We start from the raw sequence: 137897 nt of genomic DNA on the forward strand, positions 1-137897 counted from the left end.
GAACATGCCAGGCATAAAACCCCAGATCCCCCCTCCCACACTGACACCAAGCAGTTTTTTTTTTCTGATTACTGCATTGGTGTCAGTTTGTGACAGTTAGTGTGGTAGGGCAGTTAGGTTTAGCCCCCTTTAGGTCTAGGGTACCCCCCTAACCCCCCTAATAAAGTTTAAACCCCTTGATCACTCCCCGTCACCAGTGTCACTAAGCGATAATTTTTCTGATCGCTGTATTAGTGTCACTGGTGATGCTAGTTAGGGAGGTATATATATATAGGTTCGCCGTCAGCGTTTTATAGCGTCAGGGACCCCCATATACTACCTAATAAAGGTTTTAACCCCTTGATTGCCCCCTAGTTAACCCTTTCACCAGTGATCACCGTATAACTGTTACGGGTGACGCTGGTTAGTTCGTTTATTTTTTATAGTGTCAGGGCAACCGCTGTTTACTATCGAATAAAGGTTTAGCCCCCTGATCGCCCGGCGGTGATATGCGTTGCCCCAGGCAGCGTCAGGTTAGCGCCAGTACCGCTAACACCCACGCACGCAGCATACGCCTCCCTTAGTGGTATAGTATCTGAACGGATCATTATCTGATCCGATCAGATCTATACTAGCGTCCCCAGCAGTTTAGGGTTCCCAAAAACGCATTGTTAGCGGGATCAGCCCAGATACCTGCTAGCACCTGCGTTTTGCCCCTCCGCCCGGCCCAGCCCAGCCCACCCAAGTGCAGTATCGATCGATCACTGTCACTTACAAAACACTAAAAGCATAACTGCAGCATTTGCAGAGTCAGGCCTGATCCCTGCGATCGCTAACAGTTTTTTTGGTAGCGTTTTGGTGAACTGGCAAGCACCAGCGGCCTAGTACACCCCGGTCGTAGTCAAACCAGCACTGCAGTAACACTTGGTGACGTGGCGAGTCCCATAAGTGCAGTTCAAGCTCAAGTAGTGTCCCACTGCCACCAAGAAGAAGACAAACACAGGCCATCATGCCCATAATGCCCTTCCTGCTGCATTCGCCAATCCTAATTGAGAACCCACCACTTCTGCAGCACCCGTACTTCCTCCATTCACATCCCCAACCAAATGCAGTCGGCTGCATGAGAGGCATTTTCTTTATGTCCTCCCGAGTACCCCCACCCAACGAACCCCCCCAAAAAAGATGTCGTGTCTGCAGCAAGCGCTGATATAGGCGTGACACCTGCTATTATTGTCCCTCCTGTCCTGACAATCCTGGTCTTTGCATTGGTGAATATTTTGAACGCTACCATACACTAGTTGAGTATTAGCGTAGCGTACAGCATTGCACAGACTAGACGCACTTTCACAGGGTCTCCCAAGATGCCATCGCATTTTGAGAGACCCGAACTTGGAACCGGTTACAGTTATAAAAGTTACAGTTACAAAAAAGTGTAAAAAAAAATATATACATATATAAAATAAAAAAAAAAAATAGTTGTCGTTTTATTGTTCTCTCTCTCTCTCTATTCTCTCTCTATTGTTCTGCTCTTTTTTACTGTATTCTATTCTGCAATGTTTTATTGTTATTATGTTTTATCATGTTTGCTTTTCAGGTATGCAATTTTTTATACTTTACCGTTTACTGTGTTTTATTGTTAACCATTCTTTTGTCTTCAGGTACGCAATTCGCGACTTTGAGTGGTTATACCAGAATGATGCCTGCAGGTTTAGGTATCATCTTGATATCATTCTTTTCAGCCAGCGGTCGGCTTTCATGTAAAAGCAATCCTAGCGGCTAATTAGCCTCTAGACTGCTTTTACAAGCAGTGGGAGGGAATTCCCCCCCCCCACCGTCTTCCGTGTTTTTCTCTGGCTCTCCTGTCTCAACAGGGAACCTGAGAACGCAGCCGGTGATTCAGCCAGCTGACCATAGAGCTGATCAGAGACCAGAGTGGCTCCAAACATCTCTATGGCCTAAGAAACCGGAAGCTACGAGCATTTCATGACTTAGATTTCGCCGGATGTAAACAGCGCCATTGGGAAATTGGGAAAGCATTTTATCACAGCGATCTTGGTGTGGTCAGATGCTTTGAGGGCAGAGGAGAGATCTAGGGTCTAATAGACCCCAATTTTTTCAAAAAAGAGTACCTGTCACTACCTATTGCTATCATAGGGGATATTTACATTCCCTGAGATAACAATAAAAATGAAAAAAAAAAAATATAAAAAAAATGAAAGGAACAGTTTAAAAATAAGATAAAAAAGCAAAAAAAAAAAAAAGAAAAAGCGCTAAGGCAAACGCAAGCGTCGGTCTGGCGTCAAATGTAAACAGCAATTGCACCATGCATGTGAGGTATCACTGCGAAGGTCAGATCGAGGGCAGTAATTTTAGCCGTAGACCTCCTCTGTAAATCTAAAGTGGTAACCTGTAAAGGCTTTTAAAAATGTATTTATTTTGTTGCCACTGCACGTTTGTGCGCAATTTTAAAGCATGTCATGTTTGGTATCCATGTACTGGGCCTAAGATCATCTTTTTTATTTCATCAAACATTTGGGCAATATAGTGTGTTTTAGTGCATTTAAATTTAAAAAAAAAGTGTGTTTTTTCCCAAAAAAAATGCGTTTGAAAAATCGCTGCGCAAATACTGTGTGAAAAAAAAAATGAAACACCCACCATTTTAATCTGTAGGGCATTTGCTTTAAAAAAATATATAATGTTTGGGGGTTCAAAGTAATTTTCTTGCAAAAAAAAATAATGTTTTCATGTAAACAAAAATTGTCAGAAAGGGCTTTGTCTTCAAGTGGTTAGAAGAGTGGGTGATGTGTGACATAAGCTTCTAAATGTTGTGAATAAAATGCCAGGACAGTTCAAACCCCCCCCCCCAAATTACCCCATTTTGGAAAGTAGACGCCCCAAGCTATTTGCTGAGAGGCATGTCGAGTCCATGGAATATTTTATATTGTGACACAAGTTGCGGGAAAGAGACAATTTTTAAAAAAATTTTTGCACAAAGTTGTCACTAAATGATATATTGCTCAAACATGCCATGGGAATATGTGAAATTACACCCCAAAATACATTCTGTTGCTTCTCCTGAGTACGGGGATACCACATGTGTGAGACTTTTTGGGAGCCTATCCGCGTACGGGACCCCGAAAACCAAGCACTGCCTTCAGGCTTTCTAAGGGCGTAAATTTTTGATTTCACTCTTCACTGCCTATCACAGTTTTGGAGGCAATGGAATGCCCAGGTGGCACAAAACCCCCCCAAATGACCCCATTTTGGAAAGTAGACACCCCAAGCTATTTCCTGAGAGGTATAGAGAGTATTTTGCAGACCTCACTTTTTGTCACAACGTTTTGAAAATTGAAAAAAAAAAAAAATGTTTTTTCTTGTCTTTCATTTTCAAAAACAAATGAGAGCTGCAAAATACTCACCATACCTCTCAGCAAATAGCTTGGGGTGTCTACTTTCCAAAATGAGGTCATTTGGGGGGGGGGGGTTGTGCCACCTGGGCATTCCATGGCCTCCGAAACTGTGATAGGCAGTGAACAGTGAAATCAAAAATTTACACCCTTAGAAATCCTGAAGGCGGTGATTGGTTTTCGGGGCCCCGTACGCGGCTAGGCTCCCAAAAAGTCCCACACATGTGGTATCCCCGTACTCAGGAGAAGCAGCTAAATGTATTTTGGGGTGCAACTCCACATATGCCCATGGCCTGTGTGAGCAATATATCATTTAGTGACAACTTTTTGTAATTTTTTTTTTTTTGTCATTATTTAATCACTTGGGACAAAACAAAATTAATATTCAATGGGCTCAACATGCCTCTCAGCAATTTCCTTGGGGTGTCTACTTTCCAAAATGGGGTAATTGGGGGGGGGGGGGGGGGTTGCACTGCCCTGCCATTTTAGCACCTCAAGAAATGACATAGGCAGTCATAAACTAAAAGCTGTGTAAATTCCAGAAAATGTACCCTAGCTTGTAGACGCTATAACTTTTGCGCAAACCAATAAATATACGCTTATTGACATTTTTTTTACCAAAGGCATGTGGCCGAATACATTTTGGCCTAAATGTATGACTAAAATTGAGTTTATTGGATTTTTTTTTTATAACAAAATGTAGAAAATATAATTTTTTTCAAAATTTTCGGTCTTTTTCCATTTATAGCGCAAAAAATAAAAAAGGCAGAGGTCATCAAATACCATCAAAAGAAAGCTCTATTTGTGGGAAGAAAAGGACGCAAATTTCGTTTGGGTACAGCATTGCATGACCGTGCAATTAGCAGTTAAACAACGCAGTGCCAAATTGTAAAAAGTGCTCTGGTCAGGAAGGGGGTAAATCCTTCCGGGGCTGAAGTTGTTAATAGTGAGATATGGGGTCAATAAGACCCCATATCTCACCACTAGGCTGGGAAGCCTGAAATAAAAAAATAAAATGATCACTGCTTCCCAGCCGAAGCGGCGCCGTTTTTTTGAATGGAGAGGCCGGGCGTGACGTCATAACATCGTGCCCGGCCTCTGATGATCTATCATCTCCGATGATCTAACGAATATCTATTAGCCTGAATGATTTTTGACCAGAAAATTTGATAAGGGGGGGCAGCCGTCCATATGTACCACCTATTATCTCTATTTTGATGTGGAATATCTCTGAAATGATGTGAGATCTAACGTTATAACCACTTGATCTTACAAACTGCTTCCAAAATAGCTAACTTTTTGGTAAATTTTTTGATAGGGGGGGCTGATGACGGGTTAGCCCCCCCAGCAAATAACTGTTAATATTGCTTCTTCTGCGTGAGATCTAACGCAAACAACGGTTGATCTAACCTAAGCTAACAAAGATCTAACAAACTTCATAAGATTTTTAAAAAAATTTTGATATGGGGGGCTAACCCGGCAGAGGTGTGTAAATGTGTAAAGACATGTTATATACACTATGCTAAAACCGCATTGAAAAGAAATAAAATGTTTCCAAACTTCCTGTTTATTTTCTATTTTATTTAATGGAAAAATGCTGGTAGAATGCCCACACCTTTTTGCAGGTACAATTGGAATATCTCTATTGGACTGGAAATCGAGGGCACTACTGCCATACTTGTCATACTGGATGTAACTAACACTGCAGAATGGAAGTCCGCTGACTTCAGTGGGGCATGCTGATGAATACAGCAAAGACACCAATCTGGAGGAAAGTTGTAGGAAGAAAGCACATCTCTAAGGCTCCATTCACACCTGAGCGTTTTGTAGCTTGAAGCCTGAAGCTACAAAACGCTGGAGGGGAAAAAATCAATTATTCTCTATGGAGATGGTTCACATCTCCTCTCCAAAACGCCTGAAGCCCTACGCCTGAAGCTCAAACAAGTTCTGGACCCTTTTTTGTCGTGCGAGTCGGGCAGATTTGGGCGTTTTTCTGCTTTTTACATTGATGACCTTTTGTCCTGCACAAAATCGCGGTAAAAATGCCGCAAAAAAGCCGCAAAATCACGGTAAAATTGCGCGATTTTCTGCCTGAAAACTCCAAGCTCAGGTGTGAATGGGGCCAAAAGGTCTGTGTCGGCAGGCTTTGGCCTTGTGTCGATGAGCTTCACTTCTGGGATCATTCAGAAATCACTGACAGGTGCATTTGACCTATAGTTGACATCCTTCTGATTTTCTTCAAGTGGGTTTTGGCATTCTTGTTTAAGATTTTTCTGACTTTATTAGCTGCATAAGCATGTTCTGTTCTTCTTTAGGTGAACAAAGTCAAATATTAACACATTTGTATAAATGCACAGAGGCTTCAGACGAAGAGGTCAGTAGGATGGTCTTCAGTCCTACAGGATTCATACATGTGTAATTCCCCTTTTAGCATTCCTATGAGTTCAATGGGGCAGAAACAACACTTATTTGGTATAAATACAGTAATTTCCACTCTTTTCTAGTGTTAAAAAGATCTATAAATATAAGCTTAAAAAGAAATAAAAAAATATCCCCAATTTGGAGAATTCAGGAAAGTTCATACAGTACATTCTTGTTCCTATGAAAACAGCGTGTACATATTATGAGAAAGACACTTTCCATACACAGGAATTGCTTCGTAAATGGCAGAAATCAACAAATCTTTGCCAGGTACAAAATGCTTTACCACAGTAAACAAGGACTCTTTAGAGTTTCACAGTTCAGCAATACTTGGTGTTTAAAAAGGAAACAGTTACTCTCCATAATAATGTATGGAGGTCAGTGATTCATGTTCCTTTTTATAAACATTTCGTGCATGAAATCCCAAAATTTTTCTTGACTTGTTTCATTCCTTAAAATCATGGCAGTAAGAGCTTCTCCCTGGTCAAAACCCTGCCAGTAATCTTGTAGCCACATCTGCTTCCAGCTGAATGACACAGAAAGAGACAAATGGCATTACAATTGCAATAACAAAACACAATGTACAAATTAGATCAGACTTAAAGTATAACTAAAGGCAAAACTTTATTTCATTTTTTTTATTTAGATAGCGTGGAGAAGTATTAGAACACCTGTCAGGTTTTTATTGCAGTCTGTGCCCCCATTAAGGAGATTTATATGCTTTGTCCTGTTTACCGTCATCATCGAAAGTAAAAGTAAAAAAACCCTATTTGGGTTGACACCAGAACAGTAATAGAGAGGAAATCTTCCAAAGGGGACAGTAGTTCTGGTGACACCTCAGGATTCCCTCACTCTGGAGGGATTTGCTCTCACTTCTTGTTTTAGCTATGGGAAAGAAAGTGGAAGGAAACATCCTCTATGGAACACAGATGGCAAAAAAAATAAAAAATGACTGGGGTATAACCCTCCCTTATGGCCCGTACACACGATCCGAAAATCGGACGGACAATACCGCTTTCGCCGTGATCGTAGGATAATCGGATCATTAGTACAGAGCTTTCGAGAGCCGATCACGACAAACATCAGATATTATTCGATCAGTCAAGCACGAAAATGTATCTCGTATGATACCAGATCGTACGATTTTCATTTAGTCAGTACAGTTGTCGTCCGAAAATACAATACAAATACACTACAACACATTACATCACTCCTGATTTATTTTTTTTGTCGTACGAGAATTTTTGTGACTTTAGTAACCTATTCAATTTCTACTTGTGACTAGTAAGTGAAAAAGTTGTCCATTCTGTGGTCAGATTTTCGGATCGTGTGTACGGGCTCATTACTCTATCTGAGATATAAAAAGTTGCATTTAGTTACACTTTAAACTAAAGGTTAAAGTACAGTTTATCTAAACTCTAATTGGATGATACCTAATTTGCTAAAGCAGTGTGTTTTATAAGCAATTACCCCTGTATTTCTTTTTGCATGCTTACTGCTTATTTTCTGCAGCCTCTTTCTACTAAAACAAATACATCGCTTCAAGTCAGTCGACCTATTGTATACTCTAGCCCCTGAAATCCAAATAAAAAGAGCCGGTCTGGCTCGCAACCGCAGAATACTTGCAAAGAAGAAGGGTGGGTGTCCTAACCCTAACATATGAAGAAGCCAAAAGTTTATTAAAAATAATCCACCAATACAAACACATCACAGTCTCTAGAAGGGCCGGCCCTACCATGAGTCCTGCTGGGTCTGTTGGACCCAGGTGGAAATTTGAGAGGGGCAGCAAATCAGGTGGAGGACTGGGCCGGGAGTTTGAGCTTGCAGGGAGCTTCAGGGTTTGGGGCGGCTTCTCTGCTGCTGCCAAAGCTGAAGGCTTCTTATCTTTGCCCACCCACCACCTGTAGCAGAGAGCCAACAGGGTTTTGGAGCGCTTCCTTTGGCTCTACAATAGGTGAATGATAGGTGGTGGGTGGGAACAGAAGTGCTCCGATGGCTGCTTCCGCTCCATCCTCCTGATCATCCCTGGTGTCAGTGTGTGGGCAGCAGGTGACAGTCGACTTGGTGCAGGTGCCCTAGAAGGAGGGGATTTGCACAAGGCTCCAGCCAGCATGCCTGAGCGAGCTTGTGGCACACACATCCCTTCTCCCGCCCCTTTCTCTCTGCCTGTGTGCTGCATCTGTGAAAGGGATTTGGGGGCAGGAAGAATAAACAAGCAACCGACAGCCACATTAAAGTACCTGACTGTGAGCCCCCCCCGGACCATCCAAGTGAGTGAGCTGAGCACTGTCACTGACCAAACCATGACCCTTCTCTCTGCCCCCCCTCTCTCTCCCTGCCCCCTCTCTGATGACAAGCAACGGTGGCAAGTGGCACGCTGGACCTGCTGACAAGCGACAGTGGCAAGTGGCACGCAGCATCTGGCAGGCGGTGGTGGCAACTGACACTGCATCTGGTGGCAGGCAGCGGTGGCAAGTGACAAGCTGCATCTGGTGGCAGGCGGCAGTGGCAAGTGACAAGCTGCATCTGGTGGTAGAGGCAAGTGACACTGCATCTAGTGGCTGGCAGTGGTGGCAAGTGACAATCTGGTGGCAGGGGACAGTGGCAAATGACAAGCTGCATCTGGTTCAGGCGGCGATGGCAAGCTGCATCTTGTGGCAGGCAACAGTGGCAAGTGACACACTGCATCTGGTGGCAGGCGATGGTGGCAAGTGACATGCTGCATCTGGTGGCAGGCGATGGTGGCAAGTGACACGGTGCATCTTGTGGCAAGCGACAGTGGCAACTGGCAAGTGAAATGCATCGGTCAGGCGGTGGTGGCAAGTGACACTGAATCTGGTGGCAGGCAACGGTGGCACGCTACATCTGGTGGCAAGTGATAAGCTCAGGGTTCCCACTGATTCTGCATTATGGTGAGTTGAACTATTTCATTATATATTACAATGTACTAATAGAAATAATGTGATTTTATCATCCTGACACCATAATAAGCATAGTGTCAGGATTATTTAGCACCAGCCATTTGCCCGACAAATCACCCCTGCTGCTGAATTACCATAAACCCTGAGACTACATCCCCCATGTGAAGCATCTGGCAGGCGGTAGTGCCAAGTGACACTGCATCTGGTGGCAAGTGATAAGCTCAGGGTTCCCACTGATTCTGCATTATGGTGAGTTGAACTGTTTCATTTTATATTACAAAGTAGTAATAGAAATGGGCACCTTGCTGTGACAGGTTCTCCTTTCATCTCCTGGAATGTCATGAAAAGGACAGCAGGAGGGAAGTGTTAGGTGTCACTTGTCACACTGTCCCTGGTAAATTGTCCCCAGCAACATATCGCTAAAGAGGGCAGAGATGACCCCACCTGTTTCCATGGCATCAACCTGGAAATGCTGTCAGGTCACATTTGCCAGCTAGGCGAGGCTGTTGGCACCCTCTATAGCAATCCTGACGCTGGTAAGTGGTCCCCAGCAAAAAAATGCTAAAGAGGGCAAAGAAACCCCCGCCTGTTTTCCATGCTGTGTCCACACACGTGGTACTGCCAGAGGCGTAGCTATAACCTTCAAGTTCAACCACATTTACTGGCCCCTTCCCCGCTCTCCATCCTGACAGTATCTCTCATAGAAGCTGGAAGGAGAGGGGAGACTCCTGATGTGAAGTAGGGGTGCTGTTGCATGTAAATCTGACTTACTGATAAATTTAATTTTAGTTTTAATTATCATGATATAAAATAATGGATGTGGGGGCTTTTGGTGGGCATGATTTTTTGGGGGGAGGGGGGCAGCATTTCATTTTTGGACCCAGGCAGCACAATGTCTTGGGCCAGCCCTGGTCTATAGTCATATAACTAAGCGCTTGTAGAGTGAAATGCGTCAACATTTGTTGGATTATTTTTAATAAGCCTTTGGATTTTCCATACATCGGAGTGCGGTCACCCACCCTTCCTTCTAAAAGCCTCTTTCCACTACTTCCTGTCTATATGTATGAGCTGCAATGATAGCTGCACGATATTCCTCAGGGTGAGTTTCCTGATAGTGACAATAGTGACCCATGCCTGCATGCAGATGCAATGCATATGCAGGAGGAGATATCCTACACTTGGTGGCTCTTGAGCTTTATTAATTAAATATCTGATTGGCTTTAGCAAAAATACGATACGATTAGTGAAAATTAAAAATTTTAAGAGAAGTATGGGTTTGTTTGTTTTTTCAGATTCATACTTACCCAAGTGGATGCAGCATCTGTCCACCCCAGCTGTAAGACTGAGAACTGCGTGATCAAACAACGTTGATCGCTCAGTTCTCAGAACTCACTGAGCAGAGAGTTGTGGACTGTCAGTCACCGGCTCTCTGCTCTGTCCCCCCACGCTCACTGGAACCCTGGGCTGTGGAGGGAGCAGGAGTGGCCGGTTCAGCCTCTCAGCGGCTCGCTGAGAGGCTGAGCCGGGTGCCGGTCCAGGCATGTGGGCGGATCCCGACCATATGGTTATGAACTTGCCCAAGCCTTGACCGACTCTGTGACATCAGCCGACTGTTTGCTGAAAACGAGTCACAGGAGTGCAGAACGTACTGCACTCCTGTGATCCACAGGAGAAATACAGGTGAAGTACTTTGGCTGTACTTCTCCTTTTATGTACATGCATAAATTACTATTCATATATGTATGTCTGTCAAAGTCAATATAAAATAACAGTACCTATCATCTTCTGGAAGCTCCTTAGCACTTCCCAGACCAGGCACGGGCATAGGACATCCCATATGATTGTACTCAGCAATGTGTTTAGCAGGAGCTGGACCTTTTCCCTTTCTATGTCTCTTCTCTGCTTTTACTCTTGCATTTTCCTGGTCACATACAAAGCATTCAAAGCCATTGAGGTAGTTAGGAGCTGTCATGTCATTCACTCCCCATTCTCTCTTTTCTATACTTTCTATCAGGAACTTGTTGGTTGTTCTGTCAGGTTTTTTATATTCCAAGTATCTCAGGTACTCTTCATCATTTCTGTCCAAAGAGAGGATAAAGTCTGCCAGTTCTTTAGGTGAAGCAAAGTCATTGATCAATATGATAGAGTGGTTGTTGGGCATCCAGTCCTTCACGGAAGGTGAGCCGCGATAAATGGGAACAGCCCCTAAATGCATTGGGCGCCAAAGCTTCTCAGTCATATAATCAGAGCATATGGCATTTTCCATTGCTAAGTGAAACTTATACCTGGAGGTGAATGCCATAAATTCTGGATCTTCAGTAGTGGCTGTTGAAGTGTCCTCAAGTCTTTTATTTGGGAGTGGGTGGTTCTTCAAACACTGGCCATATGAATCAACCTGGGACACAATGAAATGACAGATGAATCATAGTTTGCACATTGCTAACAGATATGCACTAGAGATTACTCATAGCCTACTACTGCAATATGGTTTTATTGTTTTGCTCCTCAAATGAGTCAGAGGTTGTATCCATTGTTTCTTCTACATAAACTATATCAGCCTTTTTCAACCAGGGTGCCTTGAGGTTTCTTCAGGGGTGCAAAATGTGGATAAAGGCTGCCTTTTTTAGTTACACTAAATCACAGGTTTTAATTGTGCATCATTACAACCTTCTAGCTGCCGGCGTCCTAACAACCAATTTTTAAAGGGTGCCTTGACTGAAAAAAGGTTGAGAAACACTGCACTATATGGCCGACATTTTGGCACTACCATACTAACAAACCTATTATATATGGTCAAACGTGTCTGGACACCCCTCTGACAGCTCCCTCTATTGTCTAAACTATATATCTCTACAATTCATATGAGAGGACAAGCCAATAAAGATGTGAATGTTACACTACACTAGAATTTATCTGCACTAAAAGTAATGTACAGGCTGCTACTGCTCACATCTCCTGAAAATGTCCATTACCTGGATGTCTCTGGCTGCAATACTGTCATTGAGCTGGAACAAGCATGCAGCCATTGAAGTCCTAGCTACTGATCTGCAGACTTGTTGCTGGTCAGTGAATCACAAGGTGACCTGAATGTCACCCAGGAAGCTATAATTTTAATAAGAAATCAGTAAACTACAAGCTACATTTTGAAGGGTTTACCTTTAACCTCTTGGCGCTGGACGCACGCAAATATGTGGCCTCTCAGAGGCCGGGCCTTGGAGCCGAGCGGCCACATATTTATGTGCATTAGCACCGACTGTTGCTGTGCGGAGAGTGCGCTCCCAGCACAGTGACCAGCAGTTTACAGAAAGTTCCCGATTGCAATCAGAACTTTTCCGATCATGTGACTGCCGTGACAGCCAATCACAGTGGTCATAGGCCCCGTCCCCCAGCATAGAAAACCCCTTAACTACTTACTACCCAGGCCACTTCTGACACTTCACTCCTACATGTATAAATCATATTTTTTTTTGGTAGAAAATTACTCAGAACCCCCAAACATTATATATGTTTTTTTTTAGCAGAGACCCTAGGGATTAAAATGGTGGTCGTAACAGTAATTTTTCAAAACACGTTTTTTTTGGAAAAAAAAAACAGTTTCATGCATTAAACAAAACAAAAAAACGTAAAGTTAGCCCAATATCTTGGCATAATGTGAAAGATGTTATGCCGAGTAAACAGATACCTAATATGTCACGCTTTGAAACTGCGCACTCTCGTGGAATGGTGCCAAACTTCGGTACTTAAAAATCGCCATAGGTGACGCTTTACAATTTTTTTACAGGTTACCTGTTAGAGTAACAGAGAAGGTCTAGCACTAGAATTATTGCTCTCGCTCTAACATTCGCGGTGATAGTTCACATGTGTGGTTTGAACATTGTTTACATATGTGGGAGCGACCTACATTATTTATTTATTTATTTCAGGTACTTATATAGCGCCGTCAATTTACGCAGTGCTTTACATATACATTGTACATTCACATCAGTCCCTACCCTCAAGGAGCTTACACTCTAAGGTCCCTAACTCACATTCATACATTTAGACGGGATCCAATTAACCTACCAGCATGTCTTTGGAGTGTGGGAGGAAACCGGAGTACCCGGAGGAAACCCACGCAGGCACAGGGAGAACATGCAAACTCCAGGCAGGTAGTGTCTTGGTTGGGATGACATACATATGCGTTCACTTCTGTGCAAACACACAGGGATGGGGGCTCTTTAAATTTATTTATTGTTTATTTTACTTTTATTTTTCTATATTGACACTTTCTTTTTACTTTTTTTTTTTTTTGATCACTTTTATTCCTATTACAAGGAATGTAAACATCCCTTGTAATAGGAATAGTGCGTGACAGGTCCTATTTACAGTGAGATCTGGGGTCAATAAGTCTCCAGATCTCGCCTCTAGGATGGGAAGCCTGAAAAAAATAAAAATAAACGATCCTGGCTTCCCAGCAGAGGCAGCGGCATTTTTTCAAATGCAGAGACCAGGCGTGACGTCATAACATCGTAACCGGGCCTCTGAAAGATCATAGACACGTCCGGGGCCCATCTGGCCCACCGGATTCTCTGTGGTAAGCTTCCGGCATGGACCGATTCCTTCTCCGTCTCGCTGATCGTACGGGCGAGCCAGGAGAAGCACGGAGGGGGGGGTAAACGCCCCCTCCCGCTGCTTGTAAGAACTCTCAAGCAGCTAAACAGCCGCTATGGTTGTTCTTACAGTGCAGGGAATCGTTAGCTCTAAAAGAAAATATCCGAATGATGCCTGTAGCTGCAGGCATCATTCAGATATACCCACTCAAAGTCGACGACGTCATACGTCGTCGTTGGGCGGGAAGTGGTTAAAGTATAGAACTATAGACAACATTTCTTTTTCAGTTTGGATAGAGTAAGGGAAGGTTTAACCCTTGTCAGTGTTTTCTGCCATATGTGTCCCATTGGGGGGATTGTCCTTCACTTCCTGTCCCATAGCCAAAACAGGAAGTGAGAGAAAAAAATCCCTGCAAATTAAGTGAATCCATTTGGGGCCGCCCAGGTCACCAGAACTAGTTTCCCCATTGGAAGATTTCCCCTCTTTTACTGTTCTGGGACAACCCAAAATGTGGGATTTTCTTTTACTGTCACTTTTGATGATAACAGTAAACAAGACAAACAGAGAGGGTGAATCCCCCTAACGGGGGCAGAGGTAGCAGTTAAAACATAACAGTGATTCTAATCCATCCCCACTCTGTCCAAAATTTTTAAAAAAGTTTGGTCTTCAGTTAGAATTTGTCACACTTTTAGTGACTTTAGTGTCTCTAAACTCTGGTTAATGCTGTCTTCCATTTTTAAAAATGATCTTTACTTAACGCTGTTACCATGGGCTTTCCATCCTCCTTAGATGGCAGGATGTCCAACTGTTGGAATCACAGCCCCAACACCTCATGAACGAGCACTCGGCTATGAGAATGCAGCTTGCCCAACCACGCATGCACAGCCTGCTCTCTCTCTTGCAGCAGATGAACTTAGTGCTCTGTGAGTGAGAAAGTGGACTGTGCATGTGTGGTTAGGCAAGCTGCATTCTTGCAGCTGAGCGCTTGTTTGTGAGGTTGACGAGGCAGCATATCCAACAGCTGGTCCATCCTGCCATCTAAGCAGGACGGAGAGTAGAAGCCCATGGTAGAAGCAGCTTAAAAGGGATTTTCACCCTCCACTCCCCGTTTTTTTTTTCTAAACCCCTACCTACCTGGTGGTGAGTTCTGCTAAGTTTAGATACTCACAGACCTAACAGATCCAACACAGTTCAGCTGAGAGCCTCTTCTCTACTGGCAGCGCTTGGCCCCGCACCACCATGTTTCCCTGTGACATCATCGATAGGCTGCTATCCTATTGCTAAAGAGGAAGGGAGGCTTGTGATCTGGAGTGAGAAGATCCACTTTAAAAACATATGAATAATTTTAAAAATGGAGGGCTGCATATTAATGTACACTGAAAGCTTTTTTAAAAAAAATGTAATTGAAGGTGAACTGTTTAGGTCCTTTGTCTTTCGTGCCCTCTGATTCCCTGATCCGCAACAAGTCTGCAGATCAGTAGTTCTGACTTCAAGGACTGCATGCTTGTTCTGTCCCGTTGACTTAGATATCATTAAATGTGAGCTATTTAAAATAGAACCCGAGGCAGATTTTTTTTGTTTTGCCATGCAGTGGGGCTACATGGGTTAACTGCTTGTTTTGTTCAGGGGCGCCAGGAAAAGCTATACTTACCCCATCTTTCGATCCCTGGAAAACAGCACTCCCCCACGTCCAGCGTTGGACTGTTCCTGCCGTCCTCACATCCAGAGCCGGTCTATTGGCATGATGATGTCAGGAACAGTCCATACACAAGATCACTAGCATTCTGCGGGGGGCAGGAGTGTCAGTCTTGTGCTCCGAGGATCGGCGAATTAGGTAAGTATATCTCCGCTCTCCTCATCCCTATACAATAACAAGCAATTAACCCATGCAGTGCAGGCACAGACCCACTGTATGGGGAAAAAAGTTTTACCCGGAGTTCTTCTTTAAAGGTTTCTATAAGGGAATTATAAGGAAAGTAATAATTAGAATATGTTGTGGAAGTAAACGGCTTTATGTAAAAATGAGATAAATGTTCACTTACCTGTATGTAATTCATTAATTCCTTGACATAGCGGTCCCTGTCTGATGGAACATCACAGTGGGACTGCATGTAGAGTATGGGGGCATAGCCCTTGTCACGCCATTTCTTCTTCTCTTCTAGAGACACGGCTGGGTGCTGTAAGTAACTGATAGTGGGCAGCCACTGTAAGGTGAGGGGGTAATCAGACTCTCGCCGGAAAGTCGCTGTATAGTTGAAGAGCCTGATCCCTGGTAGATGTGACAGAACATAGTTGTTCATGGGGGATTCTTCATGAAATAGGGCCCATGTCTGATGGGACAACCTAGGAAGGGGGGCTTCATAAGCCCTGAAGTCCGTTCCATAGAAGATGACAGATTTAGTCCTTTTGTATAGCTTCACAGCTTTGTTCTTTGTCACCATACAAGAGCTTTGGGGACAATCGATCCGCTCAGTGTCCCCCGGAAAGTGTGGGAACAAGTTTTCGCTCCACCACAGGAGAATCGGCAGCTCTTTGTTACCCCTCGTGTCGGTGTTACCGGGACCCCTGTAAGAGTCTACCATCACAGTGCCCAGGTCTTGTGTGGAGAAGACACCGGACGGCTGGAAGGCGGACTCTTCCCAATGTCCAGACATTGACACCAGATGCTGTTCTGACACTAGATCAGGGTCACCATGTACAGCAGAGCCATGGATGAGCTCCTGGCCGAGGTCATCCACTCCTGGATCTGGGAACATGTTCTCCCCTTCCACGTGTTCAGCACCAAGGTGATCCCACTGACTGGAGCCAGCCCATACACAATGAAGGAAGCACAAAATACACAAAGCAGTAAAGTAAAGGGAAGATCGGGGGGATACATCCTGGATAGTCATAGTAATCTTATTACAGTACCGTGGCATGCAGAGTGGACACAGGTATCCCTGTTCAGAGTTGTCTGTCCTTCTCGTAGACTGTGTGCTGAGATAAACCAGGCTAGTCCTCCCAGAAGTCTTCACATTCCTATTATTCATAATGTACAGTTTGCAGGATGATTACATCAGCAGTATGAATGGACATAGCACAATACAAAGCCTCTATTGCAGCCTGTTACCTCGGCATGTTCCTCTAACAGCTGGGACCTTTCTTCCTGTGTATGTGGCTGAAGAGGAAGGAAGCATCAGCTTTCTGGTTTTCTCTCTTTTTTTTTTTTTTTTTTTTACAATGAACTTTACTGACAACCCAAAAAGGAGAACAGTTGGAGAAAAAAAAACTACAGATCTCCCATACATTGTAAAAGTGGATCGTCAACCATGAAAAGCAATTCCTCTCTGACTCCTCACCCCTCCCTTTTTAAGCAATTTGGAATTTTTTTTTAAAGATAAACGCTGCATTTACACCCGAGAAGAGCGATTTTCAGACATTTTTATTTGAACATTTTTGCAAGTGTTTACAAGCATTTTAGAAATGTATTACAAGCATTTTACATGTGTATTCAAGCTTTAGGTGTTTAGTTTCATAAAGACGAACCAAATTGCACGTTTTGGGCGTGTTTGCGAAAGACGTGAAAACACACGTTGCGCTTGTGTTGCCGTTCATTGTTAATGGAACCCTAAACGCATACCTCCCAACTTTTTGAGATGGGAATGAGGGACACCTACTAGCAAAAGTATATAGGCATAGGACTTGCTCCTGCCATGCCCCCTTAAAGGAGAATTAACCTAAAAAAAAGATTAGTTAAACCCACAAGGGCTTTTTTTTTTTTTTACATTGGCTTTTGAAATTTAAAAATGCAGCAATTTAGATTTTGGATGAAAGGTTATACACTGGGAAACACTTTTTGAAAGATAAAAAGTGCATTTTATATACAACTATATAGATCAGACCAAAATGAGGGACAAATGTGGAGGAAAGAGGGACATCCCTCCAAATCAGGGACAGTCCCTCCAAATCAGGGACAGTAGGGAGCTATGCCTAAACGCGGTACGCAGACACAGGACAAACATGATAAAATGCGCGGTTAAGAACTCGCAACATGCAAAAAGCTATTCCGATGTGTTTGTCACACGTAGGGCAGCCCATTGAAATGAATGGGCTGTCTTATGCATGTAGCACCAAAAATGCGCACAAACTAAGTATAAACATGATACCCTGCATCGTGCGCCATAGTGCATAGTTGCCAGGGACACCTTTTTTGTTTTTGTTGTGCATTCAGCAAAACATTATAGGTGGAGAATGTACTTTAACCGCTTTCATACCGGGCCAATTATGGTATTCCTCTCCTGTAAAAATCATAAATTTTTTTTTTGCTACAAAAATTACTCAGAACCCAGAAATACACACATATATATATATTATTTAGCAGAGACCCTACATAATAAAATGACAGGCATTTTTTATGTCACATGGTATTTGCACAGCAATTTTTCAAACGCAATTTTTTTGGAAAAAAAACTCAAAACAGTAAAGTTAGCCTAATTTTTTTTGTATAATGTAAAAAAATACCTAACATGTCACACTTTTAAAATTGTGCACACTCGTGGAATGGTGCCGACCTTCGGTACTTAAAAATCTCCATAGGCTACGCTTAAAACTTTTATTTACCAGTTACCAGTTTAGAGTTACAGAGGAGGTCTTGTGCTAGCATCATTGCTCACGCTCTAACGTTTGGGGCAATACCTCACATGTGTGGTTTGAACATCGTTTACATAAGCAGACGCGACTTATATATGCGTTCGCTTCTGTGTATGCGCACGAGGGGACTAGGGTTGCCACTTTTTTTCAAGCCAAACCCGAACACTTTAGCGGCCTACAGCAAACATTTTTTTTTTTTCTTAGTATACGCTACAGGGTTGTAACAGACCTGGGACACCTTTGGGTGCTCCAAAGAGAAAAGTAATGCGGAACGCATAGTGCCCCCTCACCCTCCTGTTAGGCCCTGTTCCAAGTCACATTCCTGTCTGAATAATGTGTCTGGGTTTCAGGCAGACTAAACACGGACACATGATCGAAAGCCTGGACAGGTGGCAACCATAGAGGGGACGAGGACGCTTTCATTTTTTTTTTCTTTACTGTTTATTTTTTCAAAAAATTTTATTTTTACACTTTCCCTTTAGATTTTTTTTTTTTGTGATCACTGTTATTCCTAGTATAAGAAACATAAAAATCCCTTGTAATAGGAATAGGGCATGACAGGTCCTCTTTACAGCGAAATCTGGGGGCTACAAGTCCCCAGATCTCGCCTCTAGGCTGGAAAGCCAAAAAAACGTCAGTGTTTACATCTGCCGAGGCCGGACGTGACGTCATAATGTCGCGCCCCGCCTTTGAAGGTCTTAGAGATTGACCATTTGGTCCGTGGTATTCGCTATGGTAAATGGCCGCCGCCGGCAAATTCATTCTCCGGCTTGCCTGTTGCACGGGTGAGTTGGTAGAAGCACCGGAGGGTGGAAGGAGGGCACATCCGATATGATTGTTCTTACTGTGCAGGGAAACGCTGGCAGAAAAAAAGATATCTGAATGAAGCTTGTCTGTCCCGGTACTGCAGACGAGCGGCGGCTGTAGGGAAAGCAACGTACCTGTACGTGGTTGCCTACTTCCGGGTTTAGGATGCAGGTACAATTACAGCGGGAGCCTGTCAGCAAGTCGCGGACAATGATTCATGGCTGGGGCATGCTAGCCGGGGCAAACCCGAACACTTTAGCGTCCTACAGCAAACATTTTTTTTTTTTCTTAGTATACGCTACAGCAGGGGTCTCAAACTGGCGGCCCTCCAGCTGTTGCAAAACTACAAGTCCCATGAGGCATTGCAAGGCTGACAGTTACAAGAATGACTCCCTCAGGCAGAAGCATGATGGGAATTGTAGTTCCACAACAGCTGGTGGGCCACTAGTTTGAGACCCCTGCGCTACAGGGTTCACAGCCATGAGCTCTGTGTTGACATTCAACACAGATCTCTGTACACAGGGAACAATCTCTGTTTTTCTCATCCCTGCAAAGCAAAGAGTTAGGCATGCTTTTAACCCCTTGATCGCCCTAGATGTTAACCCCTTCCCAGCCAGTAGTACAGTGGGGATGGAAAGTATTCAGACCCCCTTAAATTTTTCACTCTTTGTTATATTGCAGCCATTTGCTAAAATCATTTAAGTTAATTTTTTTTCCTCATTAATGTACACACAGCACCCCATATTGACAGAAAAACACAGAATTGTTGACATTTTTGCAGATTTATTAAAAAAGAAAAACTGAAATATCACATGGTCCTAAGTATTCAGACCCTTTGCTCAGTATTTAGTAGAAGCACCCTTTTGATCTAATACAGCCATGAATCTTTTTGGGAAAGATGCAACAAGTTTTTAACACCTGGATTTGGGGATCCTCTGCCATTCCTCCTTGCAGATCCTCTCCAGTTCTGTCAGGTTGGATGGTAAACGTTGGTGGACAGCCATTTTTAGGTCTCTCCAAAGATGCTCAATTGGGTTTAAGTCAGGACTCTGGCTGGGCCATTCAAGAACAGTAACAGAGTTGTTGTGAAGCCACTTCTTCGTTATTTTAGCTGTGTGCTTAGGTTCATTGCTTTGTTGGAAGGTAAACATTCGGCCCAGTCTGAGGTCCTGAGCACTCTGGAGAAGGTTTTCATCCAGGATATCCCTGTACTTGGCCCCATTCATCTTTCCCTCGATTGCAACCAGTCGTCCTGTCCCTGCAGCTGAAAAACACCCCCACAGCATGACGCTGCCACCACCATGCTTCACTGTTGGGACTGTATTGAACAGGTTATCAGCAGTGCCTGGTTTTCTCCACACATACCGCTTAGAATTAAGGCCAAAAAGTTCTATCTTGGTCTCATCAGACCAAAGAATCTTATTTCTCACCATTTTGGAGTCCTTCAGGTGTTTTTTTTTTTTAGCAAACTCCATGCAGGCTTTCCTGTGTCTTGCACTGAGGAGAGGCTTCCGTCGGGTCACTCTGCCATAAAACCCCAACTGGTGGAGGGCTGCAGTGATGGTTGACTTTCTACAACTTTCTCCCATCTCCCGACTGCATCTCTGGAGCTCAGCCACAGTGATCTTTGGGTTCTTCTTTACCTCTCTCACCAAGGCTTTTCTCCCCCGATAGCTCAGTTTGGCCGGACGGCCAGCTCTAGGAAGGGTTCTGGTCATCCCAAGCGTCTTCCATTTAAGGATTATGGAGGCCACTGTGCTCTTAGGAACCTTTTTTGTAACATCGTCCAGATCTGTGCCTTGCCACAATTCTGTCTCTAAGCTCTTCAGGCAGTTCCTTTGACCTCATGATTCTCATTTGCTCTGACATGCACTGTGAGCTGTAAGGTCTTATATAGACAGGTGTGTGACTTTCCTAATTAAGTCCAATCAGTATAATCAAACACAGCTGGACTCAAATGAAGGTGTAGAACCATCTCAAGGATGATCAGAAGAAATGGCCAGCACCTGAGTTAAATATATGAGTGTCACAGCAAAGGGTCTGAATACTTAGGACCATGTGATATTTCAGTTTTTCTTTTTTAATAAATCTACAAAAATGTCAACAATTCTGTGGTTTTCTGTCAATATGGGGTGTTGTGTGTACATTAATGAGGAAAAAAATGAACTGATTTTAGCAAATGTCTGCAATATAACAAAGAGTGAAAAATTTAAGGGGGTCTGAATACTTACTGTCCCCACTGTACATTGACAGTGTATAGTATTATCACTGATCACTGTATTAATGTCACTAGTGATGTCAGTCAGTTCCCCCAGTGTCAGTTAGTGTCAGATTGACTGCCGCAGTACCGTTTTAAGTCACTGGTCGCCACCATTAGTAAAATATATATATATATATATATATATATATTATATATAAAAAAAAAAAAAAAAAAAAGAAATAAAGATTCCAATATATACTGTATACCATAGTTTGTAGGCGCTATAACGTTCACGCAAACCAATCATTAAACACTTATAGTGATTTTTTTTTAACATGTAGTAGAGTACATTTTGGCCAAAATTTATGAAGAAATTCGATTCTGACATTTTTTTTTATTGGATATGTTTTATGGTGGGTACTGATAGGTCACGCAGTGGGCACTGGCAGGTGACACTGGTGGGCACAGAAAATGCAACCGCAGCTTTCTGTGTGAGGGACCGATGTCCCTCTGACAAAAGCCGGTGATCGCCTTTTTTTTCCCCCCTTACGCTGGAAAAAAAAAAAAAAAGATTACCGAGCTTCTGTTTACATCACGTGATCAACCGTCATTGGCTGACAGCTGATCACGTGGTAAGGGGCCGGGATCGACCCCCTACTCTGATCAGCCCAGTCTCACAGACTCGGGGATCACAGAGCACGCCGCGCGTGACCGCAAGTATGAGCAGACATCGCTTGCTCGGGAGGACGTCCATGGACGCCCTCCTGGCAATTAAGGCCCCGCGCTTTAGGCATCTTTCGGCTACAGCGAGGGCGGCAAGTAGTTAAAGGAAAACAAAACTAAACAAAAAAAAAAAAAAAAACACTGGTAGTAACAGCCACGCATTCCTGTGCGATTCCTAATGTGAACTGGCCCCAATTACATGAACAAATATTCACCACACTAAAGAATGGTAATAAAACATTACATGTGTAAAAATGAAGCACTATTTACAGGAGAGAAGTGTGGAGGGTAGGACAGTGGACAGTAGCTTTAGGAAGGAGTGTGGAGGGTATGACAGTGGGCAGTGTGTACATGAGAGGAGAGTGGAGACTGGAGAGTATGACAGTGGGCAGTATGTACAAGAGAGAAGTGTGGAGGGTATGACAGTGGACAGTATGTACAGGAGAAGAGTGTGGAGGGTATGACAGTGGGCAGTGTGTACATGAGAGGAGAGTGGAGACTGGAGAGTATGACAGTGGACAGTATGTACAAGAGAGAAGTGTGGAGGGTATGACAGTGGACAGTATGTATAGGAGAAGAGTGTGGAGGGTATGACAGTGGGCAGTGTGTACATGAGAGGAGAGTGGAGACTGGAGAGTATGACAGTGGACAGTATGTACAAGAGAGAAGTGTGGAGGGTATGACAGTGGACAGTATGTACAGGAGAAGAGTGTGGAGGGTATGACAGTGGGCAGTGTGTACATGAGAGGAGACTGGAGAGTATGACAGTGGAGTGGACAATATGTACAGGAGAAGAGTGTGGAGGGTATGACAGTGGGCAATACAGTATGTACAGGAGAGGAGTACGGAGGGTATGGCAGCAAGCAGTATGTACAGGAGAGGAATGTGGAGGGAATGAAGGTGAGCAGTATGTGCAGAAGAGGAGTATGGGGGGTATGAAAGCAAGCAGGATGTGTACAGAAGGAGTATGGAGGGTGCGATATTGCGCAGGAAGTGCAGGAGCAATGTGGAGGGTATAAGGGGAGTTAGTACGGGCAGAGGAGGAAAGAGCCGTATGTGCAATGGGTATAGAAAAGAATCAACCCCCCTTTAAAATAATCACATTGTGTTGCTTTGTAGCCTGAAGTGAAGACAGACACAGTTTTTGTTTTACCCAGTGCAACTTATAACATCAAAGTAAAAGATATAACACCAATATGTCAGAAAAAAATAAAAGTTCAAAAACAGAATCACTGAGTTGGAAAAAGGATCACCCCCTTGTGTCAGTATTGTGTTGAACCACCTTTTGCTTTAAATTGCAGCCTTTACTGTTGGGCTATGTCTCTACTAACTTTGCACATCTAGACTCTGCAATATTTGCCCACTCTTCTTTGCAGGTCTGCTCAAGTTCCGTTAAATTTAATGGTAATCTTTGTGGACTGCAGTCTTCAAGTCATTCCACAGATTTTCAATGGGGTTTAGGTCTGGACCCTGAACTAGGCCATGCAAGGACATTCACCTTTTTCTTCCTTCAACCAATGTGTGGTCATTTTCTCATTTTCTCTGTTTTGGGTCATTGTCATGTTGGAAGATAAACCTTCTTCCCATTGACAACTTTCTGGCAGTGGGTCGCAAGCAGATTTTCCTTAAGAATTTTACGTTATTTTGCCTCATTTTTCCTTCTATCCTGACAAGTGCTCCAGTCCCTGCTGCAGAGAAACACCCCGTAACAGGATATTACCACCTCCATGCTTTACTGTCGGAATGGTGTTATTTGGATGGTGAGCTGGATTGGATTTCCACCAGACATTGTTTGGTGTTGAGGCCAAATAATTAAATTTTAGTCTCATCTGACCCATAAGGCCATAAATTTTAGGTGTATGACTTTCCTAATCAAGTCCAATCAGTATAATCAAACACAGCTGGACTCAAATGAAGGCATAGAACCATCTCAAGGATGATCAGAAGAAATGGACAGCACCTGAGTTAAATACCGTATTTATCGGCGTATAACACGCACTTTTTTCCCTTAAAATAAGGGGAAAATCGTGGGTGCGTGTTATACGCCGATCCCCGCTATTTTGTGATGTGTCGGAGCGATCGCCGCCGACATTCACATAGCTTGTATTTTTAAAGATGGCGCCGGAGTTCGGAGGGACTCGGGGGCGCTCGTTCAGCTGAACGAGCGCCGCTGAGGACACAGTGACTGGGCGGAGCCGAGATACACATAGCCGAGGGTTCTCGGCTTTTCTCTGCGCCGTTCACAGTCACGCCCAGTCCCGCCATTGGACCTGTGTTATGTCAATCATAGGGACTGGGCGTGACTGTGAACGGCGTCGAGAATAGCCGAGAACCCTCGGATATGTGTATCTCGGCTCCGCCCAGTCACTATGTCCTCGGCGGCGCTCGTTCAGCTGAACGAGCGCCCCCGAGTCCCTCCGAACTCCGCGGCGCCATGTTTAAAAATACAAACTAAACGTTTGTATGTCGGCGGCGACAAGGCTGAACTGGGGCAAAGCTGCACTGGGGACAAGGCTGCACTGGACACTGGTGAAAGGCTGCAGATGAACACTGATGAGGCTGCATTGATGGGCATTTAAATGTAAGTTTTTTTTTCCTTAAACTTCCCTCCTAAAAGTTTTTTTCCTTAAAATTCCCTCCTAAACTTGGGGTGCGTGTTATACGCCGATAAATACGGTATATGAGTGTCACAGCAAAGGGTCTGAATACTAAGGACCATGTGATATTTCAGTTTTTCTTTTTTAATAAATCTGCAAAAATGTCAACAGTTGTTTTTCTGTCAATATGGTGTTCTGTGTGTACATTAATGAGGAAAAAAAATGAACTTAAATGATTTTAGCAAATGGCTGCAATATAACAAAGAGTGAAAAATTTAAGGGGGTCTGAATACTTTCCGACCCCACTGTATGTGCCTACGTACACTTCCTGATGTAGAGACCGTTCACCTGCATAGAAAATCCCTTTTTCCATCATGGGAATATACACTACAGAGATCACCAGAACATGAAAATCCACACAGAGCAGGATAGACTCTACCCCTGTCAACGCTGTAACATCCCTTGTGCCCTCCTAATGATTTCTGTCAGTGGTAGCTGAGACATTGTCCAATTGAATTTGGACCCAAGGACTTGTTATAAGTAAGGTGCAGTAAATTAATAAGCAAAAAGCTCAAAATTCCAGGCTATCGATTAAAAGAATCCATTCCTCTGGCGCCCAACAGCCCTGAACAGAGGGCTCAGAACTTCACCCCAACCCCTAAGTCTGGTATCCGTCATGACAATCGTGGGGATAAAAACAACTATGACATGTTGTAAGCAGATCTTGTCCAGTTCAAGACCACAATGGAACTCTCAGGGTATAGGACAAATTCAATGTTCAGAGTGGAACTGAGCAAAAGTAGCCAATTTAAAGGTGGCTACCATAAAATCCCAGTGCGTCCATACAGCGCTGTAGGGAAAACTGACATTGGCCATGAAAAATGCACTTATGCTCAGAGACAAAGGGCCAGCCTTCCAAAATGGCCTTTACTCTTCTTGGACTTGGGAAAAAAGGGGCTCCTATCACCTGTGAGGCACTTAATACAGGCGGCCCCAGGGTTAAAAACAAGATCGGATTATTCTTAAAATGAATTTGTAAGTCAGAACAGGTAATTTTTTTTTTTTTTTTTTTTTTTTTTTTTTAAGTATAGCTCCAGCCCCCCCAAAAAATACGTTTTTTGGATAGCATAGGGAAGGGTTAACATCACTGTAATGTTTGTTTTGCTGTCTGTGCCCCTGTTCAGAAGATTTCATCTCACTTTCTTTCCCTATGACAATTAGATTTTGAAAATTTTGGGTTGTTGTGGAAACAAGGATTGGTGATAAAGCTTCAGTGGCGACACCGCTTTCCCACAATAACTTACAGGAGTGAGTTTCCCTTCCAAGGGGTAGATTTCCTCTCACTTCCTGTTGTCTCCCTCCGTTTGTAAGTAGGATGTTTGTAACACAGGGACCGCCTGTAATTTCATTCAAAGAGATGACCACTGACAAAGGGAATTTCAATCAGTCACCTTCTTGAACATCAGACCTGCAGACCAGCCCTACAACAGCCAAAAACAGATGGGTGAGAGACCAGCTGGCCAGAATCCAAAGCCACATTAAAAAGATATTGTAGGCCCTGAACCAGTTGATCTGCCAGGTCAACACAGGCAAAGGAGACATGTTCTGAAGCCAAACCATGCATAACAATTTTACCCACTCACTCAAAGTCTGGGAAACTCTGGTAACAGTATAAATGGAACAAGCGGTACTTTCTGCCTTGCTATCCAACGAGTCCCTGAAAGAAGGAGACTCCTCAACTGAAATACTAGTAGCCTTAGTCAGTCTGGAAATAGGGGAATTGACCGCTGCTTGACAAATGCCTCCTCAAAAGGTACAGTAAAGCATTTAGACAAGGTGAATGGCTTAAAATCTTAGAGGCCTTCCTAAGCTTATGAGTCCTGAAATAGACCATGGAATCCCCTGACACAGAAGAGGACTCCTCAATATTTAAAGTCTCCCATACAGCCTTAAACCTGCGCTCTAATTTGCCATCATAGCTGCTGTCGGATGGGGAATGCTCTTCTGTAGGTCCCTGGACCCAAAGGTGAAGGGTGTTTTTTATGCAGCTTCTACAATAGGGCCCTCTTCATGCGAGGTACAAAACCCTCCATAGCTGCAGAAAAATTGTTACAAGAGGGCCTGGCCAGAGCAGAGGCTTTCAGTACTGGGGGAATTTGGCAGGCACTGCAGAGAGAATCAGAAAGGCAAGAGGCCCCAGACACCCTACAACTTGCACAGGATGGAAGGTAATCCTTGTCTGAGTCATGGCTACAGAGGTGCCGATAGGTGTGCAGACAGGGAGTGACGACCCCCCCCCCATTGGGGAACAAGTCACAACACCCTCAGGAAACGGCAGAGGTACTCGAGCAGGAAGCATCCAGACGTGTTTGCACTCAGGAAGGAGAACCACCCCTCCAGGATCCGGGAGACGACACCACCACAAAATGGCAAACTGCAATAACCCACCTGCAATCGCTCAGTAAAAATGAGGCTTAAACCCAGCAGTTAAACTTTTCCACCAGCATTTCATCCACACATGTAGCACAAGTACAGTAAAATTGACCGTATGGTTCATGATTATAAGAGGCACAGGCAAGGGGAAACCTCTACAAGCGATATGATGCACCCACCCCAAGAAAACTACTCACAGACTGGAGCAAGTCATCCTGGAACCTGTAGTCACAACATCAATACCAGCCTATTCCCCTTGAATGAGATGCAAGGTGTTAAGACATGTCCACAAAGGAATTGAAGCCCCCTCAGGCCTCTCCACCAATAGTAGGTCCCAAGTGCTAGGAAGAAACTGAAAAGGGTGTTACAGATAAGGGGTTTGGCCACCAGCAGAGGCCTCCCCTAGGGCGTTTTTTTTTCTGTTGCACCTAGCGTCCTACACCTGCAGGTGGTGAAATAACCAATTTGTCAAAACCTGAAAGTCCAGCTGTGTCCTATAATGAATGGAAGTTAGAAAGTCCCCAACATAGCAAGATACCTGCTATAGTACATCGCAGAGAAAACCCCAGTATACTCGATGACCAGGGAAAATCTGCACTCATGGCTAACTTGATACATTTTTTGGATTTCCAATACACAGCCTAAAACTATGACAATGTCACCCGCCGCCCAGGAACGAGCTGAAGCCTGGAAACTGCCGACGACCTTAAGAAGACACCTTGACTGGTCCTCTTAGACCCAGACCTCCAGCCAGCCATTACTGTCACCAAGCTGGAAAGGAGAGAAAGCTCTGGAAGTCCCCTACCTGTCGGGATTTGGTGTTGGGATGGTTGCCATAAAGAAAAAAAAACAAGGTATGGCAAAAGCACCCCTCAGCGCCTGGAGAGAATGTAACACCACCCTGGTTGCCATGCAGCCATTCCATCGTGGAGGAAACAATAACAGACCTTGGTGGAAGGATCCTGCCTTTAAAACTTGAGGTTGCAGTGCTTCCTGGAAAAATGGGTCAAACTACGCTCTTTCCAGGTGCTGTTCTGAAAGATGATTGGGGAAAAAAAAAAAAATCTTCCAATTGAACTACATAGCACCCAAATAGCCAGGGTTTCCAGAAAGATCTAAAATGACCACCTGCGTTCACTATGGGGCCAAAGGTTTGCAGACTCTTGACCATCAAACTTTTATAAACTTGTTACAATTCCCACTCCAAATCCATGGGTATTTATTTATATGAAGTTACCCCCTCCCTTGTAACTATAGCAGATTGCACTCTTCTGAAAAGGATTTCAACAAGATTTCCGTGTATGTCTGCATAAATTTGTGAAGTCAGATACCAATGTTGGATGAGAAAACTTGGCTCAGAATTAGAGTTCCAAATCATCCCAAAGGTGTTCAATAGGCGATAGAAATCAAAGCTCTGTGCCACTCAAGTTCCTCCACACTAAACTCATCAAATCATATCCATTATGGACCTGGATTTAAGCATGCAGCCATGCTGGAGCAGAACAGGGCTTCCCAAAACCGTTGCCCAAGCCTGGAAGCACACAATTGTCCAACATGTCCTTGTATATTGTAACATTAACAGTACCCTTTACTTATTTTGGAGGAGTGTCCACATACTTTTGGTGATACAGAATGTTTACTTTAGTGTTTCCAGATACAGAATGGTGACAGATCTCCACAAGCATAACCATTCGCTATACAAATGCAGGGGAATGCAGCTTTGTGATAAATGCACTTTGTTACTGCAAACACAAAATGTAATAATCCAGGACCTAAAAGCATTTATCACATGTACAGCAAGGGCAGAGGAATATAAAATAGCTAGATTTTATTTCTGTACAAACGTAAAGAGGCATTAGCAAAACACACACACACACAAAAGAAAAAGTTTAATGTATGTATATAATTTATATTGGTTCCCTCATAAAATCAACACAGCAATTATGAAGCAGTAAGATGCAAAAGTCTACAATTTTGAAGTGCTTGAGAGGCTTCAATGCTTGTTATTAGAGAAAATACTGACAGTCTCCTACAAGGAATAACTCTCCACTGGACAACAGGGAGTCTTGCTGTGAAGGGTCTCCATCTGAGGCTGCAGCTCTGCTCTCAGAGATCATTGTCCTTCACTTTAGCAGAGTGGAACATGCAGGACAGCTTCTGAGAAAAGAACCAGGGCATGGAATGCAAAGTTCTTAAGGCTGGTTGACACACCACTGTCCCTATGACCTACAACCATTCCTATGGAGAAGGCTAAAACCTGGAGCAGTTCCCGTCTGTCTTATTTTCTGATTTGAGAAAATACTAAAACAAAAAATGCGCAAAATCAGAATTATCTTGCTAAGAGAACCCCCCCCCCCCAAAAAAAAAAAAGAACAAAGGCCTAATAAAAACAAACTTGCTGTTACACTACTAGCTGCCTTTTTCAGTGCTGGAAAGTGCAATATGCAAAACATATTAACACATACTAAGCACGCAGCAGTAATATTCTGCGGTCAGATTTTAAGAAAATTGATGTTGCAATGGGCTGATATATTTAAGATACGGCAATTTCCCTTTGCTTTGTTTTATTGAAAAAGCTATGCTGGAGTCATGACCAGTGTGTCCAAGTTATCCTTAAAAGGGGTTGTAAAGGTTTTTTTTTTTTTTTTTTTTTTTTTAACATGTTACACTTACCTCCTCTGTGCAAGGGTTTTGCACAAAGTAGGCCCGATCCTCCTCTTCTGGGGTCCCTCAGCAGCGTTCCTCCCCGCATTGAGTGCCCCCTCAGAGACCTGCATTCCAACGGGGCACCCGTGCGGACGCACTCCCAAATCCTGCTGCTGCGTCCATTGACACAGAGAGCAGGACTCAGCCACGACTCCCATGTCACTGGATTTGATTGAAAGCAGCAAGAGCCAATGGCAGCTGCTGCTATCAATCTATCCAATGAGCACCCGAGACAGCGGCAGGAGATGCTGAGCTTGTTCTTTGTAGCTGGAAAGATCGGGTTCAGGTAAGTAAAAGGGGGGGCTCTGGAAGGGAGCTGCACTACAGAAGGTTTATCACCTGAATGCATTAAGGTGAAAAACCTTGAGAGTTTACAACCCCTTTAATGCCCAACTCCAGCCAAAACTACTTTTATAAACACGTAAGTATGGATGAGAACTTCTGTAGTGTTTTTATTATCAGGTACTCCCATGGGGGTTCTCTCAAGAGGTTTAATCTTTTCTGGTTCCACAGAGAAAAAAAAAGTTGCTGCTGTCTTATCTCTTAATGTTACTGTGAACAACTGTGATCAGGACGTGAAGTAAGGGTTAGGCCTTGTGCACACTGCAGCTTAAAAAAAAAAAAATAAAAAAAAAAGCTAGTTTTACAAGCCTCAGACAGATTTTTTTTTTACCGCTTCTAAAAGCATTTGAAAAACATAGGTGCCTTTTTAAACACTGCTTTTGTCCTGCCGGGATAAGGGTAATCAAAAGAGCTGGCTAAATGCCCAGTGTGCATGAGGCCTAAACATTGCAAATGAGGACACATGCAGCAATATTAAACTTGCAGTTTCTAACCCTTCCCTTCTTTGTCCAAAACATAGCAAATTCTTTTGGCTGGAGTTGGGCATTAAACCAAGCCTGTCCTCCAAGTAAGTTCAAAGTTTGTATATTGCAAGAGAGGGATGAAAGGGCTTGCCAAGTCTTCACCTTCACTTATAAATATTTAAGTCTATACTATTTTACCTATGATTCTATACTTGATGACCAGGTCAACCGCGTGCTCACCACACAATGTCCAGCCTGAACAACAGCATGATAAAAACAGGACATAGAAGGAAAAATTTAAATGAATGCACCAAATCATATCTGTAAACCAACTTCAAACAGGACAAATAATGTCAACTCTAAGAGAGCATTAAAGATGGATGATTTAATTATTTATAGAAAAATAAAGTATTGCCAGAACCCATTATGTAAAGGGGCTAGATCACTCTGCTAGGCTCGAAATCACTGACCATAATCATGCTTATCCTCAAATATAATTTTTATATCAGGGATCATAGGTGACAACTGTAAAACCGTTATATCTGAACAGTATGGTCTTATTGTTCGCTTCAATGACAAAGTTTAATAAAACAAAAAAGAACACCCAAAACATTTCCAGGTGCTTCCAAAAAGAAAAAAAAATGTGTTTGTCTAAAAAGAATGTTTTATGAAACAATGGAAATTCGATCTCTTCACATACTGTCCAAGTCAGTTCATACATGTTCTCATAAAATTTTCTTATCTTTTTTTCTGAAAGGCAGACCAATGCAAAATAGGTAATAACCAGTGTACTGTGTTTAACCTCTCTTCTGAGCAGGCATCTCTACATTCATCCCAACCAAGACAGCTTTGTGCTCCTCAGTGCAGACAATTTGGTCAAAGAGGGGCAACATTCAGTTAATCCATAAATATTATCTTCATCTTTAGAAGGGGAAGGAGAATGTGGGGCACAAGGGGGTTTTGAAAGAAGAATTACGTGAAATAAAAGACAAAAAGAGGCAAATCAGAAAGAAAACAGAACGGTCCTTCGCTTCTGGGTGTCCTGGTTGTAGTAGCATAGTTAAAAGATCAAGGTGGTTAGCAAAATATTTTAAATGTCACTGGAGGCGATAACCACCAACTCTTCTATCTCTAACTAAGAAGTTGTCGGATCTCCTTGTGCATATGACAGAGGAAGTCTACATATGAAGCCCCTCCATTCAGGTTCTTATCTTCAACCAGCAAGTGTTTGAAGAACATCTCAAGCTTGTCGTCCTGTTTCACAACCAGCAACTAAAAAAAAAAAAAAAGTACAGATTGATATAAAATAAAGGCATAAAGAGCACGTCTCATCTATTTTTAAATAGTCAATCGATATGAATAATGCCAAGTACTTTTAGTTTTCCTTTTCTTCTCAGCTTGCATAAAAACTGTTCAGTGATATCTTCAGCTTACAGTTCAGAATTTCAAAATAACAATTATACTCACCTAGGTGAATGCAGCATCGATCCGGTGTTGCATCTGTCCCCCACCGGCTCTGCAGTGAGAACTGAGCGATCAAACACTGCTGATCACCCAGTTCTCCCCATCCACTTTGAGCAGAGCTGTGACTGTCAGTAAGCGGCTCACTGGAGCGCTGGACTGTGGCAGGGGCTGGCTCAGGCTCTCGGCGGATTGCTGAGAGGCTGAGCCAGGTGCCGGTGTCTTGCCGAGAAAGTTCCCCCGGCGGATAAGGTCTCCCTTGTACTGCGCAAGCACAGCGCTTGCGCAGTACGAACGACTAGGAGCCGCCGAAAATAGCCGAAGATGAAAAACTTCAATCAGCTGTACACGGCGCCTGCGCCCTGGGTCCAGGTTGAAGCCCCACCATCCAAGTGGACCCAGAGGGGGAATAAAAAAAGTGCCGAGCGAAGCGAGGTCGTGCCCCAAGTGTGCCGAGCGAAGCGAGCTCGCGAGGGGCCCTCTTACAGGCGCCGTGTACAGCCGATTTTTCTCGTCTATTCGCCTTCGGCTATTTCCGCCGCCTCCTACTGCGCCCAGGCCTTTGGATGGATCCCGACCACATAGTGAGGATCTTTCCCGAGCCCGGCTGGCCGAGTGATGTCAGCCGACAGCTGGCTTTAGCCCACTGTTGGCTGAAAATGGGTCACAGGAGTGCAGAACAAACTGCACTCCTGTGACCCATAGGAGAAGTATGGCCAAAAAAGCTTTGCCCATATTTCTCCTTTAATGGAATACTTTTTTCTTTATAGTGAATGAGAGCGATTTATAGGCAGCTGTTGGCGACTTAATTTGTTACCAGCTATTTGCTGCATCTCTCAGAGGAGGAAAGGAAAAGCTGGCCAGTCATGTGATCGCAATCTCTGCCATGAAATTAGTTATTTTCAGCATTAATTTTTTAAATCATACACAGAGGGGGGTACTACAATAGGAGGCAGTGCTGATGGCGTATACAGGTTAGAGTGGCTTAACAACCACTTTAAGGTTTATGCTCCACAGCAGACAGTACGGCTCGGTTCACACAGGGACGACTTGTCAGGCGACCTAGTCGCCTGACAAGTCGCCTCCCGTTCTGTGCTATGGAACCGTTCTAAGGGGAGCGACGCAAGTCGCTCTGACTTAGAAAAAGGTTCCTGTACGACTTCGGGGACGACTTGGGACGACTTCCATAGACTTCTATACAGAAGTCGTTTTGCAAGTCGCCCGGGCAGTCGTGTGCAGGTCGCCTCGGTGAGGCGACCTGCAAGTTGTGCCGCCTCTGGTGTGAACCGAGGCTAAAGTGTCAGGACACCTCTACCGGGTTAGTGACTAAGGCCGGCCATAGACGGTTCGAATCCTGCTGAACCGGCCGAGATTCCAACCATGTATGGTCAGGTTGAAGGTATTTAAGATGGATCAACTTGGGTACAACCAGCCTGCCGGATTTGACATAGTATTATTGCTTGTATAGCTGCTAGCAATAATCACCAGCATCCCCTGCCTGGAGAATACAATAGCCCGGTGGGAGGGAATCCCCTGTCAACACTGTCTGTGGTTGCAGGAAATAAATTTGCTCTGTGTATGGCCTGCCTTACCAAAAAGGGAAAAAGTAATAAGGCTGACTGACACTGAAGAGTGCAGCTTTAGACCACTGTATTGTGTTTTTTTTTATATAAATCAAAATTTTAAAGAAATGGTTGATCCTGCCTGTGACCTCCCCATCCTCCTCAGCAGTGGCAACAAACTCAGACTACCCTATGCAGAGTTGCCTGTGCCCACCTCTGCAGACAAACTCAGAAAAAAAATGAATGTGTGTACAGCTTATCCTGACAGGACAGATAACAGCTTTGACTGTCAGTGGCTCCACAGCCTCGCTGTCAATGCTAATCAAAGCAGTACAGACTGTTTACACGATGCAAGCCCAACTGACACGAGTTGGATTGGTCCCGCCCACCACTTAGACCATTTAGGGCATAGAAAGCAAGGTGGTCCCTACCTATATTTGTGCACATCTTAAAAGTGGTTCTAAGGGCTGAAGGTTTTTACGGATACAAAACCTGTGTGCAGTGGCAACCCCCTCCCCATCTTTACCTGAGCCCCCTTCACTTCAGTGATGTTCACGATAGCCTTGGCTGGATGGGGACTCTCCCTCCTCATTGACGGAGACAGCAGCGGGAGTCCTTCTGGACAGAGCAGTGGCTTTGGAGCGAGCATGTAACAGTGCCCTTAGGGCAAGTGACTCTCTCTGGGGGCACTGCTCGAGGGGGAGGATCCAGGAACGCTGGTGGGGGACCCGAAAAGAAGAGGATCGGGCTGCTGAGTGCAAAACCATTTGCACAAAGCAGGCAAGTATGACATGTTCGATATTTTATAAAAAAACAGAAACAAAGCTTTAGCATGACTTTAAAAGGTAATTAATGAACAAGTCAGCAATGATAGATCTTATGTCTAACCTGACATGCTCCTTTTTTGCCTAGCTTCGTAAAGTATCTGTTATAACATTTTGTACCTCGTACAGTTTGTAATCATACAAAGCATAAAAATTAACACAACTGGGCCCCTGTGTACAGATAAATAAAAAACAGCCAACTCTGAATAGCAAACAAACAGCAAACCGTGGAATGAAAAAACATTCTTTACCTTCATATATCTTGGCCTCTGGGCTCTGAACATTGTGATAATTGCATGCATTTTATTTGAGACTGGATTATCCAACACAGGTAATGCACTCTGTAAAAGAAAAAAAAAACATTTTTAGTATATATAAAACCCAGCAGCTTTGGCTTAATATAAAATGTCCATATATGCATATCAAGAAAATATTTAGGGCCAGTTCACACCATTCCCACACATGAATCGCACAGGAACGCACTGTGCATTCCTGTGCAATTTTCATGCGGTTCTGTGCAGTGCAATTTTTAGCCGATTCATTTTGAATTGGCTAAAATTGCACCGCACCAAAATAGCGCATGCACTATTTTTTAAAACGCACTGTAATCAGATCGCATGGTACAAAAGCGCTTGTGACCTGCATTTGGGGTGTCATTAACTTTCTATTGATACCTGCTACAGATCGCAAATGGATCTCATTTTGCATGCGGTGTGATTTGCACAGACATGGTGTGAACCGGCCCTAAAAAGTATGGCTTATGTTTTTTACTATTCACAAAAATTATGCTAATATTGTTTACAATAGTAATTCGAATTCATTGTTTAAAATGCTCTATTGTCATCCACACATCTCAAAACATAGAAATGTAAAAGCATTAAACACATTTTTCATTTTAATGTCAATGTGGAATTCATTGTTTTTCTAGGAAATTAACACCTGTCACAGTCTTATCTCAACAGGGAAAGAATTTCTCTAAACTGTTGTAAAGGCGCATATAATTATAATACATAAACCTGGAAGACCTGCTGAACACACAATCCAGGTTGTGGCCATCAGAGTGAAGCGGTCGCTGCCTGGATAGATTTTAGCTGTTTTTATTATATGCTGATTTTTATTATACAGCTGCAAGAAGAAGTATGTGAACCGCTTGGAATTAACTAGTTTTCTGCCATAATTTACCATAAAATCTAAGTCACAACAATAGACAAACACAATGTGCTTAAGCTGATAATGTGATTAAGCTGTCTTTATTGAACACACCCAATACACATTCAAAGTGATGGAAAAAAATTAAGTGAACCCACAGACTAATTACCTCAATGAAAGCCAAATGGAGGCAGTAGTTTGTACACCTGGAGTCCATTTAATGAAATGTGTTTGGGGGTGTGGCTTAAAACCAATTTAATTGATAAAAAGGACATTAAGAATGCATCAGCTAAAGCGAACCCTCCCTCACAAAAAAGAGCTCTGAGGACATATGATCAAGACGATCTGCAAAAGGCTGGAAAGGGATGCAAAGGCATCCATCAGTCAGCAGTTAGACAAACTGTCTATATATGGAGACAGTTTGGTACTGTGGTTACTCTTTCAAGAAGTGGGTACCCAGCCAATATGACTGCACGGCACAACACAAAATCCTCAATGAGGGAAAAGAACCACCCACAAGTAACAGCTAAAGGCTTGAAGACATCACTGGAATCGGCAAACATCCCTGGTTATGAGTCTACCATATGTAAGTCTTTGGGCAGGCAGGGTGTCCATGCTCTCCAAAAAAACATTACTGCATACCTGAAGTTTGCCAAAGAGCACCTTCACAAACCACAATGGTACAGGGAAAATGTTTTGTGTACTGATGAATCAAAAGTTGAATTGTTCAGGAAAAATACTCTATGCATGGTGCAAAAAGAGCACAGATTATCAAGATTAGCATCAAATCATCCCAATGATGAAGTATGGTGGAGAGAACATCATTTTGGGCTTGCTTTGCTGCCTCAGGGCCTGGACCACTTGCAAATCGAGGAGATAATACATTCACAAGTTAACCAAAATATTCTACAGCACATGTGTCAAACACAAGGCCCATGGGCCAAATCTGGCCCTCCAGGCCATTTTATGTGGTCCTCGCACCTCTCCTGCAGGAGAGCTCCAGCCCTCCTCTGGTCCTGTTCCAGACACTGTACTTTCTTCTTTCCAGCAATGCCTCCAGCTTCTTCCCAGCAGCTGCACAAGATAAGGGGGGTGCAATGTAATGTAGGGGAGGGCGGGCGACTCGACTTTTGTTGGTGGGAGGGCTCTTGGACAACTGATGTAAGGGTGGGGGATGCTCTGGACATCTAGTCTTACAGACACAACTTGCCCTTTTGAGGGCAATCATAATGCTGATGCGGCCCGCGATGAAATAAGAGTTTGACACCCCTGACACCCTACAGGATAATGTCAGGGTGTCTGCTGGCTGAATTTTATCAGAAGTTGGGTGATGCAGCAGGACAATGACCCCAAGCATAGAAATAAATCCTACCACAAACTGGCTTCAGAATAGGAAAATTCTCTCTCAGAGCCGTTCACACCACACATCCTACAAATGTGTGAGCTGAAGTGGTTTTGTGGTTAAAAATGGTCAAAAATTCCTCCTGAACGTTGCGCAGGTCTGGTCCAGAGCTACCGAAAACACTTGCTTGAGGTCACTGCTGCCAAAGGAGGTTTGATCTGATATTAACTCTAATGCCGCATACACACGATCGGACTTTCCGACAACAAAAACATGGATTTTTTTCTGAAGGATGTTAGCTCAAACTTGTCTTGCATACACACGGTCACACATATGTCGGCCCAAAATTCCGAACGTGAGAACGTGGTGACGTACAACGAGACGAGAAAAAGGAAGTTCAATAGCCAGTGCGGCTCCTTCTGCTTGATTCAAAGCATGCGTGAGCTTTTTTGAGACAGACTTGTGTACACACGATCGGACTTTCCGACAACAAAGTGAAGTTGGCGGAAAATTTGAGAACCTGCTCTCAAACATTTGTGGCTGGAAATTCCGACAGGAAATGTTTGATGGAGCATACACATGGTCGGACTTTCCGACAACAAGCTCACATCGAACATTTCCCGTTGGAAAGTCCGACTGTTTGTACGCGGCATAAGGGTTTCCTTACCTTTTCCTCTAACACTGGGAATGGTTAATGGGTGTGTTGAATAAAGACACAAGAAACTGGAATTGGTAATGTTTTAATCAGCTAAGGGCATTGTGTTTGTCTATTGAAGGATCAAATCACATTTTATGAATATGAATTACTGCAGAGGTTCACATATATTTTATGTACAGTGGCAAGAAAAAGTAAGGGATGAGTGAAGCCAAGCGCGCCCTTGCGATATTTTCTTTTTTTTATCTCATATTGAATAAATACATAGTTTTTTTTGCCAACGGTGTCCCATTGGGGGAATTTCCTTTCACTTACTGTTCGGTTTTACTGTTTGTACATAATAGGAAGGGAAAGGAAATCTCTTTCAAGGGAGGAAAATCCTATCCTTCAGCGGGTCACATAATGGAAGTTTTCCCCTCTATTTCTTTTCTCATGAGAACTCAAAATTTTCCAGGACTAAAGCCTGCAACACACGATCAGATTATCGGATGAATTTTTGTCAGTATTTTGTTGCATGCTAGTCTCATATCGAAGGTGAAGGTTACTCAACATACGAAAATTCTCGTACGACAAAATTCAACTTCAGAAGTGATGTAATGTTTTAAATTGTTTTGTTTCTGAGCATGCGTAGTCAGCCTGTACGCTGATGACATGCTCCTGTATCTGAAAGATGCGGGCCCATCACTTCAGGCTGCTCTGCAGCTCATTAAACGCTTTGGGGTATTCTCCGGTCTCCAGATTAATTGGGCCAAGTCCCAAATTCTACCACTAAAATTTGGTGCGCCCACAGCTGAGCAAGCTGCATTCCCCTTGGTCAGGGCCAGCAAGATCAAATACCTGGGCGTTCAAGTCTCCCGATCTCTAACAGACTACATAGGCCTTAATATCGAACCCTTATACGAAATCCTAAAAAACCAAAACAGTCATGGTCCCGTCTCCCCCTTGGGGTTATGGGGCAAATCAACCTAGCATAAGTGATTCTTCTCCCCAAATTACTTTACATTTTCTGGCAAGCCCCACTCTACATCCCACCATGCATATTTAAATCTATGTAATCTATTCTCAACACATTTATCTAGGGCTCCTCCCATCAAACTGTCACAGCGAGCTCTGAAGTGTCCAACTGATCTGGGTGTCACCGCACTACCAGACCTATCCCTATGCTACATTGCTTCTCAACTTTCCCATTTCTTTTACCTCAATCAAGATGACAAAGAAAGATACTCCACCGTAGTATGCTCCCAGGCTCCTCACCCGGTTGTTCATCCATTTCAGATCCTACTCTGTGGTACCCGTGGAGTGCCCCACATGGGAGCCATATGCTATTCAATCACTGCAAGATTTGGCAGCTGGCCATGTATTATAGCAAGGCTCCCATACTCCATTCCCTTACGCCACTGTGGGACAATCCACACCTGTCCGAGCGGTCATGCATCCCTGACCATGGTCTGTGGATTGACAAAGGGGTCATATACCTGTCATACATTATAGCTAATGGGTCGGTTAAATAATTTCAAACACCAAAGGACTGTTTTGCTATACCCAACCATATGTTCTTTTGCTACCTCCAACTCCGGCATGCGCTTAATACTCAATTCCGTGACTCCATACCTAACCTTGAAATCATACTCCGGTAGACATCACAGTTGGACTAAAAGACTAAGTTCTCAATAATGTAATTATGTCATGCTACCTATAACCACCGCTTTTGTCTATCAGCTGAAGTCCCGCTGGGAGCCGACCTGGGTGATGTGACGGATGATGACTGGGAGGAGGTGCTAACTACCTGTAAATGTGTCTAAGCTATCCGATCGCCTCACACAACTCTATGTCCCCCATAGGTCCTATCTAACGCCTTACTGCCTCTCCAGGTAAAGGCCAGAGCATAGCCCTGCATGTCTTAGGTGTGGTGATCCCAGTGGCTCCTTCTACCACTTGCTACGGTCCTGCCCGTCTATCCAGGGGTACTGGTCACAGGTTGTCAAGTTCCTCCACGATCGTATGGGTTCCCCCCTGATCCTGTGTCCCCGTCAATGAATACTGGGGCTCCTCTCTCTCTGAGGGCGATAAATACTTAAACATATTTTTGCAAGAAACATTATTCTTAGCCAGAATGCAAATCGCCAGGACATGGAGTGCCGGCCCCCACGGATCAGAGCTATTAACACTACCCTTCCTTACAAAAAAAGTACTCTATTTACATAGGGGCTGACCAAACAAATACCATAAAATCTGGGATAGGTGGCTAGAGGACACCTCCACCTGCAATGCAGAGGAATGATCCTTAATCTACGTAGGCAACCCCCCCCCCCTACGACCTATGTACTCATCCATATGCTTCTTCCCCCACCACCCACCCCCCTCCTCCCTGCGGGCATCTACAGCCATAGCACCATATGATACATGGTTTGGTGTTCCGCCTACAACGTATGCCACAAAATTTGTATGTCTTTTGGTTCCACTTGTCTTTAGAACCCTTAATAACATGTGACCAGTATTTATATGTATGTGCGATTGTCCTGTGTGTAGTGCCCGTTGCACTTTATTATCCATGCTCAATAAAACATTTTCTTTATTAAAAAAAGAAAATCGTCAGATCCTTCGGACGAAATTTTTCTTGCGATTTTCTGATCGTGTGTACGGGTCTTAAGGCTGAATATGTCTAGCAGAGACAACAAAAACCTGACGGTGGATCCCAACCTTTCTTCTATCCAGCCAAAAAAAAAAGTTGGGTTTAGATACTTAAAGTCTGGGTCAGGCCAAAGCTTTTATTTTTTTTGGATAGACAAGAGGAGTAGTACATTTATATTGCTGTCCATGACTTTGAAGGAAGATTTCCTCCCACTTTCATAGCATGACATCAAATGAAGGTAGTGGTTTGTCACTGGGACAGACCAGTGGGAGACTAACCATTCCCTGTTTTACTTAATGTTAATTATTTTGCTGCAGTCTTAAGTTGGCAAAAGATGTGTGGGTTACAGCCAAAATCTACTGATTCTCCTATCCACAGTAAACAGCAAAGATGGAGGGCCCTCCACAGCCAGCTATGGTATTCAAGCAGCCGTGGCTGTCTGAACACCCAGTAACTGTTTGGCTGATAATTTTCCACTTTGCTCAATTTTTAAACCAACGTTTGTGAAACCATGTGGTGCTGAAAGGGCAGCGCACGACTTAAAGTTCAGCTGATTCAGCACAAAATCATGTGAAATTTGAGCCATTCATGGCTAGCTTAAGTCTTTCAAGAGGTTTTCTTATGGTATCAATAAAAATCTGTTTTTTCCCTTTCCCACTCTGTCAAATACATACAAAATAAATATGTTTTGGCTGTAGTGGGGCTTTACTATACAGTACAAAAAACAAAACCTTTATTTGGATGAGAAAGCTGTGGATTTTCAAATGTCTTAAGCTGCCCACAGCCTGTTAAATAATGACTAAACTCACCATACTAGAGTCTATCTGGCTGAATGAGGACACTCCAAATAGGTTCTGGATGAGAGCCTGCTGCACATTTGCACCAACCCATATAAAGAAGTTCACACCATTTTCAAGCAGATATATTTCACCCTTAGAAAGCCGTTCTTCTGAGGCACGGATAGCTACAGGCAGGGAATCACTAGTAGGATCCACTTTGGTCTGCACAAAAAAAAAAAAAAAAAAAAAAAAAAAGTAAAGATTAAATACTGAAACATAAAAAATGAATTTAAACAAGCCATATATGCCAAAAGGCATTTTAGTTTACACTAAACACATGTCGTCTGACCAGTTTGAAAAAAGAAAAAAAAATGCCACAAATGTTAAAAAATACAAATTCATGTTTTTTTGCAATGGTGCTATGTCAGTGAATAAGCTACTAAATAGAAGATACAGGAATAACACTTACAAATGTCAGGAGCCTAGGATAGAAGAATACATTTGAATCCGCAACATCCATGGAGGAAATAAGCTGTCGCACGTATGCCCGGTCATCAATGGTCACGTCAGGACCAGGTTGCAACACGTCACTTTTCAGTACACAGTTCAGGTAGACAGGAAGCAGCTTCATGCATTCTGGAAGGATCAGCTGGTAAAAAAAGTAAACAGATCAGAACATGCTTGGACTGGAAGTATGATTTTCAGGCCATATTATATGCATACGGCATTGCAGACAATACCTGGCCAGCAGAAGAGGGGCTTGCACAGTTCTTGCGATAGCATGCAAGGATTTGAGCGCACTGATTTATCAGGGAGTCTCTAACAGTCTTTGTTGGGTGATTTAAGACTCCACGGAAAGCTGAAAAAGTAACAAAAAGGCAAATTAAAAGGAGAAGTTCACCTTTCAGACCATATTTAGGGTGTAACATGCTCCAGCACATGTTTTCTCCACCCCATGATAGCAGGCAAGGTTTCTTCTCACCACACCGCTGTCACATTTTAAAATCAGTGCACCCGCACAGCTGCATCATTCATTCACAGCAATCTCAACAAGGAAAACTACAAGTTCAGTCTTCCACTGCAGCAGACAGCTTGTAGTTCTTAATGAGCTGCAGGGGCGCTGAGGGGGGAAAAAAAATGAAATTGGGATATTTATTATAGCAAAAAGTAAAAAAATAGTGTTTTTTTTTCAAAATTGACACTTTTTTTTGTTTATAGCGCAAAAAAAAAAAAAAAAGGTGATCAAATACCACCAAAAGAAAGCTCTATTTGTGGGTAAAAAAAAAAGGACATCAATTTTGTTTGGGTACAACGTCACACGACCGCGCAATTGTCAGTTAAAGCAACGCAGTGCCGTATCGCAAAAAATGGCCCAGGCAGGAAGGGGGTAAATTCTTCCAGGGCTGGAGTGGTTAAAAAATAGCTCGAGCAGTCTTCTCCCGCCGCTGCCTTCTCCCCGAGCCGCCACTATCTTGTTCCTTGCGGGTAACCTGGTGGCGAGGTCATAATGGGGCGGGCTCTTCGGTGGATGTCATCGGATGGCCATGCCCCATGGCTATATAACAAATGTCAGATAGCGGGGGACATCACAACGGAGGAAGACAGCCTCAGGACAAAAGCGGCTTTTTTGTTTTTAGCGAGTAACCAGCGGCAGCAAGGAAGAAGACAGCTCTGGGAGAGAACAGACGGCGGCGGGAGAGAACAGACGGCTCAGAAAGGACTTGTCAAAAACGGCTCTTTTTTTTTTTTTTTACATTTCACTGCTTTTTTGGTGAATGGGTAGTACAATGCCGGATACCCATTCACACAGGGGGGCCGGGATCTGGGGTTCCAGATTCCAATATGCCCCCGCCCGCAGACCCCGACAACCACCGGCGAGGGTTGTCGGGAGGAGTCCCTTGTCCCCATCAACATGGGGGCAAGGTGCTTTAGGGTGTTGAAGGCATGCGGCCTGGTATGGTTCAGGAAAGGGCGGCGCTCGCTCGTCCTCTCCCTACCTACTGGGCTGCATGCTCGGATAAGGTCCCTGGTATGGATTTTGGGGGGGACCCCATGTCTTTTTTTTTTTGGCGTGGGGGTTTTTTCGTGAATTTTTTAGCTGGCAATTCTTTTTTTTTTTTTTTTACATTCAGCTGTCAGTGGGGAAGCCCACAGACCGCATCAGCTAAGGATGCGGCGGCCGGCTTCCCAGCCCGCTCCTTAGCAAACGGCTATATACACTGAATAGTAAAAAAAAAAAAAAAAATAGCTCAAATCGTAAAATGCAAATTGCATTTTGGATGTAGGTCCATTGAAGTCTATTACATGCAAAACACTATTTTGCAGGAAAAAAGTCCCTGACCCTTTCCAAAAACGCAGAGACACAAAAATGCATAATGTTTGCCATAGGAACCCATGTTAAAAAATTCCCTGCATTTCTGCAAAATGCAAAAAGTATCAGAAAATGCATTAGTGTGAATGGAGCCTTAATGTGCACAGGAGTCACAGAGATAGCGAGTAAAATCTCCCCAATGGAGTTACAGACAGAAATAAAACGCCTGACAGTCTTGAACTTGTTCCCACTTGTATCCAAAGCTAAAAGAAAAATAAACATTTGGCGGGAATTGAGCTTTAAATGACCTAAAGGTTCTTGAGGTTTTGCGGTGTTTCTCAGGTAAAGCCCTTTACCTGACTTTCATGTTTGGCCACCTGTCATAGCAATTACAAGTGGGTGGTATTTAATTCTATTTATGGAGAATGCAACAGATAAAGTGGAAACACCCAGTAATATGTAAAGTCTTTAACCACTTCAGCCCCGGAAGAAATTACCCCCTTCCTGACCAGAGCACTTTTTGCGATTCGGCACTGCGTCGCTTTAACTGAAATTGATCGGTCGTTTGATCACCTCTGCGGTTTTTATTTTTTGCGCTATAAACATAAAAAAGCGTCAATTTTGAAGAAAAAGGCATTATTTTTTACTTTTTGCTATAATAAATATCCCCAAAAAATATAAAAAAGTTTTTTTCCTCAGTTTAGGCTGATACGTATTCTTCTACATATTTTTGGTAAAAAAAAAAAAAAAAAAAAAAAAAAAAAAAAAAAAAATCGCAATAAGGGTCTATTGATTGGTTTTTGCAAAAGTTATAGCGTCCACAAAATAGGGGATAGTTTTATGGCATCTTTATTGATAATTTTTTTTTTTTTTTACTAGTAATGGCGGCGATCAGTGATTTTTATAGTAACTGCGACATTATGGCGGACACATCGGACATTTTTGGGACCACTGTCATTTATACAGCAATCAGTGCTATACAAATGCACCGACTCCTGTGTAAATGACACTGGCAGTGAAGGGGTTAACCACTAGGGGGCAGTGTAGGGATTAAGTATGTCTTGGGGAGTGTTTCTCCCCAGGACGTGTGTGTGTGGGGGCGTGGCTACGTGTGACACGTCACTGATCTCTGCACACGATCACAGGGAGCAGAGATCAGTGACACTGTCACTAGGCAGAACGGGGAGATTCTTGTTTATATTAGCATCTCCCCGTTCTTCCTCTCTGTGAGGCGATCGAGGGTATACCCGCTGCGATAGAGTCCGCGGGACCCGCGACCCGACTCACAGAGCTCCCGGCCGGCACGCACGCACGCACGCAACGGCACGGCGGCAAATTTAAAGGGACGTATGGGTACGCCAATTTGCCCAGTCATGCCATTCTGCCAACATACATCGGCGTGCGCCGGTTGGGAACCGATTAAGAAAATGTATTCTGAATTCTGTAACTTAGTGCCTCTGCCACAAAGTTTTTTGTGGTCTACTATACAATGCCTAAATGTGTTTATAACACACATAGCACTCACCAAACTTGGCAAAATAGTTGATCAGCGTGTCTGTCTCACAATTTCGATACAAGTCTGCTAGCTGTGTGCAGCAGTTCAATGCCATGTTATGTACGCGAAGTCTACGCTGCCCTCCACAGCTGGTATACAAGATAGCACACTGGAAGAAAAAGGAAAGACACCGTTATGCCAAGAAAATCATCATCTAGGTCGACAAAGTAAATTAAGAAGAATACAGAATCCGTTTTTCTAAAGCAGATAGATATGAACCATAACCGTAGAATAAAGCATACACCTAAAACAGAGCAATCTAAAGGGGACACTCAGTGTCATCGGTATTCATATAGGCTTTTAATATATGCAGCAGTCTGCCATCATAGATATCACCCCTTTAACTGACTGGATCTTCATAGTTAAATGGTCTCGAATCTGGGCATGCAGGAAGGCAAGCCAGTATTTTTCTAGTTCAAGCAAGGCCTTATATCAAATCCTCAGCAAGACTTACACAAGCTGAAGAGCATAAGAGGTTGAAAATGACAGTCAAATGACAAGTGTCTGGAAACCTACCTGGTAGCCCCACAAAAATCCTACTTGCAAGTAGGAATGCAGAATGAAGGATGGATGTATTCCAGTGATCCCCTACCTACACTAGTATTGTACAGGAAAACAAGCCACTGAAAGCTAGCTGGAAGCAGACATAAAGGCAGACAACAGAGAAAGCCATTCATCATCTTCTGCAGTTGTGTAGTACCAGGTAGCCCGCTTAAGAGTTTTTTTACTCCAATATTTCATATTCTTGGTATGTGCCTGTTGCACCATGTACTTGTATGAAAACGTATCCTGGTCTCTTTGTATTGCTTCCTTTGTGTGAAATCCCTGGTGTTCCTGTTAGTCCCTCTGCTTTCCTATTAAAAACTGACCAAATTAAGCAGGAAAACACACCACGATCAGTTCTCAAGCTGTGACGGGAACTCAGCCCCCAAATGATCAGACTTGTCCTGACACACCCTGCCTGCACAGCTATTCACTGGGAAGATCAGTGCATTGTTGCTTCTCCCTCCCCACAGCTCTTATGCAGCTGGGAACAGTGGGAATGTGATCACTTATTTAAAAAAAAAAAGGAAAAGGTATTTATATATTGTTATATATATATATATATATATATATATATAGTTATATAACTATATATCTATATATATATGCACATATGTTTTGCCTTTAATTTCTATTTTAAACTGAATGGGTTGTTTTACAAGGTGATCGTTTACAATCAATCACTTTAAGGGCAGGGTGAAGAGAGCCCATATAGAGAGAAGATGACAAACAAAAGTTTGGCATGCTGCCCCTGCTTACTGTCTTGTGTACCAGCAAATCTGGCAAAATCAGTTGCAACCAGAACAGAAAGCACATAATGATCAAGGTGTAGACTGCCTCCTTGAGGGGCACAAAAATCCTAACGGATATGGTTACTCCTTGCCTCTAAAGACTGCAGCCCATATCCTAGCATCTGAAACACCCCCACCCCTATAATTTTTTGTTAGGAAACAAAATAATTCCAAGAAGCAGGGGCTTGTGACATTATGTGTACACATCACAAGAACGCTGGATTCTGAATGGCCAGGCCACTTCTGATCTGCATACTTAAAAGTGGTTGCAAAGGCTAAAGGAATTTTACCTTCATGCATTCTATGCACGAAGGGAAAAAAAAAAAAAAACCTGTGTGGTGCTCTTCCCAGCCTCCCCAATACTTACCCGAGCCTGATCAGTGATGTTCTCCCACTCTCTCCCTCCACATTGCCGTTTCTGCTGTCAATCACAGTGCAGTGAGGAAGGAGCAGGGGCAGGGCCCCGTTTTGTGCATCAACGAACACAGAGAGCTGGGTTTGGAAGTGAGCACGCAAAACTGCTCCCATAGCAAGCAACTTGCTATCGGGGCACTTGGTGAGAGGAAGGAGCCAAGAGCGCCGTCAGGGGACCCAAGAAGAGGAGGGGGCACAGAGCAGGCAAGTATAACATGTGTGTTTTTTTTCCAATTCTCCTTTAGTATTACTTTAATATTACAGGTGCTTATAACTGGTCAAAATGGCCAGAGTGCAGGGGGAAGTTTCAATGCGGTTTATCTGCAGGGCAAAAAGTGTAAGCACAGCTGCAGCAGGCTTAGCACAGATACAGTGCATGCGAAAAGTATTCACTTTCCACATTTTGTTACAGCCTTATTCCAAAATGGATTAAATTAATTATTTTCCTCAAAATTCTACAAATACTCCACAATGACAACATGAAATAAGTTTGTTTGAAATCTTTGCAAATTTATTAAAATAATTTAAATAACAACTTGGAGTCCACCTGTGGTAAATTCAGTTGATTGGACATGATTTGGAAAGGCACACACCTGTCTTTATAAGGTCCCACAGTTGACAGTGCATGTCAGAGCACAAACCAAGCCATAAAGTCCAAGGAATTGTCTGTAGACCTCTGAGACACGATTATATTGAGGCACAGGTCTGGAGAAGGGTACAGAAAAATGTCTGCAGCATTGAAGGTCCCAATGAGCACAGTGCCCTCCATCATTCATAAATGGAAGTAGTTTGGAACCACCAGGACTCTTCCTAGAGTCGGCCACCTGGCCTAACTGAGCTATCAGTGGAGAAGGGCCTTAGTCAGGGAGGTGACCAAGAACCTGATGGTCACTCAGAGCTCCAGCATTTCTCTGTGGAGAGGGGAGAACTTTCCAGAAGAATAACCATCTCTGCAGCACTCCACCAATCAGGCCTGTATGGTAGAGTGGCCAGACAAAAGTCACGCCTCAGTAAAGGCCAAAATGACAGCCCACTTGGAGTTTACCAAAAGACACCTGAAGGACTCTCAGACCAGGGGAAACAAAATTCTCTGGTCTGATGATACAAGGATTGAACTCTTTGGCCTGAATGGCAAGTGGCATGTCTGGAGGGATCCAGGCACCGCTCATCTCCTGGCCAATACCATCCCTACAGTGTAGAATGGTGGTGGCAGCATCATGCTCTGGGGGTGTTTTTCAGCGGCAGGAACTAGGAGACTATTTAGAATCGAGGGAAAGATGAATGCAGCAATGTACAGACACATCCTTGGCGAAAACCTGGACCTCAGACTTTTTGCGAAGGCTCATCGTCCAACAGGACAACGACCCCAAGCACACAGCCAAGATAACAAAGGAGTGGCTAAGGGACAACTCTGTGAATGTCCTCGCGTGGCCAAGCCAGAGCCCAGACTTGAACCCGTTTGAGAGATCCAAAAATGGCTGTGCACTGACGCTCCCCATCCAACCTGATGAAGCTTGAGAGGTTCTGTAAAGAGGACTGGGAGAAACTGCCCAAAAATAGGTGTGCCAAGCTTGTAGCATCATATTCAAACAGACTTGAGGCCAAACTGGGGCCAAATGGGCTTCAACAAAGTATTGAGCAAAGGCTGTGAATACTTATGTACACGTGATTTTTTTCGTTTTTTTACTTTTAATAATTTTGCAAAGGTTTTAAAACACACTTCACGTTGTCATTATAGGGTATTGTTTGTAGAATTTTGAGGAAAATAATGCATTTAATCCATTTTGGAATAAGGCTGTAACAAATTGTGAAAAAAGTGAAGCGCTGTGAATACTTTCAGGATGCACTGTAAACCAAAAGAGGTTTTATGTGCAAACCTGATATTTAACTAGTGAAAATCCTTAAGAGTGTCTTTTCACACCAACAAGTCAGTTTCATTACTAGAATTCACGATATGTTTTAGATACACATTTGTGTAGACAAGCAACTCCAGCTATAGAAGGCAAAATGGCTGAATTGTACCTGAAGAAGGGCTCCTGTGTCTTCATTCAGTTTGTCATCATGCTTGAACTCCACAGTTATGGTTTTATCACAGTCCAGCCCAGCCAGCTCTACATCAGTGGTGTTACTCATGTAGAAAGCACCAAAGAAGTCAGTTGCACGAATGCCTGAAAAGAAAGAAACTAACTATAGCACTTGTTTTGGTAAAAGTTTACACCTCTTTAGCAGTCACAAAACAAGATACCAACATAGTATATAAAAAGTCCTACAAATTTAGAAATTCTCTTTACCAACATTCTGCTCTAAAAAGGGAATCCTCATTCTGGTAGCACACAGAACACAATTAAATTAATGTGCTAATCAAAGTACTCACCTGTGCTAGTCCTGACCCTCATGACTGCATCAAATCCTATGTCTTTCTGTACATCCCGGCGCAGATCGTTTAGGAATCGCTCTCTGTCAGTCTCAATCTGCCAGAGAAAAGATCAAAATATTACTGCAGTTCTATTTAAATAAGGTTCTATCAATAACGGAAATCAATAGCTAGTGATTTTGTACAAGGTACATAGTGTGATAATACAGCTCTATTCTGTCTTCTAACAGCGCCATGGATACCTGCATTCCAGCAACACTACACAAGACAAATATTTTTTAGATATACAGTATAGAATGTAGAGACTGTTAAAAGCAGATAATTACATGCGTGCATATTTAAATAGCTACCTGGAAGAAAGTATACTTGTAAACTGAACCCCCAGTCTGGAAAGGAACAACACCAAGTGTGGCCACATCCACAAACTGATTTGGAAACAGGAATAGATCCACACAGCAGCCCTGGGCAACGCAATCCTTGGCCAGGTTGTTATAGAAAGTCGTCTGAGGCTGGAATAAGCTCTGCAGAAAAAGACAGAAGGCATAGTTCCATTTTCATTAGACCGTAAAAAATACAGAGGTTTACAAAGGCAGATGTTACTCCTTAAGTGATCTGTAAATATTGTACAGAAAGGTCATATACTGGTGCTTGCCTCACTGATTTCATTGATTTGAATTTTCCAGAACCAAATAAGCATATGTAGTGGAGGCTTAGGCAGGTCATATGGGATAAGCAACTGTATGGAGGAGGGGGTTAACTACTATCTGAATTGGTGATCGTGTCCCTCCTATATCCTAATTAGGTGATAGTTACAAACTAAATAATACCCTAGTGAAAGTTTATAAATATCAACATTCAGTTGTGCCAAAGTGTAGGCTTCTCTATGTGATAAGAGAAATCGTGATAAATAACGTGTACGTTACCATATAGTTACTACTATTATTGGAGAGAGTGAAACTAAAAAACTCTATTGGTCCCCTATAAATAATAGTGATGTGTCATCAAAAAGAAAATAACATATAACAACATTGTGGGTTTGCACTGTACGAGGCCATAAACTGCACCTCTACATATCAATTCAAACATATACACATAACGTCAAACAGGATCATATAGTGTTCATAGTCCATAAAGTAATACATTTCTACAAAAATCGTGTTCAAATTTCTTCAAACAAGACCGTGACTGGGGTACTCTCAAACTTTCTTGGTGACCAGGTGTCATACATTGGAAAAGATTGTGCCGAAATTCCAAGATTTCTTGCTTGCAAATATGGTAATTTTGCAAAGAGGCTGGATCTGAGCTTCAACTTATTACAGGAGTCACCATGAATACAACCTAACTATCCACACGGAGACCGGAGACTACCCTGGGTGCCTTAAACAACTACGGTGGTGAGGAGATCGTGGAGGACATACTTATACGCTTTTTGCCTCTTTGGGGTGATTGGATTTGGTGAGTGGGGACCCTTGAGGGGGAGCACAAAAGTCACCAAGAAAGTTTGAGAGTACCCCAGTCACGGTCTTGTTTGAAGAAATTTGAACACGATTTTTGTAGAAATGTATTACTTTATGGACTATGAACACTATATGATCCTGTTTGACGTTATGTGTATATGTTTGAATTGATATGTAGAGGTGCAGTTTATGGCCTCGTACAGTGCAAACCCACAATGTTATATGAGTATTTTCTTTTTGATGGCACATCACTATTATTTATAGGGGACCAATAGAGTTTTTTAGTTTCACTCTCTCCAATAATAGTAGTAACTATATGGTAACGTGCACGTTATTTATCACGATTTCTCTTATCACCTAGAGAAGCCTACACTTTGGCACAACTGAATGTTGATATTTATAAACTTTCACTAGGGTATTATTTAGTTTGTAACTATCACTTAATTAGGATATAGGAGGGACACGATCACCAATTAAGATAGTAGTTAACCCCCTCCTCCATACAGTTGCTTATCCCATATAACCCATTAGGGAGCGCCACACCGCATTGTAGATATATTTGTAACCAGTTGGAGGATCCCTAGGGAAGCTCCTTTCAGGGGGGCTGCATACCTAATTATCGTCCTAAGCGCAGCCATCACATATATATTTAGGCAGGTCATAGATTATGAGATTTTCTTTGCTGCAACCACGGATTTCCCTCCCGCAGAGCTATTGTGTTCTCCCAAAAGGAGGGGGAGCCACCCCTGCCAGGAGAACACAGTGATTATTGCTAGCGGCTGTAGCTGCTGTCAATAATCCTATGTCGAATACACAACATGCTGGTTGTACCCCAAATCGATTGATGGATCAGCTTGTGTACAATCAACCTGCCCTTAGATGGTTCGAATCTCAGACGGTCCCGGCTGAAATGGCCCAGATTCAAACCATCTACGACTGGGTTTAAAACAGGAGGACCCTAATACTTATTCTAAACAGTCCTTTCACTCAAAATAGTTTTAATGGATGATTTAATCCTCTAAATCCCATAAGGATAACAATTCATATATATTTAAAGTGAACCTGTGATCTAATTTAAAAAAAAAAAAAAAAAAAAAAAAAGGGCAAAAAAACTTCTGCTGTAGATTGCCCTGGGAGCTCAAAAACTGGAGGTAGTCCATCATGCAGCTCTTGAACAACAGTTGCCCTGCCTCTAACTACACCTGTTGGTCCATCCATCATATTCAGTATAAGATATAAAGTGTATTATTTATAGTAAAAATGGATGCGGAAAGCCTTTGGGTTTCAAAATAGGAGGGGGCATAACGAAGCTTAAAGATGATGCTTTAACGGTAACTCACGTGAGCAAAGAGCTGCCTCTAATTACACCTGAGTCTGCTGACATACTGAACATGCAGCTGGGACCAGGGCTGCAAGAATTTATATAGGACACTAGAGAAATCTAGGAAATTTCACAAGGACATTTGTCAATATACTTTCATTCAATACTAAATTCAATTAAAAAAAAATTACATGAAATGTTTCAATAAACATTACCTTTTCCTTATCTGTATTGAGGAGTTTCTTATCATCCCTGTTCTTGACCTTCCCTGGGGCCTCAGCAATAGGGAGAGTAGTGTGGAAAAGAAAGAGCTTCCCAGCACAATCAGCAGACTAAACAGAAAACACATAAATGTTACAAGTTGTTGCAGGACTGGAATTTTCTAACAAAAGGTTTCAAGCAAACTGACAAATCCTACCTTCAGTGCTTCTAAACCAGCCTGGATGACTGGGCCAAAAACAGTCTCAGTTTCTCTTGTGTCTGCAAACAGTTCTGGAATCTGGTCAAGCAAACTAACGGAGATAAAAAAAAAACAAAAACGTAATTTTGCATTGAAATTTCAGTCAACACATAAGCTCCTAAATGTACTCCACCAAAAATGAATGGCTTATGCCGAATGTGAAGGAACCCTAACCAAATGTCAATAAATCATTGTTGCTTTTCTTTGAGAGAATGGGTAAGAAATGTACAGTCCATGTTTTACAAAAACAATAACTCCACAACAAAGAAAAGAGGCAAAATGTATTGATCTTTGTTTACTGAAAGAAAGCTTTCTACAAGAAAATAGAACTGGGAAGAAAGGCAAGTTGATGCCCAAGGCAATCAGCTATCAGTTGTCATACTCCAGTGCAGGATAAAAACATTAACGTTAACCCCTCCTCATACGCCCCCCTCAGCTATGCTACTCAGGCTCCAATGTTTCACCTGCGGGCCTGAAACCAGCATTTCGGATGGGGGCTGAGAGACCAGCAAATATTCGTTCTTTGGTCTTCCCTAGCTGCAAAAACCTGAAATCAACTTGAATAACATGACTTTCGGTCTCTGTTGTCAATTTCCATGGCAACTGCTGCCAGGGAAGAAGCTAATGGAGTGCCATTTGCGCTCCATTAGCTTCAACAGAAGGCAGGTGAGCCATCAGGGGTTTAAAAGACCCATGAAGTCTCAAAAACGAGAACCTGTCAAAGTGTTTATGTTACATAGGGGACTTCTTTTTGTACCCCATGTGATATAAAGTTTTATTGAAAAAAAAAAAACAAAACAAAAAAAAACAAAAAAAAACAAAAAAAACCTAAAAATATAGTCGCACCCAAGCACTTGGAAACCCTCCTCTCCCCATATCGCACATGTCATAGTGATAGCACTAATTCTTGGGCCAACATTAATGGTTAACTCTTTTGCGGTTTTAAAAAGTGTTGCAGAAGGAAAATACAGGGTACTGAAGTTACCCAATTTTCCATACCCTATTTTGAAAAATGGCATGTTGGGTATGTATGTACTTACTCGGCGCAACCTCATCTTTTACCTTGTACAAAAAAGACTGGGTAATAGTGTTCGTTTGCCCTAAAATTAACTTTAGAGTGTTTCTTACTATAATTTTGTGCTTGATAAACTGTTATGTGAATACCGCGCAACATCAAAACTCCAAACCATTTTATTCTTCAGGGTGTCTGCTTTTAGAAAATATATTATGTTAGTGAGTTTTAACTTATCTTCAGGCCTAAAATGATCTTTTAAACATGTATCCAGAAAAACACAAAAATGGCTCCAGCAGTAAACGGGGATAAATTCAGTCTGTGGCCAGATAATGCCCATTAAAATTTTTATAAACTCTAAGCAGTAACAGAGGTAGACTTTAAAACAAGTCCTCAACTCTATCTATAGGCATTGTTAAGAAATTAATTCAGCAGGGTTGGTTGAGTTTGAAGGAATAGGTGCACAGCCCTGAACAAACTGGCTATGTGTCGGGGGCCATGCCTCGTGTACTTTTCAAACTCGTTTGTGTGGGCAAGTTTGTACAAACGATGCATATCCATTCTCTAGTACAGGCTGACTGCAAGCAAACACAACCTGGTACAAAGAATTAAAGCGGAGTTCCACCCAAAAGTGGAACTTTGGCTCATCTTATTCCTCCCCCCCTCAGGTGCCACAATTGGCACCTTTCAGGGGGGTGCAGATACCTGTATTAGACAGGTATCTGCACCCACTTCCGGGAATAGACTCCTGCGGGAGTCACGCCCACTCCCGCACCCCCCCCCCCCCCCCCGCTGTCTCCTGGGAAACACGCAGGTCCCAGGAGATTGCGGGGACCACTTAGGACGTGCAGCGCGACTTGCATACGCGCAGTAGGGAACCGGAAAGTGAAGCCACAACACTTCACTTCCTTATTTACTCAGCGAGAATGATGGCGGCAACAGCCGAGAGCCGAGTTATTGCTCGGCTTCCGACATCGCTGGACCCCTGGACAGGCAAGTGTCCCTTTATTAAAAGTCAGCAGCTGCAGTGTTTGTAGCTGCTGGCTTTTAATATTTTTTTTTTCAGGTGGACTCCCTCTTTAACAAACAGTTCTTCACTTTGTAGGGGACTCGTGTGAAGAAGCCCTTTGAGTCTTTGTTGTAATCTTAGGAGGGATAATTGAGAATGCGTTACTTCACAATAAAATCAGCTAGAGGGGTCAGGGGTGGCCTGCTTTAAAGCTCTTTCACTGCTTGTTAGGAATAATAGAAATTGACCTTCAGGATGTCCAAAAGCAGTCCAACTTTGGGGTGAGCAACACCACAAAATACGTTAACAGGACTCAAGAAAATAACAGTCAATAAGGGGCTATTTGCCCCTTTAAGAGCTGCCTGTAGGACCTTATGTCAGAAGCTGGCAGCAGGTGAGGCCAAAATGTACAACTGGTAGAACATGAAAATAAAGTTCTAGCAAGAATATGTTGGTGTTTAAAGTGGATGTAAACCCGATTCATGAAAATTTGAGCTAGGCACATATCTGCAGGGTTTTCTTATCTCTATTCAAAGCACTATGTCCAGTAGCTGTCTCCTGCTCCATTCTTCTGTTATCAGCCTGATAACTTCTGACAAGTTCTCAGTCAATGATAAAAGCAGCCTGAGGTTTGTGTTGGGGAAGATACTATAAATAGATTAGCAGGGTGCTGAACTATTCAACAAACAGAGCTGAAAGTCTCTACCTAGGAGGAGAGGGGTGTGTGCCTTTCCTCCAATCAGCTGTCTTGACTGTATGCCCAGGCTTCACTAAAGTGCTGAACAGGAAGAGAAAGATCTCCTAACACCATCTGAACTTTATAAAGAATATATAAAGCTGAAGACAGCAGATATACATGTAAAATTTATGTAGGGGGATTCGTTTCATCCCTGTGTATCATCTGAGGCTGTTCACTTCACTGGGTATGTGAGGGTGTACATCCACTTTAACATAGCAGAACTAAAAAAGGCTCCCATCCTCCTAGGCCATTAGCAAAACACTGAGGCATGCTGGGAAGGGTCATCCTGGACTGATAGTTTTTGCTAATCCTACTGTAGAGGGAAATGGAACCCAAAAAAGACTTCCTGTATTCCTCAATAAATAAGAATGTAAAGTGATTAGTTTAAATGTCCATAGTCTGGGCACAAGTGCAGTTAAAAGTCAGCTATATAAGGCTATGTCATGCAACCACTGAAAATAAAAATCAGGTTTGTATTGGGGCTGTTGGCTCTGTAAGGTGACAGACAAAAGAGGTAGGTATTTATGTAGCACCCTAGTATTGGCATCTTCAATGAGGTGATGTTTTCTAGAAATTCAAACAGGCTGAAGTCAGCAGAAATATATGATCTGAAATGTGTGCATGCCTTTTTCTTGCTGGCATAAAAAACAGGGAAATAAGTTTGCAAGAGCGTGCAAAGTAACCATAACTGAATGGAACACTAAACCTGCTGTATCAACTATAATGGGTATAATGTACTATTGGTTTTTTAAAACTGCCAGCATTTTTTCAAACTAAATGCAACTTTAATAAAAATGTAAAGTGTTTATTACCTAGTGATGACCGCCCTGGATTCATTTACATTTACAAGGAAGCCATCCAGCAAAGGGACAAACATATCAGCCACATCTGATACCACCATCATTTGTGGCTGGGCCAATGAGCTTTTCACATTATAGAAATGGAGCACTTTGTTATAGGTTACAAAGCCCACTCGTATCACTGAGTCTTCCATGTTTCCTTCCCTGAAAGAAAAAAAAAAATAAGAAATTAATCCATGTAAGATTCCCAGGTCAAATGTGCTTGTATACTGTATTAACTATTTTGGTCATCTGGTGAAATGTCTAACTAAGCACAAACTGGTGATAAAAGAGGAGACCTAATCAACAGTATAGAAAGCCACACTTATGTTTTCAGTTAGAACAGGGGAATTTAAAATTATTGTCCAACCACGTTTCCGTTCCACCATAAACACAACTGTCGATGATAAATGTGGCCACTATACAAACTTGAAATAATTATTATACAGGATTTATATAGTGCCAACAGTTTGCACAGTGCTTTACAACATGAGGGCAGACAGTACAGTTACAATACAACTCAATACAGGAGGGATCAGAATGCCCTGCTTGTTAGAGCTTACAATCTAGAAGGGAGGGATAGTGCACATTCCTATTTGCTTCAAAAGAGAATACTGCAGCCACACATCCAAAGCTTATAATTCACCAATTAGTATTTTTCTTTATGTGCTTATCTATATTTTCATGACTTCCTGTGTTCATTTTCCTGCAATTACTAGGAAATCTAAAAATATGTTGGGGTTGCAAGCTCTTGCTTTATGGTCTGCACCTTCAGAAATATATGCATTTGGTGAAATGAAGACTTGTCATTTGCTGCTCCTAAGCAACAGCAAGCACCCCGAGTGAATTTTCGTGCAACCGAGGGGCGCTGAAACCAAGAAACTGTAGTATGCAAATCATCAACTGCATCCAGGATTTTCACACTGGCTCCACTCCCTCTTATGCCTCACTATTGACCAATTGATGTGATGGGCAGACTCACTGACAAACAATGTTATGCAGGAGATGGGCCAAGTTTGAAGAAACAAAAAAGAAAAGTATTAAACTGTAGCGCAGTAAATAGTTTCTATTTGAATTCAAAACAAAAAAATTCACATTTAGAGGAGTGTAACGGGCCATCTCAATAGTAATAGGCGAGTTTGGGTTGGCAATAGAACCTCTGGCGGCGCTGATAAGATCCAGTGGGGAGGTTGTGGGACTGGCGATTGAGGGTCTGGAGGAAAAAGGTGTCTCTGTACGCTGATGACATGTTAAATTATGTCGGATCCTCAATCGCCTCTCCCAGCCCTACTGGAAATTATTCGGAGGTTTGGTCACTTCTCTGGGTTCCAGGTCAACTGGGACAAATCTCTTCTATTTATGATAGACCAAGCAACATCGATAGTGCTACCTCCCTCTTGTCCATTACAAATAGTCAGCTCCTTCCGATATTTGGGGGTTATGATAAAACACCCAATCTCCTCCTATATCAAAATTAACCTAGATCCTCTTATCGGAAGACTGAGAACCAATCTCCCTCTGACATTACTAGGTAGAATAAACATTTTTAAAATTATCTTTTTACCACGATTTTTGTATATCCTAAAAACACCCTACAGCTGCCAGTAGTGGAGGGCGGGATGGCTTTACCCTGCCTTCAAACCTATATCGCCTCGCAGTTGGCCCATGGGCACTGGTGGCTTTATCCTGAAGCCAACAATGCGGCCACTGCCCTGGAGGCAGCTATACTTACCTTCTATGAGTCCCTTCAAAACCTGATTCACCGTATGTCCCTTAGAGGGAGAGAGGTACAACTATCCTAGCAATGACCTTACAGATTTTTAGGCTCACTAAAATGCTGTCATCCAATGAATGAAATATATACTCACCAAATACCCCACTATGGGGAAATCCGAATTTACAAGAATTCTCCCGCAGAACTAATGGGGGATTCTGGTCTAAACGGGGGGTGAAAACAATCATGCATTTATTTTTGAAAAACATGTTCCGCCCTTTTGAGGAATTTCTTCAGGAATATAATCTACCCCGTATGGCCTACTTCCTATATTTGCAGATACGCCACACTGTGGCAACGCAGTTTGGCCTTCGTAACATAGTTGTTCAACTTCCTCCGCTAGAACGATTACTGACTGACTCTTCTCACACCAAACTAGTTTCAACATATTATAGGACCCTCTTACATTCTACAACTCACAGGCTCAGCAGTACGGCCAATAAATGGAGTGCTGACATCCCTGAATTGACGGAGGACATCTGGCAGGAAGTTCTTCCCCTCCAGGTGCCCTGTCATTTCTTCCTGTGACAAGGTGATACAGACGAAATTGCTATACAGATCCTACTTTACAGCATGTTTACTGTATACATTAAATAGATTACCCTCTGCATTGTGCTCTCAATGCGGCATGGCTGATGGCACATTCTTTCATCTGATGTGGGAGTGCACGGCCTTCATCAGCTCCCTAACTCAGATACCCAATATCTGTAATCCTCTACGGTGTTTACTGGGATATATTAATGATGAAGGTATATCTAAAAATGTACAAAGCTTTATGCGCATAGTATTGTTTTATGCTAAGAAATCAATAACCATCCATTGGAAGTCTCAATTCTCGCCCACTATAGCCTTTTGGCTCACTACCATTAATCATGCTATACCTTTATATAAGATGGCGTATGAAGCCAGAGGATGCCCAAAAAAATTCCTAAAGATTTGGGGCTCTTGAGTCAGCTCCGAAAGTTACATACCACCTGCTCCTTGAAAGATTGAATGAAGCTCCTGATCACTGATTGGTTTCAATTAAGCAAAATAATCATTTGACCTTTAGGTTGCTATGTATCCACTAAATGTATACCAGTTTACCATATTTTGTAATGGTTTGAGTGATGTTCGCTCCATATACATGTTTGTTTTCTTTGTTGTTTGTTGTGTTCTGAAAATAAATAAAATTTACCCTTAAAAAAAAAAAAAATAGTAATAGGTGAAGCCAAATGGAGCCTTGTAATCCCTGGTGAACCAATCAGGACCCCTCCTGCACGAGTAGGCTGATAAACCAGCTGAACGAGGCCGAGGGCATTCATGTGCCTGTCCAGTCTGGATATTAAGCTGAAAGAGTCTGTGAGAAGTTAACAGTGCATTCCGTGCCTCTCAGTGGTGACTGCAGAGTGTCTGAAACACAGCTAGACAAATGTGCTGGGGTTGGCAACTGGTAGCTAGAGTGAAAACAGAAGCTGGCCACCGCACGGGACTACAGAGGGCTAGACAGTTGCCGTGACGTGTTTCGGGGGGCATTTCCTGATTTTCCTCCCTTTATTAAGTCTATGGAATGACAAAACTGGCTCCTATATATAAACTTTGCTTTGTAATCAACTATAAGAACATATTTAGATATATATTTCATAAAACCAGAAATAAGCAAACTATGCAATGTATACAAAAAAGGTACACTTATAATACTGCAAAAAAAAAAAAAAAAAAGTGATATGCACAATAAAATCTGTATTAAAAAACAAAACTTGTATAAAACGTGTTACATGTTTAACCACTTCCCGCCCGCCCACCGTCATATGACGTCCTGGGCGGGTATATCTGAATGATGCCTGTAGTTACAGACATCATTCAGATATTGCCGGTTTCAGCCGGCGAATCTCTACACCACAGGAATGATCATAGCGGCCGTTCCGCCGCTTGATCGTTCCTATGGGAGGCGAGAGGGGACGTCCTCCGGTGCTTGTTCTGACTCACCGTTACGATCGGTGAGGCGGAGAGCGGATCCGCCAGCGCCGGATGTAGATCATAGAGATTTCCAGCAGACCAGATGGTCGCCGGAGGCCGGGCACGATGTTATGACGTCACCCCCGGTCTCTCCATTCAAAAAAACGGCGCTGCTTCGGCTGGGAAGCGGTGATCGTTTTATTTTTCTATTTCAGGCTTCCCAGCCTAGTGGTGAGATATGGGGTCTTATTGACCCCAAATCTCACTATTAAGAGCACCTGACATGTCATATTGCTAATACAAGGGATGTTTATATTCCTTGTAATAGGAATAAAAGTGATCAAATTTTAAGTAAGTCCCGCCCACATATGAAAACGGTGTTCAAACCATACATGTGAGGTAACGTCGCGAACGTTGGAGCGAGAGCAATCATTTTGTCCCTAGACCTCCTCTGTAACTCAAAACATGTAACCAGTAAAAAAATTTCAAGCGTCGCCTATGGGGATTTTTAAGTACCGAACATTGGCGCCATTCCACGAGCGTGTGCAATTTTGAAGCGTGATATGTTAGGTATCCATTTACTCGGCGTAACGTCATCTTTCACAAAATGCAAAAACATTGGGCTAACTTTACGGTTTTGTTTTGTTTTTTAAACACAAAACTGTTTTTTTTCCCCAAAAAAACGTGTTCGAAAAATTCCTGCGCAAATACTGTGTGAGATAAAAAGTTGCAACAACCGCCACTGTATTCTCTAGGGTCTTTGCTAAAAAAAACATATATAATGTTTGGGGATTCTATGTAATTTTCTAGCAAAAAAAATATGATTTTTACATGTAGGAGAGAAATGTCAGAATTGGCCCGGTAGGGAAGTGGTTAACAGCCGTGTGCAGCTACTGTAGCAAATAAAGAGAAACATTGTTGCACAAAACGGTGGTAGGGAATAAAACAAAAAAATATATATTCGTTATAAAAGTGTTAAATAAATCGTACTGATCGCCAGTTCCTCGTTCAATATAGCTCTCATACACTATTCCTGTAGCCTTTTTCATAACATTTCCATAATATATATATATATATATATATAGTTTTTTTTCCTACCTATTTTTGTGCAACAATGTTTGTCTTTATTTGCCACAGTAGCTGCAACAGATTAATATAGAATTTATTGTGCTTGTCACTAAGACCCCTTTCACACTGGGGCGGTTTGCAGGCGGTATTGCGCTAAAAATACCGCCTGCAAACCGCCCCTAAACACCCTCCGCTGTTTGTTCAGTGTGAAAGCCCTGCAAACCGCTTCTTTGGAGTGGTGAAGGAGCGGTGTATTCACCGCTCCTAAACCGCTCCTGCCCATTGAAATCAATGGGACAGCGCGGCTATACCGCGGCAATACCGCGCTGTACGAGGGATTTTAACCCTTTTTCGGCCGCCAGCGGGGGTTAAAACGGCACCGCTAGCTGCCGAATACAGCTGCAAGAACAACGGTACAGGAGCGCTAAAAATAGCGCTGTTGTACCGCCGACGCTCCCACCGCCCCAGTGTGAAAGGAGCCTAAGTGTAGTGAATATGCATTTTTTTTAACTATGGTTGCTTCCTTTTTTTTTTGCAGGATTTTAAGTATATTCATTGTATAGTTTAATTCTGTTTTTATGAAACATACTGTATATATCAAATACGTTTTTAAAATGGAGTATTGGAGGAGTAGTAGACACGGTATGCCCAATATGAGGTGAATAAGTCAAAAAGCAAAGTGGTGATATATAGGAGCCAGTTTAGTCATTAGGCATTAGCCTTGATAAAAGGGGGACACGCCCCTGAAACACATAGTCATGGCAACGGTCTTCCCCTCTGTAATGCTGTGCGGCGGCTAGCTTCTCTCAGTGTGGTTAGTGGCTTTAGTTTTTATTCTAGCCACTTATATTGTCAGCCCCAGCAACTGCTGTCTTAGCTGTGTTTCACAGTCACCACTGAGAGGTAGGGCTTGCACTATTAACCTCTCACAGGTTCTTTTGGTTTAGTAGTCGGACTGCACACGCACAGAAGGGCCCTCAGCACCATTCAGCCTACTTGTGCAGGATGGATCCTGACTGGTTCACTGGGGATTACAGTGCTCCATTTGACTTTACCTATTACTATTGGGATGGCCTATTACATTCATCTAAATGTCTGTGCATTGATTTGGTGTTTTTTGGATTCCAATAAAAAGGATTTACTGAGCTAGGGTCTTGCATGCTTTTTTTGTTTCAATACCCAGTGAATTTGTGGAAGTAACAGGACTCCTAGGCTGTCATACTCCATTTTTGCAACTGATCTGTGTTTTGGACTATACTAGAATTTGAACTTTTATGGTGTTAGTTTAGTGCAGTATAATAGTTATTTTGTGCTTTTTATGGCGGGTCAAATTCAGATTGCAAAATTGAAGTCAATATTTGCATATCAGAGTGCCCTTTATTTTGAAATTCTTGGGACCACTATAGAAAAACTGTCACTATATGCAGATATGCTCTTACAGATTGCAAAGCTTACAGAGTATCTAAGCCCAAGAATAAAAATGTTATATTGCAGCTTACCAATACTTAGATGAGGTGGATGTAATGGTTCTCTTTTTTCAGGCTTTGTTTCATTTATTTTTATCTGGTCATCCTGCCAGTAACACACTTCCTGTCCTTGAGTGACAACTCACCCTCATACTACTGTATCTATGAAGGAGCAAGGTTGTCACCCTAGACTGCTCTCCTGATTTGGACTACAAACAAGTCCGCCTCTCTGTAATGGTGGATGGGGGTTAGTAGTTCATAGAAGACTGCAGGACCGTTCAAAGCGCAGCATGGCTCATGCATGCACAGAGAGAAACGGGCTTTAAAGCCTGACTGCTTTACTGCCGGTTTCGCTTACATGAGATGCTAGCGTATGGACTTAAAGCAGATTAAAAAATTGGCTCAGGTGAGGACAGCGCTGGGTCCCTGGACAGGTAAATGTTAGAATTGTAGCTGCAGCTCCTCTTTAATGTCGACAGTGTACCGCTTTCATGCAAAACCTGAAGGATGATTTGTAACATAAGCAACTTTTGTATGTGTGCCCTATGAATACTAAACTACTCTGCATTATCAACTCACCTGGGTAGGTAGTCAATTAGTTGCTTCAGCTCCTCACACACCAATGATACCAACCCGCTCTTTACAGCATTATATGACACGTCAATCATAAAAATAAAAGCCGGAGGATTTGGGCATTTGTTATTCTGTGGGCATAAAAAAAAAAAAACACAAACATTTGTCATTAAGTCACGTCGACATTAAAAATGAAAATCTGTTTATTTACAGTATATGGTGCGGAACACAGCAATTTGCCAAAGTCGAAACACACAAGAACACTTGCAGTGCTTCCCAGATTCAATCCTACTGTGGAATGCTCCAAAGAGAAAACCCGATTTGAATACTGAGCCAGTGAAAGACTAAATTATTCTTCTCTCATAGCTACAAAACGGAAATCTGATACTGTGAATAGGTGGAAGACAAATTGGTTCTCTAAACATCTAAAATGGCTTTACCTTGCAGTAGTCAACAGTTGCAGTGAACTCATAACTTCCCATAGACAGCTCAGGCCTATCATAGCAATCCACCCTTTTGCCTGTGTGGTCCAAGTGTTGGAAGTAGTGTGGGGGCACTGGCACAAAAATAAAAAAACAAAGGAGACATATGTCACAGAACAACAAAATAAATTGTATATTAGTACAAGTGACCATAACTACCCCTAAAAAAAGGGGTATCATACATTTTACTTAAACAAACCTAATGTTAATAAATGGTCAGATAGTAACACCATATAACCAGTTCAATGCTTCACACAGGAATGCATTTTTCCCTATAGTGAACTACATTGCCTTACTACAGTTGGTCTAATTACCATTTTCATGCTCACTGAATATCAAACTACCTAAAAAAGCAGCAATGACAACCTTATTGAACTTGCACGATCAATAATCCAGGATACAGTATACTCAGATATATGCAATAGATTTGTTCTCCAACATCCTGACAGTGTTGGTACGTTTGTTTTTCCTAAAGTTCAGCTATAAAAATCATCCATTTCAACTGCAGGGGTTCTAGTTTTCTACAAATGTCAAAAAATGTTGCTTCCTTGCAATTTTGCAAGCCTAGAATGTTATGAACACCAATAGTATACAGAATGCCCCCAAGTCTAAATTCCTACTTGGGATTGGCTCACTGCTTTTGTCAGAAGTCTGCACCAAGATACAAAATAGATATTAGGCATCCACTACAATAAGAGTCTTATGGTAGGAATGGCTGGCTGTACAGTATGTCTCCTGGTATGATAGGGCTCTGAAGGCTAGCACCGGCTGGAACAGAAATTGGGGAGCCCACAGAATGTGGGGCACAGGAGTACTTTCCCACGGGAGACTGAAGGGGCCCAGTGCCTCCTGATTTGAATGGGTCTAACTTGTCTGGCCATGGGCTGGGAAGGCAGAGAGTCCATGGTGTCTGCCACCTGGGAGTGGTTGCCCCAGGGGTGCTCTCAGTAATACTTGTGAACAGGCACATGGTCACAGCACTAAAACTTTTTCTGCACTGCACCTCTATGTGCCAATCCTTTTGGCCAAGTCCGGGGCAATTTTTGCTACCAGGCCTCAGGGCCTAGCCAGTGTACATTGCATGGCCACCATTTATTCAATTTATTTTCTTCTCATTTTTGTCACCTTTTCAATTTTGTGTGTGTGTTATTTTCACTGGATGGTAGGGTGTGGGTCCTTGGGCCTGCCCTGAAGTCTAGGGGGAGGATGTGTGGCCATTAGGTTCCTTCCTCCCCTGAATCGGTGGAATATCTCTTCGGGAAAGCCCCTCAACCTAGTACTCATTGGTCGGCTTCGGCTGACCATGAGGAGAGGGGTCCACTAGGCCTTTTGGCTAGGCAAGCCATGTTCAAAACCTTGTCCATGTGAAGAACCTTGCACCCCGGGGGTTCAGGGTAACTTCTTACTCTTTCAGGGGTGGACTAAAAGCACACCCTTAAGTGCACTTTTTTATGTGTGTTCACATGCACTTATGGGTTTTTGTTCTTGCACACCACCGCAAAAGAAAAAAAAAATGCATATCATAGGATGCAGTCGCTGTTCAGTTGAAAATTTTCCACCTGGCTCAGGTCGATTTAAAATTCGACTTTTGAGCCAGGTGGTGCTTGCAGGGCCACCTACGGCTTGAATGTCAGCTGAAATAGCAGGAAAAGGATGGAATTCGGAAAATTTATCAGGGGCCTTTTGCCCAGGTGCCGCTAATGAAGCGTTCTCATTTAGAAATCAGTTTGGGAAAGAGTGTGGTGGAACATTTTTGTTAGGAATAGAAAGTAAGAAGATACAAAACCATTTGCTAAAAAGCTTGGAATGTACAAGGGTGGACCTCAAAAACTAGATCATCAAAAAGTTAATTTTCGTAATTCAACTCAAAAAGTGAAACTCTTTATAAAGATTAATTACACGCAGAGTGATATACAGTGGGGATCGAAAGTTTGGGCACCTCACGTTAAAAATGTGTATTAATGTGCATAACGAAGCCAAGGAAAGATGGAAAAATCTCCACATGGCATCAAATTACAGGTTAGACATTCTTATATGTCAAAAAAAGTTAGATTTTATTTCCATCATTTACACTTTCAAAATTACAGGAAACAAAAAAATTGCATCTGCAAAAGTTTGGGCACCCTGCAGAGTTAATATCTCGTACTGCCCCCTTTGGCAAGTATCACAGCTTGTAAACACTTTTTGTAGCCAGCCAAGAGTCTTTCAATTCTTGTTTGAGGTATCTTTGCCCATTCTTCCTTACAAAAGTCTTCCAGTTCTTTGAGATTTCTGGGCTGTCTGTCACGCACTGCTCTTTTAAGGTCTATCCATAGATTTTCAATAATGTTGAGGTCAGGAGATTGTGAAGGCCATGGCAAAACCTTCAGTTTACGCCTCTTGATGTAATCCCCTGTGGATTTTGAGGTGTGTTTAGGATCATTATCCATTTGTAAAAGCCATCCTCTCTAACTTCAGCTTTTTCACAGATGGCATCAAGTTACCATCCAAAATTTGCTGAAATTTTATTGAATCCATTTTTCATTCTACTCGTGAAATGTTCCCTGTGCCACTGGCTGCAATACAACCCCAAAGCATGATTGATCCACCCCCATGCTTAGCAGTTGGACATAGGTTCTTTTCATTAAATTCTGTGCCCTTTCTTCTCCAAACGTACCTTTGCTCATTCTGGCCAAAAAGTTCTATTTTAACCTCATCTGTCCACAGAACTTGTTTCCAAAATGCCTCAGGCTTGTCTATATGTTCATTTGCAAACTTCAAACGCTGATTTTTGTGGTGAGGACGTAGAAGAGTTTTTCTTCTGATGACTCTTCCATGAAGATCATCTTTGTACAAGTATCTCTTTATAGTGGAATAGTGTACCACAACTCCAGTGTCTGCCAGATCTTTCTGGAGGGATCGTGCAGTCAAACGTGGGTTTTGAATTGCTTTTCTCACAATCCTGCGAGCTGTTCTGTCTGATATTTTTCTTGGTCTTCCAGATCTTGCTTTAACTTCCACTGTTCCTGATGACTGCCATTTCTTAATTACATTCCGAACAGAGGATATTGACATCTGAAAACGCTTTGCTATCTTCTTATAGCCTTCTCCAGCTTTGTGAGCGTCAACTATTTTCAGTTTTCTAGACAACTGCTTAGAAGAACCCATGGTGCTGATTGTTGGGGCAAGGTCAGATGAGTCTGGCCATTTAAAACCTTTGAGATTGACATCACCTGGTCTTCCCAGAAGATGATTGAGAACAATCCAGGACACTGGCAGGTCTCAGCTTTGCAAAGGGGGCAGTGCATGCTATAAATTCTGCCCAAACTTTTGCAGACACCATTTTATTGTTTTCTGTAATTTTGAAACTGTAAATGATGGAAATAAAATCTAACTTTTTTTGACATATTATAAGAATGTCTAATCTGTAATTTGATGCCATTTGGAGATTTTCCATCTTTCCTTGGCTTCGTTATGCAAATTAATACACATTTTTACCTGGGGTGCCCAAACTTTCTATCCCCACTGTATTTCAAGCATTTCTTTATAATTTTGATGATTATGGCTTACAGCTAATGAAAACCCAAAATTCAGTATCAGAAAATTAGATTACATAAGACCAATAAAAAAAAAAAAAAAAAAAAAAAAAAAAGGATTTTTAATACAGAAATGTTGACTTACTGAAAAGTATGTTCATGTACAGTATAGTATGCACTCAATACTTGGTCGGGGCTCTTTTTGGATGAATTTCTGCTTCAATGTGGTTTGGCATGGAGGCCACACCACTGCTGAGGTGTTATGAAGCCCAGGTTGCCTTCAGTTCATCTGCATTGTTGGGTCTGGCATTTCTAATTTTCCTCTTGACAATACCCCACAGATTCTCTGTGGGGTTTAGGTCAAGCGAGTTTGCTGGCCAATCAAGCACAGTGATACCATGATCATTAAAACCAGGTATTGGTACATTTAGCAGTGTGGGCAGGTGCCAAATCCTGCTGGAAAATAAAATCAGCATCTCCACAAAGCTGGTCACCAGAGAGAAGCATGAAGTGCACTAGAATTTCCTGGTAGCGGGCTGCACTGACTTTGGACTTGATAAAACACAGTGGACCAACACCAGCAGATGACATGACTTCCCAGTACATCACTGACTGTGCAAACATCACACTGGACCTCATGCAACTTGGATTCTGCGCCTCTCCACTCTTCCTCCAGACTCTGGGACCTTGATTTTTAAATGAAATACAAAATTTACTTTCATCTGAAAAAAGGACTTTGGACCACTGAGCAACAGTCCAATCCTTTTTCTCCTTAGCCCAGCTTCTGATGTTGTCTCTGGCTCAGGAGTGGCTTGACACAAGCAACGCGACAGTTGTAGCCCATGTCCCGGACACGTGTGTGTGTGTGCAGTGGCGGCTCATGAAGCACTGACACCAGCTGAAGTTCACTCCTTGTGAATCTCCCACAAATTCTTAAATGCTCTTTGCGCAATCCTCTCAAGGCTGTGGTTATCCCTGCTGCTTGTGCCTTTTTATACCACACTTTTTCCTTCCGCTCAATGTTCCATTAATATGCTTGGATACAGCAATCTGAACAACCAGCTTCCTTAGCAATGACCTTTTGTTACTCACCCTCCCCGTGTCAATGACTGTCTTCTGGACAACCGTCAAGTCAGCAGTCATCCCCCCCATGATTGTGTAACCTACTGAACCAGACAGAGACCATTTAAAAGCTCAGGAAACCTTTACATGTGTTTTGAGTTAATTACAGTGTGACACCATGAGTCTACAATATTGATCTTTTTCACAATATTCAAATTTTCGGAGATACTGAATTTGGGGCTTTCACTAGCTAGAAGCCATAATCATCAAAATTGAAAGAAAGAGGCTTGCAATATATCACTCTGTGTGTAATGAATCTATATATGAGTTTCACTTTTTGATTTGAATTACTGAAATCAATTAACTTTTTGATGATATTCTAATTTTGTGAGATGCACCTGTATGTGGTTCACCTAGAGAGGGATTTTATTTTCTAAACAATACACATTAGCAGACTACCGAAAAGGGAAAAAAAAAAAAATCTATAATAATTTTTTGCTCTAGGTGTAAAGCATAACAAGTATATCAGAAAGTACAGCCGTGGTCAAAGGTTTTAAAAATGACAAATATTAGAAGAATTATATATTAACAATTTTTCTTTTTTTCCCCTTGGTTTGTTTTTGTTAATATATAAGGGTATAAAATTGCTTGGGACTATAGGGGAGGCAGTGTAGAGGGTCTTTTGCCAATTACATGGTAAAGGTTAGGAGGCAATATATAGCAGTGGTCATCAACCCTGTCCTCAGGGCCCACTAACAGGCTAGGTTTGCAAGATAACTGAAATACATCAAAGATGATATCATTTTCTGCTCAGTGATTGCAGTATTCTAGTGGGCCCTGAGGACAGGGTTGATGACCACTGATATATAGGGTTATCCCTTTTTCTTTTTTCGCATGGCTCTTAATGCTGAAGGGGAGAGTTATTTCCTCAATTCACTGCATGATTGATTTAATGATATGTTTTTAAAATCTGAGATGTTTAAATTTAATGATGTGTGATGTTTTTCTCCTATGTATGCTCTCAATGTTTCCTATGACTAAATAAATAAGAATAATTGTTAAAAATGACAAATCTAAATTTTCAAAGTCTGCTGCCTCAGTTTTTATTATGGCAATTTGCATATACTCACTGATATTCTGCAAAAGGTACAGGGATTGGACTGCTGAGGACTGGGGTAAAGTAATTTTCTCTGACGAATCCCCTTTCTGATAGTTTGGGGCATGTGGACAAAACCTTGTGACGGAGACGAAAAGGTGAGGTCAGTCCTGTCATGCCAACAGTAAAGCATCCTGAGACCATTCATGTGTGGGGTTGCTTCTCAGCCATGGGAGTGGGCTCACTCACAATTGTACCCAATAATACAGCCGTGAATAAAGAATGGTACAAAAACATTATACAAGAGTAACTTCTCCCAACCATCCAAGAACAGTTTGGTGATGAACAATGGCTTTTCCAACATGATGGAGCATCTTGCCATAAGGCAAAAGTGATAACCAAGTGGCTTGTGGAACAAAACATGGACATTTTGGATCCATGGCCAGGAAACTCTCCAGATCTTAATTCCATTGAGAACTTGTGGTCAATCCTCAATAGGTGGTTGAACAAAAAAAAAAAAAAAATTCTTACAAACTCCAAGCATTGATTATGCAAGAATGGGCTGACATTAGTCAGGATGTGGGGCCCAGCAGTCGATTGACAGCATGCCAGGGCGAATTGCAGAGGTCTTGAAAAAGAAGGCTCAACACAGCAAATATTGACTCTTTGCATAAACTTAATGCAATTGTCAATAAAAGCCTTTGACACTCATGAAATGCTTGTAATTATACTTCAGTATACCACAGTAACATCTGACAAAAAGATCTAAAAACACTGAAGCAGCAGACTTTGTGAAAATGAAATATTTGTGTCATTCCTCAAAACTTTTGGCCACGGCTGTACTGCTGGGCTATAAATCCTGGAAACCTTTAGCAACATTGGAAACTCACCTTCGGTGACACAGCTGCAGAAGCAGCACTGAAACCTCCTCCCACCCTCAATGAACTGCATGGAAGGACACATGTAAGCTTTACATCTATTACAGCGAATAGGTCCAGTCTCGCCATGATCAACCACACAGGGGGGAGCCTACAAGGTGTAAAGGGAGAATCAATTACATTTTCAGACACAACTATGAAGTAAAAGTCAGTAAACTTAGTAAAATTATTTTCTCCCACAACAGTGATTGAAAAAACTCATCCAAGTGTCAAAGTGCTAAACAGAGTGTAATATTATCCCTGGCTAAGTACCATACAGAATACTGATGTACTCTGGTGTCCACAGCAACATCCACAACACACTATACTCTGCTTCCTGCACTCACCCAGGATTATAACTTGTCACGTCCAGGCATATTTTATACAACAAACACATACAGGATTACTCAAGCAGCGCAAATTCAACTACATTTATTTCAAGCAGTTGTAGCTTTCACTATTCATAATTAACATTCTGATCACTTCAAAACAAAAAGTGCATTTTCATTTTATGAACTTATATACACAGGCAGTATTACCTCTTCACAGTTATGTTTCAGCTAAACGATGCAGATAAAACTACGTACACAGACGAGAAACAGAATGTAAAAGGGGGCCTGCAGATTTCACAATAAATCATGAACAAGAAAATTCCTCACTTTCTAGGTAACCATGTGTGAATGTGTGGGTCTTAACATACAATAAAATGCCACAAAACAATTTTCAAGTGGAACTTTAGTCAGAAAATTAAGTCCAGCTAGATGACTTCAGGCTGGCCCATTTTGCAGGTATAGCCATGTAAAAAACATTAAAAAAAAAAGGGCTATACAGAAAAAAATCCAGCAATACACTGTCTCACCTGCTCTGCACATGCTCAGTTGCTCTCCATTTTTAGGCACCGCTGAATTTGTAGAGGCTGATCTGCTGACAGCCTTATGCCCCCTTCACACTGCCACGACTTAAAAGTTAAGCTATTTTGCTGCGATTTCAAGGAATGCCTGTGTAAACCTTGAGGTCTATGGACCTCAACTCGCATGAAAGTTGGACCAAAGTAGTACAGGGACTACTTTGAAGTCGGCACGATTTGAAGTCGCACATATATGAATGGTTATCATTGCAAATCATGGGGGAACAACTTGTCATGGGACTTTGCAGTCCCAAGTCACAAGACAAGTCGCACAAGTGTGAAAGGGGCCTTAAGGCTCCATTCACACTTGTGTGATTGTCATGCAACCTTGGACATCAAAGTTGCATGACAAGTCGTTCCCCAAGTTTTCCAATGATAACCATTCATATATGAGGGACTTAAAAGTTGCAGCAACTTCAAAGTAGTTCATGCACTACTTTGGTTCGACTTTCATGCAACTTGAGGGACATAGACTTCAAAGTTAACCCTCAGAAGTTGCATGAAAGTCGTACCTGAATGTTATACAACGAAACTTGTGTGCAACAGTTGTCCATTATCACTGGTCAAAGCCAGTCGTATCCAAGTTGCCCATATCCAAAGTTACACTCCAATGTCAGCGCAACTTTGGAGTTGTACAAGTGTGAATGGAGCCTAAAGCAGAATGAAACCCTCCTATCCTTTACAGTCAAGGAAGCCGCTTCTGTTTGATCTACAACAACTTCCATGGTGCTGCAAATGTGATCAGTTATAAAACCAGCCATTTGATGGTTTGATAGTTTGGTTGAGGACAAGAGGAAATATGACAGTTAGCAACCCCAGCACTCCAGGAATATATCTGTTTTTTAAAACCATTAAAATTGGCTTTGTTCTGCTTTATGATTTAATGCTGTTCAGGGACTCTGGGCTTCAGCAAAATGGTAGCCTCCAGCAAGAAGAAACAGAAACAATGCTAGAAGCAAATAACAGCACGCACTAATTTTCCTAGCCTAATTATTAATGTGGAATGTATGCCCCCTTGCTAAAAGAAAATAATTTTTTATTAAGTTGTTATGGGTAAAGTCCTGCTTTAATAACCAGGAGGAGGTGGTATGCCCAACTAGGACACAAATAGCATTAAAAAAACGCATTCAGTAAACCAGAGAGGAGCTAGAATGCTTACTAAATTTTAACCGTCGTTGTCCTCACTTCCTGTATGTTTTAGAAACAAGAAATGGGGAGAAAGCTTTCAAACAGGGACACAGACTGCAATTTAAAAAAGTGTTTTTAACCCCCTTCAGGATCCATCCAAAACTAGAAAGAAAGAAGTTTGGGCTTGAGTTGGGCTGTAGCAATAGATAGAAAGATCTACAACTGCTCACTCACCTCATCAGATGGCAGCGTTGCCAGTGGTTTAATAACAGCAGCAAGTGGGACCTGGGACTGCTTTGCCATGTCTGAGCTGGCAGGAAAGTTGTATGATGTGCATCGGATATACCTTGGACTTGCATTTCCTAGATTGCAAAGTGAAAAAAACGTGTCAGTTTTTTTGCTAAACCGGTTACAAACACGAGCAAATCAAAATGATCAAAAATGCATAAGCAGAGGCTACTTCCTGTAAAAAGTGCATGCCAAGACGATCAGTAGATTCACAGATATCAATGTAGCTAAAATATGCACATATACTTTAAAAGTGGCACCACAGGCAAAGGGTTCTAAATTTTAGTAAGGACTCCAGAAAACTAAAAAAAAAGTCTTTCCTTGCAGTGAAACTGCGCCTGCACTGCAAGGGGTCAAAAGCTCATTCAGTCTTGGATCTGATTAAAGTGCTTTTATTTGCTTGATCCTCCTTTCACCTGGCAAATAGCGCTACCCTCCGCCCTAACAGTGGAGAGTCCCTCGATATCCTCACTTCCAACACAGGGCTATAGTCACTGCATCAGTCTTAAAGGATGTCAAAAGACCTTAGACCTCTAGAGCGCAGGGCAAAAGAGGCCGTGGGGACTGATCTAGCAGCACAGAGGGGCCTGTGGGAGTGGAGGATTAGGTAAGTAAAACTGTTTTTCATGGTCCCCTAGACTAAACGATTAGTTAAACCTTGCAGTGTGGGCACGGCCAAACTGCAAGGGAGAACTTTGTAGCTTTCAAGAAGTGAGCTTAAGACCCCTTTCACACTGAGGCGCTTTACAGGCGCTAAAATTAGCGCCTGCATAGCGCTGCTCCTGTCTCTCCAGTGTAAAAGCCAGAGTGCTTTCACACTGGAGCGGTGCGCTTGCAGGACGTTAAAAAAACTCCTGCAAGCAGCATCTTTGGAGCGGCAAAGGAGCGGTGTATTCATCTCTCCTGCCCTTGAAATGAATGGGCAGCGTGGCTATACCACCGGCATAGCGCTGCTGCAGCGCTTTGTGGTGGTTTTAACCCTTTCTCAGCTGCTAGCGGGGGGTAAAAGCGCCCCGCTAGCGGCCGAATAGCGCCGTGAAATTGGCGGCAAAGCGCCGCTAAAAATAGCGCCGCTTTACCGCCGATGCCCCCACTGCCCCAGTATGAAAGGGGCCTTAAAGCAGTACTTCAGGAAAAAAAAAAAAGTTTCCCCATGTGGTGGGGCAGTGCCTGCACTGCATAGGTTAACTGCTCATTTATGTCTAGGGGAGAGGATGATAGGAACAGTCCACGGCTGGAATTTGGGGAGTGTGCAGTTTTCTGGATGATCAAAGGATTGGGTGAGTATAAGCTTTGTCTTCAGCCCTAGACAAAACTAATAGTTAACTCATGCAGTGCGGGCACAGCTGCAATGCACGGGGAATTTGTTTTCTGTATTAACTGGTATCTGTAGCCCCCTTAGCAATATCTTCTCTCATTCAGTCCCAGTTACCACACAGGGGAAAAAAAAAAAAAAATATATATATAAAAAACACACTTTTTTTTCTCATTACAGGGTTTCTAATCCTTTTCTACAAAAAAAAAAAAAAAAAAACACAACAGGAACTTGCACAGCAATAAAAAATAACACAAATGGAATTCCCAAAGGCAAATCTATTTTGCACAATGCACTTGTTAGTGCAGTTGCTGTAGATCTGAGGATAAGTTCAGAAATGAGGGGAAGCTCTGCTGATTTTATCATCCAATCATGTACAAAGCAAAAATGCTGTTTTTTATTTTCCTTGCATGTACTCCTCAGATCTACAGCGACTGCACTTCCAAGTGCACTTGTAGTGGAAAGTGGATTTGTCTTTAGTAAATAACCCCCATAGTCTATCTTTCTACACTTTGCGCTCTACCTAATGCAATCTTCTGTTTATTATTTACAATGTCTTACCAGTGTTTGTCGCAAACTACCACACACGCACACACACACACACACACACACACACAATATCAGAGGGAAAGGAGGAGGTAATATTATCTGGCAGATAAATAGCAAGCATCTAAGCACTGTACCTTGATCTTTGACAAAGAAGTTAGTTGTTACAAGTGGAGGAACTTGTCCTCTCAGGCCAGTGACAAAAGGTTCAGAACCCCTGTTGTTTCTATCATCTTCTATTACTTGGATCTATGATAAAGAAAGGATAGGAAATTAACAATACACAACACACAGACACTTAACATTTAAATATAATGCAATAATAGTGGACGTTAGGTCTTCAACACTGATTGGTTTACGAGACAAAAATGTGAAATTCCCACATGCACAACAAATACTTAACATATGCTGGTGACATGTTAACATATAGCTGGATCACAGTTTGTGTATAGTAGAAAATTGAGATGTTTATGAAAACCGATGAAAAAATAAAAAAAACTGTGTTGTCCCCAAAATGAGCCAACAGTCATTAGTTTAATATCGTAAAGTTGTAAATAGAAACTGCAACCGAATTATAACCCTGATTAATTTATTAACAGCCTTATAATAACTTCAATAGAACAAGACGCAGGGTTCTTTAATACATAATGGTTTTAAATATAATTAAGCTTATTTGTTCAGTGAATTAAAAGGAACAAATATATTTCTAATCAACTTATTTCCCTTTATCCCCCTACAAAAGTTAAATGTCAGCAGCTACACATACTGTAGCTGCTGACTTTTAATATTAGGACACTTACCTGTCCTGCAATCAAGAGATGTCAGCACCCCAGCTGATGTTTCCATTGGCTGTCAGTAGCTGCTGCTGCCATTGCCAGTAAGGGTACCCAGCAGGGAAGCCTTACGGCTTCACAGCCGGGTCTCTACTGCGCATGCATGAAGCGCGCTGCGCTCTCTTACTGGCCCAGCAGCAGGGGAAGGAGAAGAGGGCTTAATTTCTGACGTACCATGCTGTGGCGAGAACCGACATGAGTGGGGACGGGTACCTTTCAAAAACAGGTACCCATTCTCCCCCCCCAAAAAGGTGCCAAAAGTGGCAGGGGAGGAACAATCAGATAAGTGGAAGTTTCACTTTTCGGTGGAACACCACTTTGAGTACATATGTGTTGGCTGAGATATCGGACAACGTAAATAATATTGCTTTTATTTATTTATTTTATTTTTATTTATTTCAGGTACTTATATAGCGCCGTCAATTTACGCAGCGCTTTACATATACATTATACATTCACATCAGTCCCTACCCTCAAGGAGCTTACAATCTAAGGTCACTAACTCACATTCATACATACTAGGGACAATTTAGACAGGATCCAATTAACCTACCAGCATGTCTTTGGAGTGTGGGAGGAAACCGGAGTACCCGGAGGAAACCCACGCAGACACAGGGAGAACATGCAAACTCCAGGCAGGTAGTGTCGTGGTTGGGATTCGAACCAGCGACCCTTCTTACTGCTAGGCGAGAGTGCTACCCACCACACCACATTTCCTGTCTGACATTCATGGAGCTAGGATGAAATAAAGCATTGGTTCTTTGTGTGTGGTATACAGTATCTCACAAAAGTGAGTAAACCCCTCACATTTTTGTAAATATTTTAGTATATCTTTTCATGTTGCAACACTGGAGAAATGACACTTTCCTACAATGTAAAGTAGTGCGTGTACAGCTTGTATAAGTGTAAATTTGCTGTCCCCTCAAAATAACTAAACACACAGCCATTAATGTCTAAACCACAGGCAACAAAAGTGAGTACACCCCTCAATGAAAATGTCCAAATTGGGTCCAATTAGCCATTTTCCCTCCCCGGTGTCATGTGTTACAATGGGGAGCAGGTGTGTTAAATTTGGTGTTATCGCTCTCACTCTCTCATACTGACCACTGGAAGTTTAACATAGCACCTCATGGCAAAGAACTCTGAGAATCTGAAAAAATAGTTGCTGCTCTACATAAAGATGGCCTAGGCTATAAGCAGATTGCCAAGACCCTGAAATTGAGCTGCAACGCAGTGGCCAAGACCATACAGTGGTTTAACAGGACAGGTTCCACTCAGAACAGGCCTCGCCATGGTTGACCAAAGAAGTTGAGTGCACATGCTCAGCATCATAACCAGATGTTGTCTTTGGGAATTAGACGTATGAGTGCTGCCAGCGTTGCTGCAGGGATTGAAGGGTGGGGGGTCAGCCTGTCAGTGCTCAGACCGACGTCGCACACTGCATTAAATTGGTCTGCATGGCTGTTGTCCCAGAAGGAAGCCTCTTCTAAAGATGATGCACAAGAAAGCCCACAAACAGTTTGCTGAAGACAAGCAGACTAGAGACATGGATTACTGGAACCATGTCCTGTGGTCTGATGAGACCAACATAAAGTTATTTGGTTCAGATGGTGTCAAGCGTGCGTGGCGGCAACCAGGTGAGGAGTACAAAGACAAGTGTGTCTTGCCTACAGTCAAGCATGGTGGTGGGAGTGTCATGCTCTGGGGCTGCATGAGTGCTGCCGGAACTGGGGAACTACAGTTTATTGAGGGAACCATGAATGCCAACATGTACTGTGACATACTGAAGCAGAGCAAGATTCCCCTCTCTTCGGAGACTGGGCCGCAGGGCAGTATTCCAACAAGATAACGACCACTGCCTTGCTAAAGGAGCTGAGGGTAAAGGGGATGGACTGGCCAAGCATGTTTCCAGACCTAAACCCTATTGAGCATCTGTGGGGCATCCTCAAACAGAAAGTGGAGGAACGCAATGTCTCCAACATCCACCAGCTCCGTGATGTAGTCATGGAGGAGTGGAAGAGGACTCCAGTGGCAACCTGTGAAGCTTTGGTGAACTCCATGCCCAAGAGGGTTAAGACAGTGCTGGAAAAATAGGATTTTTATAACAGCTTACCTGTAAAATCCTTTTCGTTGAGGTACATCACGGGACACAGAGCCATAATAGTTACTATGTGGGTTATAGGCCACCTTCAGGTGATGGACACTGGCATGCCCTAAGACAAAAAGTGCACTCACTACATAACCCCTCCCACTACTGGGAGTACCTCAGTTTTGTAGCCAAGCAATACACGTGTATACCAAAGAAGGGATGGACCTCTGTGGCCAGTGATGTACCTCAAAGAAAAGGATTTTACAGGTAAGCGGTTATAAAAATCCTATTTTCTTATCGTACATCACGGGACACAGAGCCATAGTAGTTACTATGTGGGATGTCCCATAGCAATGGCAACTGAAGGGAGGGAGACAACAAAAGTAGGGCACCAAGAGACTAGAGGACCTATACTGCAGCCTGCAGTACACTGCGCCCAAAGGCGACATCCTCATGACCTTTTACATCTACTTGATAAAATCTGGTAAATGTATGGACTGAAGACCAAGTTACGGCCTTGCAGAACTGAGCATGGAGGCTTGGTGATGCACTGCCCAAGAAGCACTAACAGCCCTGGTGGAGTGCGCTTTAATATGAAAAGGAGGAACTTTCCCCTTTAAACCATAAGCTTGAACAATCACTTGACAAATCCATTTAGAAATAATAGACTTCGATGCTGCCTGTCCTCTCTTAGGACCTTCTGGCAACAAACAAAACATCTGTTTTACGAATCTGAGCGGGCACTTTCAAATAGACCTTGACCGCCTTCACCACATCAAGAGAATGTAGTGACTTTTCTTCCATAGAACGAGGTTCTGGAAAAAATGAAGGCAGAACAATATCCTGGTTTAAATGAAAACCTGATACTACCTTCGGTAGGAAGTTAGGATGAGGTCGCAATACAACCTTATCCTTATGAATAATCAAATATGGCTCTTTACAAGAAAGAACAGCCAACTCTGATACTCTTCTTGCAGAAGATATGGCAACCAAGAAAACTATTTTCCTCGTCAAGAGGACCAAGGGAATATCTCGAATTGGCTCAAAAGGCTGTTTTTGTAAAGCCGATAGGACTAAATTTAAGTCCCAAGGGTTTAGGGGAGATCTAACTGGGGGAAAAATCCACGTTACCCCCTGAAAAAAGTTAGGAACCAGAGAGTGTGAAGCAAGTGGTCGTTGAAAAAATACGGATAAGGCCGACACTTGGCCTTTGATAGTACTCAAGGCCGGCTTCATCTCTAATACCATTTGTAGGAATTCAAGGATCCTACCTATGACATTTTCTGGGGTGCCAGCCCCTGGATTCACACCAGGAGACATATGGCTTCCAGACTCTATAGTATATGATTCTGGAGGCCGGCTTCCTAGCATTAATCACAGTAGAAACTACTGAAGTTGATAGCCCATGGTCCTTTAGAATGTGGGTCTCAATAGCCAAACCGTTAAATTTAGCGCTTGTAAGGTAGGATGGAATACTGGACCTTGCGAGAGAAGGTCTGACCACAGTGGTAGGGTCCAAGGGTCCCCTACTGCCATTTTTATGATCTCGGCAAACCAAGATCTCCTGGGCCACAAGAATCACCTCCTTCCCTTCTTGCTTGATCCTGCGAAGAAGATGCAGAAGCAGCAGAAAAGGAGGGAACGCATAGAACAGTGAGAACTGGTCCCATGGAAAGACCAAGGCATCTGTTCCGCATGCCATCGGATCCCTTGTCCTTGACACAAAGTTGTCGATCTTGTTGTTGAACCTGGACGCAAACAGATCCATGACCGGAGCTTCCCATTTTTGACGTATTGACAGAAAGATGTCTGGATTAAGGGACCATTCTCCCGGGAACAATTGTTGGCGACTCAAGTAGTCCGCCTGCCAATTTTCTATCCCTGGAATGAAAATTGCTGACAGCCAAGGAATGTTGCTTTATGCCCAAGAAAGAATATGATTCACCTCTCTCTGGGCTGCACGACTTCTCCTGCCCCCTTGGTGATTGATTTAGGCCACTGCTGTGGCATTATCGGATTGAATCCTGACAGGATAATTCCATAGTCTGAGCGTCCAGGCCTCCAGGGCCAGGCGTAGTGCCCGAATCTCTAGAATATTGATGGGCAAGATCCTCTCTGAGTTGGACCATTTCCCCTGGACAGATGCTTCTTCCAGGACTGCTCCCCAGCCCAGAAGGCTGGCATCTGTTACCATCTTCCAGGTGACTGGCAGAAAGGATTTCCCTTTTTGAAGATTCTTGGATATCAACCGCCAATTGAGGCTCTGACGCACATAGGGGCATAAATGCATTGGAAAGTCCAGAGCTTGGACCTTCTTGTTCCAAGTAGACAGGATACTGTTTTGTATAAGTCTTGAATGAAACTGCACATAAGGAACGGCCTCGAAAGAAGCCACCATCTTTCCCAACAATTTCATGCAAAGTCGAATAGAAGGATTCTTCTTTGTTTTGACCAACTGAATTAGTTCCTTTATGGAACTGATCCTTTCCTGGGGCAGAAACACGCTCTTCTGAGCTGTATCTATGATCAGCCCCAAGTACTGCAAACTCCTTGATGGTTTTAAGGAGGATTTTTCTAGGTTGAGAATCCAACCTAGGTCTTCCAGGTAGCTGACTGCGGTGACCAAAGTTTGGTTTAAGCGGGCTACCGATTGATCTATCAAGAGTAGATCGTCTAAGTAGGCTAGTATAGTTATACCTTTGGCCCTTAACCTGGCTAAAGGAGGAGCCAGGACCTTTGTAAACACTCGAGGTGCAGAAGCCAGACCGAAAGGTAGAGCTACAAAAACTGAAAATGAAGATTTTCTATCTCGAAGCATAGAAATTTCCGATGAGCGGGGAAAATCAGCACATGGAGATAAGCATCCTAGATGTCGATTGACGCCAGAAGTTCTCCCCCTTGTAGGATGGATACTACTGATCGGATTGACTCCAAGCAAAAGGAACGGATATTTAAAAACCGCTTTAGATGTTTGAGATAAAAAAAAAAAAAAATATCGGTCTGACATCCCCGTTTGGTTTTGGAACCGTGAACAGGTTTGAATAAAAGCCCAAACCTCGCTCTTCCAAGTGGGCCTCCGATATCACCCCTTGAGATAAGAGTTGATCCAGAGCTAGAAAGAGAGAACCTTCTTTTTCATTGATTCTCTGGGAACGTTTGATCTGAGAAATCAAAATACAGAATACATAAGCTTCCTTAGCCATGAATGGATAGGAAAAGAATGATCAGATTAGGAAGGCTTTAGTGAACCCAAACCAGAAGTGGGCTCATCGACTGACTGCGCTGCTGGCAGTAAAAATGTAGAGCGGACCAACCCCGTGATAGATTGTACCAACAATCTTTTCTGCGAACCCGATATCTCCGTATCAGTTTCCTCAGAAGAGGAGACGTTAGCCTCTTCCTGGTCCTTAGGAGGCAAATCGTCCTCTCTTGCTCCTTGTTCCTCAGAATGAGGGTCCTGAGCAATGGATGGGGACCTGCTACACTTAGCCCCCAGTCTGGAATGCAAATAAAGCATTAATTTTTTGCTCCAAGCTTAAAATGGTTGAAGAAAAAACCTCCTGGGTAATATACATAGGGGCTGCAGAGTTAAGAGCAGCTGCAACACTTGCCCCTTCTGATGGCTCACTCTGACCAGCCATATTACTTTCAAGGGAGGGTGCCATCTTTTTTGAGATGGATCTAGGCTGCCGTGTGACTGCGGTAGTCTTTTTAGAGCCCCTTCTTGAGGTGTTTTTCACCCCCCTTCCGCTCATAGCCCGATGCACAAAGCAGAGGCACTACCAGAAGGAATGTATCCACTGCATGAGCAATAGTCCAGCTCTATCGCTGCTATTAATGCTCAGCCTGATGCTGTAAATGTGTCAAAAAGGAGTGCCTGTGTCACCAAACCTCTTAATACCACTTTTGCTCGTGTCCCTCCGGCAGCATAAAATAGCACAAATGGTGCCTTTTAAACCTTCCCCGCGCTGAACGTTGGAGGACGCCAACGCACGGCTAAGCCCCACCCCCCGTCCTCTACAGCCCCTCCCCTGTAACTTTTAAAAATGCGCTTTCCCCGCGCTCTGATCCTATGGGGATCCCAGTCTGGAGGAAGGAATGGCGAGGGGGGAGCTGTAAGCGCAGAACGGCGTCCATTCATGCCGTTTATTTTAATTTGGCGCTCTCCCCCCCTCCACACACCCCGAGGATGAGGGGGAGAAAATCTGCACATGGAGCGCCTGGTGGGGAGAAGGACCCCCCTAGGCTTACCGGAGGTCTTGCTGCTGGCCGGAGGAGAAAGGACTTTGGCTTCCTGGATCACATTGTGGCTTACTGAGAAGCATGAGACGTAAGTGCTCAATACAGCCCCCAGTGGTGAGTACATAGGCATGACAACATTTACAAATTTAAAAGGAGACATTCATAACAGAATTTAAAACATTTCTTAGAAAACTCCACTAACCTTTTCCGCCGCAGGGTTTTCTGTGGTAAACCAATAGGCCCAATCTTCACCCTTCACAGTGGGTTCCGTTAAACCTTCAGGAGCTGGGGATCCTCGAGGAAACCCACTATCGTGGACCTTTAATAGCATCCCGCCAGTAAAACTTTATGACCTTACTACCAAAAAGTACTGGATCCCGGGGTCCAGCTCTCTAAAAAAAGAGAAGCGTTACAGGCAAGACCTCGTTTCTTCGGATACGAGGCCCGGGTACCATTCGGTCAAAAAGAATGGATCCGGTCTGCATGGCTAGCCCCAGCAAGGATTGTTACAGTGGAGCTCAGCACAGCACATCTTTACTTGTGACCAACACCTTAGACACTGGCGAAAAAACTGAGGTACTCCCAGTAGTAGGAGGGGTTATATAGGGAGTGCACTTTTTGTCTTAGGGCGTGCCAGTGTCCATTACCTGAAGGTGGCCTATAACCCACATAGTAACTACTATGGCTCTGTGTCCCGTGATGTACGATAAGAAATAATGGTGGCCACACAAAATATTGGCACTTTGGGCCCAATTTGGACATTTTCACTTAGGTGTGTACTCATTTTTGTTGCCAGCGGTTTAGACATTAAATGACTGTGTGTTGAGTTATTTTGCGGGGACAGCAAATTTACACTGTTATACAAGTTGTACACTCACTACTTTACATTGTAGAAAGTGTCTTTTCTTCAGTGTTGTCACATGAAAAGATATAATAAAATATTTACAAAAATGTGAGGGGTGTACTCACTTTTGTGAGATACTGTATAAACTGCCAGGGGTAGCTTGGGCACATGTTAAAGGGGTACGCACTCCTCCTTGCCAAATTAAACTTGCGTGAAAATCGAACGATTCTCCCATCAACACAGACAGCATCGACAGGGGAATCCCTCCTGCTGAGCAATTGTCTTCTCCTGGTAGTGGCAGCCATCCCCGCCGGAAGAAGACAGTGATAATCGCAAGAGAATCCGGTAGGCTGGTTGCACCAAAGTTGATCAATCGATTAACTTGGTACATTCAGTCTGGCCATTAACAGTTTGAATCGCGGCCGGTTCCTGTTAAACCGGTCGTAATTCGAACCGAGTATGGCTTAAGAGTATACAGGTGGGATGCTACATAGGGACCTACCAATGGGGGAAATATGGCCAAACAGGAAGGTCCTTAGACCTCATATGATGAAACCGACACATCCTATAGGCAACAATACTTCAGTGCTTTCTAGGTCACTGTCAAGTCAGCAAATCCGGAAAGCCAGCTTTGCAAGTCTTTAGCTGTAGACTTGTTTGGCTTCAGTGACACAAAGAATTTGGACAGTGGGTTGGGTTGACAACCAGGCAACTACAGCATTTTTCAGAACAAGAAATCAGCAATGAACATATTTCTCTGATGACAGAAATCCTTTAATGGATGAATGAGTATTTATAAGAAACAGATCTGCCCTACAGCAAATGGGAATCCACAAATCCCCCTATTAAACCTGAACTTATTAACAATGTCCATCATACAATCTAATTAAGGTATCTATTTCAGGAGATGTACGAATGTAGTCATTTACAAGTGTGAGTAAACCGCAAACTAAAGCCTAGTACACACCATGAGTTGGGTTGAACAAAAAAAAAAAAAAAAAAATCTGACAGCGGAGCCGCTGTACTAACAATCTGATGTTAGTATCACAATCTCACCCTGCTGAGCTGTTGTGTTCTGACAGGGGGATGACCCACTACGGTCAGCACTCTCTATCATTGGCTGAGAGCACTGATTGGGAGCCGGTCGGCTGTTGGTTTTCCAGCATGCACGGCTGACAGAAGCCAGCCGTTATATATTCGGCCTATGTGTACTAGGCTTAAAGCTGGCCATGTACTTATCGAAATTCTGTCGGTTCAGCAAATAATGGCCAAATTTTGATCTATGTAAGGGTATGCTGATTGTACCCAAGTCAATAGATGGATCAACTTGGGTTGATCCATCTGTCAGATTTTTTCTGTATGCGATTTTCACCAGCGGCTAAAGCTGCCAGCAGTAAGCACTGTATTCTGCTGCCAGGAATATAAGGCAAATGCATTTTGATTGGCAATAATTTTGGCCACACTTGATGCAGAAAATAGCTCTACCTAAGAATGAGACCAGTAAAGACCTGGCAGTGGCAAATATCCTGCAAAACTTAGCTGATATGGAAGATTCTCATAGGAGATAAGCAAATGTTTGAAAAGGTTCAATTTGCCCAAATGAATGTATAAAGATTTGTCTGAAGAGGATCTAAAAAGTCTTGAATCACAATTGCTTGGATTCTGCATCTCAAGGACTCTCCCAATTTTATCATGCCAAAATGTGTATATTAATACTTCTCTTAATAGCTGAGCTAAGCTGTTTCATAACAGGGTAGCTATCATCTGACCAGTTGGTTTTTTAATCACAATGAAAAACACATTTTTACCAATTAAGGACCAAGCCTCTTTTTGAGATTTGTTGTTTACAAGATAATTTTTTTTACTTAGAACCCCCAAACATATATATTTTTTTTCAGACACCCTAGAGAATAAAATGGCAGTCATTGTTGCAATACTTTGTCATACCGTATTTGCGCAGCGGTCTTACAAGGGCAATTGTTTTGGAATTTGTTTTTTTTTTTTTTTTTATTAAAAAATAAAAGTATGAGAAGACAACAGTAAAGTTAGATACATTTTTTTTCTATATTGTGAAAGATAATACTACGCCTAGTAAATTGATACCCAACATGTCATGCTTCAAAATTGTGCTCACTCGTGAAATGGCGACAAACATTGGCCCTCAAAAATCTCCATTGGCGACGTTTAAAATTTTTTACAGGTTACCAGTTTTGATTTACAGAGGTCTAGTGCTAGAAGTATTGCTCTCGTGCTAACGATCGGTGAGATACCTCACGTGTAGTTTGAACACAGTTTTCATATGCGGGCACAACTTAAGTATGCATTCGATTCTGCGCACGAGCTCGGCGGGGCGCTTAAAATTTTTTAATTTATTTACACTGTCCTGTGGAAAAAAAAAAAAAAAAAGTTTTTGGGTCACTTTTATTCCTATTACAAGGAATGTAAACATCCTGCAAAAAAAGAAGCATGACAGGACCTCTTGAGGGCCCTTTCACACTGGGGCGGTTTGCAGGCGCTATTGCGCTAATAATAGCGCCTGCAAACCGACCCGAAAGTGGCGCTGTTTTGTCTCCAGTGTGAAAGCCCCGAGGGCTTTTACACTGGAGCGGTGCGCTGGCAGAACGGGAAAAAAGTCCTGCCAGCAGCATCTTTGGAACGGGGAAAGAGCGGTGTATTCATCGCTCCTTCCCCGCTCCTGCCCATTGAAATCAATGGGACAGCGCGGCTATACCACCGGCGGTGGTTTTTAACCCTTTCTCGGCCGCTAGCGGGGGGGTAAAACCGCCCCCGCTAGCGGTCGAATACCGACGGTAAAGCGCCGCTAACAATAGCGGCGCTTTACCGCCGACGCCGCCCCAGTGTGAAAGGGGTCTTAATGTGAGATCTGGGGTCAAAAAGGCCTCAGATCTCACATTTAGAGTTAAAAAGTTTGTAAACCCCCCCCTTTTTTTTTTATTAAACAAACATATACTTGCCTCCACTGTGCAGTTAGTTTGGCCCCGATCATTGTCTTCTGGGGTCCCCCGGTGGCTCTCGCATCGGTAAACCCCTGGGGGGGGGGGTTAACTTGTGGGCGCACTCCCGAGTCCAGCATTTACGTCTAGAGACACATGACCGCGCTGCTATCAATATATCCAATCAAGCGCTGAGAACCACGGATCAGAGAGGAAGAGTGCGTTTCCGCCGAGGAAACAAAGGGCTCAGGTGAAAGGGGGGAGGGGGGGGGGGCTGGGGGGCCGGTCAGTGTCAGAAGTTTTTTCACCTTAATGCATAGGATGCATTTAAGGTGAAAAAACACGAGTTTAGCCCTCTAAAAATGCAATTAAAAAAAAAAAAAAAAGTCCCCTTTAAGACCATTGGGCAGAAGTGACGTTTGACCCCTATTATCTACCAGCTATCTGCTGTCATAACAACGGTATTGCACAAAGTACCGACGTATAAGGACGGCGGCTGGATGTTAAGTGGTTAAAGAAAACTAAGAAAAGGAAGAGAGGAGTTATGTCAATTTCAAGTAGTCTGGTGTCTGATCTAATCTTCCAACCTAAACTCAAAAAAATTAAAAGGTAAAATCTGGTTACATGTCTTTCCTATCCACCATGTTGAACAGTCGCAGTTTGAAAGGATAGACTTCATTTTTACCATGCAGGGATGAACAGTGGATGTAAAGTGGAACTATAACTATCCTCTTACCTTTCTTGCCCAACTAGATTAAAAGTGCTGGGCTTAGAAGGTGGTATGAGCGGCTGGCTATGGCTCTCAGTGGTATGTGTTACGTGGAGAGACTGAGCCAGCTGTCGGTCAGGCATCTGGGTGGATTCCGACTTTGTCGGGATCCCTGCAGAGCTTGGACTGACTGTGACCTCAGCTGACAGCTGAATCTGGGTCACAGGAGTGCAAAACTAGGTGTACTCCTGTGACCCACAGAAGAAGTATGGCCAAAAGGAGCTTTGGCTCTTTGGTGAGGACCTCATCATTTTTTATTTATTTTTTTTTTACATTTTTTGGCAGGAGGTCCCACCCCAAATCGAAACCAGACCCTGTGGGTCTGCACATTTTTATTTTATTGTTGGCTCTTTTGTTTACATTCTGCCATCAATGGGGAATCCCCCACTGACAGCAGGGATGAGTCAGGATTGGTAAGGATGCCAACCGACAGATGTAAAAACAGATGAAAAACTAACATAAACTGAAAACTGATGAACAGAATTTGTTTTTTCTTTGAAAAAAACATGACTGAATGGATGACGTCCATGTGAAAGGGGCCTAAGTGCTATTCACATTTGTGTATTTGAGACTTTCACACCTATGGTCAAGTCCCATTTCAACATGGTGACAGGTGGACAACTATCATAGCACTTTACAGGAGGTAGTGCCTAAACTGCCACATGCAGTGGCTTATACATGGAACACAGAGTGCTGGCTCCACCGCCATCAGTAAAACCAAAGCAACTGTGTAAATCTTAATGTTAATAAAGTCACATTTCACTGATGGGAGGACTATAGAACTAGGGAAGTTCAAATGTCAAATGCTATTGAATAGTTATTTAGCACACCACACTAACATTACTTAGGAATTCACAGCTACTGTATATTTGTCTGAGGATCTTAGGAGTGACTAATGTGTACAGATATAGTGCTACTTAATGAGGTTTGTTTACCAAAAAAAAAAAAAAAAAAAAAACTCAATCCCCAACACCTATGATATCTGCCTCATCTATATATTTTACCTCACCCCCAAATCCTACTCCTGTCACTCTTCAACAAGACAGTAATAAGCACCAATCTAAAGCATGAACTATTAATAAGTAGTAACAATTTTATAGAATGTGTTTATAGGGATTGTTGACATAAAAAAATTAAATAAAAAAAAAATGATAAGGAATGTAAACCCTAGATGGTCAGCAAATACATCCCAATGTAAAATTAGATCTATTTAGGGTACACACAAAGGTTTTGTTAGTAAAGTGGTAGTAGACTTTATGCACCTCCCTAGATTAATACAGGGCTCAAGTTTTATTATGATGCAGTTCTGTCACCACCCCAAATTTCCTGCAAGACACAATTATTAGTTCTGCGATTCAAAACGAAGCACCTCAGGTTTGGTGTACCTCGAGAGGCATTTATTATTCCTGGCCCTGTGCAAAGCAGAGAAGGACATTACTTTCCATAAAGGAATGAATAAGAGTGGAGGTTTGCTCACTGTATTCTGCGAGGGGGAAGCAGTTATTTTATAGGCACAGATTACTAGATTTACTACATAGGTCAATTTGTAATGTTTGTATACCACTATAAAATGTACACTTGTAAATGTATTTCTTTAAAACAACAAACAGGTTTATACATACCAGCTCTGTGAAATGGAATTGCACACAAGTGGTCCCCAATCTTCCTCTTCTTGGGTCCCCCACTGGAGCTCCAGGCTCCTCCTCTCAGCCAAGTGCCATAGAAAGCCGCCTTCTATGGGGGCACTAGTGTGGGCTCGCTCCCAAGTCTCGCTGTCTGCGTCTGACACAGACAGCAGGACTTGGCCCTGCCCCCCAGCTCACTTTTTAACCACTTTAATTTTTCTAACACTATTATTTTCTATTAGCTACTACATTTCTAAAATACAGTTCTCAGCACAGTCTAATCCAAATCAAATCTAAGGACTTGGGCTTCATGTACACTGCTGCTGGTAAACGGATGTTTCGGAGCAGTTGGCCGTTTTTTTTTCAGCTGCCCCTGAACACTCCTCTATGTTATCTTACCAGTACATGTACACAGGGTCATTTACAGTCGTTCCCAGGCAGTTTAGGTTAGAAGTATTATTTGAAAGCAAAAAAATAAAAAAATTTTTTTAAAAATGCGTTTAGGACAGATGTTCAGAGGCATTTGAAACGCCGAATGCTTGTAAACGTGCGTAAAAACGGAAACTGGCATTTAGCTGCGTTTCATTTACAGGCGTTGAGTTTTTTGTTTTTTCAAATAGTCAAAAATGTGCTTCTAAATGCAAACACAGCATGTAAACGTTCAGGAGAGGTTTCAAACTGTCCCATGGAAATGCTGGATTAAGATTGTGAGGGGGATTGAATCGATATTGCAATTATTATATATTTTTTTATATTTAACTATTAATTGTGCAGCTCTATTACACACGGTTTAAAGTGGTTCTAAAAGCAGATGGTTTGTTACCTTAATGCATTCTATGCAATAAGGTAAAAAACCCTCTGGGTGCAGCTCCCCCCTCCACTTACCTGAGCCCCATCTCGATCCAGCAATGTGCATGAAAGCAGCCACTGGCTCCTGCTGCTGTCAATTACAGGCAGTGATCCAATGAGGAGAGAGTGGGGGGGGCAAACTTGGGACAATGTCCATTCACAGGACGAGTGCCTCCATAGCAAAGGGGGGGGGGAATCAAGACCACCAGCGGGGGGTGCAAAACCACACTTTTTTTTATGATAACCTTTAGAATCACTTTTTAAGCACCAATGTAAAAACTAAAACATCCCTATGTAAGTGTTACTTCACTACTGATAAAGCAGAAATGCTGCAAGGTAATAAACAGTCAAGACTTCGTAAACCTAAAGTTTAATGGATGCATTACAAAGAGGTAGGGAAATAATTCTACAAGAGTCAGACAGCATTGGCTTTTGTAGACACGTATTCATGTCAAAGCCAACCTTTCCATTTGAAAGCAGTGCTGCTCGCTCAAATGCATTGCTTCCAAACATAAAATGTAGCGCTTTTTCAAGAAAAGGCAGTGTTTCACCTGCAATACAGATGCACTCCAATAGGACCAGCTGCATAATAAGATAAGCATCGCAAAGCAGGTCAAACAAAGTCTCTATGCTATTCCACTAAAATCAGTGAGAATCTGCTAATGTTCAGATCAAATGCAGGAAAACAATACATGTGTAGACAAAAACCTAGACCCAAAAGGCCAGCAACAGGTGACTCAAAAATCAAAAGAAAAAAAAAAAAAAAAACTTATACATTTTGTAGATTTTTCTTGTAGTCCATTGAGAGAATTTAATTACAAGTTATACTGCCTCTTAAAAGGAGGTTGGGACACTGGCAAACAGAAAAAGGTTTTAAGTCAGCCCTCATATAATCTCCTACTCTACCTAGCAAGCCTCAGTTTTTGAGAAAGCAAAACAGAGGTGGCACCAGTGTCCCCCAACAGACCACCAGAAAAAGATTTTATGGCAGGTAAAAGAAAGCGGAAATTTTGACTTACCTGTAAATTCAATATCTTGAAGTACTGTACAGGCCACAGGCTTGATATTCATACAGGGCCTATGAATATCATGCATGTGTCTTGTACATTTAAAATAAACATTGTATCATCCATTAATACAGGAATTCTATTAGTCAGGACACCCAAAAATGTCAGGTATCTGAAGGCACAACTCCCAAATCAAGGATAGCTGAGAGAACCTCCTACAGAGCAGAAAATCCACCTGATGCTCCAGAGCAGGAAAACCACCACCAAGGGGAACTTGACTGAAGGAGCAAATGAGCTCCTGCAGGCGAGAACTTGAGAGCCAATCAGCAATTACAGTCGGGAAGAAAAAAACCAAAACACAACCAATTCTGCAGCAGGATAGCAAAGTTGTAGTGCCCAGAAAACATAACATAACCCCAATGGATGGACAAAGAAACCCCCAACCACCAAGACTGAATCTGAATATAACTGCAGGGGAATCAGACCTAAAATCATCCTGAAGGGAGAAGTAAAACTAGCAAGCGGAACCCTTAAAAAAAGGATGCATAGACAGGTCAAGGGTGTTTCACAACCCAGCAGGTGCACAAAACGCACTACTTGAAGGATAAGCAGAAATTCTTCTACCCAAAATCTAGAATGTACCCAAGGACTGGCCGATAATATTGCACACCTGCCCAACTAGTTGCAAGGAATCAGTCACATTGTAAGAAATCAATGTCGCATCCTGGCATCTTCAACTCATTACTAGGAGCTTTCACCAGAATGAGTGGGAACTAGGAAGGATGGTTGCAAAACAGCCACAGGCGACGGACCAACTTCTGATTATGAAGTCCCATGGAGACCTCTGAATTTACACTATTCCCCTACAGGGTGTGGAGACACCAGAGAAGCATTCTCAAGAGAGATGGAAAAGACCCCCTTGTCACCAGCCAGACTACAAAGTAGCATCTGGGACGTCTTGATCCAAAAGGATCATCTGGATGTCGCCAGGCACCCCAACACCAAAGGGAAGACTAAAAAGCTAACCAAGAGTCCAGGAGAGAAGGGGAAATGATAGTAACAGCAATTAGACAGCCACAAGCCCGAAGGGGGAGAAAAGGGTAATTTTCCTTGACAGGTAAAGAAGCAAAGGTTCAAATCAGAAGGGGATTTCTTCAGTGAGGGCCTACGCCAAAGCCCTGTGCACATCAGTAAACCAAAATTAGATCCAGGAGATGCCACCCCCAAAAGAAGGCTTGCTAGTGTAAGTTCCAGCAGAATGACTCAGATTGCTAGAGTTCAGAAAACAGACCCTCCTTAGGGAGGGTTTCCCGAGTGTTCCAGAACGAGGATGCCAAGAAAAGGCACTAGGGTGTACGTAAGGTCCAGAACTTAGAGAGGGTACTTCTAAAGGATGCTGAATTGACAGTCTCATCAACCTTATAGGTTAGGAGATACCTCATAAAAAAGGTAAAAAGGACTGCCGGGTAGCAGATACTACAAAAGGGATCAAAATTACTCAAGGCTAGAACACTCCCCTTTAGAGAGAAATGCGAGCTTGAGAGGGGTATCACCCCTGAAAGTAATTCCCTGTCCAGGGAGGAACCAGAGGTCCCGAAGTGCAGGGAACTCAAACAGGGCTGAACAGATACACCTTTTAAGGAACAGCTTTATCAGAAGACTGATGGGCAGCAGCTGAACGAAGAGTTTAATTCAGAGCTTCACTCCTCTAAATGACTTTGCTTCCCTGTAATCCCAACCCTCCCTAAAGTAAAAAAGCTGGGGCTTGGTGGCGTTACTAGGAACTTTGTCAACAGTGGGTCCCATGAGACAATGCCCCTCAAAAGGGCACCCAAACCCGATGTTCCCCTTACATAGTATTGACAATCCAGGCATACAATCAGGGTGCCCTATGCAGGTGTATGGACATTAGTCCCATATGAGACAAGTTTTCAAAAAGGCAACAAGCCATTATAATTAAAGCAAAAGGCTCCAGACATTTGCATTAAATCACTTAAGGACCCCAGAACTATCCCCACCGATTTATGAGCCCCTCTTAAGGGGGGGGGGGGGGGAAAGAGCTCTGACCCACTGTCAGGAGGGCCCCAAACCCTACAGGGGTCCCAGTGGAGTTATCCCCCAGATGGAGGGTAGTATACATTACATTAAGTTTTAGACAAGCCCTTGTGAATCAGAATCAACAGCAGGTTTGCTCAGTATATCAGTCATTTCCAAGGAATGTTTGGGGCTCATATCCTGAATCAGAGATAATGATTTGACCCCCAGGCTCAGCTTGATTTTGGGGCTCAGGAGTCTCAGAAGCAGACTCGGGAATGGTGTCAGGGCGTGCCTAGAGCCTCTGCAGACAGGGCGTTTCAGTAACTGAGCACAGACAGACAAGACAGGAAGTCCAAAGTGGACATGGAGATCCCTACAGGAACAATGCAGACCTCGGTTTCGCGCAAGGGGTCTCAGGTTCTAGACTGCAAGCATCAGTTTCTTCTAGGAATATCAGATAAATGCCCCCAGAACCACTAGGGAAGTATGGACCGAGGTCACACATGGTAGTTAAACTATCCACTTTGCGTCTTAGCAACGACAAGTTGCATTCGCACAGCAATACTGTATCTAGGCCCAAAGTGAGGCAAGGTCTCAATATTCACAAACTCAGGCGGCAGGTGCTGATGAACGTTTCAGGTGACTGGAGGTGACCAGGTCACTGAAGGTGGGCACTAGATTCTCAGGCCTAAACCCTTGCTGCGGTAAACAGATAGTGGCAGGAAATTCAAAAGGAGTCCAATGGTTCAACAGTAAAGTTGCTCCTTGGACTTCAGCCTGACTGGCCCTACTCACTAAGTGAGTATTCAGAGACAGGATTAAACCTAGAGCTGTGATGCTGCTCTGAGCCTGGAAAGTGCTTGGTGGCTAAAGAACACAATACACTCACATCTGGGAAAGCACCACAATGCAGAGCCCCCATTTCAGGCAAGCCCCACACTTCCATGCCAACAGGGTCTGAGTATGGCCTCCAAAGCCAGTGCTGATGCTCTGTCAATCTGGGTATTTGATATGTAGAGACCAGCTCAAGGAGTGAAATAGCAAATAGTCTTATTTGAAGTCACCAAGGACAAAAACACCAGCAAAAAAAAAAAGGCATCGAACCCCCTAGGACACGAGCAAAAACGGAGGCATGATGAGTAGGAGGGGTTATATGGGGGGCTGGCTTACAACAACTTTTCTTTTGTTAGTATCCCAAACATCTTGCATATGGCAGTATAACTCAAGAGAATTGCTGTGTCCCTCAATGGACAATACATTTTTTTCTTTTAATGTGGAGGTGCCAGAAGGTTTTCATACACTGGCAGATAGTCTTAAATTGGTAGCATTATAATACAACACAGCTAGACCAGACTTAAAAATCACTGGCTGGCAGAATGGGATGAGAAAAAAAAGTAAACATCCTGCCCACCACTTGTAGTACACAGACATGACGAATGTGATCAGGTTTACTACTTGCTAGATAACCACACTAAGGGAATAGTGGAATGAGTGTCATTAGGATAATGGTAGGCTACATGCACTGGTGAGGTGATCAGCATGCGTAAGAGCACAATCACACACAGAACAAGGAAAGGAAAAAGGACACACTATTCACTTACTGGACTAGGAATTGCATCGGGGTCTATCCTGTGCCTCGATTTCTGCTGGGGTGGCAGTTCATTAAGCTGCTTTATTGTTTAAAAAGTTGAGAACAAGAAGCAATGCCGCAAAACAGCAAAAAGAGAATGTTTTAGGATAATTAGAAAAAAAAAAAAATGGGTACAGTGTTATATTCCCCACCCTCTATTCTTAAACTAGGAAGAAGAAAAAAGCATTGCATGCATTTAATTGTCTCACAAAAGGAATATTAACAGAATTTGGAAAATAATTACAGTGCAAATCGGGGAGGCTAGAACACAGGAAAAAGAAAAAGGTATAGAGGCAAGAGCAATGCAGTTGGTTCACACACTGAATCAAATACACTGCAACTAAACTTCAACTATTCAGAGCGATCAACCACTGAAAATGAAACACTGTATTTTAGATTGTAAGCTCTAATGAGCAGGGCCATCTGCTGCCTCCTGTATTGAACTGTATTGTGACTGTATCGTCTGCCTTCACATTATAAAGCGCTGCACAAAAACTGTTGGCGATATATAAATTCTGTATAACAATAAAACATTTTTCACTTATTTCCACCTTTCCTTTACTCAAGGAAGACTAAAGCTCCTTTTACATTTTTGCAACCTTGGATCCGACTTGCGAGACCCCCAAGTCGCAGGAAGTGAAATTCAATGTATTTTTATGAGAACCATTCCTACAGACACTACAGAAATCGCTGCGACTTCAGAAAAGCTTCCTGCACTACTTTGGTTCCGACTTTTGATGTGACTTTGGTCTAGAGAATGCAAAGTCAGATTAAAGTCGCGCTCCAAAGTCACACTGGAAATCTTGCGACTTTGGAGACACATCAATGTAAGGCTTCTTTTACATTATCAGCTACAGTTCAATACAAAAATCTATTCTGTATTTATTTGTCACAAAAGCATTTTTTGAGTTACATCACAAACCTTACACAGAACAGTGCTAATAAGCGAGATAGCTATCTGTGAGAGTAAATGGCAAAAAATCCCAATATTAAAAAGCAAAACTAAAAAAAAAAAAAAAAAAACTTTTTTTATAGAAACATTCCGATATTGCAAGTATGAAATTGTGCATGCACGCACACCTGCAAACGTGCGTTTTCTTTTGCAATATCCATATTTCCCATTATTCATATGTCATCTTGCCTAGTCTGGGAGCTGATGAAGGGGTGCTACCATCTGAGGGAAATTATGTAACCATTCCCTCACAGGAAGTTCTCTGTAGGAACATTTTTTTTAATAATCATTGGCAGGAACTGGATGTGAAGCAGGGCAGATCCATCTTCACCCCAAAATTCCTCTCTCGTGCTCTTTTGTTAAGCCATTAGTTAGTCGTTTAAAAAAAAATGCAGTTGTCAACAAATGAAATAGCGAGAACAGAGAACAAGACTGGGAAGAACTATACCATTCTGTGCAGTGGTCTCTGTCCCTTATGCAATTATAGGAGCATACTTAAATACGAAAAGGGAGGTGTAGAAACCCTATGACCTCTGGATTATGAAGCATGCAAAGCTAATGCAAATAGGTCAAAGAGAATCCCAGGTCCTGCACAGCAACTGGGAGACTTTTTGAATAAGCCATAAAGTTTTGGAAGTGTGCATGCATGCAGTTTATGTATAAGCATATAAAAAAATGTTCTGCTTTAAAATAATGTTCAAATTATATTTCAATTCACACCACATTACCTTACATGACTTTTTCATGACTCATCAGTGTATATAGCTGTATTTGTAACTGATTAGTTCATACAAAACTCATGGCTGGTCATACTCATACTGTGCAAAGTCTCAGAAATGGGAATGAACACTTACAGGACTAGGGATGGAATCTGGGTCTAGCCTCTTCTGCGCAGGAGGGGGAGGACCTGGAGGACCCTGAGGACCAGGCTGGCTTCCATAATTTGGAGCTTGTGGATAAGTTGCTGGATATCCAGGCTGGGGAGCCCTAACTTGTCCAAAGGAACCTGTGAAAGTGGCACACTGTTAAGGTTTCAACTAACAAAGTAGGTAAGATCCGATCACAACTGCATAATGCTAACATGAAGTGCCAAATGCTTACTTATTTAATCAATGCATGCAGCCGACATCTACAAATGCAGATGCCCATTATGTACTATAAGCAATGAATTACATAAGATTTGAACATTAGGTTTGCATTACGGAACTATGTAGAGAACAGAAAAACAAAATCAGTGTTTTTGTCACAATATGTGTTATGAATCTAACCTAAAATACATTTTGAACCTAAATAAAAATTAACTTAACTAAAAAAAATTCAAAATCCTGACAAAAAAAAAAAAGCCACATGATATTCATCAAAACACCCATTTGTGACACCTATTTGTATGTAATCTTGCTGCTTCTAAAAGTGGAGTCTGACATTTTTTTTTTTAAAGAAAGTGGGTATGGGAATAAAAAACAAACAAAAAAAAAAAAACCCCAACTTACTCACCTAGGTAGATGCATCGGTCCAAAACAGCATCTGCCCCCCGCTGAACCTAACACAAAAAAATGAGCGATCAAAGACCACTGATCGCGCAGTTCTCAGTCTTCAGTGAGCAGAGTCTGCGACTGTCTTAGTACAAAAAATTGAGTTTCAAGTTCCAGAAAGGCCAACCCTGCCACTAAGGGCCGGTTCACACAGGAGCGACTTGTCAGGCGACCTAGTCGCCTGACAAGTCGCCTCCCGTTCTGTGCTATGGAACCGTTCTAATAGGAGCGACGCAAGTCGCTCCGACTTAGAAAAAGTTTCCTGTACTACTTTGGGGGCGACTTGCATAGACTTCTATGCAGAAGTCGTTTTGCAAGTCGCCTCGGAAGTAGTTTGCAGGTCGCCTCGCTGAGGCGACCTGCAAGTCGAGCCGCCCCTGTGTGAACCGGGGCTTAGAGTCAAAGCATAACAAACTGAGCATCAATGTACATGGTTTTATATAGTAACAGAGTTGCTCACAAAAGTCCTGCTCCATTCCTCCCTTCCCTTTTGCTAAGAGGATTAGCTAGATATGCTAGCTGCTATACTAAGATGGGGCTGAAATAGAATTGAACTTAAAATTATCTTCTTTTGGTGTGTGTGGGGGGGGGGGAGGGGGGGCGAGGGGAGGAGGAGGATGAAGTGTTCCAAGATTTTTTAAATTTTTTTTTAAAGTCACAGATGGAGCTACACAGTCCTGATGGCAATGTCTGCACAAAGCATAATGTTAGGTGTTAAATGGATTGGGTCTATTGGATTTTTTATCTACAACGCTCAGTTCTCAATGCTCCATGAGCAGAGAGCTGGTGACTCACTGGAGCACTGGGCTGTGGAGGGAGTGTAAGCAGCTGGCTCAGGCTTTCAGCAGCTCGCTGAGAGGCTGAGCCAGCTGCTGGTCCAGGTTGGATCCCAGCCATATGGTCACGACCTTTCCCCAGCCTGCACCGGCTCTGGGACGTCAGCTGACAACAGGCTTCAGCCCGCTGTCAGCGGAAAATGGGTCACTGGCGTGCAGGAGTGGTCACAGGAAAGAAGTGATTAACAGGAGAAGTACAGCCAAACGTGTTTTGGCTGTTCTTTAATTTGTGAGTAAATCTAGGATCAGAATGGCAGCCTCAGGGGCTGCATCTTTAATGACCATGCAAGCGCCCACATATTTCTTTTCTCACAGGCTCCCTTAGATAAATTAGAGAAGGTCAACACAATTAACACGTCTCCCTGCTTCCCTCTAGGTGTTGAAAGATCTAGCAGGGAATAAGGAAAGAACATATTGATAGAGCCTTAAAGGGCGAGTCCTCTAGCAAAGCACACTGTATATAAATATCTATAAAACACAATTATGGATCAAATCTTTTCAGTTATTTTTCCAAAAGGACATATACATCCTACTTGAACTGTGAGATTAACAAATATAAACTGGGCACGTTTTTGTTTTTCATACTGTATAAGGATATGTAAGACCAGGCCACTATTGACTGAAATTAATTAGTTTACCATAATTTAATGAATTCTGACAGCATTACGTAGAGATCGTTCTCTGCCTTACAGCCAGTGAGCTTTGGTTAAAAACCAAATAGGCTTAAACACCACTTTTCATGAAGTACTAAACAGACAACAGATGCTAGAAAAGAGGGACTAAAATGTGTGTAACTTGTCTAAGCTTGTTTTTTCCAGTCTGGCCATTTAAACTGTAAGACTGGCAATCCAGCAATATTAGAGTCTGATGTGTTTTTCATTCCAGTTGCACAGGAGGGGAGGCCAGGGGCAAATCATACATGCACACACACAAAATAGATAGAACATCATTATTTTACCACATGTAGAACTTCTCACCATTCTGCTGAAGAGGAAATCCTCCCTGGCCTGTAGGCATTGCAGGTGGTGGCCCCTGGTGACCTGTCATTGGAGGACCTGTCATAACCCCAGGAACAGACTGGGACTGACTAAAAGATATATGATTTGGTTGAGCTAAATGAGGTCCAGTAAGTGGCTGTCCTGGTAATGGGGGACCTTGCAATGTGGTTGGTGGTGGAGCTCCTGAAACAGGGGGAGGATAATTTGAAGGAGGAGCAGTTGGTTGAGGATGAAAACCATGTGGAGAAGAAAGGCGTGCTTGAGACGGTGGTCCAGTAAATTGTTGAGAAGGGGGTGGCTGAGCTTGTGGCATACTGGTGGGAGGCATTCCTTGTGACAAATTCAAAGCTGAAGGGACCTGATTGTTGGAATACATGTTATAACTCCCCGATTGTGAGGGTGGAGGAAGAGGACTTTGCGTGCCTATAGGAATAAAACAGGTTGCAAAATTTAGGACAAACGCACACAAAATGTAATCATGAGCATTCTTTTAAAGCAATGCAAGTAAAATGTTTATTGTTGCAACTTTTCAACTGCTTAAAGAGGAAGTAAACTCTTCCTCTCTTCCTTTTTTTTCTTACCTGCAAAGTAAAAGGCATAATGTGCTAGTATGCATTGCATACTAGCACATTACGTGCAACTTATCTGCAAACAAAGCCTGCGTCGTCCCTGCTGGAGGCCGCATCCATCTTCGCCAGTCTTCCTTCCGGGTCTGCGGACTTCAACTGTGTGACTGGCTGGAGCCGCAGGACCTGTCAGTCAGGCACAGGTGGCCGTTCCTACAGAGCGCATGCGCCAATGATGTAATCAGCGATGTATACAGTAAATATCTCCTAAACGGTGCAAGCGTAGGAGATATTTACAGTACCTATAGGTTAGGCTTATCTATAGGTACAGAGGCAAGTTTACTTCCTCTTTAATTATGCAGTTTACAGTAATATATTTTAGGAAAAAAAACACAGCCAAACCTGGTTCAACATACTTTCTGTAATATATTGTACGTTTTCTGTCTACAGGAAATAAGAGGATATAAAGTTATTCTCAAGGCTCAATCCATACTTTGAGTCACTAATCAAGAACAAGGATGCATATTTGTAAAGCGAGGGAAAAGTTAAAAATAATCACCCACATGCTTATTCTAGTCAGGAGAATTGACCTACAGAAGCAAAAGCATGTTCAGTAGAAAAAGAATGGCAGCTGCCAAGCTTCTATTATGATGGGTCAAAACTCCTGATACACCTGCTTGTCCTAGGTCAGTGATTCAACACAGTGAGGCCAGGGGATTAACATCACAGTCAGACACTGTGCCTTTTCAGGTTAGGGTCGGCAATGGCAGCCTACACAATTCCTTTAAGTGAGAGTGTTTAACACTTTTTTAGATATCAATGATAAACAGTAGTGGCAGAATGAATCATGCTAAATATAAAATGTAATACTCATAATTAAACTTTTAAAAGTCACTATTGCAAAGACAAGCAAATACATATTTAGAGAACACACTATACTTTCACTTTAGTATATCCTATTGAATGCAATTGCACAATTCTCATAAGATTACATTATTAACTCCTATTAGCTGCCTTACCAAATGGTAGTGTTTGTGGTGGACCTGATGCTGGCACCCCACCAATGTGCATTCCCATCATTTGGTTGGTTAGTTGCTGTGCACTAGTGGAGGTTGGAGGGTATTGCTGAACATTAGCTGCTTGTCGAGGATCTCCCGCTTGTTGCATGTATGGTTGGGTCATAGGTGGTCTGCAAATCACAAAAGAACACAAAGTTTTGTTTTCAATAGCCTTAAATAAGTTCCTAACATACAGTAGTAAGAATACGTAAGTGAACACCTTGAGATTCTGCAGTGATTTGTAAATTTCTTAAAATGTGATCTGATCCTCATCTAAGTCACAACAATAGACAAACACAATGTGCTTAAGCCGATAACACACAATTCTGATGTGTCTTTACTGAATGCATCCATTAAACATTCACAAAGTCAGAGGAAAAACCAAGTGAACCCATAGACCAATTTCTTCAACAAAAGCTAATTGGAGTCAGTAGTTGTCACCCCTGGAGTCCAAGTAATGATATGTGTTTGGAGGCGTGGTTTAGAGTTACTCAGATTGATAAATTACACAAATATTTTAGGATTGCTGTTCATAAGAAGCATCAGCTGATATGCGCATAGAGACACCAGTGCTAATGGGGCATTTTGTGCTGTACAGCTCTCACGAATTAGACAGCTTCATGGCACAGGGCTCGTGGCTACTAGGAAAATGTCCATATTTGGGCAAAAAAAAGGTCAAACTGAAGGCGAACGTGAAGGGGAACTAGTCTCCATCCACCCAACTGCTGTGCGCTGTCAGTCAATCAAAAGTAGGATGGACCTCATGGGTTGAAAGCAACATCCATCGCATAAAGCAACAGGCATCACAGGTAAACTTTTCAGGACCTCACAGGATCCCTTTTTCAAGGCAGGGTGATTGAAAAAAAGGAACCCTGCGAGATTCAAAAATGTGGCCTGTAATGCCTGTTGCTTTATGTGAAGGACAGGATTATAACTTTTCCAAGGTGTCCTGGTGAAGATCCATTTTGCTATGATTGGATGGTGGCACCATCCACCAATTTACTACATGAACCCTACAAGAACTGTTGGCACGCCTGGAAGAGGTGAGCTGTGTACAATACAACTTCTCTAGGTACTCAAATCCGTTGCAAACACCAATGACAATTTCTGTGCAAAGGGGCGAGTGAATTCTAAAGCGTGTCTACAACATGCTTTATTAATTCCCCCATTAAAGTGGAACTAAGCCCTGCTATCCTTTACAGCCAAGGAAGTTGCCATTTTACCCTCTGTTCAAAAGTAGTTGCCATGGTGCTGCACATGTGATCAGTTTTGACACCTGCAACTTGATGGTTTGAAACTTGGTTGAAAGGACAAGCAAATGTGACAATCCCAAAACGCCTTAAAAGCAGAACTGAAATTCCTGTTATTTACTGTGAGCAGGTAGACCTTTCATTGCAGAAGAGATATAAAATGCCTCTTCTGCAATGAAACACACCTACCTGTCTGCTCACAGCGATCCCCAGCATGTAAACAGGGCTGCACATGCGCAGCTCAGATCAGCCAGTCCGATCCTTGTGTGCCAAAATGACAAGGCCCTGCGCATGTGCAGGAGTGATGTCATCCCAAGCTAGCCATTGAAGATGGCCAAAAACCAACACACTGAAGAGGATGCCAGTGAGAGACTATTGGAAAGGTGAGTTTAGACCCTTTAGTTTCACTTTAAATGTAACTGCTTTAAGAAACAGTAAAATTGATGGGTTTTGTTCCGCTTTAAATTTAGATCGTAGTATTATAAAACTTTACCCATAAAACTTTGATAAAAAATAATGCTCTTTAGCAAGGAAAATACAGTATCTCACAAAAGTGAGTAAACACCTCACATTTTTGTAAATATTTTATTATCTTTTAATGTGACAACACTGAAGAAATGATACTTTGCTACAATGTAAAGTAGTGAGTGTACAGCTTGTATAACAGTGTAAGTTTGCTGTCCCCTCAGAATAACTCAACACACAGCCATTAATGTCTAAACTGCTAGCAACAAGAGTGAGTACACATCTTAAGTGAAAAAGTCCAAATTGGGCCCAATTAGCCATTTTCCCTCCCCGGTGTCATGTGACTCGTTAGTGTTACAAGGTCTCAGGTGTGAATGGGGAACAGGTGTGTTAAATTTGGTGTTATCACTCTCACTCTCTCATACTGGTCACTGGAAGTTCAACATGGCACCTCATGACAAAGAACTCTCTGAGGATCTGAAAAAAAGAATTGTTGCTCTACATATAGCTGGCCTAGGCTATAAGAAGATTGCCAAGACCCTGAAACTGAGCTGCAGCACAGTGGCCAAGACCATACAGCGGTTTAACCTGACAGGTTCCACTCAAAACAGGCCTCGCCATGGTCGACCAAAAAAGTTGAGTGCACATGCTCAGCGTCATAACCAGAGGTTGTCTTTGGGAAATAGACATATGAGTGCTGCCAGCATTGCTGCAGAGGTTGAAGGGGTGGGGGGGTCAGCCTGTCAGTGCTCAGACCATACGCTGCACACTGCATCAAATTCTGCATGGCTGTTGTCCCAAAAGGAAGCCTCTTCTAAAGATGATACACAAGAAAGCCTGCAAACAGTTTGCTGAAGACAGGCAGACTAAGGACATGGATTACTGGAACCATGTCCTGTGGTCCGATTAGACCAAGATAAACTTATTTGGTTCAGATGGTGTCAAGTGTGTGTGGCGGCAACTAGGTGAGAAGTACAAAGACAAGTGTGTCTTGCCTACAGTCAAACATGGTGGTGGGAGTGTCATGGTCTGGGGCTGCATGAGTGCTGCTGGCACTGGGGAGCTACAGTTCATTGAGGGAACCATGAATGCCAACATGTATTATGACATACTGAAGCAGAGCATGATCCCCTCCCTTCGGAGACTGGGCCGCAGGGCAGTATTCCAACATAACGACCCCAAACACGCCTCCAAGATGACCACTGCCTTGCTAAAGAAGCTGAGGGTAAAGGGGATGGACTGGCCAAGCATGTTTCCAGACCTAAACCCTATTGAGCATCCTCAAATAGAAGGTGGAAGAGCGCAAGGTGGAAGTGGACTCCGGTGGCAACCTGTGAAGCTCTGGTAAACTCCATGCCCACGAGGTTTAAGGCAGAGCTGAAAAATAATGGGTGGCCACATAAAATATTGACACTTTGCCGCCAACTTGGACATTTTCACTTAGGGGTATACTCACTTTTGTTGCCAGTGGTTTAGACATTAATGGATGCGAGTTATTTTGAGGGGACAGCAAATTTACACTGTTATACAAGCTGTACACTCACTACTTTACATTGTAGCAAAGTGTAATTTCTTCAGCGTTGTCACATGAAAAGATATAATGAAATATTTACAAAAATGTGAGGGGGTGTAATCACTTTTGTGAGATACTGTACATTCAACATTAATAATTATGCTAACAAAATGAGTGTGTGCTGTAAATTGCCTCCAGCATCACTCCTGTTTTTTCTTGCTGGAGGCTGCCATTTTGGTGAAGCCCAGAGCCCCTGAGCAACAGCAAATCTTTAGGCTGTCAGCAGATCGACCCCTACGGTTTTGGCACTGTGCCAAAAAAGAGCAACTGAGCATGTGCAGAGTAGGGTGAGACCTTGTATTACTGGATTTTAAACAGTATAGGAACTTATTTTTAATGTTTTTCATAGCTATACCCGCAAAAGGGGCTAGCATGAAGTGATCTAGCAGGACAGGAATTTTCTGACTAAGGTTCCACTTAACTACCAGTAAACTCTGTTTTTAGTGCCATTTATCTTAGAATGGCTCACTTCCATACTTTGTAATCACGTATGGTTCACATTCTGAAACGCGGAGGGGGCCTCTGGTGGCAGGGTCCAAAATTATTACTACTATTTGTGGCATGCAAATAGGACCATAGGTTGCTTTAAAGCATAACTAAAGGCTTTTTTTTTTTAACAGAGTGGAGACGGATTAAAAGCACTGTTAGGTTTTTATTGCTACCTTTGCCCCCTTTAGGGATATTCACCTTCTACATTTGTCCCGTTTACCGTTGTCATCAAAAGTGAAAGTAAAAGAAAATCCCAAACTTTGGGTTTTCCCCAGAAAAGTAATAAAGTAATAGGAGGGGAAATCTTCCAATGGGAACACTAGTTCTGGTGACCATTTGGGGGGGGGGGGGGGGGGGGGGGACCCTCAATGGATTCCCTTAAATTGCAGGGATTTCCTTTATTTTGGCAATGGGACAGGATGTGAATCAATGGGAATGGTTATAACCCTCCCCCTTTTGCCTATAGTTATAATTTAACACCTGAAGCCAAGTCACTACAGGTCATGAAAGTGCAATGTATTAGGCTATGTTTCCACTACTGCGAGTTGTTTTTTTTTTTTTTTCTTATTGAAAAGCCAGTGGCGTGCAAAACACACCCAAAAAAAAGTGCCCACACAGAGAGTGAAACACAAAAACGTTTAACGGGTGTTCAGTGTCCTCCACTAGGGAAAGACCTTACCCTGATCCCCCGGGGCATTAGGCTCCAGACAGGGACTGAGGTACTTTACAATGGGTCTATCTGGCCGAAACCAGGCAGACCCCCGTTCTCTGGAAGGTCTGCCGAAACAGACCCACCCAAGTACTAGGTGGGGCTCCCCCGAAAGGAGACCCCCAAAGGAGAGGGCGAACCAAGCCAGAAGGCCTTTGTCCACCCCTTCCCAAGACTTTCAGAGTAGGCCCGTGGATCCACACCCTACTCATCACACAGTGACAAACGTGTACACACTACAAACAAAAGAATACAAAAAAGTGACAAACACAGGGATGAATAAAAAGAGTGGGGAGATAGGGAGGTGGGAAAGTGACCATTGTGTAATACAATGACCGACCCTCCGGCCAGGAATAAAAATTTCCCCTGGTCCTAGCCAAAAGGCTCGGCCCAAGAGGCAGGTGTGAAAAACATCTGTAGTGGTGAAGTGACCATGGTGCCATAAAATCAAGTGCCTAAACACAGTACGGCACCCCTGAACTGCCACTTCAGGGGCACAGTCACCACTGGCTTTTCAAAGCAACCCTGACCCACAGCCCAGACCACAGCAGCCCCCACCCCAACCAGGAAGGCCTGGAGTTCAGGAAACTTGGTGAGAGCCCTTTACCATCAGGCTCCACCATCGTTCCATTCCAACTGCCTAACTATAGTCGGGAAATACTGACCACCCCCCCGAAGGAGTAAGCGTTCTCTCCCAGAAAAACTGGCTGGAACTAGAGATACCCCAATCTAGGCCAGAAGGCCAGGGGCCCAACCCTCTGGATCAGACCCTGTGGTTCTCCATCCCCATCAGAAGGCTTCCCTTTCGGCTACGAACAACTCCAGGTCACCTTTACTCCAGCAGGTTTTGCATAGCAACCGCCATACCATCTCTACTTCGCCATAGATCAGGGACGGAAGCAAGCGCCACCTCCTGGAAACTGATAAGAACAGATACTACATTTGATCTTAGCCAAAAGGCAGAGAAGCCCTCTGTCCCTGAAGAAGATCTGCATTTTGTTTTTCAAAACGCGCTGGACGTTCTGTCTGTCTGACAAAGCTCTGGGCTTTTCCTTGCAGCTGGGTTTCCATTTCTGCTCCCAATATTTGTGTTTGTTGCGTATATCCCCATGTTCATGTTGCTATATATTATTATCAATGTGTAATAAATTTTGCATATTTTTTTTACCATCAAACTGTTTGTATATTTGAAAATAGATTACTTTTGTCTGTATTTTAGACTATATTCACACCAGCCACACACTAAAACAATCTGTTTTAGCATGTGGGCTAGTTACAGTGCCTGTCAGCAGTGGAGGGATGGTGCTTTCACATTTTTTTTTTTTTTACTGAAATGTCAAAATTAGGTTTCATGCTCGACTACCTACCAGTGGCTCGGTGTGAACTGGGCACACAGAAGACTATTGTTTTCTATGTGCCCTTGAGTTGATTTAAGATGGGCAAGTATAATAGTGAACCCACACAATGGAAAATAAATGAAAATAAAAAGACTAAAAATGGTAAAATGGGACTGCTGCCTCCACAGAAGCACTCCCCACCGAAGTGGGGCAAGCTGAGTGTGAATGAAGGGTTAATATGTGGATGTGGCGCTGTCCTAATTAGACACATAGAAATGTGGGTGAATGAAATACAATCCTCTGGTGTATATACTATCTGAGACCAATAAAAAATGAAAAACCAGTTACATATTACAAAAGTAAATTAATACCATAATCAAATAAACGTTTTCAGAGGTGGTAAACGAAAAATTATTATATGTAATGCGTGAATTATGGTGATACACTCTAGCCTATGGACTGCGTAGGTACATACGTGAGGGGATACAAGGGAAGGAAGGGGGAGGGGAGGGAAAGGAGCAGGGAAAAATGTGCTGCACTAAAAAGTAATATGCCACATGTGCAAGGACTGCTTGAAATTATATTGTTGCACTAAGCACAAATCACTTTAATATATGCACTTTATGTATGTTCAGGAATATTACTTTTTAGTGCAGCACATTTTTCCCTGCTCCTTTCCCTCCTCTCCCCCTTCCTTCCCCTCACAACCCTTCATTCACACTCAGCTTGAGTTGATTTAGTGTCTAGGAATGCTAGTCCTAACATACTACATGAACAAGCTCTTAAACACGATACCACAAACTAGCATGTGTCAGATATAAGAGCTGGTTTAATGGAAGAGTATTAGCACAAATAACCATTTTTTGACAATAGACTTTTTAGGGGAAAAAAACCCCACCACATAGTTTTGTAAGCCAATTAGAAAACTAACAAAATTAATTGCATACCTTTGCATCTGGTTATTTAATGATGCTGGTCCATTCTGCATGTCACTCTGACCAAAATGACTATACTGCAGCTGCTCCTGAGGGAGCGATGTTCCTGCTGTAGTGTGAGCCGCTGATGTGGGTGGAGATCTCACAGGACCTAACAAACATAGAAAGACGCTAAGTGTCAGTTATAAGCAATATTCCTTACACTAACCAACACACTAAAAATAAAAGAGTGATCCCTCTGGAGCCTACTAAGTAGTACTCATATTAAAAGTAATCTGTGCTTTTAGATATCCGTAAGAACCAGTGTTTCTACAAGAAATACAAAACAAGTAACCTTTAGGCCTCTTGCACATGATACTCCTGTTTGAGCATCTACTTTAGTGTATATGCGGTCGCGCGTAATTTTCACGCACATGCATTAAAACTTATTCTCATGTTCTTGCTCTGCACAATATGTAAACGGGCATTTGTGTGCACGAGATGTAAAATTACTGCCAATTTTTTCTATTTATTTTTTTACTGAAGAATGCACAGCGCTTGCCTATGTGCATAGGCACATTACAAATAATGGGCTGCATTTTAGCTCAGTAAAAAAAATTAAATAAAAAATAAAAGCTGTACTGAGATTTTTCAGGCTGCAGTGTGCAGGAGGCCTTACAAGCTCAGATCCATGAAATAGCAGCTTTTGCAAGTAACAAGGAGACATGGAATAATGGTAACACTAGGACTTAAAATTCTACTTGAAAGACTTTTATGTCAGTCTGGTGTCTCTCTTATACCAGGTTGCCTTTATTACATACCAAGAAAGAGCAAATATGTTAGATACATTTTACAGATTAATTCTATGCACTACAAAGACGGGTATAACAGTTACCTATATAATGAGAGTTAACAGGAGAAGAAGTGCCAGAGGTGAAAGAATCAGGAGACCCTTTTTGAGGGAACCCTGAATGCAAAGGGAAACCTGGAAATGCAAAAAGGAAAAAAAAAAAAGACAGAAAAAAGGCATTTAGGAAAGGAAAACCACAAGTTACAAAGTATAGCTTAGGAGGGAAAAAAAAAGGATACTTTGATTATTTGATTACACTTTCTTAGCTAAAAACTGTTTAAAAATATTTAGGAAACAGACAAAGAAAATTCAGTCCTGAATGCCAAACACAAAGCAGAGCATAAGGCTAGGTTCACACTGTAGCGGGTCCAGGAACACATGTAAATCACACACATTCTCTGACTCATGGGCAAAAATGCGCTGCTCATTCATTCTTAATGCATCTCCACACATCTGAAAACACATTGCATTTTCTGGTGTGCAAAACCTACACAATCTGACCGGAAGTGGGTACCTGTCAAGATTGGGTACCTGCTCCCCAGTTCCCAAAATGTAAAAGGAGGAGGGGTGCAGGGAAGAGCGGAACTTCCCTTTTTGGGTGAAGTTCCACTTAAGTGGTACAGATTGCTGCAAGATTAATAACATTTATAATATTTTGACGTTACAAAATAAATATACACATAGAAGGAAAAATGTAACAATACACAATTGAAGTACCTTGTGAAGGAATATGTTGCGGATAACCTTGCACAGGCCCATTATATCCTGGGTACTGAGGACCTCCTGGCATTGGTTGACCCCCATAGACTGGTTGTTGAAACCCTCCAGGCTGAGGCTGCATGTAAGGGGTAGCTAAATGAGGTGGCTGGTTTACGTTCATCTTGTGTACATCCCCAGACTGATCCTGTACAAACAAAAAGGCAGTGGTGATATTCTTTAGAGGTAAATGGCTCATTCAAGAAAAATGATATCAGAATCGTATGTGCCTTCTAAAGCTGATCATACATGTCAGCATATGGCTGAACCATCAAATCTCAAGCTTGACAAACACTTTAAGTCATCATGCTGTCACTAAGAACTGCTCCATTTGAAAAGATGTACTTTTTCTTCAGAAATTCTTTGAAGTGTCAACCACACAGAATGGCGTCAACTCTTATATTAATGGCTGCGACCATAAAGAAAAGAAAAAAAAAAAAAGAAAAAAAGAAGCTTCTAATAAAGGCTGCTACCTGCCACAGACAAGGCTCCCACACAGTGCTGAAGGCTGTCACTGGCCTACTCCCAGGAGTGGGAAGCATGTCACTATGTGTGAGTCAGCTCAGCATGCTCCAATTTACACCATTTCTGGGGGTCACACTGTGCTCTTAATTGAGACAAGTACACACTATAGAGGGATATACGTTGTTCATATTTCAAGTCTGAGGTTTACAACCACTTTAATCGATTTCCGACCAGCCGCCGCCATTATACGGTGGCAGGTTGGCTCTTCCGCGCAAATCGCCGTAGCTGAATGGCGGCTCGCGCAGTCAGACTCGATGTCCGCCGGCAACCCGCGATCGCCTAATACAGAGGCAGGACGAGGAAATGCCTTTGTAAACAAGGCAATTCCCCATTCTGACATGACAGAAATCTACTGTCCCCAGTGATTGGGAACAGTGATCTCTGTCATGTTCCAGTAAGCCCCCCCCCCCCCCCCAGTTAGAAAATGCCAAGGGAACAATTTTAAACCCTTGATCACCCCCTAGTGTTAACCCTTTCCCTGTCAGTGACATTTACACAGTAATCAGTGGCTATTTATAGCACCGATTGCTGTATAAAGGTCAACGGTCCCCAAAAAGTGTCAAAAGTGTCCGATCTGTCTCCTGCAATGTCACAGTCCCGCTAAAAATAGCAGATCGCTGACATTACTAGTAAAAGAAAAAAAAAATGCTATCCCCTATTTTGTAGATGCTATAACGTTTGCGCAAACCAATTAATATACGCCTATTGCGATTTTTTTCTACCAAAAATATGTAGAAGAATATATATCGGCCTAAACTGATGAACACATTTATTTTTTTGGATATATGTGTTATAGCAAAAAGTAAAAAAAAAAAAAGTTTTTCTTCAAAATTTTCGCTCTTTTTTTGTTTATAGCGCAAAAAATAAAAACTGCAGAGGTGATTAAATACCACCAAAAGAATTCTCTATTTGTGGGGACAAAAAGGGACATCAATTTTGTTTGGCGAACGTCGCACGAGTGCGCAATTGTCAGTTAAAGCGACGCAGTGTTGTAGCGCAAAAAAAATGGCCTGGTCATTAAGGGGGCAAATCTTTCCGGGTGGTTAACCTAAGTGGTTAAAGCATAACTAAAAGACAAAACTCCCCCCCCATTTTGGATAGATCGAAGAGGGATTAGAACACCTGTCAGGTTTTTATTGCTGTCTGTGTCCCCGTTAGTGAGATTCACCCTCTCTACTTGTCTTGTTTACCATTATCATTGAAAGTAAATGAAAATCCCAAATTTTTGTTTGTCTCCAGAAAAGTAGGAGGGGAAATCTTCCAAAAGAGATGCTAGTTCTGGTGACCAGGGGGGCGCCAAGAGATTCCCTTAATTAGCAGAGATTTCCTCACACTTCCTTTTGTGGCTATGGGACAGGAAGTGAAGGAGAATCTCCCCAATGGGGCACAGATGGCAAAAATAAACCTTACAGGGGTTATAACCTTCCCTTACTCTATACAAAAAATAAATAAAAATGAGTCCACGTCAGGAATATGGACACATGAATACAATAAAGGGGAGTTATAGTTTTCCTAGACCAAACACTGCAATGGAGTACGAGTACACAATTATCCAAAATAAATGATATGGCCAAACGTCCTGAACTCAGCCACATTGAACACGTTTGGATTAAAAATTGAAGTATCATATCTGAACTCACAAATTATTGTTTGGCTGAAAAAGTCCCCCAGAAACACTCCAAAATCTTGTGGAAAGCCACAAAAGGGGTTGAAAGCAAATCCATATTCATGCCCATAGTATTGGAGTGAGATGTCCAAAAAGCTCATATAGGTATACTGGTCAAGTGTCATATAACATCTGGCCATATAGCATATTAACAATACTCAAGGGGTCTATTTAAAAAAACATTTGTTGCACGAATGTCAGAAACATTTGTGAAAAGTGACCTAATTGAATTGAATGGTTTCAAAAACATAAAAATATACCTAAAAGAATTAACTTTTTTTTGGTTGTTGTTGTGGATAGAGTGGAGAAGGATTAGAACATCTTTCAGTTCTTATTGCGGTCTGTGTCTCTGTAAGTGACGGTTTACACCAGCGCGCTCTAGGAGATCACATGTGATTAACACTGCAGTGCAAATCACATGCGATGTCCATGCAATGTGATTTCAGCCACACAGATTGTAAGGCTGATATCGCATTCGGAAAAAACTCACCCAGGACCTTTTTTTGGTCCACACCAGAATTGGATCGCATTGGTGTTCACACCTATGCCATCTGATTCATGTCCAAACTGCCAGTTCACAGTGCGATATGCGAGCTGAAATGGGGGTGTCATTAACATTAACGGCAGTTCGCATATGGCAGTGTGAACTGCTGTGTGAGTTGGATGCTATGCGGGAATCCACAGTGGATTCGCAGGGTTCCCGCATTGCACAAGTGTGAACCAAACCTTAAAGTGGAACTTCACTCTCCCAATCAACATAGATTATTTTTAACCCTCATGCTGCTAGCAGTAAATAGGAAGATAGAGATATATCTATCTATTGATCGATCGATAGATATATCTATCTATTATATTTTTTTACATTTCTTTATTTACTTCCTGGTTTCCTGCCTAGGTAAGCACATTTCCTGCATACTTGGGAGAAGAGCAGGAAGTAAAGGCTACATGAATCTTACTCAAGATGGCCATGGCCAGAAATGTCTTTTCAAAGACATTTCTCACCAAAATAAAGCATGGAGACATGGATGGATAGGGCAGTTTACTTCAAATATTAAAAATGAATTAAATAGCGTTTTTGGTTTGTGGTGCTCAGATGCAGCGAAGATCTGCTTTAAGGAGATTCATTCTCTCCATTTGTCTTGTTTATCATTAACAGTGACAGGAAAAGAAAATGTCAAATTTTGGGTTGTTCCCAGAAAAGTAATAAAGGGCAAATCTTCCAATAGGAACACTAGTTCAGGTGACCTGGGGGTCCCCAAGAAATCCTCTTAATTCGCAGGAACTTCCTCTCACATCCTGTTTATCTATTGGACAGTGAAGGGAAATCCCCCCCAATGGGACACAGATGGCAAAAAATAAATTGACAGAGGTTATAACCTTCCCTTACTCTACCTAAAATTTTGCCTATAGTTCTACTTTACTTCTGGATCATCTCCATCTAATAGCCAAAATGTGGTATATATTTTCATTGAGGTTTTTCAGAAAACTACTGTATACTGCATTTTGGAAACTCCATGGACATGATGATACAGGAGTTAAAGCGTTTGTTAAAAAAAATAAATAAATAAAATAAAAAGGATCCTGCTCCTTTAAAGCATTTTATACAGCACAGTGCTTGTGCTGTGTCATTTGGCCCGCTGTAACATCTGTAATACCTGGCTGATCCTGCCAGTTTCTGCCCCCCGTAAATTGACCACGGTATATTATGGCTGCTGAGCCCTGACACTGTGGTCAATTTACATGCCTTCGTCATCCGTAGCCTCCTCTGCGCTCTCCCCCCCTCCCTCCCTGCCTGTTGGATTCTGTGACAGTGCCTGCCCTGCAACTCCTGCTGCTCTCATAACACTTAAAATCTTACACAATCCTCCTCCTTTCCTAATGACAGCTGCTCTTGGCTGTGTGTTTTATAAAAATAAAAAAAAATGCCTTATTTAACATATTTCACAGCGGTTTCCCGTGATGACGCGACCTGCTGGCTCTCTCCCTCTCTCCTCGCGTCCTGACTGACGTCAGCGAGTGAATCTCGGCCCCACCCGCTGCATCTGTCAGCCGGGCAGAGGAGAGAGCCAGCGGGTCACGCAATTGCGGGAATCCGCTGTGAAATACGGTAAATAAGGCATTTTTTTAAAATAAAATGCAGACAGGAGCAGCTGTTATTAGGGAAGAAGGAGGATTGTGAAAAGTGGGTTAAAAGGAGAAGTCCAGCCAAAGCTCGTTTGGCTGGGCTTCTCCTATGGATCACAGGAGTGCAGTTAGTTTTGCACTCCTGTAACCCATTTTCAGCAGAGAGCAGACAGAAGTCCGCTCTCTGCTGGCGTCACTGATATCAGTCCAGGCACCTCATCGCAACAATAAAGTCTGGATCCACCAGGTGCTTGGACTGACACCCGTCTCAGCGAGCCGAACTTCTGCACAGCTCAGTGCTCCAATGAGCGTAGAGAGAGAAGAGCAGAGAGCTGTGACCGACAGTCTGCAGCTCTCTGCTCACGGAGCTCTGAAAACTGAGTGATCGGTGGTGTTTGATCGCTCAATTTTCAGTGCAGAGGCGCCGGGGGACAGATGCAGCATCCATCTAGGCAAGTATAAATCCAAAATAAAAAAGAAACCCTTACTTCTCTTAACAACTTTAATCCATTTGAAAACACAGTGAAATTTAGTTCAGATTGCATTAATGTTTCTCACATTTGTGCAACAATTGTTTTCAAAATAGTACTCTAAGATTTGTTCCTTTTTAATACTTGTAATCCACTACATCCACACACTAGGACCTCCCAGACATTTTCCCCACAGATTTGATGCCATTTCCCAGGTAATGCTCAATGTACATTCATAGCAATGCTAATATATTAGCCAGTTCCCTATTAAAGGCTAAGTTCACTTTTCATAGCATGTTATACTCATTCAGGGTGTAACGTGTTATGGATGCAGCAGCCACCCCATCCTCCGTTTCTGACAGTGAGCAGAGGATCTTCTGCCCCCCCTCGCTGTCACAGTTTAAAAAAAAAAAACGCGGCTGTATCGAGATACGTCCAAAGTTCTGTGAATGGGAAATCTACATGTACCGACAGCCTTTACAGCTGTCAGTTTGTAGTTCTCAATGAATTTCCATTGTTGAGCACTGTCGTAATTCAATGATTCTTCCTTCCTATGATGTACAGGCAGATAGTTTACACAGACTGTCTGCAAGAACCCTGCATTGCACCCACGATCTGCTGATTGCAGGTTCAATGCTTTGCGGGCTCATTGTAAAAAAAATAAATTAAACTTATCCTTAAAATCAAAGGCTAAAGAAAGTCACATTTATGAAATGCACCACTACAACTATTGCTTGATTTTATTAATACCAGATATGAACTCCAGCTTTCAGACAAGTGAAAATAACAATTCATTGACAGCATAATGCTGTCTAACACAAGGCTGAACCAGTCTAGCAGGATACACTACTGTCCATGATTATCTGTCCTTACTAGCACAGTACCTATCTGACCTAGGCAACAATTTCAGAAAGCAGATAAGTGGTTTTCAGCAACAGAATTCTGCGATTTTGTCATTGGGGCCCCTTTTGGCTCCTGCAAAAGAATTTACTTTAGTTTACACATAAATAAGGGGGATAAGCTGAATCAAACTTCAAAGCATTTGTATACCCAGAAGAAAAAAAAAAACCTCTATAAGGCAAAGACATAATGAGCCAATATGCACTGCACACTAGCTCATTATGAAAAACTTGCCTTCCAACGAAGCCCCCGCAACGTCTCCCGGTAATTCTTACGGGTTTGCGGCTTCAGAGCTGTGAGTGGCCGGAGCCGCAATGACCGGTACGATACGCGCATGAGCTGCTGACGTCAGCATGCCAGGGGAATATCTCCTAAACGTACAGGTTTGGGAGATATTCATTTTATCTACAGGTAAGTCTTATTATAGAAATACCTGTAGGTAAAAATGTGCTAAGGGGTTATACAACCGCTTTAAAGGAAATCTATAATAAATCGGGAACTACAAATGCTGACCTTGTTTTCTAAAAATGCGTGTTCCTTGGTTGTCATGCTGATCCTGTTTTGAATAAGTATTGTAAATAGATGGATAAGGACTTCTAACATTTATGTTCTGCTCAGCAACTTACAAAGAATTTAAATCAGGAGGTTATCATCCAGGAAATTAGCTTTTTTTAAAAGTTGCGCTGCGATTCTGCCCGCAATTTAAAAAGGCTCTGCTTTTAACAGTTTGTCGCGCGCCGGCTGTCATATGACGGCTAGGCGGCGTAGCTCCAGCTCTGAAAGGGCGTCACATGATGCCCTCACCTTCCCTGCTCACCAGGGGGCGCGCGCCCCTCCACGCCACTCGCGCACACCCTGTCACTGGGGACCCGATGCACGAGCTCGGCGGCCATGATGTCCGCCGGGCACCCGCGATTGCCTGGTAACACAGCAGGACCGTGGATCCACGTCCTGTCAGGGGAAGAGGAGACCGATGGTGTGTTCTCAGTACAGAGGAACACCGATAGGTCTCCTCCCCTTGTGAGTCCCCTCCCCCACAGTTAGAATCACTCCCTAGGAAACATAATTAACCCCTCAATCACCCCCTAGTGTTAACCCCTTCCCTGCCAGTCACATTTATACAGTAATCAGTGCAATTTTATAGTACGGATCGCTGTATAAATGTGAATGGTCCCAAAAATGTGTCAAAAGTGTCCGATATGTCCGCCACAATATTGCAGTCACGATAAAAATCGCAGATCGCCGCCATTACTAGTAAAAAAATAATAATAAAAGGGCTATAAATCTATCCCCTATTTTGTAGACGCTATAACTTTTGCGCAAACCAATCAATATATGCTTATTGCGATTTTTTTACCAAAAATATGTAGACGAATACATATCGGCCTAAACTGAGGAAAAAATTTGTTTAAAAAAAAAAAAAAAAAAAATGGATATTTATTATAGAAAAAAGTAAATAGTGTTTTTTTTTCAAACCTGTCACTTCTTTTGTTTATAGCGCAAAAAATAAAAAATAAAAAAACGCAGAGGTGATCAAATACCACCAAAAGGAAGCTCTATTTGTGGGGAAAAAAATGATAATTTTATTTGGGTACAGTGTAGCATGACCGCGCAATTGTCATTCAAAGTGTGACAGCTCTGAAAGCTGGAAAATGGCTTGGGCAGGAAGGGGGTGAAAGTGCACTGTACTGAGGTGGTTAATAGCAACTAAAAATGCGGTGCGGTTCTAGCGCGATAAATCATGCTGAAATCTCGGCAAACCACAACATTCTTTGCCCGAAGAAGGATCCAGAAGCGACAAGCTTCACGCAACAATCGCAGCAACCACACTGCCATTTTTAGGTGCTATTAATATGAATTTTAACTCAAAAATTGATAAGGTATTTATCGCTTAGTGAATTGACCCCAATGACAATTCTCCCATCCACACATGTAAGGTCCATGCACATGCTGCTTTTTACAGGAGTTTTGCCTGAAAAGCAGCTCAATGTTATCCTGTGTGTCCATCCACATTAGGACGATTACAGGCATTTTTTAAGCTCCGTTCACACTACTGCGACATGTCAAATGCAAGGTTTACACAAGTTGCTCCGACTTTAGAAAAGGTTCTGGCACTACTTTGGTCTGACTGATTTCAACATTTGTACAGGCTCCTAAATAGCATCCAAGTCAGAAGGAAGTTGCAGCAGTGTAAACTGAGCCTTAGAGGCAGAAAAAAAAAACAAAACAAAGAAAAAAAAAAAAACTTACTGGTTTGTGTTTTTGATTGGAGTTTTCTGGCAGACAAAAATTCTAAACGTGCTTAACTGCTTCAGATCCACCTTATAGCAGTTGTAAACATTTGTATGTTGTATGTAAACAAGGCAGATTGCCGTTCCATCAGTAAGAAAGGCATTGATCCTGTGTTCCTGCATTGCAGGGACATGGATCCATCCCTTCCCTTAGTAAAAGTACCCCCCACAGTACACAGAAACACAGGCTAGACTCACATTAAACCCTTTGGTCGCCCCTGATGTTAACGCCTTCCCTGCCAGTGTCATTACTATAGTGACAGTGCACATTTTTTTAGCATTGATCACTTTAATGTCGTCATTGGTCCCCAAAAAGTGTCAGCGTCCAATTTGTATGCCGCAATATCGCAGTAAGTCGCTGATCACCGCCATTATTAGTAAACAAATAAAAATATCCCATAGTTTGTACACGCAATAACTTTTGCACAAACCAATATACGCTTATTGGGATTTTTTTAACCAAAAATATGTATTAGAATACATATGTTTTAAATGTTGAACTGTTCTGAAGGTGTCATTAACATTGAATTGACACCGACAGCGGTTCACGGAAGGCAGTGTGAACTGCCTGTGGGAGAGATGTGATGCGGGAACCGGCGCTGGAATCGTGCTGGTTCCCCTATCACTACAGTGTGAATCCAGGCTTAATGTGGAAGGGGGAATGCCTCCCGCTTAGCCTATTTTGACAGCAGGGGGGTTTCCCCACCGTCAAAATATATTTATCGGTGCTGATCGAGAGAACATTTTACAATTTTGTGCTGGTTGTGCACAGATTATTGATAGATGGACTTATGTACAACCCACCTGCCCATATTTGGATCGAAATTTGGCAGGTCCCTGCTGAACATCAATCCATGTATGGCCAGCTTTAGCAAGAATGCAGTTAGCATGTAAAAATAAAAAAATACTCCTAGGTCTGTTCTAAGTATTAACGAATAACCAAAATCAAAAGCAGTAAACCCTTGTAAGTTAAATTTTATATCGTATGTATCCACTTAGAGCGATTTCCCTTCACTTCCTGTCCCAAAGACACAGTAATGCAAACGTTATCACCGTTGGAAGATTTACTCTCACCTCTTGTTCTGGTGATAACTGTAAAGTGTTGGATATCCCATGTAGGGCTGCAACTAGCGATTATTTTCATAATCGATTAGTTGGCCGATTGTTGTTTCGATTAATCGGTTAATAACCTTAAAAAAAAGTGTGGTGTATAATTTAGTTTATATGTAAAGTTTAAAAAAAGGCAATTTATTCCTAAATATCTTTATATGCAGGGGTAAATATAACTAACCAACTATATGGTTAGGGAGTAAAATCTTTAATCCTCTGAGAATAACAGACAGAAGAGATATACTCTATATACTATTAGAGATTGAATCTGGACTCGTATCAATTTTTTTTTTTTTTTTTTTAAAAAAAAAAAAAATTCTAGACTGTTTTGCAGATTTTCAAACAGAACTGTAATATTATATGCTTTTCTGCAGCTTCTCCATTGAAGTATATTGTACCAAAAAAGCACAGTTTTGCATTGAAAAAGGTCCTTGACCCTTTCCAAATACACAGCAGCTGAAAAAAGCATAGCTGTGAACGTTAAATGAACTGTAGTGCATTTCTGCAAAAAGCACCAAAAAACACATAGGTGGGAACCAGGCCTAAGACATTTAGTAACATAATGGAGTTAAAAAAATAAATAAAAAATGTGTTTTTTTTACTGTGCAACAGTGAAAGTAATATTTACAGTAGAGATTATTTACTCTTTTTGTACTATATAGGGCTAATTTTAGCTTTTTTAACCCCATTATGTTACTGGCCGATCAATTATGAAAATAGTAATCGATAAATTTCATAATCGATTAGTTGTCGATTAATCGATTAGTTGTTTCAGCCCTAATCCCATGTCTTGATGACAAAAGTCACCAGAAAAAAAATAATGTGAATATGTGGTAAGGGACACCTATACAAACATGGCAGGTTTACAATCCTTGCCTATGTCCAAAGCAAGAAAAAAAAAAAAAAAAAAAAATTAGCATGGACACTTTAAGCCCTGGTTCACACTAGTGCGACTTGAGAGTTCAAAGTCACATGACAAGTTGCAGCCCATTGCCAGCAATGGAACAGTTTAAACAGTTGCGACTCAAGTCGCAGCAACTTTGAAAAAGGTTCCTGAGCTACTTTTTTGCAATTTCAGTGCGACTTATTTATTTATTACAGGTACTTATATATATAGTGCCCCCAACTTATGCAGCACTTTACATGTATAACAATCATATCAGTCCCTGCCCTCAAGGAGCTTACAAGCTAAAGTCCCTAACACACATTTTTACATACACATATTAGGGCTAATTTAGATAGAAACCAATTAATCTTCCAGCATGTTTTTGGAGTGTGTGAGGAAACCGAAGCACCTGGAGGAAACCTGCAAAGGGAGAACATGCAAACTCCAGGTAGGTAGTGTCATGGTTGGGATTCAAACCAAGAACCATAGTTCTGCTAGGCGGAAGTGCCAACCACTTAGCCACTGTGCTGCCCATAACTTGCATTGACTTCTGTTAAAATGAAGTCACAATGAAATGGCACATCAAAATCTTACTGATCAGCGGCTTTGAAATCGAGCTGAAGTAGCATGATTTCAATGCTGCACTGGTGTAAACCAGGGCTAAAGTGGAAAGGAGGACCACTGCACTTCCCTCCAGCAATGCAACATCCACCATCTCCCTTGTTGCTGGTCTGCTTTTGGATTTAGTGTCCACCATCTTGATTGGTGACCATGAGAATCTCAAGTGTGCATGGGCGTTAGTTTATCCCAGCACCCATGGTAACCTGAGATTGTACACCGAGCTGTGCATGCATGGCTCAGCACACAATCAAAAGAAACTTGCTATCAGGCAGGGATGAAGCATTTAATAAAGAAGAGAAAAAAATCTTACAATAAAAGCATTCTTAACTTCAAGCTTTGGCTTAACGTTACTAAAGATTTGAGTCCAACTCCTCAAAGAAGTCCAATAACATCACATGATTAAAAAGTGGTGAAAAGAACTAAATTCTATCTGTGACATGGAAGGCACAATTATGACAATGAAAACATTTGGTATTACCTGGTACCCTTGGCTACTGTTCCATTGCAATGCCAATAAAACAGCTCCATGGCCAACTCTCCATCCTATCAAATGCCCTGAAACCATTTCTGGCCCACGCAAACATTTCTATTCTTTACCAGCTACAGAATGTCCTGGAAGCCCAAGAGAGCCTCCATAATAATAAGGTCTCGTTCACATGGGATGTACTATAGTGTTCCAGTGAGGGCCATGTTTACCTGCGTGGAGATGTACAGGTGTTCCATGCATCCATTTTTTGGCTTTAAAAAGGGAAAAAAAAAAAACTAGTGGGTTCTGAGAGGAATTTTTCAGCTGTAAAAATGTTCAATGTCAAAAAATGCTGATAAACGCTCAAAGACGTGGCTCAGCGTTTGTTTCTGAACCATTGAAATAAAAAAAAAACAAAAAAAAAAAAAAACACTATTGCAAAAACGTTGAAAGACTCGCTGTAAAGCTACTGTCGTTTTTATAACGTTATTTTAACGTCCAGTGTGCATCAGGCCTGAAAGTGGCCAAAAAAAAACAATTACCTGAGACAAATTCTATGATAACCGCTGCCAGTGTCCTTAGCAACCATTAAAGTATAACTAACGGCAAATCCTTTTTAGTTTTGGATGTAGTGAAGAGGGATTAAAACACAGATCAGTGGGTTGTTTTGTTTTTTTGCTGTCGGATTTCCTGTTGAGGAGATTCACTCTCTCTATTTGTCTTCTTTACCATTATCATCAAAAGTGATAGTAAAAGAAAAATCTCAAATTCTGGGTTGTCGCCAGAACAGTAATAGAGGGGAAATCTTCCAATAGGGACACTAGTTCTGGTGACAACCAGGGAATCCCTCACTTTGGAGGGATTGTCTCTCACTTTCCGTTTGGCTATGGGACAGAAAGTGAAGAGAAGTCTCCCCCATGAAAAAAAAAACAAAAACTGATTGGGGTTATAACCCTTCCTTACTCTATACAAAATTAGTTCTACTTCTGCTTCTTTTTCATTTTTTTTTCCAACACAGCCTAACAATGTAAAAGCTGTTGGGCTGAGCTCCAGTTGAGGTAAAGTTGGTCTCAGACACTCCATTCAGTAGAACTGAAGGCAGAACTATTTTTTTTATTGTGAATAAAAGGGGGGATATAACCCCAATGGAACACAGAGGGCAGGAAATCCCTCCAAAGTGAGGGAGACCCCCCCCCCCCACCCTGGGGATCAACAGAACTAGTGTCCCCATTTGAAGGATCCCCACTATTCTTTTTTACTTTCAGTGATAATGGTAAGCAGGACTGACCAAGAGGGTGAAGCCTGACAGGGGATCTAATCCATCTCCACTCTATCCAAAACAAGAAAAAAAAAATTGTTTGCCTTTAGTTATTACTTTAGTTATTACTTTTATAGCCCTTTCACACCGAGCCGTCCATAGCGTCAGCGGTAAAACGCCACTATTTTTAGCGGCGTTTTACCGTTGGATTAGCGGCGCATTTTGGCCGCTAGCGGGGCGATTTTACCCCCGCTAGCGGCCGAGAAAGGGTTAAAACCGCCCGCAATAGCGGCGTTTTGCCGGCGGTATCCCAGCTCTGCCCCATTGATTTCAATGGGGAGCAGCGGTGGAGGAGCGGTAAACACACTGCTCCTTCACCGCTCCAAAGAAGCTGCTGGTAGGACTTTTCCTGACGTCCTGCCAGCGCAGCGCTGCGGTGTGAAAGCCCTCGGGTAGAGTAATGTGAAGGCCCTCGGGTAGAGTAATGTGAAGCCCTCAGGCTTTCACACTGGAGACAATGCTGCAGCTGTTTGAGGGCGGATTGCAGGCGCTATTTTTAACGCTATAGCGCCTGCAAAACGCCCTCGGTGTGAAAAGTGTCTTAGACCCTTTTTACACTGGGCGGTTTTCAGGCGCTTTAGCGCTGGAAATAACCTCTGCTACGTGCCTGAAAACCGCCTCCTATTCATTCAAGTGTAACTTTTCATACTGGGGCGGTGGGCTTGCAAGTTACCAAGTTGTTACCGAGTCCTGCAAGCAGCATCTTTGGGGCGGGTTGGGAGCGCTGTATTTAGTGCTCCCAAAATGCCAGCACTTTCAAAGCACCTGAAAAGCGCTTTGAAATCGCGGCAAAATGGGAGTTTTTAACCCTTTTTTTAGGGTTAAAAGCACCCCACTAGCGGCAAAAAAGTGCCGCTTAGACAGTGCTAACGTATTGCTAAAACGAGTGGCGCTGTAGCGCTAACAGCCAGCGCTTATGGTGTGAAAGCAGTACAAAACAAAATAGTGAATATAATCACACCTCAGGAGAATACAAGGGAGTAAGCAGTCCACCTGACAGGACAACGTGGTGATGGCAATAAAGCAAACTACGCCTAAACCTCACCACAGACACGTTACAATCTGATTGTACAATCTCTTTTAGATCTAACAACAAAAATGTCATATAAGGACCTCTGCCTAATTGGATAGATTAGGTAGGTTATTATTTTACATAGTTTTAAATTGATATGGTCAGGTGCATAATTGTGCCGGTTCACGTTAATGCGGATCAGATCCGATACGCATGTCATCTAAAAAAGCATTATTTCCAAGGAAGGCCGTGTACATTGATGCGCTGCGATTCTGATCTGGTTTTAAAAAAAAAAGGGTTTTGTGCGAGTTTAGTGCAGGATGCGGTGCCATCTTAATCTCCAGCTATGCCCAGTACCCTCAGAAATCGCATTACATTCTCACCTGTCACAACAGAATTTGCACTGTCAAATCGCATCAGATTCGCACCGTATCAGTGTGAACCGGGACTAAGGGATGAGTTTACTAAACATGGAGCACTCAGAATCTGGTGCAGCCGTGCATGGGAGCCAATCAGCTTCATCAATTAAGCTTTGACAAACAAACCCAGAAAGGGATTGGTTTCTATGCAGAGCTGCACCAGATTTTGCACTCTCCGGGTTTAGTAAATAACCCAAATAAGGTCACCATACATGTTACAATCAGATTGCACAATCAACTCTTGATTTACCAATACTATGTAATAGGATGACCTACCTAATGATGGTAAATCATAGATGGTACAGATTGTAACATGTATGGAGACTATTAGACAGATCAATCCGGATGAGCAGGCGATGTGATAATCTCCCCCTAGTGTAGCTCATGGTCAGGGAGGATTTGGGGGGTAAAGGTTACATGGGAAGTATAGTAAACTTGTCAGTGGAGTGATCGGGGCACAGGTCATACACCTGTCATGTCAGGCCTGTATGTATTGTAGGTGTGTGGCCTCCCTACTCGAGCAGTGACACAATCCTGTGACATGCAGCACTAGGAAGGCCTCCGCTCTGCCCCCCTCCCCCTTGTAGCAGCCCCAGGCCGGAGTCCCGCTCCCCTCACCTCCCTTCACACTGCGCCTCTCAGCCCCGCTCACCTCCTCCCGTTCCGGCTTCTTCACACACTTCCCTGTCCGCTTCCAGCAAGCGTCGTCTCCAGTTCCTAGCGGAAATGACGTTCTGTCTCACCCACTGGAGAGCTTCAGCTTGTCAGGCTCTGCCACGTCCACACGCCGCCCAACCAGGGAAAGCGGCCTCAGGAGGAGCAGTGAGCATGTGCAGAGGACGCAGTCAGCTGGGAAACGTGCGAACAAGTGCTGCCATCTTTGTTATGGGCATGGATATAAACATCTGCTTTTTGGACTTCAACCACTTCAATACCGGGCACTCTCATCCCCTTCCTCATAGCTCCCAACTGTCCCTGATTTGGAGCAATGTCCCTCTGTCCCTCATTTTTCCTCATTTGTCCCTCATTTTGGTCTGATCTATATAGATGTATATAAAATGCATTTGTTTTCTATCAAAAAGTGTTTTCCAGCGCTAAACCTTTCATCTGATTTCTAAATTGCTGCATTTGTAAATTCCAGGAACCACTATAAAGGAATAGTAGCGGTAAAAAAAAGCACTTGTGGGTTTAACCCATCTTGTTTTTTTGCACAATTCCCCTTTAAAGGGGCGTGGCCAGGAGTGTGTCCTATGCCTGCATACATTTGCTGATAGGTGTTCCTCATTCTCATCTCAAAAAGTTGGGAGGTATGCCCTTCCTGCCCAGGCAAATGTTCAGCTTTCAGCTCTGTCACACTTTGAATGACATTTGCATGGTCATGCAGCACTGTACCCATATTACATTTGTATAACATTTGAGACAGAGCTTTCTTTTGGTGGTATTTAATCACAGCTGGGTTTTTTATTTTGTCTTAGTTTCTGTTACAAAATTTTGTAAATAAGTAATTTTTCTCCTTCACTGACGGGCACTGATAGGCTGCACTGATGAGGAGCCACTGATATGCAGTACCAATAGGCGGCACTGATTAGGAGGTACCGATGGGCACTGAAAGGCAGCACTGATGGGCACTGATAGACGGCACTGATGAGGAGGTACTGATGGGCACTGATAGGCATCACTGATGGGCACTGATAGATGGCACTGATGAGGAGGTACTGATGGGCACTAGTAAGCATCACTGGTGGGCACTGACAGGCATTACGATGGGGAAGATTTCCCCTGTGAGGAAAGCCACTTATCAGCTCTCCTCTCCTAATGCACTGTCAGTGTGAGGAGAGGAATGCAGATAACATAACTGTGATTAGCTGTGATTGGACACAGCTGATCACATGATAAAGAGCCTATGTCATAGGCTCTTTACCAAGATCGAGGAACACACCGAACACGTGCACGAGCAGCTTGTTCTGAAGGTCGTCATATGACATCCATTTGGAACAATAAAGCCCCTGCCCAGCAGTCATTCTGCTATAGGTGTTACAATCTCATTAAAGTGACATTACAGGTTATTTTTTTCCTTTAAAATAAAAAAGATGTTATACTTACCTAGTGTTCGCTTACTTTCTCTTTGGCGGTCCCCTGCTGGTGCTGTCAGCTACTTCTTCCTCTGGATAGGGGAGCATGAATGTACAGGTGCCCCCATAGCTTCTGGCTTGCTAAAGAGGGCACCCGTGCATGCGCACTCCCTTTTCCAGGCTGTGTGCATCCTTAGACACACACAGCGCTGCTAAGACATACCCCTGCACCCTCCTCATAGGCGTTTGACTGACAGCAGCTGCAGCCTATGGCTCCTATTGCTCTCAGTGTCTCCTGTGAGACCAGGAAATGGGAAGAGTGGTGCTGCATCTGGGACAGCACTGGAGCAGTGACAGGAGCCAGGTAAATGTTTAGGGACTGGGGGGTAGGATAGATATTAGGGAGTTGTTTTACCTTAATGCAGAGAATGCATTAGGATAAGGAAAAAAAAAAATAAAACGAATTTAAAGCAGCTTCCTAGTGGCAGAGATGGCAGCCTCCCAGTGGTGTTGCACAAGAACAAGGCAGCTCAGGACTATAGTGGCTCCTTGTGGTATAGGATTTTATAGCTAGTTATAGCACAAGGCTCAATGCCCAGCATTGACTGGAGGCAGATTAGGCATCCGACAGCCCATTTGGTAGTTAGAGGTCCAGCATTTCAGATTAGATGTTACTAGGGACTAAGACACAGAGTAGATAAACTGACTCTGAGCTCCTGTATAACACCACAGTTTCTGCTTGAGAGCGGCTGTGTTCCAGGCTGGACTATGGTTGGAGGATCTCCCCATCATCGCTACACTTGTCTTCAGATCTTTGGCTTCAAGACAGATGCCGCATCGAGGTCATCCTCAGGAGAAACTACAAATGGATTTGCTGCAACATTCATCTGGAGGTATCTTTATTAATAACTATATATACCCAGGTATAAGTGCATAATTCCACCGGGACTCCTGGTGGGCCCTTTGCTGATATTACTTGTTTGTACATTGGCTGTATCTACTATTTGTAATGTTTTCTTATATAAACGTAGTATTGTTTCCATACTGGTGTGCATCTGTACATTTATGGTTAATGTTATATGCTGGCTGCAGTAGTTCCTCTGTGTCTAATTACTTTAGATTATGTTACTGGTTAATTTCCAGAGTTGAGGCACTGGCAAGTTTATAATCAAAACTTCTCTTCCACTTACCAAAAGTTCTGGTTCTCTTATTTACCTACAGGTTTAGCGTAATATCCTGTTTGGGTAGGATCAATTCTCATGACCCTCCCCTTAAGAGGGTTATACACATATGTGTGTGAGTAGGCACTGCTGTGTCACGCATTTCATAGAGACTGCCTTCTGTACTACAGAGGTACTGAGAGTAGGGTTGTTAAAAGGCAAAGTCAGTACAGGAATCACAGCTTGCAGGCAGCATGGTACAGTGGTATATGTAGTCCTTAGAAATTGAAAGTAAACAGCAGAGGAGACGCTGCAAAGCATGCATGGAATCCAGGAAGTTGCAGAAAGAGATGGGCAGCAATCAGGCAAAATCAAAACATGAATGGAGAATTTTCAAGTCAGTGTTGCCGGGTGCAGAGACACTGGCACGTCTGTGCTCAGTACACAGACACTGACGCTGTCTTCTGCTTGTTTACATTCCTCTATCCCACTCACTAGGGGGATCGGGAGAGACAGAAAGGACTAGAATGACTATGATGGAACCTTGGGAGATGAAGTTTGTAAGGAAAGCTGCACTGTGAAAGTGAATGGGACTCTGAACTACAAGAGCCCAAAATACTTTGTAATAGGAGCAGAGTTGGGCAAGTTTTCGCCCAGGCTTTGGAGAAGAACTTTCTCTTCCTGCTGGGGATTGGAGATGTAAGCATTGGGGTGCTGCATGCCTGTGTGTGCCTATACCAGAGTGCGGGGGGACTGAAGCTGGACAGACCGACATGCTGTGTGACCAAAGTGCTGGAATTAAACTACTGAGGACTTGAGGAGTGGGACTGAACTTTTGAGGCCCAGATTTCGAAGGACAGAGCCAGAGTGACTGCTGACAGACAAGTAACCAGGCTAAAGTCTGCTGTATGCCAGGACTGGTGAGCAAATGCAGCTGTGTTTCGCAGTTTAGCACAACAGGAGACTGCCTATTTGCCTAGAAGCCCCAAAAGCAATTCACTGCATGCAGTGTTAAAGAGACGGTAATAATTTTAAGATTTGGCCCCACCGTTAGTGGGCTGAAGTAGCAAGTCAGGCACAATTTACAGAACAGTTACCATACAGGGATACCCCTTTTTAGGGGAAAAAAAAAAAAAAAATATATATATATATATATATATATATATATATATATATATATATATATATATATGTAGCACCCTGCTGTTTAGGCAGGGTTGCTAATACATTAAGTTTGTCAGGTATTAATCATCCTGGCTGATTGTTGGAAGATCCACTGATTCCTCTCTAACTCTAGATTGCTGTACCTTTTCTCTACTCTCACTAGGTGGCACTCGCTGGTGGCATTAGATTGACAAGGGTGTAGCAAGGTCAGACTATGGATGGAGTGTCTCAGGCAATTGTTAGGGGTTTCTTTGGTCCCTTGGCCTGCTGGGGGAGCCTATTTATTTGGGTGGAGTCAGGTGATTGGGGTTCGGTGCCACCTGGATGGCTGTCTGGGTGGACATGTGTTATGTCGCCCCGGACTGCTAGGCCAGAAGCCTGAGGCCTATCCCGGGGACACCTGGCTGCTAGGCTGCTTGAGGCCTATCCAGGAGCAAGAGAAGCAGCATAGGGTTGGGACTGCAGGATTGGAGTCCAACCGAGTTGTGAAGTTTCAGCCGGACGGGGAAACTGTTGTGGTCGGAGATAGAGGAGAAGCTGTCGCCGCTATGCGACCATCCACCTTGTTACCGGAGACTACAGTGAGTAAGATGGAGCCAGTAGCATAGCAGTCTTCTCACCAGCCGGGGACAGTGAAGAAATGGGAAAACTTCAGCAGGTGCCAAGCCAGGGACCCAGCAGGACAGCAGGGGTGACGCATGAGGAGCACAGAGTACCAAACTAGGGACCCAGCAGGATAGCAGGGGTGACGCTTGGGGAGTATACAGCGTGATAGCTGTGGAAGAGCTCAGGAGATTCAGTGGTGATTGGATCTGGAGGTCTAGTGAAAGACTGGGAGCTCAGTGAGTAAAAATCTACAGTGAATGTGGATGGTTGAGCCATGGATGATGATGGCTGAGCCATGAATGTGGATGGCTGAGCATGGGTGGGGATGGCTGAGCATGGGTGGGGATGGCTGAGCATGGGTGGGGATGGCTGAGCATGGATGGGGATGGATGAGTATGGATGGGATGGCTAAGTAAGAATGGGATGACTGAGCATGGATGGCTGAGTATGCATGGCATGGCTGAGTATGAATGGGATGGCTGAGCATGGATGGATGAGTATGCATGGCATGGCTGAGTATGGATGGGATGGTTGAGCATGGATGGCATGGCTGAGCATGGATAGCATGGCTGAGCATGGATGGATGGCTGAGTATGGATGGCATGGCTGAGGATGGATGGATGAGTATGGATGGGATGGCTGAGCATGGATGGGGTGGCTGAGTATGGATGGCATGGCTGAGCATGGATGGATGGCTGAGTATGGATAAGTATGGATGGCATGGCTGAGCATGGATGGATAGATGGATGGGATGGCTGAGCATGGATGGATGACTGAGTATGGATGGCATGGCTGAGCATGGATGGATGTCTGAGTATGGATGGCATGGCTGAGGATGGATGGATGAGTATGGATGGGATGGCTGAGCATGGATGGGGTGGCTGAGTATGGATGGCATGGCTTAGTATGGATGGGATGACTGAGCAAGGATGGATGGCTGAGTATGGATAAGTATGGATGGCATGGCTGAGCATGGATGGCTGAGCATGGATGGATGGCTGAGCATGGATGGATGGCTGAGTATGGATGGCATGGTTGAGCATGGATGGCTGTCAGTATGGATGGGATGGCTGAGTATGGATGGATGGATGAGGCTTAAATGGGCACAAAGCAGCGCTGTGGGCGCTACAGATCCAGCCCACAGGGCTGCTGCACCCAAGATGAACTGGGCATGCGCCGACTTGTTTACAACTGATCCGTGATTTGACGGCCCTATACCGTGATCCATGATGCACCTAGGCCCCCAGACCTGGCGGTCACGAATATTCCCAGGTGTGCGCGATTCTGGGAGGACGTTATAGTATGCCCTTCCAGAGTTATCCGACCGCCCTGCAGCCGTTTATCCGCTACGGGCGCTCGGAAAGTGGTTAATGGACAAATTACTGAAGTTAAAAGTTATAACTTCCAACCAGTAATTTCACAGTAAATAGATAAATAATAAATGATTATGTTATAGCATATACAGTGGGGCAAAAAAGTATTTAGTCAGCCACCAATTGTGCAAGTTCTCCCACTTAAAAAGATGAGAGAGGCCTGTAATTGTCATCATAGGTATACCTCAACTATGAGAGACAAAATGTAGAAACAAATCCAGACAATCACATTGTCTGATTTTTGAAAGAATTTATTTGCAAATTATGGTGAAAAATAAGTATTTGTTCAATATCAAAAGTTCACCTCAATACTTTGTTATATATCCTTTGTTGGCAATGACAGAGGTCAAGCATTTTCTGTAAGTCTTCACAAGGTTGTCACACACTGTTGCTGGTATGTTGGCCCATTCCTCCATGCAGATCTCCTCTAGAGCAGTGATGTTTTGGGGCTGTCGCTGGGCAACACGGACTTTCAACTCTATCCAAAGGTTTTCTATGGGGTTGAGATCTGGAGACTGGCTAGGTCACTCCAGGACCTTGAAATGCTTCTTACGAAGCCATTCCTTCGTTGCCCGGGCGGTGTGTTTGGGATCATTGTCATGCTGAAAGACCAAGCCACGTTTCATCTTCAATGCCCTTGCTGATGGGAGGAGGTTTGTACTCAAAATCTCATGATACATGGCCCCATTCATTCTTTCATGTACACGGATCAGTCGTCCTGTTCCCTTTGCAGAGAAACAGCCCCAAAGTATGATGTTGCTTCACAGTAGGTATGGTGTTCTTTGGTTGCAACTCAGCATTCTCTCTCCTCCAAACACGACGAGTTATGTTTCTACCAAACAGTTCTACTTTGGTTCCATCTGACCATATGACATTCTCCCAATCCTCTTCTGGATCATCCAAATGCTCTCCAGCAAACCTCAGACGGGCCCAGATATGTACTGGCTTAAAGCGGGGGTCCACCTATCTATCGTTTTTTTTTTTTTTTGGAGTTCATTCACAAACTTTTCTTCTCATGATTATCTACTCACATGTTCTGTGTAATAAGTCCGCCTGTGTCCGATTTCGTTGTAAAGAATAACTTATAAAATTCACTGAAGGCGGTTTCCATCTTCATTGTGGGCATTTGAAGCCCACAAGCATGTATTTCCTGGATGCGGTGAATGCTGTGCTCCCAGCATTCACCGAGATGTTGTGATGACGCTGTTGCACAATGCATTCTGGGAAGCCTGAGACTAGCTCCCAGGGGACTGTGGGAGGTCTGGGAGAGGCTAGAAACACACCTACTCCCATGGGAGGAAAACCAGGAAGTGCTAAGAAGATTAGAAAAAAAAGGTAATTACGGCGATTTAAATTTTTTTACACAGCATGTCAGCATCTAGGCAAGGAAGAGAATGCATAGAGATAATGTTCAAAATTTGGGTGGAACCCCGCTTTAAGCAGGGGAACACGACTGGCACTGCAAGATCTGCTCACCGTTCTTGTGATCATTTTGACCCCACGGGGTGAGATCTTGCGTGGAGCCCCAGATCGAGGGAGATTATCAGTGGTCTTGTATGTCTTCCATTTTCTAATTATTGCTCCCACAGTTGATTTCTGCACACCAAGCTGCTTGCCTATTGCAGATTCAGTCTTCCCAGCCTGGTGCAGGTCTACAATTTTGTTTCTGGTGTCCATCGACAGCTCTTTGGTCTTTACCATAGTGGAGTTTGGAGTGTGACTGTTTGAGGTTGTGGACAGGTGTCTTTCATACTGATAACAAGTTCAAACAGGTGCCATTAATACAGGTAATGAGTGGAGGACAGAGGAGCCTCTTAAAGAAGAAGATACAGGTCTGTGAGAGCCAGAAATCTTGCTTGTTTGTAGGTGACCAAATACTTATTTTCCACCATAATTTGCAAATAAATTCTTTCAAAAATCAGACAATGTGATTGTCTGGATTTGTTTCCACATTTTGTTTCTCATAGTTGAGGTATACCTATGATGACAATTACAGGCCTCTCTCATCTTTCTAAGTGGGAGAACTTGCACAATTGGTGGCTGACTAAATACTTTTTTGTCCCACTGTAAATATACGATTTAGCTTGATTAAAACAGTACCTTTTCAACAGCAGCAGATTCTCATTCTCCCTCTTAAAGCGGAGGTCCACCAACAGTTATTTTTTTCTTTTTTTTTTAACTATTCATAACCTTACATATTGTCTATGTTACACTAACTTGTTTGGTAAAATATATCCCCCGATGTCTGGTTTTGTAGGAAAAACGTAGTTTTAAAATGTGGTGATGGCAGGTTTCATCTTGCTTGTGGGCATGTGAGGCCCACAAGCATAAACTTCCTGGATGCAGTCAATACTGAGCTACCAACATTCACCGCTCCCACGCATGCTCAGTTTGTACAGCGTGGAGCACCGTAAACTTCCACGTTGTCATCACAACGGGCGTCGTCGTTGGAAGCTCCCGCCCCGTTGTGATGGCAATGAAGATAACACAAAACACACACGGACGAAGGAAAGCCCAAATGTGACTGTCGTCATCGCGTCACTTCCGGTTTCCGAATCTCGCGAGAATTAGCGGCGGGCATCCACACTGACTCCTGGGATTAATGAAGTGCTCCCAGGAAACCGTGCGCCGCCGGATATGATGACCATACCCGCCCATACCCGTGGGGTCAGAGACAGGAAACAACCAAGAAAATACATATATACAGGTACCAGGTATACAGGTACCCCCTCTGAAAAAAAAAATTTCATCCATTTGACAGTGTATGCAATGCAAGAATGCGATAGAGGTTAACTTAAAAATTTGTGTGGACCTCTGCTTTAACTGTGTGAGAAAAACATGGGATTGTGGGTAAATCTTATACCCATAAACCCATGTTTTTTGCTTGTAGTTAGGAGGGCTGGGCTGGAAGAGAGCATTTGTCTTTTAGACACATTCCCCCTTCTATGACAGTGCAGTGAGAGGCGTGCCTCCACTGCAGCATTTTTATTGGACAGCTTGGGCCAATGGTACTTTACCATTGGTCCAAGACTCCAAGCTGTCCATTGAGCTCAGTGCCTCTGACAAGAAGTGAGGAGAGGCACTGTGAGCTCATCCTCTCAGTCTACTGCAAACGGAGTGTGCCAGCTTGTATTTAAACTGGCCGCTCTGTATGTAGCTTCTGACAGGCTGTGCAAGGAACCCCGTATCTCCGGAACCATAGGTTGTAGGAGACCCAAATGACCAGTGGTGGGATAGGACTTCAGCTACCTACATACCCCTAAATTTGGGGTCTCTGTGACCCCAGGTCGCAAAGCTACGTTGCTCAAAGCTTAATCGTTTTTTTGTTTTGTTATTTTTTTTTTATGTTCATTAAGTTTATTTTTTATGACTGCACGTCCCTGCTCCGTATGTAGCGCAATATTTAACTTTGCACTCTGTGTGTAGCGAACTCTTCAACCCTGCACTCTGCACGTAGCCTTCTCTTAAATCCTGCACTCTATACGTAACGCACAGCAGTATGTAGCACACTGTTCAACCATGTACTCTGTATGTAGCGTACCCTTCAGCTCTGAACTGTAGTGTACTCTTGAACCCTGCACTCTGCATATTGTATAGGTAAAAGGAAGCTTTGTTTTGTTTAACCATGCTGTGACAGACCTAGCCGGGAGAGAGACTTTTGGAGGCGACTGTATGCTAGCCTCTTGCCGATCGATCGGGGGCCCTTGCATTTGGGGGAACGGTGCTCTTTGTGAGCTGTATGCCTGGGGACTCTTGAGGTGGTATTACTATGGATTTGGGTCCTGGTCCCCTAGGACACACAGACTCTGGGGACCCTGGATTTGCCATATTGGAATAGTGGCTGATTCATAATGCTGGGACAGATACTGTTAGGAGATGCTGATGTAAATTCCAACACCTGTCTGTCTATTGTCTGCTAAAATGTGTATTGTAAATAAGTCTACTATGGGATCTAAGAGTCATTAGATCCCCATTGTTATTTGTGTTAATTAACTCTGCTGTTGTGTGAAGAAGAGTCTATGTTGATTGTGATAATGTTGATTGGATTTTCTGAACTACAAGACGGCCAGTCTGGCCTAACGGTCATGTCTGAGTCATCTAGTCTAAAGGGATTAGTTAATTAGCTCATGGTAATTAGGTTAATTAGGTTACAGCTGTATTGTTAGAGTAATATGAGCAGGAGGTCTGCACCTCCACTTTGAGTGTATAAAAGCCTGTATTTTGTCAATAAAGATAGATTCCTGTTTGAACTTACATACAGCCTGCCTGGTGTTTGTTCTGAGCTATCACAACTGGGTTAGAACGGCACATAGCTGTAGTTCTAATCCCGGAACATTGGATGACGGAACCATCAGACGTTGCAATCTGATTCAATAGCTGCAGAGGAGTGCCGGGAGAGTGGAACAGAGCGAGCAAGGGGCTCGTTACATTGTTGGGAGAGTGGAACCGAGCGAGCAAGGGGCTCGTTACACATGCCCCTTAAGCCCCTCCCACTGGTAAGACTTGGGTCACACCCACATTTTGCCATGGCGCGCTATATACACTGCAGGTATCTCCCCCACCTTAAGTGTCCCTCATTCTGAAGTTGAAAAGTTGGGAGGTATGCATATGTACTTACCTAGGTGGATGCAGCATTAGTCCGATGCTGCATATGTCCATGGCCACTTTTAAGACATAGAACTGAGCAATCAAAGATTGCGGATTGATCAGTTCTCCATCTTCTGTGATCGGAGAGCTGGTGATTGTCAGTCACTGCTTGCTGCTCTGCCCCAAAGGAGCTCTGGCCCTACTTTTTCTTTAAATATAGATGGTACCTGTCTCAAGTGGTGATGAGCTCAGGCATGTTCCCATCCTAGTCTGAACCCACCTGTGCTATTTGGCCAGGAAGCTATCACTGTACTGGGCTAATCATAAGAAGCCAAGGCATTTCCCTGCCCACAGCCACATGTATACACGCGCCTTGTATGCGTGTGGGGCAGGGAATGCCTTGACTGCTTACAGTTGGCAGCGTGCAGTGACAGCTTCCTGGATAGCTCAGATGGGTTAGAACTAAAATCTGAACACATCTGAGCTCATCCCTAGTCTCAAGCTTCACACACTTCATTTTATTTATGTTACAAACCACATGACGTCTTAAATAGTTCTTCCTTGTGTACTTCTCAAAATCATTGAATAAAAAAATACTGCTGTAATCTACAATATTTAAAACAAACCTGTAATGAGAGAAACACAGGGGCTGTGATTCCTATTGTCCTTTTAGAAAGTCAAGTTACCTGGAGGTCTCTGGCTTTGGTGCTTTATAAATCACTGAAGTAAAAAAAGCTTAGATGTAAAGTAGAACTATACGTGCACAAAAGAAAACATCCTGTAGACCAGTGGTGGTCAACTAATAATAATAACCCTTAGCATTGGCACCAGTGGCCGAAAGGAAACCTTCAGCATTTGTGTCAATGACTTAATAATAAGCCCCAGCATTGGTGTCAGCAGCTGTAATAAAAGCTCCCGGCATTGGTGTCAGTGACTGAAAAATAAAACTAGCATGTCAATGGAAGTGCTGTTAACCCCCCTCCTCGCTTCAATGGTGGTCAGTGGCAGTGCTGATAATCTCCCTTTTCCCCTGCATTAGTGGTCAACGCTTTCTTACCTAATCACATGTTCCTGCACTGCTCTCTCTTTCTCCCCCATCCGGACAGGACAATATTTGTACTGTCAAGCAGTAATACAGGTATGCTTTCAGTGCCCAGTGCTTTGCTCTAAAATCTGCCTACAAGTGCCCAACAGGTGGCAGACCCAGTTCAGGACATGCTGACAGACCATGTGTTGGCCACCAGGGCTGTAGTCTCTTTGTATGAACTTCCTTTGCATGAGTGTTCACTCCAGAATCAGTTGAACATCACAATTGCATTGGAATGTCTGCCTGTTGTCCAGATTATGAGTGTGCAATTAAGGGTGGCAATGCTGTAGCTAAACTGAGTAAAGATTGGCACCCTAAGAAACTAATTTTCATTGATACACCTTGCTTTTTTGACATTACAGGAACATCTGCAGCAAAATACTGTATTTTCTTTAAGCTTTGGGGTTTGGATACAATTCAGTTCTACTGTATGTGCCTATTGTTGCAGGTAAATTGACAATCCACGTGTCACAATTGTATTACCTACTGTATACAATATAGTAACTAATAATAATAATAGAGTCTTCAAGACTGTTCTTTGAGGAAGTCTTTACATTTTATCTGCCATACTCTTTTATTTTTATAATACAGCGAACCAGCAGAGATCACTTTAAACTTCTTTATTCCACCTCCCACTCTATGGTCTCTACCTGATGTGTATGTGGTATACAAATATATCACAGATTTCTTTTTCTGATCTGCAACTTATATCCATTATTGTGAACATTTAATTTTGGCAGTTACATCTGATTGGATGTTTTCGTGCATGCGCCCTTTGGGGCCGGGCCTGGTGACGTCACACGCCAATTGGCTGATAGGCATCGCTGGGCAGGAGCCTGCCACACACATATATGGGGTCTGTGCAGCACACAGACTGTTGCTGCGGTCTTGGGATATTACATTTCCCCCTCTGTGGGTGGTAAGTTTATGCCTGGTTGTACACTATAACTGTCATGGTTACTGGGTAATAGCTTATTTGGAACTTGTTCATTTTTTGTAACAGGGGGTCCCTCTTTTTGGATCTGGTGGACCCCTGTGCAGTCATTTCAGGACAAGCCCCTCAGCCTTTATTGATACTCATTATAAGGTGAGCTTTGTGGATCCCTATGCTAGTATCACTGGTTATACCTTATGGCGATATGGTTGGGGGCTTCATGCACCATATATGATCTCTTATAGGATTAAATGGTTTTTCGCCCTACCTGATGTGGACTCATATATAATTTTAAGGAAATATATATGTGTGTGTATTCATAGGCACACATGTGGAGAACTTCTTGTAGATGCTTATTTGACAGATTGGATGCTTCAGGTAAAGATATAGGAGTACCCCTGTTTATATATATTTTATAAACTGGACGTCATAAGATGCCCAGTCAGGATAACAGAACCACCGCCCGGCCACCATTCTGCGGGGCAGGAAGAGTTAAGATCAATTTTGTTTTGGTATGCTTTACAATAATATCTATATTTTTCTACTAGACTGCCAGGTATATTACCTTCCCCTTCCCTCTGTGGAGGTTACCACACCCGCCGGGGTGGACCTATCTCTTGGGACTGCTACGCATGATTTTGCTTTAGGTATGGCGGCCTGTGGGGGATGACACCATACATGTTATACCACTGTTATGCCCCGTACGCACGGTCGGACATTGATTGGACATTCCGACAACAAAATCCTAGGATTTTTTCCGACAGATGTTGGCTCAAACTTGTCGTGCATACACACGGTCACACAAAGTTGTCGGAAAATTCGATCATTCTGAACGCGGTAACGTAAAACACGTACGTCGGGACTATAAACTGGGCAGTAGCCAATAGCTTTCACCTCTTTATTTATTCTGAGCATGCGTGGCATTTTGTGCGTCGGATTTGTGTACACACGATCGGAAATTCCGACAACGGATTTTGTTGACGGAAAATTTTATATCCTGCTCTCAAACTTTGTGTATCGGAAAATCCGATGGAAAATGTTTGATGGAGCCTACACACGGACGGAATTTCCAACAACAAGGTCCTATCACACATTTTCCGTCGGAAAATCTGACCGTGTGTACGGGGCAATACTGTTATTGTTATTTTTGCTAAAAACTGTATATTTTTGATTTCTTTGTTATGATTACTATGTTTTTTTTCTTTTCAGTATAATATGTCAAATTTTGCTCTATAAACATCATATATATGCAATAAGCTCCTAAAGAAGCGGTGTATTGTTCCATGAAACATGTGGAGCATGCTAAATACAGTTTCTATTGGGTAAACTGGTAACCTCAGTCCTTGTAGTTACATCTGAGATATTATACAGAGCTTTTTTTATAAATAAATTTTGTATGTATTTTAATATGTTGTAGATTGAATAAAATGTACCTTTTTTCTTATTGTTTGTTTCCCAAGCATTTGTATGGTACCATTAGAGTCCACTTTGGCCTCAATCCAAAATATTTTCTCCAAATTGATGGGACGAAGGTACCCCCCTCCCCCATTATTGTACTTTTAGGCACTCCATTTAACTGTTATGCTGCAACCTGTTCAGTAAAGTTACATTAATCATTCTGAGCCTGTTCTGAAGTTATTCAAGGGGTGCGTGTTGGTTCTGACATATCTAAAGAAGATCCAGGGTCTGTATAGAACAATGGGGTATGAAGTAACACCGCTACAGAAGGGTTAACTCAGCAAGGAGAAGAGGAGCATAGTTGCTAAGAGTAACCAAGTATATGTTCAAGACACAAAGAAATCAGTCCTTAGACGTGTTACCTGGTAAGGTGACAGGTCCTCCGGTAGCGAGAGGGTCAATGTTCTGGCTCCCTCCCTAGCAGTCAGTATCCAACCGGATCTGTACCTACGTTACAGAGATCTATGGCCTGGTCACGAGGTACGGGGAACAAAGGAGTTAATAGGTGTACGCATGAGGTCCGCGCTAGGTGCACGGCAGGATCCCATTCTGTTACTGGGAGTAAAGTAACAGGGGTACGCTGGACTGGTGGAGTGGGCGCAGGCTCAACACGTCCCTCTTAATGCAAAATAAAGTATAAGTTACAATGTGTAGTGACATGTGACAGCACTTTGTCAGATGAACTCTGCACTTTACTGCACACAGTGAAGGCTCATCTCTAAGTCGGGGAAGTGCCTTAATGTTTGAATTTTCACATGATCCCTGGTCTCAGGCATTGATGAGCGCGGCGTGCACGAAAAGTACTTTTTCCGTCGAAAATTCTGACGGACTTAGATAGAGAACATGTTCTATATTTTTCTGTCGGAACTAATTACTATTGGTAAAACCACTCGTCTTTATGCTGTTCCGACGAGATTAGCAGAAGGAGCCCAAGGGGTGGCGCACTGGCTATTGCACTTCCTTTTTCTAGTCCCGTCATATGTGTTGTACGTCACCGCGTTCTTGACAGTCAGACTTTGGTGTGACCGTGTGTATGCAAGACAGCTTGAGTGGAATTCCATCGGAATTCCGTTGGAGAAACCTTCAGAGTTTATTCCGATGGCAAAACCGCTCGTGTGTACACGGCATAAGAGTAACAAAACACAATTTAGCAGGGTATTGAAGGTTGAGAACTTCTGACAACATTTTAATTTCTGTCCAAGCCTTTTCTTGCCTGGCGACAACGCCCCCCTTCTACTTCTTGTATGGACACCACAGGGATAGGATGTGAGGAATATCTCACCAAAATAGGTACAGAAATAAAAACTTGATAGAAATTGTATTGTATGTCGAAGTTTCACTGGTCTGACACTTTCTCAGAGTCAGCAAGCTATATATTTCAGCTTTAGTGCTGTTTAAGCGATGCTTTTCGGCCTCTAGTGGGGCGCTTTTAACCCCAAAGAAAGGGTTAAAAGCGCCTGTGTTGCAGCGCTTCCGAATCGCTTTTTAGGCGCTTTGGAAGCGCTGCCCATTCATTTCAATGGGCAGGGCATTTTGGGAGCACTAAATACAGTGCTCCCAAACCAACCCAAAGATTCTGCTTGCAGCACTTTTCCTAACATACCGCAAGCGCACGCCCAAGTGTGAAAAGTCACACTGAAATGAATGGGAGGTGGTTTTCAGGCACTTTACAGATGCTATTTCTAGCGCTAAAATGCCTGAAAACCACCTCAGTGTGAAAGGGGTCTAAGAGCTCATAATGTCCTGTGTGTATGGGGTTTTTGGTACAATGTGCTGGAGAGCTGTAGGAACATATAGCTGTAATGTTTCTTTTAGAAGGGTTATTACTTTCACTGCTCCTGAGTCTTCTTGCTATCAATAAAGGTCACCGCACTGCTGCTCTGTCCATGCAGTTATAATCCGTCTCATGGTGTAAGGAGAGGACAGTTTTTTCCACGCCAGCACACTTAAAGAGGAGTTCCAGCCGCAAAAATGTTTTTTTAAAGTCAGCAGCTACAAGTACTGTAGCTGCTAACCTTTTTTTCATAAGGACACTTACCTGTTCAGGGAGCCCGTACTGTTGGCCCCCCGAGGCTGATTCATCCACCAGCTCGGGTGCAGGCGCCACCATTACAACTAAGGGAAACCGGCAGTGGAGCCTTCACAGCCGGTTTCCTACTGTGCATGTGCGAGTTGCGAGGACGGAAGTGCGGTCCTGACGTCACTTCTCGTGCGCCCGTTGGCGCACGGGATTGACGTTGATAGTAGTAAACAGTGGCTGCCATATTATTAGAGGAAAAAATATAATATATATAATATAATAAAATAAGATACGAGAGACAAATTATCATTATATACACATACAATATTGTAGTTAAGGTCTGCCTTTTTTAAGACCTCCCACTAATTAGGGGAGGGGCTCCAGAATTGATCTGAGATGTGATTCCCAGATGAACATATGGACACATGTATAAATAGCTACAAGAGAACAGCACAAATAAGGCTCTGAAGAAGAAGGGACTCCTTTGAAACGCGTTAGCAAGCAGCGGTTCGTACGTCCTCTTCCTAGGACCTGGAAACTGCTACCAGTGGACCAATTGTCTTAGGATTGCTATTAGCGCAATTTTTCTTCCTACCCTTGTGAGTAGATTTTAATCTTGGTTTTAAATAAATATACTTAAGGATAATGCACTAGGCTGGTGTGCCCTCTTTCTTTCTTATCGTTCCCTATATAAGCTCAGCCCAGACACTGCCAAATTGCTGGATTATCTTCAGTCCCCCCTTGTTCCTGTGCTTGTTTCCCAACTGGACTTGACCTCGGCTCAGATCCCGGACTAAGGCTTGCACGGTGCTCCACACCCTTGGCACCCCTGCCACTCGGTGTCCCCACCAAGTCTCTGTCTCCATCTCCAGAGGGTTTAAGGACCCGAGGTCCAAGGGAGACCTCCCCACTACTTCAGTCTCACATCAGGTACGTGGCCA

At 42.9% G+C, this 137897-nt stretch overlaps 2 protein-coding genes and 1 pseudogene across 8 annotated transcripts; all 3 read right to left on the reverse strand.

Annotated features, from left to right (window-relative positions):
- Positions 1-4952: 4952 nt before the first annotated feature.
- Positions 4953-16816, reverse strand: FUT11 (fucosyltransferase 11). Of its 2 annotated transcripts, XM_073596674.1 has the most exons (4): positions 16428-16816; positions 15361-16336; positions 10504-11123; positions 4953-6333 (listed from the first exon to the last, which is right to left on the reverse strand). In XM_073596674.1, exons 1-4 carry the CDS (start codon positions 16433-16435, stop codon positions 6186-6188), a joined length of 1752 nt encoding a protein of 583 aa, XP_073452775.1. In that variant the 5' UTR covers positions 16436-16816; the 3' UTR covers positions 4953-6185. The 2 variants fall into 2 exon arrangements, with proteins under 2 accessions (XP_073452775.1, XP_073452774.1); XM_073596673.1 differs by having other exon boundaries at positions 15361-16815.
- Positions 16817-30584: 13768 nt separating this feature from the next.
- Positions 30585-121312, reverse strand: SEC24C (SEC24 homolog C, COPII coat complex component). 6 transcript variants are annotated; one of them, XM_073596677.1, is made up of 25 exons: positions 121114-121312; positions 106649-106835; positions 105977-106066; positions 105115-105253; positions 98306-98475; positions 96700-97143; positions 94209-94360; positions 92374-92442; positions 73661-73772; positions 71609-71736; positions 69313-69451; positions 62708-62823; positions 62274-62398; positions 55422-55613; positions 51808-51901; positions 51605-51721; positions 48962-49132; positions 48612-48708; positions 48260-48405; positions 44460-44598; positions 41364-41482; positions 41093-41272; positions 40654-40845; positions 34318-34407; positions 30585-31491 (listed from the first exon to the last, which is right to left on the reverse strand). In XM_073596677.1, the coding sequence occupies exons 2-25, from the start codon at positions 106809-106811 to the stop codon at positions 31351-31353; spliced, it is 3525 nt and encodes a 1174-aa protein (XP_073452778.1). In that variant the 5' UTR covers positions 106812-106835; positions 121114-121312; the 3' UTR covers positions 30585-31350. The 6 variants fall into 6 exon arrangements, with proteins under 6 accessions (XP_073452778.1, XP_073452779.1, XP_073452777.1 ...); XM_073596678.1 differs by having other exon boundaries at positions 92374-92439; positions 121148-121311; XM_073596676.1 differs by having other exon boundaries at positions 121148-121311.
- Positions 103670-103802, reverse strand: LOC141106960 (U2 spliceosomal RNA; annotated as a pseudogene).
- Positions 121313-137897: the final 16585 nt, after the last annotated feature.

This window comes from Aquarana catesbeiana, linkage group LG08, assembly GCF_042186555.1.
Source record: "Aquarana catesbeiana isolate 2022-GZ linkage group LG08, ASM4218655v1, whole genome shotgun sequence".
NCBI classification, from domain to species: domain Eukaryota; kingdom Metazoa; phylum Chordata; class Amphibia; order Anura; family Ranidae; genus Aquarana; species Aquarana catesbeiana.

What these genes read in the sequence shown, in the direction of transcription:
- FUT11 (XM_073596673.1), bottom strand. Translation starts at nt 16,347, where the DNA reads ATGAATAATAGGAATGTGAAGACTTCTGGGAGGACTAGCCTGGTTTAT. An exon ending in AATTAATGAATTACATACAG is followed by an intron (nt 11,124 to 15,360) that starts GTAAGTGAACAT and finishes ATTGTGTCCCAG; the next exon opens with GTTGATTCATATGGCCAGTG. An exon ending in GAGCTTCCAGAAGATGATAG is followed by an intron (nt 6,334 to 10,503) that starts GTACTGTTATTT and finishes TGTGTCATTCAG; the next exon opens with CTGGAAGCAGATGTGGCTAC.
- SEC24C (XM_073596677.1), bottom strand. Translation starts at nt 106,811, where the DNA reads ATGAACGTAAACCAGCCACCTCATTTAGCTACCCCTTACATGCAGCCT. An exon ending in TGTTAACTCTCATTATATAG is followed by an intron (nt 105,254 to 105,976) that starts GTAACTGTTATA and finishes TATGTTTGTTAG; the next exon opens with GTCCTGTGAGATCTCCACCC. An exon ending in ACACAGGAGCCCTTCTTCAG is followed by an intron (nt 44,599 to 48,259) that starts GTACAATTCAGC and finishes TTTTTCTTCCAG; the next exon opens with TGTGCTATCTTGTATACCAG.